Below are 142,212 nucleotides of genomic sequence, written 5' to 3' on the forward strand. Positions count from 1 at the left end.
GTTATTTAGTAAGTAAAGACTCCCAGGCAGTCTGCCTCAAGGTGACAAGAAATCCCCCAGCAATTCTAGACATGTCTTACTCTTTATCCACAGGGAAAACATCTTCTCTCTTCCAAAAATCTGCCTTCCTCCACCCCAAAAAAGAACTGGACTTGAGCGGTTTTTAAAAAAATTTTTTAATGTTCATTCCGTTTTGAGAGAGAGAGACAGAGAGAAAGCGGGGGAGGACCAGAGAGACAGGGAGACACAGAACCTGAAGCAGGTTCCAGGCTCTCAACACAGAGCCCTACGTGGGGCTCGAACTCACAAACTGTGAGATCGTGACCTGAGCCGAAGTCAGCCACTTAACCAACTGCAACACCCAGGAACTCCTGGACTTGAGAGTTATTAGCCTTGATTTCCCTGGAGCTGATCGAGTGCCCATTCCCAACAGGGTTACTGTGGGCAGAGGGCTACAGTGCAGCCTTGTGAGCAGGAAAGCTCTGGAAAGCAGTCTGTGGCTAGTGTTATGGGAAGAGGAAGAAGACCTTGTGTAATGTGAGGTTGTCTTTTTGTAGGTACACCCCTGACCACATACACACACACAACACTGGGACCTCTTGGAGCACAGGGACCGTGGCTGGTACATCTCTCTGTTCCTAGGGTTGTCCTGCAAGCTGAGAACTGATTTGTTTTGGATGAACAAATGAATGGATCTTTGTTTCCTTCACTACATTTAGCAGGAAGATGCCTGAAGCCACCACCCCAGATTTATCTCACCCAGCAACTGATATATAACTTCATTCATTCTCCTACATGTGATAGAGTACTTGATAAATCACTTTCACATCTGATTCCCACAATAACTCAGAGTTGGTGTTATCAATTCCATGTATTTATCTTTTTTAATGTTTATTTTATTTTTGAGAGAGAGAGAGAGAGAGAGAGATTGAGTGGAGGAGGGGCAGAGAGAGAGGGAGACACAGAATCCGAAGCAGGCTCCAGGCTCTGAGCTGTCAGCACAGAACCCAACGCGGAGCTCAAACTCGTGGACCGTGAGATCATGACCTGAGCCGAAGTTAGCACTTAGCCAACTGACCCACTCAGGCGCCCCACTACCATTTTTGGATGAGGAAATTGAGGCCCACATTGCTCAAGTGAGTTTCTCAAAGGCACAGGGGCTTAGACTGGGGAAGTACCAAAAAGGGAAGATTAGAGCAGGCATGAAGGGACAGCCAGCAAGAGACTCCTGGGTTAGTAGGAACTGCCAAGGAAGGAACCCTTGAACAAAACTTGGCTATGTTTCTTTTTTTTTTTTAATTTGTTTCATTTCTATTTATTTTATATATATAGAGAGAGCACGCAAGCAGGGGAAAGGGGCAGAGGGAGAGAGAGAGCGAGCGAGAGAAAGAGAGAGAGAGAGGGAATCTCAAGCAGGCTCAGAGCAGAGCCCGTCATGGGGCTCAATCCCACAACCTTGGGATCATGACCTGAGCTGAAAGTGAGAGTCAGATGCTCAACCGGCTGAGCCAGCCAGGCGCCCCTGAAACTTGCCACGTTAAAACAGCAAACCCCATGGAGGGGCGCCTGAGTGGCTCAGTCGGTTAAGCATCCGACTTCGGCTCAGGTCATGATCTCGCGGTCCGTGAGTTCGAGCCCTGCGTCAGGCTCTGTGCTGACAGCTCAGAGCCTGGAGCCTGTTTCAGATTCTGTGTCTCCCTCTCTCTCTGACCCTCCCCCATTCATGCCGTCTCTCCCTGTCTCAAAAATAAATAAATGTTTTTAAAAAAATTATAAATAAATAAATAAATAAATAAATAAATAAATAAATAAATAGCAAACCCCATGGGGTGCCTGGGTGGGTCAGTCGGTTGAGCATCCGACTTCGGCTCAGGTCATGATCTCTCAGTCTGTGAGTTCGAGCTCCGCATCGGGCTCTGTGCTGACAGCTGGGAGCCTGGAGCCTGCCTCTGATTCTGTGTCTCCCTCTCTCTCTGCCCCTCCCCTGCTCACGCTCTGTCTCTCTCTGTCTCAAAATAAATAAATGTAAAAAAAAAAAAAAAAAAAGGAGTTGGATCCTTAACTGACTGAGACACCCAGGTGCCCCCTTCCCCACCCAAATTCAAAAGGAAGGGAAGTAGACTCCACATCTCGAAGTAGGAGCAAAGAATTTACCACTGCCTTTAATCTACAACAGACCACCTTCTAGACACAAATTATTTCTATTACTTCCATGTGCAAAAGATATTTACTTCCTCCCAAGGACCCTTGAAGTCTCATCCCAAAATATCATTGGCTCATAATGCATCTTATCATATAAATCAGGTCCAGGTACAGATCAGGTACAGATGATTCCTCAAGAACAGCTTCTTGAGTACTATTCCTCTTGATCTGAAGACGTGCAAGCTACAGACGGGTTTTCTGCTTTCCAGATACCCAGCAAGTAGAGTTGACCAGGCTTGAGCTCACCAGATCTCAAGCAGACACTTCTGTTCCAACAAAGGGGGAAAACGGGAGTGACGTGGCTACCCTGGGTCATAGCAATTCTGAAATCCAGTTAGGTATGCATTGCCAGCTCTTAGATTCTGGTCCAATACTGCTTCCTGGGACCGATTCTCTGCAGCTCTTGACTCTACCCTCTGGTGAGTTTCTTCTGAGTCATCCCTTCTATTCCATAAGAAATAGCCCATGTTTACACCTGAATAGCCTCCTCAGTCAGCTTCTTAGAAGGCAGGGGCTCACAGGTTTCTCCTTTTGTGCTCTGCCTTTCCCTGTGTTCTGTAATTGCTTATCTTCAATCCTAGCATTTTGTAAGGCTGCAGGATGGGGCACAGTTTCCATAATTCTTGGCCTTTGAGACTATTTCCAACTTCTATTCCCGTGAATACTCTGCGAAAGGTACTCCTTGAGCACCGACTGTGCCCTAGCACTATTCTAGGGATCAGGGACATAGCTATGAATGAAACAGACAAAAATGCCTGCTCTTATGGAGATGCCATTCTAGTGGAGAGATGGGCAATAAGCAAGTAAGCAATATAAACAAACAAACAAACAAAGCGAGCAGGGAAATAGCAAGTGGTATTTTGTGTACCTCCTACCGAGGAAGGAGAACTTCCATTTTAAATAGGAAAGGCCATTCTCACTGAGGAGATGACATTGAAGTCAAGACCTGAGAAAAGTGGGAGTGGCCGTACAGGTACCTGAGGGAAGAGTCTTTCAGACAGAACGAAATACAACTGCAAAGACCTGAGTTAGATGTGTGCCTTCTCTTTTCTTAAACTAATGTAGTTTGAGCAGACCTATCTGAGGTCAGAGAGGTATTTGGGGATCAGATGGGGTAGGACCTTTTGCTTGTGAAGCTTTTAGTTTTAGTCTGATTTATGGGAAGAGTTTGACCAGGAGAATGACATGGTTTGACATTTTTATAGAATTACTCTGGCTGCTGTGTTAAGAATTGACAAGGAATGAGGTGGGAGCAGGGAACCACGATTTTTTACTGCAATCCAGGGGAGAAGTGATGGAGGTTCAGAACAGGTGGTAATGGCAGAGATAGTAAGTGGTCATGCTCTGAATATCTTTTGAAGGCTGTGAACGAGGGGTACAAGAGAGAGGGGAGTTTAATTCATTTTCCAGGACTGCTGTAAACAAATCACCACCAGCTTGGTGGCTTAAAACAACAGAAATATATTCTCTCAAATACATTTCAAATAGAAAATTCAAAATCAAAGCCTCCACCCCCACCCTACACTCCACCTTTTTTGTCTCTTTCAGCTTCTGGTGGCTGTCAGCATTCGTTGGCTTGTGGCTACTCACTCCAATCTCTGACCCCATCTTCATATGGACTTCTTTTCTCTGTGTGTTTGTACTCCGTGTGTATCTTCTAAGGACACTTGTCATTGGATGTAGGACCCACCTGGATAATCCAGGATGCTTTCATCTCAAGATCTTTAATTACATCTGCAAATACCCTTTTTCCAAATCAGGTCACATCCACAGGTTCCACGGTATAGGCTTACCTTTTGGCCGGTGACTATTCAGTCCGCTACAGGAGACAAGAATGATTCCAATATTTTTTGGACCGAGCAACTGAAAGAATGAAGCTTTCATGAACCAAGACAGGAAAGGACTATGAGGAGAGCATGTTGTCGAAGATGTTGATCTGAGTTCTGAGTTGATCTTAATGTGCTCAGATGGGGCAAGTGCTTGATAGGGTGTCCCACCCTCCTAAGCTCAGAGAGTCTTGAGCTGTTGTCACCAGCTGGGCCCCAAAGCCTGACCTTTACTGCCTACCTGTTTATTGTACTCACTGACCTTTCTCTCACCTTTTTCCTTAAGCTCTTCTTTCCAGCTTATCTCTTAACTCAGGCAAAAGACCTGAGGGACATAACATCCCAGATGGAAACACAAATACCTCTCAAGCAATAACAACTGCCTAGACCACCCAGACCAGTTTGAACTTAACCCCCCACTCTTGTCTGTGCAGATGGACCATGGAGAGATCCGTGGAGTGACTGACAGTTACAATTACCTCATTATAATAGTAAAATCTCTGCCCAAGGAGGAGCATACACCTCATATACATAACATACGATGTATGTATAGGCATGTTTCCTTAAGGTGCCTGCGCCTCCTTTTGCCCCCCTCTACATAGGATGACAAGGCTTCCCTATCTAAATATTCATCCTAACCCTAAGTGAAAGGAACCTATTCACCCTCGCTCAGGAAGTCATGGCTTCGGAAGTTATTCCTCAGCAATCTCCTTATTTGCTGCAAATAAAGTTTACTTCGTGTGACAGCTCCACCTGGCATGGCTGTGACTCACTAAGAAGCGACTTCATGTTAGTTGGATTACACTGTTTTTCCGTTTTCTTGGACCCTTTCTTCTGCCAGAAAAAAAATGTTCTGGTAGTGTCTAATTTACCTCCATGTCTTTATCACTCTGTAACACAATTGGTGTAGTCGTTTGCCGTCTACTCGATTATGCACATTGACATCAGACATCCCTTGATTCACATCCCACGCTACCAATTACTGCGTGGAGCGATGCCGAGTGACCTGTAGTGGGTCTCTGTTGCCTATTTGCAAAATGGTGAACATAATCTTTCCCTAAAGTGGTTAAAATGGAGATGATCCAAAGGTTTATAGTACAGGGTCACGGGAGATACTCAATATATACGGGTGCCCTTCCTCAACCCATTGTAAGTTTGTCAGATAACCACACTCTTGCGTCTTAACACTCAGATTTCTCCCTAAGAAAGCCTGTTCCTACAGCATGCTTTGTGAATCCTGAAGAACTCAGGGCACACAGTAGGACTCTTTAGTTGTGATCAGGGCCTTCTGCAGATGGACACTAATGGAAGAGCCAGTTTATTCACGTCCTCTCTTCCCTGGCATTCATTATTCCAGGGTAACGGAATGGCTGAGACATCCGTTTGCGGGTTCAACATGGCGCCGTCCTGCTCATTGTACGAGCCTCAAAGATGGCGACAACCACTAAGGGGCAGACATGTTCGTGCCACATGATCAAGGTTCAGCCCAGAGGCGGCCGGAACGTGACGGAAGATTGAGGCGGGGCTCCTCCCCCGCACTCTTGGCGTCGGGCGTCTCGTGACAGGTACTTCCGCTCGGGGCGGCGGCGGTGGCGGAAGTGGGAGCGGAGCCGGAGTCTTGGCCATAAAGCCTGAGGCGGCGGCAGCGGCGGCGTTGAAAGCTTGGGGAGTGCCGAGGAGTCCTCTGGAACCGGAACTTGGACTTCTCTGCCTCTGTCCTCCCTTGCATCTCCTCCTCGGTGGGAGCCCTAGCTACGCGCCCGGCCCGGAGCCCCCAGCGGAGCGGCCGCGGTAAGCAGCGGGCCCAGCCCGGCCGGTGGCCTGGTCCCATCCCCCTCCTCAGCTCCTCGGTCGCCTGGGCCTCGCGTCGTCCGTGTCTTGGGTAGGCTCTGGACCCAGCGCAGGCCTCGCGGGGAAACTCCGCGTCGCCCAGGGCCCAAGCGCAGGCCCGGACCGCGCCCGGCCGGGGGGAGGTCAGAGGTCGCCGGGTGTGACCTCTGGCCGGGTTGCGGACCCCGGGCCGGCTGTCCCGGACGCCTTGTTTATTGGTGGCGTCAAGACCCGAGACCCGGGAGGGTCTCCTGATTCGGGGGGGGGGGCGGCCTCTGGACACTGGGGGCCCTGCGCCGCGGCGGGACGCGCTGTTGGGCTGGGGCTCTTGGAGTAGCTAGCCGGAGTGTGTCGGAGCCGACCCCGCCCGCTGACTTGTCCGGGGGACGCTGGCCCGGGACCCGCCGACCGCGCGGGCCTTGTTAACAGGCGCCCAAGGCTGAGCCACGTTCCTATCTGTGTTCAGTTGAACAGCCCGACCCTGCTAATGAGAGAGGTTCCCTGACAGCAACTGAGTCAAGGCAGTGAGTCAGATCACGTGCACTGGGCTCTCCCCAAGCACTTGTATACATGTGAGACGCCTTTGGCTCTGGGAGACAGGGAGCTTTTTGTCCTAAGTATGTTGTAAATCCTGAGAGAAGTTTTCAAACTTACTGGGGGGGGGGGGGGAAGATGGTGTTTGGCTGTCGAGCTGTGTTGGGATTCCACCGCGTCGGGGGATCTTCTACCGCATTAAATTGAACCTTGGTGCATAGTGGTTCTTAAAAGTGGAAAATCGAGAAGAATAATAGCAAGCATTTGAGCGTGTGTTGTATTTTGGGCAGGTGGGCAAGAACTTTGCACAGATCATTATGTTTAATCCTCGGAACGGCCCTCTGAAGTAACCATTATTGTCAAAGAACGGAGAGGTTAACTTGTTTGTCCAAGGTCACCGTAAATAACTTCTGGAGGGAGATTCGACCCCAGGCGGTCAGACTCCGGAGCACTCTGATCAGTCCCTGGGTTGTACTGCCTTCCCATGCTGCTGAAGTTTGTGATCCATCTTTCGCTGTCTGGTGTATTTGCCTCTCTCTGCCTCCTTTGTTTTTAGTGATGCGTTTGAAAGCCTATTCTGGTAGCTGCCTTAGTGCTACCTCATAAACCGTAAGCTGTTCTCTATGCGGTTGTGACTTTTAACACAGCTTGTTTGTAGTGCTTGTAAAGGAGAAGCTCTACGGTTCCAACATAGTGCTTGATTGAGGTCTGAAGAATTTTGTTACTTAAATCTTTGGTCAAACAAGTTAAGTCTGGCAATCCTGCCGTGTGGACAGCCTTTCTTAAAACCTTAGTGTGTGAGTATTTAGCCAGTTGGTTCTTTCCTGTTGAAAATACTGTATCTTCTCTTTGCATTCCAAAAGAACAGGCTCTTGTCTCTTCCTTGTGACTTAAGCAGCTGATTAGCCGCATGACTTCTCATCCACGGATTAATAGAGTCTCCTATTAGTGTGTTTGTCTTCAGACTTGGGAGAGTTTGCTCAGATTTGAGTCTAAGAACTGGAAGGTGAGTTGTGAGTGCTTCTGAAGATACTGTCCAAGCTGAAGCTTAGTCCTCACCACCCTGTTGTATTCTAATTTCTTTCTTTTTTTTTTTTTTTTTAACTTTTATACCTGAACTGATGTATTTAAGCGAGTGGTAAGTGCGTAGTACTTAAGTGGTAAGTCTTAAATAATGTCTGTGTTTAGAAGGGAGTAGTGATGAGCACTTTTTCATTCATTCGGATGTTTTGAGTATCTAGCATGTATTAGGCATTACTGGTTATTGACTCAGAGAGGTAGGTGTGGTTCCTGTCCTAAAGGAATTTAAAAATGGTGTGTGATTGTGGTCAGGCGTTCTGTTGTGGAATGGCTTGGTGGTAGAACCTGAGGCTTTTGGAAAGAGTGGTTTCTCACCTTTTCCCAAGTGAGTTCATAGTAGGCAGTCTGGTGTTCCGGCCAACTCGAAGGCTTTGTTAATTGCAGTGGCATTTGTATGGTTTGCTCTTGAAAGTACAGAAGATAATATTACAGTTTCAAATTGATCATGCTTTTTGAAGAGTAACCTTCAACACTAAGCTTGTTTCTCCTTTTGCTCTAGTGGCATTTTGTTGTTGTTGTTCACTGGAGGGAGTTCAGGTCACTGCCATTTGACACTGCAAACGTTAGCTGTTGCAGTGCTCTTTGAGCAAAGGCACATTTGGCATGCTGGATTTTTTTTCTTTAGCTGATGAAGAAAGTTTAATATAGTGCTTACCAGTTACAGTGTCCGTATTATACTAAACAAAACTCTGTGCCGTCCCTTCTTTTGCAACTGTTCTGTCTTCCCTTTCAAAGGAGATGTGAGTTTTGCCTTTGTGGTAGAACTGCATGAGTAAACAAACAGAAGGGTGGAATGTAGGAGAAGGCATTCTAAAAATAGTTTTGTTAGTATATCTCTCCAGGTGATTCTCAGCAATCACTTGGGGCATTTGCTTGTTTTGTTATGTTTTGGGGGGCCAACCAGGCCTAAGCCCCCAACCCCATCATCAAAAAGCACTGCTTTATAGTACAGTATGGCTTTGCATCCGATTCCTGACCCCACCACCGAGTGAAGCAAAAATGGTTTTGGTTATTTGATTAGCTTTTAATAAACCTCCAAAGAGAATTACACAAATAACATCTCTGCCCTTATATTTGGTATTAGCCTTTCTGTGCAAAGGTGTAGCAAATTCAGACCACACACATGTGGTAGTCTTATACACTGTTCCTTTCTGAGATTTGACATAAATAGTTCTCATTATTATGCCTGTGATAAAATGTCCTAATTCTGTATCTATATAATTCAACAAATATGGCTGAGGATTTGACAAGATATTGGACTAGGAGTTATAAGCAAGGTTTTCCAGGGAAGTAAGGAGGTGGAATCCTCTTGAGTAAGGCTAAACAGTGGTTCCCTTGGCACTGATGTCATCCTCTGAAGGAGACTGAAGCTCTAGAAATTAGCACTCCCCCCCCACCTTGCGGCTACTGGTTTTCTGCTGACTCTTATCTCCCATGTAAGGTTGCCATTGTATTCTCAGTCATCCATTCCTATGTGTTATCAAACATTTATCTGTTAATGCTATCTAATAGCTCCGTAGGTTGTGCCTCTGCAGTTTGCTGCAGAAACATTTTCAATGTGTTGATCTCTTCAGTATTTGCTCTCACATCTTCCCTCTATTTTCTGACTTTTCATAAACACAGAAAAATAGCTTGTATTTATGTTTTAAAACTTTTTCATGGTAATTGTGGTCAGTGTGATTTGTGAATCAAAGGTAAAAGTGATGTGTCGTGGGTGAAATCAGAACAGGCCTTGTAGCAGTGCCTCTGACTAGTTTCAATTTTAGTACTCAGGCTGTGATTTCAAAAACAAATTTAAGAATAGCTACTTGCAGAATATCTCTGTGGGGGAGGAAGAAAGCTTGGGAGTTGGTTCCAGTGGTGACATACAGTGTTGGCCTCGTTCATTTGCCTGAAGATGCAGTACTTAATGCGGGGGACCTCTAGCCTCTCCCGGGCTGTCTGGTGATGTCATCGCTGCCGTGGAGATCAGTCTGACTGATTTTGTTGTCCATTTCCTGGTTGCCTCCGACTGTTTGCTTTAGGGGCAGAGTAAATCTGAAGCATGTTTAGGGAGGTCTGGGGACCTGGGCAGTTTAGGAATCCTGTAACCTCACTTGGCTCTCAAATGAGCTTGCTTGTGTGACTGCTGCCAGACCCAGTGAAGGAGCATCTCTGTTCTCCCTGACTCTTCAAGTAACGACAGCTTATGCTTGCTACTGGCTTTCCTGGAGTCACCCAGCCCAGTTCCGGAATCCTTTAAAAATTGCGTTGGGAGGTAAATAGTTAACATTGTTGGTTTCCAATGTTTGTATGCAATTTTAATTAAAAGTCTATTTCAGATGGATAAACTCTTAGTTCGAGTTAATTTGAGAATACGTGACAGAGCCGAAAAAACCCAGTCGTAACAGCACAGACTTTATGAAAAGTAGTGCCTCTTACATATGGTAGTCAGTCTACCAACAGTGCTCTGTGCACTGTGCACTTAGAGATCTGGGGACCCCAGAGATAACTCTGGGTCATCTGGGCAGCCCACAGGGTAAGAACCCCTCTGAAATCCTGTGACCTGTGCCAGCTGATGGTTGTTAAAGAGTACTAACGTTTTGTAGAAACGTTACTACGTGATACTTGTCTTTAAATAGATGCTTTTTAGTGTTTGTGTGTTGCCTACCTTTTACATAAGATTTCATTTGGTGCTTAGAACATCTCTGTACGCTGAGAGGATAGCCTTTTCTGTTTTTGTGTCTGAGAGAGCTACTGCTGGTGCTCAGGTGGCCCAGCTCCTAGACAATGCTAATCTAGGTCTGCTGAAACACATAGCTCCGTGCTCTTTCTGATACACCACCCTCCCTTCTTGATTACACATGATTGCCTTAAAGCCCTCAGCATTTGACTCCTTTTAAAAATGTATTTGTCTGGAGCTCTTGTGTGGGGCAGTCCAACTCTGGACTTCCTCTCAGGTCAAGATCAAGCCCTGCATCAGGTTTTGTGCTGATAGCGCAGAGCCTGCTTGTGATTCTCTTTGTTTCTCTCTCCCTCTCTCTCTCTCTCTCTCTCTCTCTCTCTCTCTGCCCCTCCCTTGCCTGCTCCTGCATGTGCTCTGTCTCAAAATAAATAATAATAAACATTTAAAAAAAGGTTTTTCTTCCACTACTGTTTATTTTAACTTTTTTTTTTTTTTAAGTAATCTCTACACCCAACATGGGGCTCAAACTCACAACTCCAATCTCAAGAGTTGTATGATCTTCCAACTGAGCCAGCCAGACACCCCCCCAACAACCTTTTGTTTAAAATGACGTTACTCGGGACACCTGGGTGGCTCAGTCAGTTAAGTGACTTCGGCTCAGGTCATGATCTCACAGTTGCTGAGTTCGAGCCTTGCGTCAAGCTCTGTACTGATAGCTTGGAGCCTGGAGCCTGCTTTGGATTCTCTGCCTCTCTCTGTCCTTCTGCCTCTCTCCCTCATTTGCGCACGCGCTCTCAAGAACAAATAAATAAGTAAAGCATTTAAAAAACTTAATAAAATGATGTTTCTCTCTTGCTGGTTATTAAATGAATCCGTTCTTTTAAAGGAAACACACACACACACACACACACACACACACACACACACGGGAAATACAGAAGTAAAAAGGAAAAAACCACCATTCACTATCCAGAGGAAGACCGCAGAGTTAGCTGGTTGTTTTCTTCCTATGAATGCATCCTTTAATACCTTTCTTTTATGAAATAGACTAAAATATGGTGTGAGAATTTAACTATGACTGGGACTGGACACTTGAATCCTTTGACCTATGGGACTTCTCCTAATAAACACTGTGATGGGAAGCTGGGGACCATGAGGCTAGCTGTGGTTTTCAGATGTTTAATGGCAACAGGTGAAGAACCTGATGGATTCAGTTCCAGAATAAAATTATTTGGCATGGTGATGCTGGATAAGTAAAATGTTGCCCTGATTTTTAAGTAATTTGTCATTTTTATATGCTGCTAAACTTTGAAGTTGAAGCAGAACATACTTATAGAAAAGTACACAAGTAAGCGAACTTGGAGACATTTATATAAATAATTTACTTTTTGGGCTTTTTTTTTAATGTTTATTTTTGAGAGAGAACGCAAGCGGGGGACGGACAGAGAGAGAGAGGGAGACACAGAATCTGAAGCAGGCTCCAGGCTCTGAGCGCTTAGCAAAGCATCGGGCGATGCGGGGATCAAACTCACGAACCACAAAATCATGACTTTAGCTGAAGTTGGATGCTTAACCGACTGAGAGACTCAGGTGCCCCAAGTTGGAGGATTTTTGTAAACTTAGAAGCCCCCTTGTGCCTCCTTCAAGTCATTATCATCCCCTCGTCCCTGGGTAATGAGTCTGCTGATTTTTAGCACTGTGGTGTGATTTTTGCCCGAATTGGACTTTATATAAATGGAGTTATACTCTATGTACTCTTCTGTGTCTGGTTTCTTTGATCCATTATTGTTTGTGAGATTTTGTATTGAGTGCAGTTCTCAACTCCATTTTTATTGCTCAGAAGTGTTCCATTGTGTGGTATACCAGATGTATTTATTAATTTATTGACGTGCATTTGGGTTGCTTATAACTTTTGGCTGTTACAAATAATGTTGTATGAATGTTCTTGTGTGGTCAGAATGTTTTTCTGACTAATATGTGTTCGTATTTGTATTAGGTTAATACCGAGGAGTGGAAAGGCTTAATTTTAGGCTTAAAATGTATATGTATTCTTTTGCTAAGGCTGCTGTAATAAATACCACAGACTGAGTGGCTTAACAAAAAAAAATTTTCGCCATAATTCTCGAAGCTAGAAGCTCAAGATGCTGTGTTGTGTTGGCGGGGTTGATTTGTTTGTTTGGAGACTTCTCTTAGCTTGTAGATGGCTGTCCTGTGTCCTCACGTGCCTGTGTCCTAGTCTCTTCTCATAAGGACATCAGTCATATTGATTAGAGCTCACTCTCATGACCTCATTTAATCTTAATCACATCTTTAAAGTTCCTGTCTCTGAAGATAGTCATATTTTGAGGTATTGGGGGTTAGGACTTCCACATACGAATTTGGGGCGGATACAGTTCAGCCCATAACAGTATGTTACACTTTGGTATAGATACTGTCAATTATCCAATTGTTGTACCAGCTTACACTCCCACCAGCAGTGTTTTGCATTTATGATCTGGATCCATTCCTGCCGGTGGAATGGGCCCCAAAGGATCATCTGTGCTTTCATTCAAATTCTTTGCTTTGACACTTGAGTCCTTAAAATACTGGATTCCATCATACACATGCTAGAAATAGGTCTGTTTACATGTTCTGACTGACCATTTACATATTGGTGTTTGACCAACAGCTTTCTGGCTAAGTGATCTTGAGCTTTGTACATCCACTGTAGACCTTAGTTTGGTTGGAATGATATTACATGACTTTGCTTCCCCCCACCCCTACTCTAAACTCCTTGAGGGCAGAGATAAATTATTCTAGGATGGATCTTGAAATATTCAGTAAACTTAAAAAATTTTTTCCAGTTCTAACTTTGCACAGTAAATTACTATTTGTAGCATGTAAGTTATGCTTCTGGGCCAGTGATTAATATGTAGAGCTTTCCTGAATGCTGAACTGTGTTTTGTGTTCATTTGACAGATTTTTATTGTCTGCTGTAAGAAAACACTGCTGACAGCTGTGGGGAGTATAAAATGAAGATCACTGGAGGTTTAGGAATAATTGTAAAACAAGGCAAATGAGAGTCATAAAAATAGCTTAAAGAAAATGCTAGAGGTGTTCAAATGGCTGGGTTAGGTGGGTGCTGGGTAGAGTTGTGGTATGGAAGGGAGACTTGGGAAACCCATTGTAATTGGAGAGACTGGCATAAGCAAATGAATGGAGGTAAGGAAATGCTAAGGCAGATGGAATGACTGCATTATCTCCAATTTGGGAATGAGTACATGTACGGGGGCCAGATGGAGTGGGGGAGGGGAGGCACTCTAGTGCCTTCTTGAAGGGTTTATGTTTAACAAAGTGATACTTCAATAGATAATGCTAGGATAGGGCATAATCCTCTCACTTGAACGGCACAACCCTATTGAGTAAGGCAGGTGGCACCCCAGGTATGGGTAAGGAATGACTTTAATATTATAATTTACCTAAAGAAACACACATTGAGAGATTAGTGGGGCTAGGAGTCAAATACAAATGTGTTTAAACCTTCAACGAGGTGCTTCCTTAGAAGTGCATTTAACACAGATTAAAAGGAGTTGGTTTGGAGGGATGGAATGGAGAAGGAGCAGTTAGTTTGGTTTTCCTCTTTAGCCAGCCAGCCCACTATGGGCTCCTTTTAGCAATTTATGAGCAATCTATTTTACTGGTAAATGTCTGAGATAAGCAAGGGTTGCTATAAAAGCTTTGAGTTATTGAAATGGTTCTGTGTAACTGTCTATTTTACTAGCTAGCTGCTTTCCAGTCTGTTTTACCAAAAAAGAAAAAAAAAAAAAGGCACTACCATCCGGGTCTCTGACTAAAGCCTCTGCTCTTGGTTTGGTACCTGCCTTTAGAGAGCTCGAGAGCAGTGAGCGCAACATAGTGGAGAATCTATTGGGCTGGGTTGCCAAGTCCTCTTAACAAGAATTGCTTTTCAAGAAACTTGCTTTTTTAATTTTAATTTTATTTATTAAAAAAAATTTTAATGTTTATTCATTTTTGAGAGAAAGGGAGACACAGAATCTGAAGCAGGCTCCAGACTCTGAGCTGTCAGCACAGAGCCTGACGTGAGCCATGAGATCATGACCTGAGCTGAAGTCAGACTCTCAACCTACTGAGCCAACTAGGCTCCCCAATTTATTTTTTTAATTTACATCCAAGTTAGTTAGCATATAGTGCCACAATGATTTCGGGAGTAGATTCCTTAATGGCCCTTACCCGTTTAGCCCATCCCCCTTCCCACAACCCCTCCCGTAACCCTCTGTTTGTTCTCCATATTTAAGAGTCTCTTGTGTTTTGTCCCCCTCCCTTTTTTATATTATTTTTTCTTTCTTTCCCTTATGTTCATCTGTTTTGTCTCTTAAAGTCCTCATATGAGTGAAGTCATATATTTGTCTTTCTCTAATTTTGCTTAGCATAATATTCTCTAGTTCCATCCATGTAGTTGCAAATGGTAAGATTTCATTCTTTTTGATTGCCAAGTAATACTCATTTTCTTTATCCATTCATCCGTGGATGGACATTTGGGCTCTTTCCATACTTTGGCTATTGTTGATAGTGCTGCTATAAACATTGGGGTGCATGTGCCCCTTTGGAAGAGCACACCTGTATCCCTTAGATAAATACCTAATAGTGCAATTGCTGGGTTGTAGGGTAGTTCTATTTTTAATTTTTTGAGGAACCTCTATACTGTTTCCTGGAATGGCTGCACCAGTTTGCATTCCCACCAGCAGTGCAAAAGGGATCCTCTTTCTCCGCATCCTTGCCAACATTGTTGTTGCCTGAGTTGTTAATGTTAGCCATTCTGACAGGGGTGAGGTGGTCTCTCATTGTGGGTTTTTGTTTTGTTTTGTTTTGTTTTGTTTTGTTTTTAACGTTTATTTATTTTTGAGACAGAGAGAGACAGAGCATGAATGGGGGAGGGTCAGAGAGAGAGGGAAACACAGAATCCGAAACAGGCTCCAGGCTCTGCGCGGTCAGCACAGAGCCCGACGTGGGGCTCGAACTCACAGACAGCGAGATCATGACCTGAGCCGAAGTCGGCCGCCCAACTGACTGAGCCACCCAGGCGCCCCTCTCATTGTAGGTTTGATTTGTACTTCCCTGATGATGAGTGATGTTGAGCATTTTTTCATGTGTCGGTTGGCCATCTGGATGTCTTCTTTGGAGAAGTGTCTATTCCTGTCTTTTACCCATTTCTTCACTGGATTATTTGTTTTTGGAGTGTTGAGTTGGATAAGTTCTTTTAGATTTTGGATACTGACCCTTTATCTGATATGTCGTTTGCAAATATCTTCCCCCATTCTGTAGGTTGCCTTTTAGTTTTGCTGATTGTTTCCTTCGCTGTGCAGAAGCTTTTTATTTTGATGAGGTCCCAGTAGTTCATGTTTGCTTTTGTTTCCCTTGCCTCTGAGGACCAGTTGAGTAAGAAGTTGCTGAGGCCAAGATCAAAGAGGTTTTTGCCTGCTTTCTCCTTGAGGATTTTGATGGCTTCCTGTCTTATATTGAAGTCTTTCATCCATTTTGAGTTTATTTTTGTGTATTGTGTAAGAAAGTGGTCCAAATTCATTTTTCCGCATGTTGCTGTCCAGTTTTCCCAGCACCACTTGCTGAAGAGACTGTCTTGCTTCCAGTGGATAGATAGTCTTTCCTGCTTTGTCAAAGATTAGTTGGCCATACATTTCTGGGTCCATTTCTGGGTTCTCTATTCTGTTCCATTGATCTGAGTGTCTGTTCTTGTGCCAGTACCATACTGTTCAAGAAACTTGCTTCTTTGTAAAACTTGCCTTAGTTTTTCCCCCTTTTCATGAGTGATACATGGAACAAAGTGTGTATATATAATTATTCTCTTACAGAGCTCAACTGTTACCTTGTTTAAGCTTCACTTCAAAGTTCAATCTAAGCAGCATGTGAGTTATTACCATCTCTTCGCAGACACGGAAATGGCCTGAAAGGATGCGCTCAGTACCATGGAGTCCCCAGGTAGTGGGATTAGAACTGGCACTTCATATTCCAAGTAGCCAAATGTTTCTTTAACCCTAATAGTTGTGAGAAAAATAACATATAGAAGAAGAGCTTATGTAAATTTTATTTAGTTTTGTTCAAGGGTTTGTAAAAAGAAGGATGCTTTGTTCTCTTTTGATATGTAAATTTCCAGGTAGTGAATTTTCCAGCGGAATGAGACTGAATAGGCTAGGTTATTCTGCAGCAATAAATAACCTCAAAATGGTTGAAAGCAACACAGGTTTATTTTCTGCTTGTGCAGCATGTGCATCATGAGTTTTCCAGGGGCTCTGCCTAATTCCTACTCCACCTGAAGGAGCAGCGACAATATGGAATATTGCTGGGCATCTTGGCAAAGTGAAAAAGGACTATTGGAAGGTCTTGCTCCTGAAGTTAAATGTTCCAGCCCAGAGGGACACGTCACTTCTGCTTACAACTCACTGGCCAGAATGAGTCACACCACACCAGAGACCAAGAAGTGGGATTCTGCCGTGGGCTTGGAAAGCACAGAGTTGGAAATATTTAGGAAACAGTACTAGTTGTATCGTGGCTTGCTGTAACAGGTAATAGGTGTTGGGGGAAAGACTGCCTCATAGATTCTTGCCCCAGTCAACTGGTAATTTAAATGCCAAAAGGATAACAAATTGCCTCACTCACAAATCACCTTTCTATCCTAAGAAATCTACTTCTTTTAAATGGTGTATAATAGGGGCGCCTGGGTGGCTCAGTCAGTTAAGCATCGGACTTCTGCTCAGGTCACAGCGGGGAGCCTGCTTGGGATTCTCTCTGCCCCTCCCCTGCGCACGTGTTCTCTCTCTCTTTCTCTCTAAAAAATGATTTTTTAAAAAATTTATTAAAAAAATAAACAATGTGATCATCTCAACTCAAGTGTCTTGAAATGCCCTTTGCATGAAGTAGGTGTGAAAGAAACAGCCAAGTGTGAGCATTCCCTTGCCTGCCTTATTTTCAGTGTTGGAATCCTATAGATACCCTAAATGTCTTTTTACTGATTTCTCACTCCCCTTCTCCCCCAGTCCTTCTCCTAAAGTGCTACCAGATAGTCATAGTCTTAAAAGTACTCCTAAGTCCTATTCTTTCCCTGCCCGCAGAACCCTTTGTTTTTTCAGTGCCCTTGGTTATTTCCCTCCACAAACTGCCTGCAGCTGGTCTTCCTGGTTTTGTGCTTTCTCTGATACAGACCCTTTATTGAGAGTTGTTTTACTTACTTTTCCTTAGGACACTTTGTTCCCTGCTGCTTTCAGCTTGGTTCCTGCCAGGTCCCTTCATTTCTGTTACATCTGTTGGGATCCTGCCTGGCTCAGGTACCACCAGCTTCATTTTTAGCCTGTACTATTCTTAGCTTTCCTTGAATCCCTGTGACTTGTATTTCATGTGTGTGTCTGACACACACATATATGCATCTTACCTACTCTAGGAGAGGGGCTTCAGGGTAGATCCTAGACTAATTTATGTCCATTCCCCCCCCCCCCCAAAGCTAAGCATTTGAAAGAAAGAACTAAAAATATATTCTCCAAGTGGCTTTTTATACACACACACACACACACACACTCTCTCTCTCTCTTGTGTTCTCTGGCTGAAAAAAAAAAAAAAAAATTCATGTTTGAAATCAGTAGGCCAGAGGCTGTAGGGTGCAGAGACTTCCTTAAGCAGGGCCACAGGATGACTCTCAAGTGAGTTCCTAAGCTTCTGTTTCCATTTTTGAAAAATGAGAGTAGCGGATTGGCTGTCCTCAAGATCCTTTCATATTTTGGCTTTCTTTGGCTCTTGGTCATACTGCAGTGGCTTTTGCAATATCCCAACTGGCAAGATGACTTTGAGTACCCTTTCAGCAATTTCAAAGCTGTCACCTACATGGAGCCCTGCTCATTCACTTCTTTATGAGGAGCAAGAATAACCTCACTGTATAGAGGTGGTTAGAATTTTCCTGAAGTGAACTTGTTTCTAAATTACAGAAGCAAGTGAATAGGTTTCTGTCACCCTCCTGGATAATTTGGTGACTATATTTATCTTTGTCCACTTATTTGATCATTTCCTTAATTGTTATTCATACTTAAAATTTGGTATATATTACCATACAGCCTTCAAGAAGTTTGCGTACTTAACATTTGTAGCTTGAGAATTCTATTTATATAGTTGCCTATGTCAGTCATCAGTTTTCTTAATGGTTGCCAGTTCAGTGGGAAAAATTTAAATGATACCTCATTTCCATTTCATTGATGATAGATTAAACTTTTAAAAAATAGTAACCATTTATTTTTCTTCTGTGATTTGACTGTTTTGTATAAAGCCCAAGTGAGACAGGTTTTTGTTTTAACCTAAACTTTTCATCTATAGCAAGAATATTGACACTTTTTCATGTTGCAAACATTCCAGCCGTGTTTCTCATGGCTTGGTTTGGTTGATTGTGTGTTTTTGTAGTAAAGAAACTTTCCTGTAGTCAACTGTTGATTTGTGTGGGGGGGGTGGGGGAGTTTACATTATTATATGTTGGCCCAACCTATCCTGAGGGCAGTAAAACAATGTTTTCCCCTAGTATTTAGCGCATTGGAATTCATTTTTTTTTTTTTTCTTAAGGTTTTATTTATTTCTGAGACAGAGAGACAGAGCATGAGCAGGGGAGGGGCAGAGAGAGAGGGAGACACAGAACCCAAGCAGGCTTCAGGCTCTGAGCTGTCAGCACAGAGCCCGACGGCGGGCTCGAACTCACAAACCGCGAGATCATGACCTGAGCCAAAGTCGGACGCTTAACCAACTGAGCCACCCAGGCGCCCCTGGAATTCTTATATATGATGCAATATGATGTCAGAATCTTCCTAAATGTGTCGTTGTCTCAGTATTTCATTATATTGTCATCCTTTTCTCACTGACTAGAAATCTTTTTATCACATACTAATTACCCACCTACATGTGTCTTTTTTTAACTTTTCCATTCTTTGTCTCTGGGACAGTACTGCTGTCTTATTTGCTTCTGCTTCATAATACATTTTGATAAGTTTGCAGTTTTCCATCTTGCATAGAACTCTGTTGAAGTTAGGCTCAAAACACGTTTGCTTCTGATTAAATTGGTACTCTTTCTACCCTTGGTCCCTTAGTCAATTTGTAGGACAGTTTCATCCATCAAGTTTAGAAGAAGCTTTTACTAAGGTGCCCTGACAGAGGGAAGCAGTGAAATTCTCTCCCCTATGTATCTGGGACAAATACTGTATAATGGCTCATGTAGCCAGTAGGTTTCATTGAGCAGCCACCACGTCCAAACCCTTGTGCAAGGCAATAGCTGTACGAATAGTAGAAAACCTGCTGGTTTCTGACCCCCAGTGAGCCTTGGATTTGGTAGGGCAGTGGTACACATCTTTTAGTCTTTTTTTTTTTTTTTTTTTAATTTTTTTTTAGCGTGTTTATTTTTGACAGAGAGAGAGCGAGACAGAGCATGAACGGGGGAGGGTCAGAGAGAGAGGGAGACACAGAATCTGAAGCAGGCTTCAGGCTCTGAGCCGTCAGCACAGAGCCCGACGCGGGGCTCGAACCCACGGACTGTGAGATCATGACCTGAGCCAAAGTCGGTCGCTCAACCAACTGAGCCACCCAGGTGCCCCACATCTTTTAATCTTAGTATCCAGATGCCGAATGTAAAGGATTGAAAAAGGACACTGGAAAGCAAGTATTAGGTTTTAAGTTATGTTCATGAAGCTTTTATGTATTTCATTTTTTTTTTTTAACGTTTATTTATTTTTGAGAGACTGAGACAGAGTGCTAGTAGGGGGAGGTGGGGGAGAGAGAGGGAGACAGAATTCGAAGCAGACACCAGGCTCTTGAGCCGTCAGCACAGGGCTGGGCTCGAACTCAAAAACTGAGATCACGACCTGAGCCCAAGTCAGAAGCTTAACTGACCGAGCCCCCTCATGTTTTGTCTTCTGTGGTCATTTCTTGCAGTATTCGAACATACACAGTTACTTATAATCTGTATTCTAGATGGATTTTTTACTAACTTTTCTTGTCTAACTTGGACAAAATAGATTTGTTTGTCACTCCTGGTAGAGGGTTGTAATAGCAGATTCCATAGGAATGTCTCAAACTTGACAAGAGTTAAAAATGTTTTTTTCCTTTTATTAATTAATTCTAATATATAAGGAGGGAGTTAATTAATTTTCACAGATGAAGATCACACCATTGGGCCAGTCTTTATTTTCAGGGTTGTTAAAGGAATGTTAGTCTGAATTGGTAAAAAATGATTGCCTTTCTACAGGAAAAAAGTACACTGGGTCTGCCAGTTCTTCCTTTTTTCCCTTTGCTTATTATCTTCTAAAGTTATAGCTAATCATTTTGCATGCCGTCAACATGAAATTCTGTGTACGTATGACTGGCCACCACTCTGGCAAATGGCAGCCTTCTATGGCTTGCGGTTCTCTGAGCCCATAAAGTCGTCTGGAGTTATAGAGCACCCACGATCTACTTGGGGGAGAGAAAGGAGTGCTGTCTCTGTGAAGGTTGGAACCTTGTGGCCAGATTTCTGTTAGCCCACTGGAGCCATGAGGCAGTAGCAAGATTCCACTTGTGAGTTTGAGAAGGGGGTGGGAGGTTAGAGGGGAGTGAGGAGGAAGGAGCTCATGTTGGCCAGCCTTGGAATGTACCCCCTCCCTAGACACGTGGTGTACACACACATTTAACGAATAACTTCACCTGTGGTTGTTCACAGGCCAAAATCAAACAGTGCATGTCAGAATCTGAGAAGGGAGTTGGTTTTTCTCCTTCTTACTGCTCTGGTAGGGAACAAGTTCTACCCCTGGTGATACAGGGGAAGTGGACGTGTAGTTATTCAGGCATGCAAGTATCCAAATGGTGCTTCGTGCCGAGTGCTACGCTAGGGAAATGCCAAAGGAGTAAGATAGTTCCTGTGTTGGAGGAATTTTTCTTTTTGACTGCATGACACATGAGGAGCCACCCACAAAAGGGGGTGATGTAGTATGAAAAAGATTTGATAGGCTTTTGGACAGGTGTTGAGTTTTTGGATGTGAGGAGGAGGTAATGATACACTTCATAAATCTAATTGTACAGAAGGAAACCTTGAAAACAAATATTTTCATACCTCAATCCCTCCTACCTTAGAGACAATAGTGAACCCTATAAAGTTGATTGGTTTTGACCAAACATGACACTTTCATAGGATTCAGCCTAATAAACACAAATGGAAACATTATCTTGTTCTGTACCATACTTAAAGAAAACCTGGGGCACCTGGGTGGCTCAGTTGGTTAAGTGTCCAACTCTTGATTTAGGCCGGGGTCGTGATCTCATGGTTGTGGGATTGAGCCCCATGTCAGGCTCCACGCTCAGCATGGAGCCTGCTTAAGATTCTCTCCCTCTGCTGCTCCCCTGCTTGGGCACATGTGCTTGCTTGTGCTCTCTCTCACAGAAAAAATCTAACTACATTTTAGAATGTTCACTCATAATACATGTAAGTCTGTCCCTGTGTATTTATGTGTTTTGAATATGCATTTTGAAGCAGGGGCAGATTTCTTTCCCCCACTTGTATTTTCTTGGCTGAGAGAGATGCATCAAGGAAAGGGGAGAAGTGGACTTATGACCTTCCAAATATGTTCATGTGGCCAAACCTGGAAGTAGGTGTCTAGATTTTTGGCAGTGATTGATTTGAGGTGATAGATTTGAGAGGACGGTAGGCCTTAAAAATGAGGAAAGACTGGGGCAATACAGTAAGAAATCCAGGTGGTATGCACTGCTGCTCAGGTAGTTCCAGGTGCGGCAGGCTTTGTGTTTTTCAGGTATGTTACCGTTCAAGAGCGTAGGCAGGAAGCACTATGATGTTCTGTAAAGCCAACAGATTTTTGGTACCTCTCTTTTTCACATTAACCACATCTCGTCATGATAATCTATCCATATTTACGTATTTGAAAGGAAAAGACAAGAAAATATGAGGGACATTACTCTGGTTGAAAGGATTTACAAGTTGTATAGAATGGGTATGATGTGTATAAGCCTGGTCTAAGATGGTGACTGTGGCTCTAAAAGCAAGAATGCCTATTTGACAGGCTTTACGCAGATAGGGGTCGGCTTGGGCAAGCATAGCCGAGTTGGTGAAAGAGGAAACAGAGCTAACTGCTCCTGAAAAGACAGGATTAACCAAAGATGCCTAGGCAGTGCTGGCATGGTATGGTGCCCTGACTTGTATCCATTTCTGGTGATACTGAAAGGAAGTTCTCAACTTCCCCTTTTGCTCCTAACCAGTGATTATGTCCTATTCATGGGGAACTCATTTATAGTTACAGCCTCTAACTGGTTAACTGTTGATGTAGTTTGGCTGTTTTTAGAGGAAGAATTTGTTTGATGGGAATTGCTGACTGTTAGGACATTAATTCTCCAACCATTGTAACTCTCAGCTTATCCTACTGATAGAAATTTCTTACTTCAAAAAAAGCATGTTTTTTTTTTTTAGCATTTATTTTTTATTTTTGAGACAGAGAGAGACAGAGCATGAATGGGGGAGGGTCAGAGAGAGGGAGACACAGAATCTGAAACAGGCTCCAGGCTCTGGGCTGTCAGCACAGAGCCCAACGCGGGGCTTGAACTCACGGACCGCGAGATCATGACCTGAGCCGAAGTCGGCCACTTAACCAACTGAGCCACCCAGGCGCCCCAAAAAAAGGCATGTTTTAAAGAGAGAAGGTTTTTGGAGTGAGAGCTAAGTACTTTACCTGTATGGAGCATTCTTTGTATCCTTTCTTATGTATGCATCCAGAAAGATGCTTCTATTAAGGCAAAGGAATATTCGAGTTCCTAATGTGTGCTGAGCACAGAGAAGTGTTAACTCTTCTTCAGAGCACTGGACGGTTGAATAATGACTCTTTTTTTGTTGTTGTTGTTAATTTTTTTACGATTTTATTTTTAAGTATCTCTACACCCAGTGTGGAGCTTGCACTCACAACCCTGAAATCAAGAGCTGGATGCTCTACCAACTGTGGCAGCCAGGTGCCCCCACACTCAACAGTTTGTTTTTTATTTTTTAATATTTACATCCAAATTAGTTAGCATATAGTGCAACAATGATTTCAGGAGTAGATTCCTTAGTGCCCCTTACCCATTTAGCCCCTCTACCCTCCCATAACCCCCCCCCCCAGTAACCCTCTGTTTGTTCTCCATATTTAAGAGTCTCTTCTGTTTTTTTCCCCTCCCTGTTTTTATATTATTTTTGTTTCCCTTCCCTTATGTTCATCTGTTTTACCTGTTAAAGTCCTCATATGAGTGAAGTCGTATGTTTTTTGTCTTTCTCTGACTAATTTCACTTAGCATAATACCCTTCAGTTCCATCCACGTAGTAGCAAATGGCAAGATATCATTCTTTTTGATTGCCGAGTGATACTCCATTGTATATATATATACACCACATCTTCTTTATCCATTCATCTGTTGATGGATATTTGGGCTCCTTCCATACTTTGGCTATTGTTGATAGTGCTGCTATAAACATGGGGGTGCATGTGTTCCTTCGAAACAGCACACCTGTATCCCGTGGATAAATGCCTAGTCGTGCAATTGCTGGGTCGTAGGGTAGTTCTATTTTTAGTTTTTTGAGGAACCTCCATACTGTTTTCCAGAGTGGCTGCACCAGCTTGCATTCCCAAATAATGACTCCTGAAGTGAATTCTGTGCCATGTTCCCAGTCAACTACCTCTTAATACGACATTTCACTTCTAATGTTTTGAACAGTACTTAAACCCAGGAGCCACTAGTTTGATATTTTGAGTCTGTGCTATTAGATTATGTTCGTCTTCTGCCGCATGTCAAATCTGTTCCTGTGATGGTCTTCTGTGGTCACAAAAGATTTAAGGAAGAACTAACATTTAGGGAAGGAATGACTCATTCTGATCCCTTACCAAAACTAGAAAACAAATCATACTTCTGTTCAAAAAATAGGCATGTACCTGGCATTTTCTGCTGAGAGAATTAGCAGTGATTCAAGGACTTGATTGAGTTTGGTCAAGGACTAAAAATTGGACTCGTTCACTGATATTTAAATTAAAACTATAGGAACACCTGGGTGGCTCAGTCAGTTAAGCATCTGGCTCTTGGTTTTGGCTCAGGTCATGATCTCACAGGTCGTGAGTTTGAGCCCCGCATTGGGCTCTGTGCTGACAGTGCAGATAGAGCCTGCTTGAGATCCTCTCTCTCCCCCCTGCCCTGCCCCTCCCCTGCTTGCTCACTCTCTCTCAAAATAAACTTAAAAAAAATTGAGGCTATAGACCACAGTGATATCACACAAAATGACAGAGTGGGAAGCTTTGGAGGTCAGTTCCTCTACCAGTCAAAGCCATTGACCTAGAGAGAGTGGTTAGAATCAACTGTTTTGAAACTCTGGAACCTGATTGGATGGAGATGTGCTTCACGCAGGGATAGGCTACTGATCTTTCATAAGTGAGTGGTGTGCTTACAAATGGACGGTTCCAGCTTTCAGCAAGCAACAATGAGCAATCCCTGATGAACAAGAGAGTGAGATTTCCAGGATACCACATTATAGTACTCAGAATGTTCATTTCTCAACAACAACAAAAATCTGAAACATAAAGAAACAGAAAAGTGCGTCCCATTCACAGGAAACAAAGGAATTGGACAGAAACTATCTCGGAGGAAGCTCAGACATTGGAATTGTAAGTCAAAGACGTTAAATTAACTGTGTTAAATATACTCAAAGAGGTAACGGAAACCATGGACAAAGAACTAAAGGAAATAGAGAATACAATGTCTGAACAAAATGAGAACATCAAGAAAAAATATATAAAAAGAAAAAAATTGTGGAGCAGAAAGGTACAGTAACTGAAATGAAATTTATTAGAAGGGTTTAGGAGCAGATTTGAGCAGACAGAAGAAAAGATCAGCAAGCCGAAGATAAAACCATCAAAATTATTCAGTCTGAGGAACAGGAAAAAGAATTACAAAAAGTAACACAGCCTGAGTGACCTGTGGGACACCATCAGGCATGCCAAATATACTTCCCAGGAGCCCCAGAGGGGGAATATATACGAGGGGTAAAACATTTTTGAAAATATAATGGTCCAAACCTTCCAAAATCTAATGAATCTACGCATCTAAGAAGGTTAATGAACTCCAAGTAGGGTAAACTCAAAGGAGATTTACACTAAGGCACATTTATGGTAGAGTAGTAACTTGAACTTTCAAAGCAACAAGGACTTGAAAGCAAGAGAATCAACTTGTCATATATAAGAGATTCTAAATAAGATTTTAGCAGCTGATTTTTTTTTTATTTCAAGATTTTTTTTTTTTAATGTTCCCTATTTATTTTGAGAGAGGCAGGGGAGGGGCAGAGAGAGAGGGAGGGAAAGAATCCCAAGCAGGCTCTGTGCTATCAGTGTTGAGCCCAACAAAGGGTTGCATCTCATGAAGTGTGAGATCGTGACTGGAGCTGAGATCAAGAGTTGGATGTCTAAGCCACTGAGCCACCCAGGAGCTCCCAACAGCTGATTTTTTATGAAAAATCATGGATGCCAGAAGACAGTAAAAATGGCATATTTTGAAGTCCTGAAAGAAGAAAAAAAATAATCTTATCAACTAAGAATTCTGTGTCTGGCAGAGCTATCCTTTAAGAATGAAGGAGAAATTAAGATATTTCCAAATGATGAACAAAAGTTGAGGGTATTCCTTACTGAGACGCCTGCCCCACAGGAGATGCTAGAGGGAGTTCTTCAGGATGAAGTGAAAAGACACTGGATGCTAACTCAAAGCCATAAGGAGAAATAACACTGGTAAGGATAACTATGCGGGCAAATTTAAAAGCCAGTATTCTTGCTCTTTTTGTTCTCTTTTTTCTTACATTTATAACATGAAAGTTATAAATTTGTCATAACAGCCACACAGTGTATATAGATGTAATCTTTGGTAATATAGAGAAAGGACAGAGATTAGAACAGAGTGTATACTATTGAAACGAATTGATATTGTTTAAACTAGGTTATTATAAGTTTAAGATGTTAATTGTAATCCCTGACGTAACTACTAAGAAAATAATAAATATACACAAGAGGAAAGAAGAGGGAATTGAAATGGTATGTAAAAATTACATTAAAAATTCAACTAAATACAAAAATATCAGTAAAGGAAGAAATGAACAACAACCAGAAATAGACATTTAGAAAACAAATAGTATATGACAGAGGTAAAGACTTCCTTATCAATACTTACCAACTCCTCTTGCCCAAGCGTCTTGCACGCACAGCATGTACTTCTTACATTGCTCCTGCCCACGGCTCTTTGTGTCCAGTCTCTGGTTGATCTGTACTGTGTTGCCAGGCTCCCTGGAGCTCAGCATCTTCTTTCTCTACGTTTAAAATGCAGGGAGCACAGCTCGACCTCCCCACGGTCTTTGATTTGATTTCTGCCTTGGCCATCCACCATGAGAAATTCAATTGGCTTCATTCTGTTTTGTTTGCTGTTCTGATTCTTGCTGGGCAGCCTGAACAGAAGTGTCTTAGAATAAACTTGAAGGACCTGCCCCCCCGCCCCCGCCTCCCTTCCCCAGAGGCAGAGGCTTGGGTCATACTATCAGGCTGTCTGGTTTGGAGCAGATTTTCTTTCAATGACACACCTTGAGGACAGTTGGTTCCCTCTGGCGCCATGCTACTGGTGGTGGAGGAGGAGGCCCACCAATGCTAGGGGGCTGAGCTGGGGATGGTGGTCCTCAACTCCAGCCTGCGTAGGGGATGAGAAGGCCCTGTGGCCTTTTATCCTGACTCCTGGTCCTCCTCGGGCCACTGATTCTCTGCCTTGGAGAACCAGGTGGGGATAGCAGGCTTGCTGTAGGTATTCTTCACTTCATCGTTAGACACCTGCTGAACCTTCTGGGTTGGGGAAAGAATGCAGCTGTTGGAGTCAGCAGAAGGGGAGGGCCTTACTGTGATGGGGTGGCCCTCCACCTTGGATTTCTTGAGCTTGGATCACTTTGGTGGCCATCACACTGTCATACATCCAGCCTGTTGATGGGTCCTGGATCTGGTCCCACCCATAGCTCATGTTCATCATCACCTTGGTCACACCGGCGGTTCTTGTTGTCATGAGGCAGCTCTGTGTAAGATCTGAGTTTCTCCTCCTGGCCCATATTTATCCATGGGCCATTTTATCTTTTTTTTTTTTCTTTTTAAGTTTATTTATTTTTGAGAGGGAGAGGTAGAGAGAGAGAGAGAAAGAGAGAGGGTGGGCAGGGGCAGGGGAGAGGAGGGACAGAGAGAGCTAGAGAGAAAGTCCTAAGCAGGCCCCATGCTGTCAGCGAGGAGTCTTGCTCAATCCCATGAACCATGAGATCATGACCTGAGTTAAAATCAAGAGTCAGACGCCACCTAGGCGCCCCCCCTCATAATATCTTCTAACGTTCTACTGTCACTGGGGTTGAGGGCCATCAGTTTTCTCAAGAGGTTTTCACATTAAACAGATAAGAATATTGCAATATGGTATTGCCCCCTCAGGATCTGCTTCCATAGCTGCCAGAAGTCCTCTCCCACAAAAGGCTGGGACACTGGTGACCATGGTGCCAGAATGACTCCTATGCTCCACACATCCACCATGGTGGATCGTTGTACTTTTTGGCACAGGAAGAGTTCTGGGGTAGCATAAGGGGGGCTGTTAGAGTAGGTATTCCACTTATGGCCAATGGTGAACTGATTGCTAAAGCCAAAGTCTGAAATTTTTATATTTAGCTGCATGCCACAAAGCAGGTTCTCTGGCTTCAGGTCCCTATGGATTGTACCATTCTGATGGCGGTACTGCACAGTGGATACTAGCTGCTGGAATTTGCCTCTGGCCCCTTTCTGTCATGTGGCCATGGTCCAATAAATAACCGAATATGTCTCCTCCACTAATGTACTCTAAAAAAGGAATAGTGCTTCCTCAGTGTCACTCACCTCAAATAACTTTACAGTATTGGTATGATTCAAGGCCTCCATGCTGCGTGCTTCACAGCAAAGTCCCTGCAGGCTGGAGGAGCTCTGCTCACTCTTCTTAATGACCTTCACCGCCTCTGTCCCGGTCAAGATGTGCTGGGCCAACCTCACTTTGGCAAAGTTACCCTGGCCAGTGGTCTTGAGGAGCTCATAATTGTCGATATGGGTAGTATGTTAGCAGAGATGGCCGTGAGGCCCTGCTGCATGATGATATCCTAACCCAGTTGTACTAACAACACTAATGATACAAAACAGTAGTTATGCTTACTATGCTAATAAAAGAAAAAGGAGAAAAATGAGAAAAGACAAAAAGAATGAAAAAAAATTTAAGAAAATAGAACAAAGAAAAATAAGAAAAAGGAAAATAGAAAAAAATGGGAAAAACAAAAGAATGGAGACAATAAATAAATAAGATGGAAAATTTTTCAAAAGGAGAAGACAAGCTGTCAGGTCACCAGAAATCAGCTTTCTGGGCTATAAGGACCAAAAAACCTAGGTGCAGCCAGGGGCTGATTGGGGTGTTTGTGATTCCATCACCAATGGTGCAGAGCGAGACATGGACTGATAGTGGCTAGAGATAATCTACGGTGGTTTTCTCACTTTTTTGTCTCAAGACTTTTTGTTCTTTTTTTTTTAAAAGGGACTCCAAAGAACTTTTTGCTTTAGGTGGGTTATTAGAGACTAATATTTATTTTATTGAAAATTAGGGGCACCTGGGTGGCTCAGTCGGTTGAGTGTCCGACTTCGGCTCAGGTCATGATCTCACGGTCTGTGAGTTCGAGCCCCGCTTCAGGCTCTGTGCTGACAGCTCAGAGCCTGGAGCTGCTTTGGATTCTGTGTCTCCCTCTCTCTCTCTGCCCCTCCCCCGCTCATGCTCTGTCTGTCTCAAAAATAAATAAACATTTAAAAAAAAAAAAGAAAATTAAAATCTGGGGTGCTTCAGTGGGTTTTTCCTTTCTAGTTTGGAAATCTGTAATAATTTTTGGCTTTGAACACCTCAGTGTTTATACCTGAAATCTTTGTTTCCTTTTGCTTAAGCTCTGATTGGTGTTAAAATGAGGCTACAACTATGTTTGCATTACAATACTATAGGAAAGGGTTTTGTGGCATAAGACGCAATAAGGTACGTTATTAACATCTGTAGCGTTGAGAGGAAGATAGCTTTCTTTCATCTTATTTTCACCAATGTGATTATGAGTAGATTTCTAATGAGAAACCTTGGAGGCCAGAAGGCATAGGTTGATGTGTTCAAAGTGTTGAAGAGAAGAAGCTGTCAACCAAGCATCCTGTATCTGGTAAAACTGACCTTCAAAAATGAGGAAGAGATTAAGAGATTCCCAGATAAAGCAAAGTAGACAGACCATTACCCCTATACCTGGCCTACATGAAGGGAGTCCTTCACCTTTGAAAAGAAAGGACACTAGACAGTAACTCAAAACCTTATAAATGAATAAGGATTTCTGGTAAAAGTAAATACCTGGAAAATTATAAAAGCTAGCACTATTGTAGCTTGGGTTTATAGCTCCGCCTTTTGTTTTCTTTGTAATTTAAGAGACTATATATGTATATATTTAAAAAAAATTTTTAGTGTTTATTTTTGAGAGGGGCAGAGAGAGGGAGACACAGAATCTGACAGGCTGTGTCTGAGCTGTCAACACAGAGCTGACATGGGGCTTGAACTCAAGAGCTGTGAGATCATGCTCCGAGCCAAAGTTTGATGCTCAACTGACCGAGTCACCCAGGTGCCCCTGTGTGTGTGTGTGTGTGTGTGTGTGTGTATGTATATATATATTTTAATATTTATTTATTTTGAGAGAGAGTGAGTGCGCGGGCAGGGGGAGGGGCAGAGAGATGCGGGGATGGGGGTGGGGAGAGAAGACCAAGCAGGCTCTGCACTGTCACCGTAGAGCCCAATGTGGAACTTGATCTCATGAACCATGAGATTATGACCTGATGTGAAATCAAGAATTGGACGCTTAACCAACTAAACTGCACAGGTACTCCAAGAGACTAATATAGTTTTTAAAATTAATATGTTTTTGGATGCATAGTACATAAAGATGTGACATCTGTAACTGAAAGGGGGTTGGGTCAGAGCTGTAAAGGAGCTGAGGTTTTGTGTTACTAAAGCTGGTATAAGTGCACATAAAAGTGTTATAACTTTAGGATGTTAAATGTAATCTAGGGGTAATGACAAAGAAAATAGCTATAGAATACACACAAAAGGAAATGAAAAGGTAATTAAATATTTCACTACGAAAAATCAACTAAACATAGAAGACAGTCATGCAGAATGACAAAAAAGCTCTAAGATGCATAGAACACAAACACCAAAGTCACAGAAATAAATCCTTCCTTGTCAGTAATTTATTTTTTTAAATATTTTTTAAAATATTTATTTTTGAGAGAGAGAGACACAGAGTGTGAGCAGGGCAGGGGCAGAGAGAGAGGGAGACACAGAATCTGAAGCAGGTTCCAGGCTCTGAGCTGTCAGCATAGAGTCCAATGCGGGGCTCGAACTCACCATGAGATCATGACCTGAGCTGAAGTCAGTCGCTCAACTGACTGAGCCACCCAGCCGCCCCAGTAATTACTTTAAATGAAAATCCATTAAACCCTCCGTGTAAAGCAGATGGGCAGATTGAATAGAAAAAAACGTGATCCAACTATTTGCTGTGTACAAGAGACTCAATTTAGATCCAGAGACACAAAAAATTTGAATGTGGAAGAATGGAAAAAGATAATCCATGCAAATTTATGTAACTGAAAGAGAGCTGAAATGGCTGTACTGGTATGAGTCAAGATAGATTTTATTTTATTTTATTTTATTTTATTTTATTTTATTTTATTTTATTTTAATTTTTCTTTAACGTTTATTTATTTTTGAGACAGAGAGAGACAGAGCATGAGTGGGGGAGGGTCAGAGAGAGGGAGACACAGAAGTGGAAACAGGCTCCAGGCTCTGAGCTGTCAGCCCAGAGCCCGACGCGGGGCTCGAACTCACGGACTGCAAGATCATGACCTGAGCCGAAGTCGGCCGCTTAACCGACTGAGCCACCCAGGCGCCCCAAGATAGATTTTAAATGAAAAAAGTTATAAGAGACAAAGAAAGACATATGTTAATAAAATGTTCAGTACAGGAAGAAGATAAAATAATGATAAACATTTACATGCCTGATGACAGGCCATCAAATTATATGAATCCAAAACTGACAGGACTGAAGGGAGAAATAGACAATTTTACAATGATATTGGAGAGTGGGTAGAACCAGAGAGAAAGTAAGTGAGGAAATAGACAACTTGAATAACAATAACCCAACCAGATCTAAGAGACGGGACCCCACCCAACAACAGCACAAGTTCTTCTCAAGTGCCTATGGGACCTTCTCCAAGACACACCTGCTGTTAGACCACAGTTTAAGTCTCAGTAGATTTTGCAAGGTAGATATCATATAAAATGTCTTTTCTGACCACAATATTGAGATAAAGTTAGAAATCAGTCACAGGATATGGCACCTGGGTAGTTCAGTCAGTTAAGCATCTGACTTTTGATCTCAATTCGGGTCTTGATCTCAGAGTTGTGAGTTCATGCCCCACATTGGGTTCCATGCTGGGTGCAAAGCCTACTTTAAAAAAAAAAAAAGGAAATCAGTCACAGGAGGAAAACTGGAAAATTCACAGATTTATGGGTATTAAACAACACACTCTTAACTAATGGGCCAAAGATGAAATCACAAGGGAAATTTTTAAATACTCAGGTTAATTAAATGAAAAGTCAGTACACCAGAACTTTGGGACACAGCAAAGCAGACTAAGGGGGAAATATATGGCTGTGAAAAAGAAGAAACCTCTCCAGTCAACAACCTAACTTTATTTCCTAAGGAACTGGAAAAAAAAAGAACCAACCAAAGCCAAAGCCAGTAGAAGGAAAGGAAATTGTAAAGATTAGAGCAGACAAACTTTTAGCTAGATTGACTAAGGGGGGAAAAAGTTCATGTCACTTAAAGTCAGAAATGAACTTTGTGGGGATGTTACTACCAATTCTACAGAAAAAAATGGATTATAAGAGAGTTGTATAAACACCTATACACCAACAGATTCAATATCTGGATGAAATTAATAATTTCTAGGAATGTAAACTACCAAAACTGACTCCATAAAAAATTACACTTGTTGTCAAGTAACGAAATGAAATCAGTTGTCCAGAACCTCCCAACAAAGAGAAGCCCTGGACCTGATGTCTTCTCTGGTGAATGCATTTAAAGAACTAATACTGATCCTCAGATTCTTCCCAGAAATCAGAGGGGGAACACTTACTAACTCCTTCAATGAGGGCAGCATTGCTCTGATACTGAAGCCAGGCAAACACTACAGAAAAAGGAAAACTACAGTGATTGAAAAACTCCTGAACGGATACCAGCAAATAAAATTTCCCAGCATATTAAAAGGATTATTTGTCATGAACAAGTAGGATTTGTTCCTGGGATGCTAGGATGATTTCACATTGAAAAAGTGATCAGTGTATACCGTATACGGTACTTGTACACCACATTAACGGAGTAAAAGGAACAGCAACAACAAAAACAAAACATCATCTCATTTGATGTTAAAAAAAAAAAAAAAAAGCTTTGACAAAATTCAGCTTTTCATGACTCAGAACACTAGGAATAAAAGGCAATTACTTCCAACATAATAAAAGCCATATATGAAAAGCACTCAGTGACCATGATAATGGTGAAAGGCTGATACCATTTCCTCTTAGATCAGGAACAAGGCAAGGATGCCCACTGCTGCCACTTCTATTCATAATAGTCCTGGAAGTTCTAGCCTGACCAAACTGGCAAGAAGAAGGAAAAAAAGGCATAGGAATGGGAAAGGAAAGAGTAAAATTATCTCTGTTGTGGATGATATGCTCTTATACATGTAGAATATCTGAAGATTTCATACTAAAAATAAATAAAAACCTGTTAGAGCTAATAAACTAATCTAGCAAAGTTACAGGATAGCAAATGCACACACAAAGAAACCAGCTGCATTTCTATATACTAACAACAAACTGTCCAAAAAGGAAACCAAGAAAATAGTTCCACGGAAAATAGCATCAAAAAGAATAAAATTAGCTTGCTAGGAAAGACAAGTACCATATGATTTCACTCACATGTGGCATCTAAGAAATAATTGAGCAAAGGAGAGACAAACTAAGAAGCGGACTCTTAACTATAGAGAAGAAACTGATGGCTACCAGAGGGGAGGAGAGTGGGGGATGGGTGAAATGGGTGATGGGGATTAAGGAATGCACTTGTAGTGATGAACATTGGGTGATGTGTGGAAGTGTTGAGTCACTATATTGTACACCTGAAACTAGTATAAAACTGTATGTTTACTGGAATTTAAAAAATGTTTAAAAATTAACTTGGTACGTGAAAGGCCTGAAAACTATAAAACTGCTGAAAAATTGAAAGAAGATATAAATAGAAAGATAGCTCATGTTTTTGGATTAGAAAAGTCTATTAGGATGACAGTATTACTCAAAACCATCTACAGATTCAGTGCAGTCTTTATTAAAATCTCAGTGACTTTTTGCAGAAATAGAAAAATGCATTCTAAAATTTATATAGAGAATCATGGGACCCTGAATAGTCAAAACAATCTTGAAAGCTTAAAACGAAGTAGGAGGTGTTCCACTTTGTGATTTCAAAGCTTACTACAAAGTCACAGTAATCAAAACATTGTGATATTGGCATCTGGATACATGTGTAGAATATAGAGCCCAGAAACTGACCTTCACATACATGGTCAGTTGAACTTCCACAAGGGTGCTAAATCCGCCTAGTGGTAAAAGGACAGTGTCTTCACCAAACGGTAATGGTACTGGAAAACACATACCTGCCAAAGTGACCCTTAGCTATGACTATGAACAAAAATTAAAACTAATCAAAGACTGGGGTGCCTGGCTGGTTCAGTCAGTTAGGTGTCCGACTTCAGCTCAGGGCATGATCTCGTGGTTCGTGAGTTCGAGCCCCGTGTTGGGTTCTGTGCTGACAGCTCAGAGCCTGGAGCCTGCTTCGGATTCTGTGTCTCCCCCTCTCTCTGCCCCTCTCCTACTCATGCACGTGCGCTGTGCTCTCTCAAAAAATGAATAAACATTAAAAAATGTTTTAAGCTAATCAAAGACTTAAATCTAAAGATTAAAACTATAAAATTCTTAGAAGAAAACATAAGGGAAAGTTTTGTGCATGGATTTGATAGTGATTTTGTAAATGTGACACCAAAAAGCACAGGCAACAACAGGAAAAACAAGTAAATTGGATTTGATCAAAAAATCTGTGCTTCAAAAGACACTATCAAGAGAGTAAAAAGACAACCCTCAGAATGAGAGAAAATACCTGTAAATCATACATCTGATGAGACATTAATATTCAGAATATTTGAAGAACTCCTACATCTTGCTGGCTCAGTCTGTAAGAGCTGCGACTCTTGATCTCACAGTCATGAATTCAAGCCCCATGTTGGGCATGGAGCTTACTTAAACACGCACACACACACACACACACACACACACAACTCCCTACAACTCAGCAACAAACAACACAATTCAAAAGGGGCACAGGACCTGCATAAACATTTCTTCAAAGATACGCAAAATGCACATCACCAGTCATTAGGAAAATATAAATTAAGCCAACAGTGAGATACCACTTCACAGTGACTGTGATGGCTATTCATTTTAAAAAAAAATTTTTTTTTAATGTTTATTTATTTTTGAGACAGAGAGAGACAGAGCGTGAATGAGGGAGGGTCAGAGAGAGAGGGAGACACAGAATCTGAAGCAGGCTCCAGGCTCTGAGCTGTCAGCACAGAGCCCGATGCGGGGCTCAAACCCACGAACTGTGAGATCATGACCTGAGCCGAAGTTGGACGCCCAACCGACTGAGCCACCCAGGCGCCCCTATTCATTATTTTTTTTACGTTAATTTATTTATTTTGAGAGAGAGTGTGAGTTGGGGAGGGGCAGAGAGAGTTGGGGAGACAGAGAATCCAAGGCAGGCTCCATGCTGTCGGCACTGAGCCTGATGCGGGGCTCAATCCCACACACTGTGAGATCATGATCTGAGCCAAAACCAGCCGAGCCACCCAGGCACCTCAGTGATGGCTATTTTTTTTTTTTTTAATTTTTTTTTTCAACATTTTTAATTTATTTTTGGGACAGAGAGAGACAGAGCATGAACGGGGGAGGGGCAGAGAGAGAGGGAGACACAGAATCAGAAACAGGCTCCAGGCTCCGAGCCATCAGCCCAGAGCCTGACGTGGGGCTCGAACTCACGGACCGCGAGATCGTGACCTGGCTGAAGTCGGGCGCTTAACCGACTGCGCCACCCAGGCGCCCCAGTGATGGCTATTATTTAAAACACAACAGCAACATGAAGAATACATGAGGTGAGGATGTGGAGAAATTGGACGTCTTGCTGTTGCTGCTGAGAAAGTGAAATAGTGCTGGCCCTGTGGAAAGCTAGAGTCAGAACCCAGACTCACTGTATGTCCTGGCAAAGCCACTCTCAGGTGGATGTGAAAACAGGATCTCAGACAGATATTCACACAGTCGTTCGCTGGAGAATTGCTCACAACAGTCCAAAAGTAGGAATAACCCACATCATCAGCAGATAAAAGGATATAAACCAAATTTGGTATTTACACGCAGTGGTGTGTTATTCACCGCCTGAAGGAATGAAGCGTGCATGCTGCAACGCGGATGAACCTTGAAAACGTGCAAGTGAGGTCAACCAAACACGAAAGGATGAATATCGTATGATCCCACTCACGTGAGCTCTTTAGAAAAGGAAGATTCATGGACAGAAAGTGGACATTGCTAAGGGCTAGGGAAGCGGCACCTGGGGAGTTCTTGCTTAATCTGTATGGAGTATCTGTTTGCTGTGATGAAAAGTTCTGGAAATAGATGGTGGTGATGTTGCACCACAGTGCGATGTTCTTACAAATGAGGAAATTAAGATCAGTAGCTTCTCTTCATACACACTCTTCCTCTCAAATAAAGCCAAACTGCATCTTAGCTGACAGATCTCTGCCCTTGAAATATGATTTCATAGTTACATTGAGGCTAGTAAACAGCAATGGGGAAATGGAGAAGCTCTGTTCTAAAGCAACTATCCCAACCAAGGAAGAATAAAGTTACATAAACTGATTTACCACCTCGTGGTGTGCTCAGCCATGCAGTGTGGTGTGGTAGAAAAGCACATAATTATGGAATGTGAAATGTTCGTCCCTTTTCCTTTTTTATCAGGGTAGCTGTGTCCTTCACCTTGAGTTAGTATTCAGCAGTGATCTCTCTAAATGTTGTCCGAAGCAAGCTGTCTGTTGGCGATCCTGTTTGGCGGGTGGATCTTCGTTTTGCCGAAATTGTGTGAGCCCGGTGTTAGTCCTGTTAAACCTACTCTTCGGTAATGTAACCCTTGAAATAGAAGCAGTGTTGTGAAACTTGTGACATTGCTGTTCGTTAGCGTTTCCTTCTCAGCCCAAAGAGCTGGGCCTGTGCCTGAGCATCACAGTTCCTCATTTCACCTGACTCTGTTAGCTTTCTGTGCCTACCCCTTGGCCTGGTGGCTTATTTTGTGTCAGCCTGACTAGGGCCCGGATGCCCGCTTATTTGGGTAAAGCGTTACTCTGGCTCTATCTGTGAGGATCTTTCTGGATGAGATGAACATTTGAATCTGTAGACTGAGCAAAGCACCTTGCCCTCATCCAATCGGTAGAGTCCTGCCTAGAACAAAAGGCTGAGCAAGAGAGAATTCACTCTCTCTGAAGGTTTTCTCCTGGTTGTCAGACCCTCACACTGCAGATCTTGGGACTCCTTGGCCTCCTTAATCATGTGAGCTACTTCCTTGTAATAAATGGCATATGTAGAAATTTTATGTATGTGTTTATATACTCACGTATATATTTATATGATCGTATACATTGTTGTATATGTAAATCTCATGTATATGAAGTGTATTATTTTTGAAGTTTATTTTTAACAACATATATATATTTTTAAAGTTTATTTTGGGAGAGAGCAAGCAGGGGAGAGGAAGAGAGAGAGGGAGACAGAATCTCAAACGCCATCAGTGCAGAACCTGATGCAGGGCTTGAACTCATGAACTGTGACACCATGACCTGAGCCCAAATCAAGAGTCAGACGCTTAACTGACTGAGCTACCCAGGTGCCCCTTAACATTATATTTAAAATCTCACTTGAAGGTAATTGGCAAAATTTGGACTTTTTATGGTGCCAGCAGAGCCAATAAGTTCTTTTTCTCCATCTGGTGGTTCTGGTGGTTCTGTGTTTCTGGAGAACCCTGACTAATGAACTTGGCATTAATAGAGTCACTCTTTCCTAGAGATAGGTCCCTTATATGATCCTTTACATAGTTCTGTTTCTCAGATAGTTCTTAGAATTCAGGGAACTAGTGTCTGGTTTTTGAACAGCCAGCTGTATTCTGGCAGAAAGTTTAGTCACTTAACCAACAGGCTTTTTTGATAGTTAAGCCTTTGGGTAAAAGTGAAGAAGTTCATCCAGCAACCATAACAGAAGTGAGATGTAGAAATGAAAGGATGGGTAGCTTTGGGGTGAGTGAGAGCTATAGGAAAACAGTCTCTAGGTTAATGGATTCAAAAAACATATGGGAATAGTGTTAACTGAAATCTTTTAAAATCTCATCCTGTTTGTAGGAGAGACAAGGCAAGAATCATATTCTCTACTGTCAGTCCCATATTGACTTCAGAGAAGTTGTATGCATGTAAAGTGTTTTATTGTTTACAAGGCTGCTTTACCTATTCACACGTGGAATCCTCCCTACAACCCTACAACCAGTTAGAGGTGGGCAGGAAGTCTCTCTCTTACATGTGAGGAAGGAAATTGGATTGTAGATGTGAAAATTTGTTTATAAAGCTAGTAAGGTTAAAATGGTAAATTTCATGTTCTGCATATTTTGCCACAGTAAATCATAATAAAATAAAGTAAGAATGCTTTCTATAACTTTATGCTAGTAAATTTGAAGACCTGTTGGGGTGAGGATAGTCTTGGCAATATTGAACTAAAAATGATGGGTCAGTTTGTTCTAGGCTGCAGGTAGCTTTTGTTGTGTGGAGGTTAAAGATGAAAAAGGCTAAGGGAATAAGGGAAGGGAAAACAATGGAAACTTTAAGGATTTCTGCCCACCGTCCCTCAGGAATCAGAAGGAATGTTTACCAGGGTACCTAGGTAGCTCAGTTGGTTAAGCACCTCACTCTTGATTTTGGCCCAGGTCATGATGTGAGATCGAGCATCTCACCACTTGGTCGGGCTCTGTGCTGGGCATGGAGCCTGCTTGAGCTTCTTTCTCCCTCTCTCTCTGCCCCTCGTCTGCTTTTGCTTGTATTCTCATTCCCTATAGGGGAGAAAAAAAAAAAAAAGAATGTTTACTAGAATTTGTGCCCTTTCAAGCTCTTCTGTCTCAACACAGTAAACTAAGCAGACCATGTTATTTGTTATTCTTTATTACAAACCCCTCCCACACTTCTTAACTTTCTGAAGTCTTATCACAGACACAACCCTCTAAAACAAACAAACAAAATGGGAGGGAATTGTATGACTAGATGCAAAGGATTACTTAAATCTGAACTGTCTAAGTGCTCAACTGTCTAAGCACACCTGCAGTACTTTGGAAGGTTTTATTTGAGGCACTTCTGCATGTTGAAGTTCCTTGGCAGGTCTAACAGCCCACGATGAAGTTGGGGGAATCCCGGGGGTTAAGTATCAGAATGTGATCTGGTCAGAGGTCATGCTCTAACAGTACTGCTTCAGGAAGCCACTCTTCCTCTAATGTGGAGTAGCCATCTCTTTTTCACATGTTCTATTCTGGGGGCACCTGGGTGGCTCAGTCGCTTAAGCGTCGGACTCTTGGTTTCAGCTCAGGTCGTGATCTCACGGTTTGTGGGTTCGAGCCCTGCATTGGCCTCTGCTCTGACAGCGAGAAGCCTGCTTGGGATTCTCTCTCTCCCTCTCTCTCTGCCCCTCCCCTGCTCACTCACATGCTCTCTAAATAAATAAATAAACATCTAATAAGTGTTCTGTTATGAAAAAATGCAAGTAAATAGAATCATAAAATATACGAACACACACACTCCTACCTAATTTCAGCAGTTGATCCTTGAGCAGTGCAGGGGTTAAGGGTACCAAGTCCCCATGTAGTCAAATTCAAGTATAACTTCTGACTCCCCAGAAACTTAACTATTAATAGACTACTGTTGACCAGAAGCCACACCCATAAACACTTGTATGTTACATGTATTATATACAGTATTCTTACAATAAAGTAAGCTAGAGAAAAAACGTTAAGAAAATAGTAAGAGAAAATATAGTTACAGTACTGTCCTGTAAAAAGTACACATATAAGTGGACCCACACAGTTGAGACCTGTGTTATTGCAGGGTCAAGTCTGTTTGCTCTATCTGTTCTGTTGGTTGACCTAATACAAAATAAAGTAGATATTATCATGACATTTCACCCCTAAATGCTCAAGTCTTTTCATCTAGACTGTGATCCCTTCCCCTCCCTGCTTTTATGTCATTAACTTTGAAAAGATCAAGCCAGTTGTCTTAACAGAATGTTCCACATTCTGGGTTTGGCAGGTTGCATCCTTTGATAGTCAATGTGTTCCTCTAGCCCTGGTATTTCTTGTGTCCTGGAAATTACAACTAAAAGCTTGGGTAAATTTAGGTTATGTGTTTTTGACAAGAACATTTCATAATGTCTGATTATCCCACTGTTGGTGGGAATAAGTTTAATCTCTGTATTAGGGTAGTCACAGTTCTGTACTGCTCTTCCTTCCCAGCCTCTGTGATTAGGAAGTGATCTGTGAAATGCTGTTTCAGTGCCTTGTGGATCTTTAATTCCCCACCCACCTTTCATCTATGGTATTAGCATCATCGACGATCTTGACCTGAATCTTTCCTTTTCATTCAGGGTTGCAGAATAATTTTTTTTTTTTCTATTTCAATCATTCCTTCTGGCATTCATCTGTTCGAAATTTTTTCCTACTTGTCAGCTGGTACAATTCCTATTAAAAAGGCAGGGTACATTGCTTTCCTCTAATTACATATCTTCAGAATGAGGAATTATATGAAATAATGGTTTCTTGAAATAATTTTGTTCATCGGAATTTACACTTTATGATGCTCTTGATAGCTGATTATAAAATCATGAAGCCAGAAAGGAATCACATGGTACATTTAGTCCAGTCTTGCTGCCGTGATGAATGACCTACCTCCTGTTGCCCGTGACAGTGTTTACCGGTGTTTAACAGTGGTTACCAGTGTTTTTTGGTGTAGCCTGCTTTTTATTCAGCAACTGGTAGTTACTGTTCGTCATTTCGAAACTTAATTGTTTTCTTTACTTAAAAAAGATTTTTTGGGGACGCCTGGGTGGCTCAGTTGATTAAGCTTCCAACTTCAGCTCAGGTCATGATCTCACGGTTTGTGGGTTCGAGCCCCGCATGGGGCTCTGTGCTGACAGCTCAGAGCCTGGAGCCTGCTTCAGATTCTGTCTCCTTCTCCCTCTCTGCCCCTCCCCCACTTGTGCTCTGTCTCTCAAAAAAATAAATAAAGATTTAAAAAAATTTAAAAAGAAGGATTTTTTTAAAGTTTATTTTTGAGAGAGAGAGAGAGAGAGAGAGAGACACATGGAGCACGAACAGGGGAGGGGCAGAGAGAGCCAGAGACACAGAATCTGAAGCAGGACCCAGGCTCCAAGCGTGTCTATCGGTAGAGCACATCAATGTTAGTGGTAATTTTCTGCATGTGTGAGTAGAGAGGCCAACTGAAGACAGAAATTTGTTCAGTTTTGGAGGCGTTATTTGTGTTACCCAAGGATGGTGAGAAGGAGCAAGAAAGCCTTTCCAGTTAAAAGCAGTGTCAACTGGCAGAGTCAGAAGTAGAAACGTCTCAGGCACTGGAAAGGGATTGAATTTGGCAAAATGAGAACATTGTGGCTAAGAGCTGTTTCTTTCAAGGCATGGGAATAGCGTATGCAGTCAAGGCTGTCTCTGTCCTGCTCATCACTCACATGGACTGGCTGGGAGGAATTACCACAAGGATACTGGGGAGAATCTTAGGGAAGTCTTTTTCAGCCCAGCTTAGCACGAGTGGGAAGGTTGTCATCTCTGTGGAACATCTTGTGGTTGCTCATCTCTCCTCCCTTGTTGACTTTTTTAGTTTTTCTAAGGGCCCAAATTATTTTTCTTACTGGGAGTTTGTGCTCTTTACATCAGTTGGTACCATTTGGGTGGTTTCCTCTTTTTTGGCTATCGTGAATAACGATGCTATGAATATTTGTGTGCAAGTTTTTGTGTGGACATGTTTCATTTCATTTCTCTTAGGTTCATATCTAGGACTGGAATTGCTGGGTCATAAGGTGACTGTTTAACTTTTTTTTTTTTAAGTTTCTTTTTTTATTTTTGAGAGAGCATGCGCAGAGGGGCAGTGAGAGAGGGGTACAGAGGATCTGAAGTGGGCTCTGTGCCAACAGAGAGCCCGATGAGGTGCTCGAACCCTCACACCATGAGATCATGACCTGAGCCAAAGTCAGATGCTTAACCGACTGAGACCCCCCCGCCGGCGCCCCTATGTTTAACTTTCTGGGGGACTGCCAGCCTTTTGCAGAGCAGCTGCACAGTTTTACCTTCCCACCAGCCTGGACTGTGTGGGACTTCCGGTTTCCCCACATGCTCATCAGCACTTGTTACTGTCTGTCCTTTTGGTTATAGTCATCCTAGTGGATATGAAATGTGTTCTTCTGTTCTCTCTACTGACACCTGGGTCTGACTTGCGTGTTCTGCATCCTTTGTGCCTAGTATGTGGCACTGCTTAACCAAGCTGCATGCTGGCATTGAGATTCCATTGAGAATGTGAGTGGTTCAGCACCTACCGTGTGGATCGACAGCTTCCGTCAGTTGTTTACCTCTAGGCTAATCAGGAGTTGCTGGGTTTGGCTCATAGTACAAGAGGGATACTCCTTGTAGGATACGGGGCTGGGAGAGTGTGGAGAGGCAGGTTACAGTGGAAGGGGAATTTGGATGTGGTAGGCAAATAGACCAAAAGGGAGCGGGGGCCTATCCTGGGAAGGCTGTAAGAGTTAGCCCAAGGAGCTCTGCCTTTGGTAGCTAACATTGTGTATGTACATTATGTATAACATTATGTAGCAAAGCAGACTAAATAGAGCAGGGGGACTCTGGGGCTAAGGAAATAAAGTGCAGGAAGTAGCGAGGATTCAAAGTGAGGTTGTTCCAATGGAAAGGAGAGGTTTGGGGAGGATTAGTTATGGGTGGGACTAGATCAGATGTAATGCTTAGAGTAAAGGAACATAGGAAATAGTGTTGAGTCTGAGCACAGGAGAGAATGTTCCTCTTGAGAAGGACAGATTTGGGTGGGTGGATTTCTGTATGTAATGTGACTTTAGATGCTGACAGAACACGTGACAAGTGTGTGTGCAGCAGATAATTAAGAAAAGCCTAAACTGGAATCCGGATTTGATGTCCTCGATGAGGTGGGAACTGAAGCATCGCAAGGTCACCGCTTCTTCCATGTCATCCCCTCAAATATCTGCAGATAGCCTCTGATTACTTTCTCTTTCTTTTCTCAAGTTTATGAACGAGGGAGAGGGAGAGAGAGAATCCCAAGCAGGCTCCACCCTGTCAGTGCACAGACTTATGAACCTTGAGATCATGACCAGAACCAAAGTCAAGAGTTGGATGCTTAACCAATTGAGCCACCCAGATGCCCCTATTACCGTCTCTTCTTTTAGAACACCTTAATTGAGGTATAATTGCCGTATAGAAAATGCCATACCTGTTTACGCTATACACGTTGAGTTTGACACAACACACTTTGACATCTGTGAAACTATCACCACAATCAAGACAATGAATGAATGCATTACCCCGAAAAGTCTCCTATGGCTCCTTTGTAAATCCTCCCTCCTGCCTACTTCCCCTTCCTTTACCCATCCCCAGACAACCACTGGCTTGCTTTCTAGTTTGCATTTTCTGGTATTTCATTTCAATGGAATTGTGTGTATGCTTTACGTAGATGTGCATTCTGTGGAGGTACTTTTGGGGGAGAGGTGTCTGCCTTTTCACTCAACGTCATTATTCTGAGATTCATGAATCCATGTTGCATGTATCAGATGTGATGCGGCATTATCCTGCTGTAGTAATCTTATGAAAAATTCAGACAGAAAGTTTGCTATTGAAGAACCAGTATTTTTATTGTGTAGTCAAGAATGAAAGGTGGAAGGTTATCGATAATGAAACAAGGAATGGCCATATATTGAGATTTGAGATGTTTGAGGGCTCGTATTAATCCTGGTGAAATGCTCCAGAATTGTTTAGACCAGCACTGTACTATAAAACTTCCTGTGATAATGGAAATGCTCTATATCCGCACTGTCCAGTATGGTAGGTGCTAGCCACAGCTGGCTATTAAGCACTTAGAGTGTGGCTAGTGTGGCTGAGGAACTTATTTGACTTCACTTAATTTCATTTAAGTAGCCACCTGTGGTTAGTAACTACTGTGTGGGGCACGTAGTAACTACTGCATAGGACATGTGCACTGTCCAAGCAGTCATTGTTTGCCAAGCCCTCGTGGGCCATGCACACTGTTGGGAGTTGGGGATCCAGGGATGGAGGAGAGACTGCCTTCAAGGAGAGCTTTCCTCTTCCTCCGCCCCCAGTTAGGTGACAAACAGACACTCAGGTAAGTCACGATTCCGTATGATAAAAAGGGACATGGGATCCAGATGCCCTGGGGCTTGCGGAGTGGTGTCCAGGAAGACAGGCCGTCAAGACCGCCTCGACATTGCCCCTTCTCAGATGAGCAGGCTCCTGGGTACATGATGGGGGTGGGACCCTGGGGAAGGAGCGCCAAGTGCACTTGAGACACAAGGCCTGTTGGGGTGGAAACGATGCCTGTTCTAGAGAAATAGTGTAAGGTTTGGTCGTCTAGAGTGCCCATGGCGAGAGAGGCTTTAGCTTTTGTGTGCCAGCTCCAGCCATGGTGGATTTGTCCCCTTGGGCCCTGTGCGCATCCCAGCTGTCTTGGCCCCAGACGGTTCTTTTTGATCCCTCTGATGTCTGGCCGCTCCTCAGACCTGACCCCTCACAGTCTTGATCTTCTCATTTCAGCCTTTTAACATCTCCCACTGAGCTTCCTGGGAACTTCTCTGAGGCTAGTAAGGAATGGAAAACAAGTAAAACATCCTGACCAATTAGTTTTGACACATTGAACACTCCTTAGGCATTGTGGGTACAGCTGTTCAGTCTTGCTTTTGAAATGTTCCAGTATTCCTGCTGATACAGTTCTCTCCCTTGCCATACAGCACTCTTAAAGTACTGTCTGTATATGCCCTGTGTAATGATGATGTCTTCTTGCCTACCAGACAGCAAACCTCTAGAAGGCAAGGCCAGCCATCTATTATTCTTTGTACTGCCCTTGTGTGCCCGGTGAATGCTGACATTCCCATTTTAGCACAGGCATCTAGACTGAAGTCCTAAAATCCTAACACAAACAAGTATTCCCTCAGCAGTGAAATTTGAGATACAACTGAATACAGTGTATCTTAAAAAAATATATATGTGTGTGTGTGTGTGTGTGTATATATATATATATATATATATATATAGGGGCACCTGTCTGGCTCAGTTGGGAGAGCAGCACCTGACTCTTGATCTTGGGGTGGTGAATGCGAGCCCCACGTTGGGGGTAGAGTTTACTTTTAAAAAAAAAAAAAGATTTGACTGCAGGGTTACTCCAGGCCCTCTCATAGGAGGAAAGGGGAACATGATAAACTCAACTGAGCTCATATTTTTCCTAGACTTGGAAATCCCTGTAAGCTGTAACATGAAAGTAGTTGAAATATGAATTTCAAAATACACGTTCCTCATCAGATCCTTGACTCTGTTAAAAGCAGTGGCTCTTGAACTTTCCAGGGTACAAACTACTTCAGCAGGGCAAGAAATTCCACAGCCTCTGCCCACTGCCCAGACATTTATGTCCCAGGCGTAGGCTCCCTCTTGGGGCAGATTCCACTCTAGGTTGGTCATCGCTTAGTCCTACCCATAATATCTCTTCGTTTATTGGGTGGATATAATGGAAACTGGCAGAAGGAAGACTTGAGTCTGTCTTGGGCCTTGGGAAGGCTAAAGGAGGCTTCTTGCTGAAGGCAGCATTTGACCCAAAAGGGAAAAACTACCTACAAACTCTGGTGCCCTGGGCACAGAGAACCTAGATTTAAGGTTTGACAGTTATTGTGGAATACAGTTGTGTTGAAAGAAGGGCATTAAGAGATTGGCCAGTTGAATGGCAGGGAAGGTGCTCTAGGCCAGGCAAGTGACTTTATTCAATAAAAACAAGACAAAGGTTAGTTAAACCTAAGAGTGGCTTGCTTGCCTAAATGCCTGTTGTGCATCCAGAGATAGTGATTCTTCTGACCTGGTTGCTAAATTCTGCTCTCCAGCCTAATCCTGTTGTCTCAGTTTCTGGAACACCAGTACTATCCTGAGCTCCCCCAAAGTGACTTCATGATTCCACAGAAAGGGCTTTTGTCAAAGCCCTCCACTCATCCCCTTCCCTCCTCCTTGACAGACTGGCACCCTGCCAGTCCTGCCCCTTGCCCAGAATGGGCCTTTTCCTCTCTCATGCCTTACATCCCCTCCTGGAAGTGTATGACTGTGACCTACTTTTTTCTCTCCTTCGCTTTCCTGTACCTGCACCCGGTTCTTGTACCATCTGATCGTGGGGTTTCCAAACAACTCCAGTTTCCATCTTTCTTGTTTGCTTATTTGGAGGGACATTTTTGCTACTGTTTGAAATTGTGGCTTCAATTTTAATTCAGTAGCTCTCACAACCTCATTTGGTGATGTTATTTCTCTTGCCTTTCCTCTGGGCCTAGAATTTTGAAACCATTTTTATGTTTAACTCAGGCAATCTGTTATGTCCCTCTCCTTTTTCCTCTTTCTTTTAGTAGAGGATTTCTCTGATTGGCTAACCCTTGGATTATTAGAGTAGCCACACTTCAACTCTCCTCCCCAAAGGACACTGAACACCCTTAAACTGTCCTGTAAGGAACACTCAGTTATCTTACTCTTCATGTTTACCCAGTTAAGATGCTTAGTCTAGAGACCAGCACACAGTGAGTTTTCAGGAGAAGCACTTGGTAATGTTTGATCTTAGGCCTCTGTGTAGCTAGTCTTCCTTCACTTCCTTCACCATATTTCCTATGCCCATCTAACAAACCTACCTTCTGCAAACCAGCATAACTTCCTTTCTTCCACCTTCTGGCTTGGAGTGCTGGTGAGAATTGTTTTTATTTACCTTTATGACATTGCATGGCTGTCTCCCGCTACTGTAGAACCCTTATGCAGTGTCTTTCAGCAATTGGAATTGGCTAGGTGATATTATCTGTTGAAAAATTCTATTCTTTGGGGGCCTGGCTGCCTCAGTCGGTAGAGCTTGCAGCTCTTGATCTTGGGATCATAGTTTGAGCCCCATGTTGGGGATAGAGATTGTTTTTTAAAAATCTGCTCTGTTTCCAACTTTTCACTTTTTTTTTTTTTTTTTAAAGCTTATTTATGTATTTTTGAGAGAGAGCACACAAGAGGGGTAGGGGCAGAGAGAGAGAATCCCAGACAGGCTCTGCACAGTTAGGGCAGAGCCCAATGCGGAGCTCAAACCCACAAACTGTGAGATTATGACCTCCACTGGAGTCAAACTCTTAACTGACTGAGCCACCCAGGCACCCGTTCACTTTCGCTCTTAAGCTGCTCTGTTGTAGGAATCCAAACTCTTATTATCCCTCTCCCTTTCTTTCTCAAACTGATCTTAAAAGAAGTTACTTTGGGGGCACCTGGCTGGCTTGGTTGGTAGAACATGTGACGCTTGATCTCAGGGTCATGTTGGATGTGGAGCCTCCTCAAAAAAAAAAAGTTACTGGGCGCCTGGGTGGCTCAGTCAGTTGAGCTTCTGACTTCAGCTCAGGTCATGATCCCGTGCTTGGTGGGTTCCGGCCCCACATCTGGCTCTGTGCTGACAGCTCAGAGCCCAGAGCCTGCTTTGGATTCTGTGTCTTCCTCTCTCTGCCCCTCCCCCACTCATGCTCTGTCTCTCAAAAATAAACATTAAAACAAATTTTTTTTAAGTTACTTCTTATCAAAGTCATAACAATTTTTTTATATAGTCTTCCTTTTTTTGAGTGAGAGAGAGAGAGAGAGAGAGACAGCGTGTGAGTGGGGGAGGGGCAGAGAGAGAGGGAGACACGGAATCCCAAGCAGGCTCCAGGCTCTGAACGATATAGGCTTCCTTTTTAGAAGGTACGTGCCGTGTTTCCAACCTAAGATTTCTATGGTGACAAAACTAACAGTCGGCTTGCCCTCAGACCAAAAGCTGATCATCACAGATGATGATTTATCAAGCCTGAATCTGGGACACATTTGCCATAAAAACTTGCCACAGTATTTTTATTAATGAAAATAAGTTTACACATTCTTGATTTTTTCCTCCAGATATTCCTAATTTGTTAAAAGTATGAATTGTATTTACAATTTTTTATGGAAAATCTCAAATATGTACAAAAATAGCATGAACAGTACTATGCGCCCAATTTCTCAACATGTTACTAGCTCGTGCTGGTCTTGTTTTGGCTATACACTCCATCTCACCCTCTGGGTTATTTGGAAGCATGAAATGCCTTTTTGATCTTGGTGGGCAACCCAGTGTAGTGGCTGAGATGAACAAGGTCTTTGTAATTGGTCGTGGGCTCCAGTCTCACATCTGAATATTTTTACAAATCCAGTGAACACCTATGAGCTTCTGTTTCCTCATGTGTTAAATGAGAATAAGACCTTATAGGCTTGCTGTATTAACTGCATGACCTTAGTGAAGTCTATAATGTAGTGCCTGGTTACAGAGTGCATTCAGGAAGGGGTCTTTTATTCTGTGCTCTTCCAACTGTTTAGGCCCTAATCTGATTCTTGACTTTGGAAAGTTAAAAAGAGCATACCTACAGTAGACATTACTGTTCAGGTTGATAACCAGCACAATAATAGTATATGACTGCAAATGCCTTCCTGGTGTCTCCCCTGTAACCTTCTCCAAAATTTTACCAGCAAATGTTGCTTGCTTATTTCATTCTGACCCTTCTATTTGTTGGTTTTGAGGACAGGGTATGCTGCTGGGTCTTTAATGGTCAGGTACAGAGCACGGAGTCTTGGAAGAAAATGGGATGGAGCTGTTCCATGCTGGTTAAAGTTTAGAATGGTACTTTTGAATCCGCTCAGAAGCCTACAACTTCTGGAATCTGCGTCCCCATGATGCTTCCCTTTCAGTACTATATTTAAACCATGTATGCAATAAATCACATTATGGTAGGTAAAACAGGCAGAGACCATCAAAGACAGCTGAGAGATACCTGGTTGAAATGTTTGACCTCTGCTAATCTAAAGAAATGCAGGTGGAACCAGTTGACCCTCTTTTCTAGGTATATGATTAACAATGATTCGTGCTAATGGTAGCTGGGGTATGGTGAAATGGAAATACTAGTTCACTGCTGGTGTGGGTGTTAATAAAGCTGTTCTGGAAAATAATTCGTCAGTATGTTTCAAGGGCCTTGAAATTTTTCATACTATTTTGCTTAGTGATAACACATTTGTGTGTCTGCTCAGGTTATGCTGACAGATCATACACATAGGTTCATCTCATAATTAAAAATAACTGCATGCTTAATAACAAGGGAATGAGCGGGATTATCCGTATGCTGAAATAAATCATGCAACCTTAATGTTAATAACATGGGAGGATATTTAATATACAAAAAAACCAGGATGCAAAGTTACATACAGCATAATCTCAACCATCTGAAGGAACACTAGAAAGACCTATACTCTGATGCTAATAGTGATTGTTTCTAGATGAAATTGTGGGTGCCTTTTTGTCTTTGCTTCATTCTTTTGTGTACCTTTCTGAATTTTCTGCAATTCAGTACTTTATTTGGGGGACAGGGAGAGACAGGGTAGCAGAAAAGTCAACTGTATGATTAGGACCTACGTGTTACAGGTAGGCAACTTGGCAGCACCAAGCAAATAAAACTATCAGCTGATTTCTCTGTCCCATCCTTGTTGCACCTTTAGCATTTAGTGCTGTCATTGTATCAGACACACATGCAAATCACAACGGCAGTTATGACCTCAAGTCAGTGATTTCCAAACCCTGTGTGTGTGCCTCAGTTGCCAGAGGGAACTTTTCACAATGCCTAACCGAGGACTGATTCCCCACCCTGGCGAAACAGATCCTCTTTGCTGTGAGAGCTGGTATCACAGAGTGGCATGATGGTTGATTGTTGGGGCCTGCACTGACATGCCTGATAATTCTAGCTCTGTCACTCAATTGCTGTGTGTCCTTGGACATGATACAACACCTCGTTCACTTTCATTCCCTGCATTTTACACTGTTGTCTTAATGGCTTTGCAGATGCTTTGCTTTCAACTTTTTTTTTTAATCTTTCGATATTTTTGAGAGAGAGAGAAGAGAGAATGAGGAGGGGAGGGGCAGAGAGAGAGGGAGAAGAGAATCCGAAGCAGGCTCCAGGCTCTGAGCTGACAGCACAGAACCCGACGTGGGGCTCGAACTCATGGACAGGACAGTGAGATCATGCCCTGACCCGAAGTTGGAGGCTTAATCGACTGAGCCACCCAAGTGCCCTGCTTTCAACTTCTTAATACTGTACTTCCTTAGAGCCTCACCTCCACTTGACTGCAGTCATTGTGAGTTTGTGATCACCACGCAAAATTGCACTGGCCAGACTTTGCAGTGGCCTGCTGATCCCCAACTTCTGCCCCTTTCCTTTTGGTCCAGTTTTTTTCATATCAGTTCTTTGTTTTCTCTGCCCTCCACCTGACCATTCTCGGTCAGGCCTTTTCTGACAGACCCTGACAGGCCCTCGCTGACCCTGCCCAGCCCAGACACCCCCACCCCCCAACTGGCTTTTTTTTTTTTTTTTTTGAGAAAGCGAAAGGGAGCAAGTGAGCAAGGGGCAGAGAGAGAGAGAATCCCAGGAGGGGCGCAGAGAGAGAAGTGGGGCCCACCTGAAGTGGGGCTTGAGCTCACCCAAAGCAGGGCACAAGGTCACTCTGTATGGGACTTGAACCCATGAACTGTGAGATCGTAGCCTGAGCCGAAGTCAGATGCTTGATGCCAGAGCCACCCAGGCGCCCAGCCCAGCCCCTTGAACAGTATTTTCCTGACCTTTTCTACTTACTTGGGCTTTCTTTGTTGTTGGGCAGTTGGCTTCTCCACTTCAGAGATGAAGAAAGTGATAACTTCAGGCTAATAGAGGAAAATTCTAGCTATTGATTTATTATACAAGAAAAATTATCCTTGAGGGAAAGAATTGATTCAGCATATGGAATACTGTTAGTGTTTGCTCAGAAAAAAAAGTGCCTGTTGGGGTGCCTGGGTGGCTCAGTCAGTTGAGCATCGACTCTTGATCCTGGCTCAGGTCATGATCTCACAGTCTGTGAGTATGAGCCCCACGTCAGCACAGAGCTGCTTGGAATTCTCTCTCTCTCTCTCTCTCTCTCTCTCTCTCTCTCTCTCTCTCTCTCTCCCTCTCCCCCCCTCTCCCCCTCTCTCTCTCTCTCTCTGCCCCGTCCTCCACTTGCATGTGTGCATTCTCTAAATAAATAAATAAATAAATAAATAAATAAATAAATGTATGTTTAGGAGTGCCTGGGTGGTTCAGCCAGTTAAGAGTCTGACTTTGGCTCACGTCATGATCTCACAGCTCATGGGTTCAAGCCCTGCGTGGGGCTCTGTGCTGACAGCTCAGAGCCTGGAGCCTGCTTCAGTTTCTACGTCTCCCTCTCTTTCTCTGAACCTCCCCCACTTGCACTCTGTCTCTTTCCCTCTCAAAAATAATAAACATTAAAATAAATTTAAAATATTTTTTTAAATTTTTCCCCCCTCCACAGGTCACAATAATATAGTATAAAGAAAACAAAGCTATTTGTAATTCTGTCACCCAGGAAAAACCTGCTAATATTGTGTGTATTCCTTTCAACTTCATTTTTACATTTAAATTTTTACTCCTTTGGGAATCTGTTTTGGAACATGAAGTATAGGGATCTTAATTCTCATCAGAATTTTTCTGGCTGCCTTCACTTAGTGAATTTTTTTCATCCTTTTGCTACTGAATTTTATAATGCTATATTTGTCTGAGTTGTTCATTTCTGGGCTCTTTTTCTGTTTAGTCCTATTCCAGACCCATATTTTTAATACTGTATAACATACTTTCCAAGACTGTTAAGGCAAGTCCTCTATCAATATTCTTTTGGGGAGAGGAATGGGAGGGACTCCTGTGCACTTATTTTTATGAATAAAGTTAGGTTATCAAGTTCCAAAACAACCCTTAGTATTGTTTCAGCAGGGGAGAATTTTTGTCTCTGTATTAAGGATTTCTGTTGGGAATATCTCTTCATTTATTCAGATTCCCTTTGTTTCAATAAGATTGTCATTTTAAGTTTTTTTTTTTTTTTTTTTAATTTTGAGAGAGCAAGAGAGAGAAAATCCCAAGCAAGCTCTGTACTGTCAGTGCAGAGCTGGATGCAGGGCTTGAACCCTCAAACCCTGAGATCCTGACCTGAGCCAAAACTGAGAGTCAGACACTTAACTGACTGAGCCACCCAGGTGCCCTGAGATTGTCATTTTCTTATTTAAGTCCTGTGCTGCTGTTGGGGCACCTCGGTGGCTCAGTCAGTTAAGTGTCCAGCTTTTTATTTCAGTTCAGGTCATGATCTCACAGTTCATGAGTTTGAGCCCTGCATCGGGCTCTGTGCTGACAGTGCAGAGCCTGCTTGGGATTCTCTCTCTCCTCCTTCTCTCTCTGACCCTATCCCGTTTGCTTTCTCTCTCAAAGTAAGTAAACTTTAAAAATTTAATTAAAAAATAATAAAAAAATACTAAGTCCTACTGCTGTTAACCATTGCAACAGTTGCAGTGTATAAATGTGGAAAATCCTTCAGGAAAGTGAGTTAGTGAAAGTCATGAAGATGTTTATACTTTTGACTCAGTAACCCCATTCCTAAACATTATCTATAAATTAAATTTAAGAAAACCTTTTTTTCCTGTGTGAGAATTTGACCTTTGGTTAATTTTGTTTCCTGGGAACCTGATAAAGGCAGATTGTTGCTTCTGTTGCTGGGCGCTGTGGCTTATGGTTAAATGTCTCCTGGTTGGTAATTGCATCCGGACAGGGAGAGGCTGTGCGTCATACTGATGGGCCCCCATGCTTGGGCTTCACAGAGCACAGTGGCTCTTGTGCTGGATGTGTCCCTCACATGGAGCTAAAGAAGCTATTCAAAGAGATGATTGGCTCCCCTCAGCAGTGAAGGTTTTAAGTCAGGTTGAACCCACACTGTCTCCCTGTACCTGAGAGCTGCTATGTGGATTGTTGCACGAACAGCTAGCAAGCTGTGTTCCTGTCCCAGTCCTCAGTAGACAAGTGCCAAGTATGGCCTGTGATAGTCTTGTGAGTCTAAGAAGATTGCTGTGTCCCAAAGAAATGATCCCACAAACTGAAGTTCAAAGATGTTCTTTATAGCATTACTTTCCCCAGATTTTTGGTATAATATGTAAAAGGCAGGAATGGCTGTTTAAACACTTAATTCACTCAAAGGAATATTAGATGTGAAGACTATAACAGAAGCAAGTACTAGCAACAAGGATAAAGAATAATATAGGAGGAACAAAATACAGATTGTGTGCTGGGGATGTGCACCTGCTCTAGTGGGCACTTAGGAGACTTCAGTACTGTGTGTTCAGGTGTCTTCTGGGATCACCGTGACTGAAGAAAACCCTCAGGGCTCTGCTGCTCAAGAGAGTCAGCCTAACAAGGTAGCTACACAGGTCGGCTTGCCTGCAGCCTGTGTGAGCAGAAACACAAAGGAAACAAACATGAAATCTGTCATGTGGGAACAGCAAGGTGAAGCGCATTTCTTGGTGTTTTTTTAAATAAATTTAAAATCATCATTTGTTAAATTAGTATTTATAATATTTACTTTTAAGCCCTCTTTATTATTTTTTTAATGTTTATTCATTTTGGAGAGAGTGCAAGAGTGCCAGAGAGCTTGAGCCGGGGTGGGGAGGTAGGCAGATAGAGAAGGGTACTGAGGATCCAATGCAGGGCTCGAACTCACGAACCGTGAGACCATGACCCAAGCCTAAAGTCGGACATTTAACCGACTAAGCCACCCAGTTGCCCTTTGTTTATAATATTTAAAAGCCATTAAGTAATTCTTGGTACATCAGTGAAATTCACTAAACCGAGTTATGGAAATCCCTTTTCACATTCTCATAATCCTTCCTAAATATTCTTCAAGGCTTTCTTTGTAAAGTTTCTCCTCTTTTTTCATCCCTTTCCTTAATTTGCCCTTCAAATTTGAAACTTGTCCAACTGTCATAATCTGATCTCTACCCCAAAATGTAGACCAGACCTGGGTTGATTTTTTTTTTTAACTTGTTTTATTTTTTATGGTTTTAAATTTACATCCAAATTAGTTAGCATATAGTGCAACAGTGATTTCAGGAGTAGATTCCTTAGTGCCCCTTACCCATTTAGCCCATCCCCCCCCCCATAACCCCTCCCATAGCCCTCAGTTTGTTCTCCATATTTATGAGTCTCTTCTGCTTTGTCCCCCGGGTTGATATTCTTAAACCTTGGTCAAGGCAGTCTCTGGGGAGGAAGGAGGGGGTGATGGGGCTCCACAGGTAACAGGTGATTTGGGGGTATACCTCTCACGGGGGGGGGGGGGGCACGGGAAACTAGGTATGATGGAAGACTAAAGGAAACAGGTTTTGCACAAACTCAGCTCGTCTTGTACTGCCCCTTAATTGGCACTAATGGGAGTTTTATAGACAGATACTGGTGGGCAGGGATGGTGTCTTAAGTAGACCTGCCAGGGGAGTGAGGCTTTGGGCAGTGAGAGACAGCATGACCCTTGGGTGTGTCATGGGGCCTGGTTTACATGCCTGGTAAAACTGTCTTCTGGTCTTGCTCCCACTGCTGCACTCTTTGATAAGCCATGGAAAACGCCACCCTCAGGGGCATAGGATTCATTATCTAACCCTGCCCTATGGGGCAGTAGTCAGTTGTAAAATTTCCTTTTAGTTTGTGGTCTTTGTTGCAGTGCCACCTGTTGAAAGAGCAGTTGACAGCCAAGCACCTGGAAATGGGGGAGCGTGGCTTCATTACCTTGTCTAGGCTCTGTGATTTCCTGGTTCTCTCAGTGCCTTCTGGAGTCTGTTCTGTTACTCATCTCTGTATTTGACACTCATTAAAACGGTAGCAGCCAACATTTGTTAACTACTTACTATATTCTAGTGACCGTCCTGAGCATTTTAGTCACTCAGGCCTCATAGTATCCTTAGGACATGATGGCTCTGATCCCTGTATCCCCATTCCAACAGAATAGTTCAATAATTTGCCTGAGGTCACATAGCTAATAAGTAGCAAAGCCAGAGTAAAAATCTAAGTAGTCTGGGAACAGTTTTTGCATGCTTAAGTCACACTGTAGCCAGTACTGTCGGCTTCAGCCTTCTAGAAGCTCGGTGGTTAAAAATGAAACTAAAAAGTAGCTTTTCTAGGACCCAGTCCTGACTGCCTGTTCTCCCAAACTGTAGAAGAATAACAGGCTTTATTGAACACACTTATTTACTTTTTTATATGTAAACACTTATTTCCCCCAGTTCCACTGGAGGCAGGAGGTAGAGTTGACCCTGGCCTTGTTACTTGTAGTCTGCTGCCCTAGCTGTTTCACTGTCTGGTGAGGATGGGCCAGAGCTTGGTAGTGGTTCTCCGAAGATGTAGATGTCAGTCTTGAGGCACTCACATTCAGTCTTGAATTCCTGATTCTGGAGGAGAACACAGGCCTCCTGCTGGGGATTCCAGCCGCTCCTGAGGAGTGTTCCTCCAGCAGTCTTAGATTAGTCGCTGCCATTGGGGTCCAGAATTTAGGACTCCTACTCTCCTGGAAGTCACTGAGTCAGGTTTGGGACACCGAGGGATAATTAAGATAGGAACCCTGTCTTGATAAGTAAACAGGGGCAAGTTCTGGAATAGAGATGAACACAGATTAGGCATCTGACATATTATATGGTCAGTGGTAGGGAAGGCTGCCTAAAAGATGTTCTAGAAAACAGTGATCCCAGGAGCTACAGGTCAGGTATTATTCTCACACTAACCCAATATTTGATAATAATTCTCTACTTGGCACTGGAGATGCAGCAGGGAATACATCTGTCTTGGCAGAGATTATTGGAAAAGGGAGAAGACAGACAGATGTAATAGATGCGAATGTGAAGTAATGGTAGGTTCTCTGAAGAAAACTAAGGCCATGTAAAGGGATAGAGAGCAGATAGGGAGAGGGGGTGCTACTTTCGATAAAGTGATCACCTCTCTGATGAGGTGCTGTTTGAACAGTGACTTGAATGAAACAGGACCGAGCTGTTGAGTAAGTTGGGAGCATTGATCCAGACTGATCCAGGAGGGAGAATCCATTCTTTTAGGCCATTTCGAGGGGCAGGATGGCCAACAGGAAGGCTCGGGACACAGTTCTCCTGCGGGTCTTGAGAGGTTTGTGCCAGGGGAGGTGGTTTGCCTTGGTAATTCTGTCACACTCACAGTGTGTTTTCCTTTCTCCTTTTAGTTTGAAGGATGACCTCTAGGAAGAAAGTGTTGCTGAAGGTTATCATCCTGGGAGATTCTGGGTAAGTGGCTCTCACCATTTGAACTGACACATTGGTTTGGATGAAGCCTCCTTTGAAACCTGTGCCCTCCGCGCTGACACCTGCCACTTCCTTCTCTGGTAGTGGTGGCATGAGGGCCCCAGGTCTCCAGCTGTTTTGGGCACAGCAGAAATGTGAACGATCTCTTGTTATATAACCCTTCGTTCCATGATCTCAGGCATGATTTGGGGGGAGGGGGGGCTATTTAAACTCAAGAGCAGTTTCATGGAGTCCCTTTTTTCCAAGCTGGTTAGACGAAGGAGTGCTGTTTAAGTAGATTTGTTGCCACTGATGCCATGCCTAGCAGCTGTGGGGCCTAGCAGTAGCTCAGAAAAGGAGACTTTTCTGAGGTGACCTGTGAAACCTTAGACCAACTGAAAGCTGGGTCTTTTTAAAAATAATAATAATAAACACAGGTGTGCCTCCATATCCCAAAGTCCCCTGCCCTTTAAAAAGGCAGTGATTTTTCTACTCTGGCTGGCTTTTTCAATTGCCTGAGGAGCCTTTTAAAAGTTGGTGTTTTTCCAGACCAGTGGGTAGGGCCGAGTTGGCAGTACCTTAAATACACACATCTGTCTGTCTGTCTGTCTGTCTCCCTCCCATACTCTTAGTGACTCTAGTGTGCTGTCAGGATTGAGAGATACGGTTTTAGGCCCAAACTTGCCCAGAAAGAATCACCAGGCCTTTACTCGAATCCGGATCTCCTGGCCTCTCCCCTGAAAATTCAGATGCAGGTGGCCTGGATTGGAGAACACTCACTTCCTTAAGCCGTAACTGTACTTCCAGGTGCTCTGCATATACAGATAAGAATGTTCCTTAGTGAGAAAGGAAGGTGATCTAGTTGGCTTTGAAGAAGGCTTTTGCATCATCCTCAGCCTGCCCTAACTAATCTCATCACCAGGAAATCCATTGTCTCTTTGCTGAGTTCTCATACTGGGGCGGGGGGGGGCGGGGAACATCTCTGGAAGAGCTTACTTTGAGGTAGATTCTGATTTGGTGGAATACTGGTGCTTTCTCCTTCAGATTTTAGACTTTGAAGCAGCAGGTGGCTGACTGGTATATATGTCTGCTCTCAGCCAATGACTTCCTCCTGCCATTACTTTCTTGGACTGAATAGCAGCCTCTAAATGGAGAGACACCGAAGACATAAGGGATATTTTTGGAATATTGGGACGATCTTATTACTGTAGCTTCTTTTAGAAGGAGAGTATTTGCTGACATCTTTCTGGAAGGAAAAAATAATATTAGGCTCTACCATCTGAGGTGCTTGTACCAAAACTTACAAGCAGCTTTTCAACATCTGGACTACATTTGTACCCTCTATTTTTATCCCAGGAGAAAATACAACCTCAAATGAATAATGCTGGGCAGTTTGCTGGCACTGCCCTCTGTTGTGATTACAGTTCTTTGTTTTCTTTCAAGATAGACAAGTCTCTTCAGAGCTGCAAATACCGGAATCAGTTTTCAGTCCCTTCCTAATTGACCTATACTTGTGGTTTTTCTCCAATTTCAGAGTTGGTAAGACATCACTCATGAACCAGTATGTGAACAAGAAATTCAGTAATCAGTACAAAGCTACAATAGGAGCAGACTTTCTGACAAAGGAGGTGATGGTGGATGACAGACTAGTTACAATGCAGGTAAGCACATGTCACAACTTTGCCAATCAAATCTTGTTAGTTCATTCATTCTGAACCCTTTTTTTCATGCCTAGGCATTTCCCCTCCCTGTTCTTCAGTTCCTACTACTATATTCATGGATAATTTTCCACAGGTGGTATTGCCGAGAAAATACAGGACATCAAGTATGACCATATATTGCATGAGACATACTAGAAATTTTTCATTGTCTTTCCAGAAAAGTTCAAATTTCATTGGACTTCCTGTTTTGGGGTTTTGTTTTTGTTTTTGCTGAATTTGAAAACACACAGTCCTCTGTCTTATTGTGTCTCCAAAATGTCTAACTCATGCCTTTTTTAATATCCTTGCATAGTTTTTTAGGCCAGAACATCTTTGGGTCTCTCCTAGGTTCTTACAGTAGCTATTAATGTAGTTCCCTGTTTTTCTGGCTTCTTTTCATCTGTCCTGCCTGTAGCCGCCAAAGTTGAGTTTCTTTTAAGCCAGCCTGGCTTTTGCATGTATCACCTTAATCTTTCAAGGGCTTCTCTTGCAACAGTTAGGATAAAATACGGGTTCTTTCATATGGCCTTTGGAAAGCCTTTGCGTTCTGGCTACAAACTGTTCTTTGCTTTTTTGTCTTTTGCCAGCTCTTCCAAACCATGTGCTGCTCTTACAACCCTGTCCTTGCACATGTCTGCTTCCAGCCCAGCCCCTTTGTCCCATCTCTGCACATCCCCAGGTCTCCAACCTTTAGCCCAGGTGTTGTCTTTTCAAATTCCTACCTCCACAGCAGTTATTTCTTCCTATATTAAATGATGCCCTTGGCAGACTCAGGCCTCTTGAGACAAATATAGTTCTTATCCCACTGTAGTCCTAGCAAACGCCAAGTTTGCTGAAATGTTTGAATGATCCAGGCGTTACAGATGGTTTTTATGCACATTGACCTCAAGCTGTGATGTGCTCCCAGAGGATAAAGACTCTTGACGCTTCCTTGACTCACACCTCCAGGATGCAGTTAATATGGATTTCCCCTCCCCACCTCCCTCACACATACACATAGAGATGTTTAAAATACAACTAAAGTTTTTTTTAAGTTCTAAGTTTTATTTGACAGAGCGCATGCGCTCACATGTGCATGTGAGCAGGGGAGGGGCAGAGAGGGTGAGGGAGAGAATCCCAAGCAGATTGCCAAGCTGACAGTCGGAAGCCCAGTGTGGGGCTCAAACTCAAGAACCATGAGATCATGGTCTGAGCTAAAATCAAAAGTCGGATATTTAACCAACTGAGCCACCCAGGCTCAGACTAAAGTTTTAAAGGCCAAGCTTGAGAGAAAAGGAAATTTCCAGATTACAGGAAAGAAGATGGAACTGAGAACTAGTGATAAGCCCAGGGACTTCTGTCATGATGCTTTAAAAGCAACTTTATAATCAGGACTAGAGTTTTATCACTCACCATGGGCAAGAGAAGTGACTACAAAAGGTGGAAGAGCTGGAACTAGGAATCCCCTTGGAGAGAGAGAGGGAGGGAGAGAGACTCCCACTCACATGGGACCTTGGAAAGATGTGAAAACAGGAACAAATGCCTTAATCCAGTGAAGTGGCAGAGCTCTGCATGAAGTAAAAGCTTGGGGCTTTTGCCTCTTTGCCTTCTTGTTGGAGACGCTCAGTCCCACTATGCTCATGTGTGGGTTCTGAGCTTATACTCTACATGGTACAGAAATGTTAAAGAATTTGACATAAACCTATAAACCCCTGCCACTCTTGACACAAGCAGAGTCAAGACCATTTTATAGGAAGACTCGCAACCTCAGAACGGAAGGTGAGCTCATAGCCGCATGAGGAAATAACGTACCACAAAAGATGTTCCCAATGACTAGAGATTTTTAGAAAGGGAATAGAAACCATAGAGAAAAAGGACACTGTAAAAAATGAGGATATGGAAAACGTAGAACTTCAAGAAGTGAAAAGATGGTCATTGAAATAAGCCAAACGAACAGTTAAACTGCAGGTTAAAGACACCTGAAGAAAACAGGTAAGAAGTGAGCAAATTACCTGGGAAACTCAAAACTGCAGAACACCAACAAGCAAAATCTGTCTCTGAAGAGAAGAGACTGATTACTTAACAACAGTTAGAGGAGTTCTCAGAGACCATAGAAGGCAGAAGGGAACAGAATAGCTTCAGGGTACTAGAGTAAAGTAGCACCTGAGGATTCCACATGTGTACCAGTCAGACTAAAAGCTGCATCCTGTACCTAGGAGAAACAGAGCTATAGGACCAAGCTGTGGTTTTGACAGCGATGTGGGCTGATTCAGAAGTCAGACCCCAGGTCCTCCTGGGTTTGGGGCCATTATAATAGAGCCCACATACCCTACTAAGCTAAGCTTGCACCCTATACTGCTGCACTACTGGAGTGAACACCATCTGAAGAACCACTGGTCACTGGAGTCTGGAAACAGTGGGAAAGAGAACGTGTTCCTTTTTTTTTTTAATATTTTTGAGAGAGTGCGAGCAGGGGTGGGGGGGGTGGGCAGAGAGAGGGGAGACACAGAATCCGAAGCAGGTTCCAGGCTCTGAGCTGTCAGCACAGAGCCCAGTGCGGGGCTCAAACTCATGAACGATGAGATCATGACTTCAGCTGAAGTCAGACACTTAATCGACTGAGCCACCGAGGTGCCCCAGAGAACGTGTTCCTGAAAGGTTGAAAGGCAAAGCTGGCCCTCATGCTGTTGCAGGCAGCTTGAAAGACTAGAAGTAAATGAGAGTCATCATCTCTGGACAAAGGCATCATCAAGGTAGATCTTGAAGAATCCTCACATATTTTTCACGGGCTTTTAGCAACATGCAATAAGATGATCCGAATAAGAAAACAAGACAAGAACCAATGGAAAGTTCCCTGATCTTTCAGAGTGGTTTTTATATTTCAGAGAAATAAGACAATCTTAGATATCTGGAGAGAAGAAACTAAACAAGTGTGTAAGTTAATAGAATTTATAAAAAGAAAATACAATAACCAAAAGGTGGAAATCCGAGAATGTTTTTAGCAACAGATCAGTATGCTAGAAGAGAGCTGAAATGAAGAATGGTAGGAGAGGTACAAACAGGATTCAATAGATAGGTCAGACTTCCTTTTAATCAATCTCAAAACAAAGATCAAAGATAATATTTGCTGAGAATTTGCTAGAACTGATGTGGCACCAATCCACAGATTGAGGAAGCCCAAACTCCCAAGATGGATAAATAAAAAAGAAATCTCGATGAATCATAATGAAATTACAAAAAAAAAAAAAAAAAAGACAGGGGCGCCTGGGTAGCTCTAGATTTTGGCTCAGATCATGATCTCACCGTTGTGAGATCGAGCCCCACGTTGGGCTTCATGCTGAGCATGGAGCCTGCTAGGATTCTCTCCCTCCCTCTCCTGCCCCCCTCCCCTGCGTGCACTTGGTCGTTCTCTCTCTCCAAAAAAAAAAAAAAAAGACAAACTTGAAAGCATCCAGAGAAAAAAGATGATCTTGAAAAGGAGCAGAAATGAGGCTGTTGACTCCAAACAGTAACTGTGGAGATCACCAGGCAGTGGAATATATTCTGAAAGAAACCTTGACCACAGTATTCTGTCTCTACTAAAAATACTAAGAATGAAAGCATATATCCTTGAGTTCCACGGTGAAAATTCTAAAAGATGTACTTCAGACAGAAGGAAAGTGATTTCATTTGGAAAGGTTAGGAAGATAAATTGAGGTCAACTTTAATTGTATACGTGTATTTATTGTTAGAATTATGACCATAATAGTAAGAGTATGTAACTTCTAAACTATCATAGAAAACCAGGATTGGACCTCTGTAATTTAATGTGTGGAGGAAGATTAGTGAATGCTGTGGGTTTTTTAAATTCCTTACATGGTTCAGGAAGAAGCTAGAAATCAGTCAGTAGTAAACATTAGATGGAATCAAGTATGCATGAAAAATTTAAAGGTAACTTACTCTGAATCCATAGCAATTTATTTTTTTTATTTTTATTTTTTTTTCAACGTTTTTTATTTATTTTTGGGACAGAGAGAGACAGAGCATGAACGGGGGAGGGGCAGAGAGAGAGGGAGACGCAGAATCGGAAACAGGCTCCAGGCTCCGAGCCATCAGCCCAGAGCCTGACGCGGGGCTCGAACTCACGGACCGCGAGATCGTGACCTGGCTGAAGTCGGACGCTTAACCGACTGCGCCACCCAGGCGCCCCAGGAATCCATAGCAATTTAAACCGTGATATTGTCAGAGACAGATCAAGGGAACAGAGAGCACACAAACAAGCCACCCCCAGCTGGACACTGAGTAGAGAGGTGGCTTCCAGAAGACTAGCAAAGTGGAGTTACACAGTAAATGGGACGGGCCAGTGGTTTTCCCTTTAAATGAGGAGGAGTAACCAAGAGGGAGGGTTCAAGACCTGAATGAAAAAAATACAAAATGAAAACTTTAAAAGTAAAAAAAAATTTTTTTTAACCTTTGGTGTTTAAAATAGAGAAAGCGAAAATCCTAAAGGATTGACAGTAAACTACATTAAAGTAAACATTTGAGTGCTCGCTTCGGCAGCACATATACTAAAATTGGAACGATACAGAGAAGATTAGCATGGCCCCTGCGCAAGGATGACACGCAAATTCGTGAAGCGTTCCATATTTTTAAAAAGAAAGAAAGGAAAAAAAAAAGTAAACATTTGAATAATAAGACTCCCTAATGACAAAAACAAACCACAGACCAGAAGAAGATGTTAATAATGCATCATAGTATCCAGTCAACAGACAACCCACTGGATAACTGGACAAAAGACATCAGCAGGCAATTATGAGAAGAAGCCTTTAATTCCAATGGCTTAACTGCAGGGAACTGCAAATTTAAAAAGGTGACAGGGCAGGCTGGACCACTGTAGGTGCAGGGAACACCTCCTCTTCCTTACACCCTCCGCTTCTCCGATGCTATCAAATGATGCCTTCGGGAAAAACTTTCCAGTAGTTGTGTGGCTTAAAGAAACTCCCGTGGTCCTGTGACTCCAGATACTTCTGGGCCTGGTTGAATAAAGTGGATGTCAACCCTGAAGGGACAGCATCCATGTGGCTACTGTGCGGTGGGGCCGTGGTGCGCTGCCGTGGCCAGGAGAGTTGGCAGAAGGACTATAACGACCTCTCAGCAGGCTCCCTAGACAGACAGGATTCAGGCAGTTGATGCACCGGCTCTTAAATCCTGAGCATCGGGTTTGGTCCCACGGAGCACTAACAGCATGCTAGAAACATAAGGTCATGCACGTGTCATGATATTGAGGATCACTGTTGAGACTTTGTAAACTTAAAAATTTACAACAAAGTGTGTTGGAAATGGAAACAATTCTGTGTGGGGCTATCACAGACAAAGGCATCATTTCTCTGCATCACTTAAGTAAAACCCTCAAGTGTTTGCTGTTAAGTGATCTTCCTGGAGTAAGAGAAAAAGAAAACCTTGTCCAAGCCTTTAAGATAGTACTGCCTTCTCTGGAACTAAAATTAGATTTGAAGTAAAATTATAATATTCAGTGAGTGTTTTATTTCATATGGAAGCAGCCCAAGTGTCCATCCACAGATGAATGAATAGACAAGACGCGTATACATACAATGGAATGTTACTCGCAATAAAAAAGGAATGAGATCTTGCCATTTGCAACACCATGGATGGGCCTATGCTAAGTGAAATAAATCAAAGACAAATACCATATTTCACTTGTCTGTGGAATCTGAAAAAAACAAATGAATAAACAAAAACAGACTCATAAATACACAGAACAAACTGGTGGCCACCAGAGGGGAGGGAGGGTGGGAAGTTGGAGAAACAGGTCAAGATGAAGGAACAAACTTCTGGTTATAAAATAAGTAAATCATGGAGATGGGAAGAAAAGTGTCTTATTTCAATATAAAGTATTATCTGAAATTGTTAATGGTATAAATTAAAACATTAAAAAAATAATTTAAAAAAAATGGGGCGCCTGGGTGGCTCAGTCGGTTAAGCGTCCGACTTCAGCTCAGGTCATGATCTCACAGTCTGTGGGTTCAAGCCTCGCGTAGGGCTCTGTGCTGACAGCTCAGGGCCTGGAGCCTGCTTCGGATTCTGTGTCTCCCTCTCTCTCTTCCCCTCCCCTGTTCATGCTTGGTCTCTCTTTGTCTCAAAAATAAATAAAAACATTAAAAAATAATAATAATTGAAATTGTTAATGGTAAACAGTAACAGATATTCTATTTACCGTCCATAGGACTAAAAGAATGTCATACTGTAACTTTTTTTTTTTTAACTTATTCATTTTTGAGTGAGAGAGAACACGAGAGGGGGACAGGGAGAGAGAATCCTCAGCAGGCTCCATGCTGTCAGCTCAGAGTCCTACACAGTGCTTTGGGACTTGCTCGCAAACTGTGAGATCATGACCTGGGCTGAAACCAAGAGTTGGATGCTTAACCGACAGAGCCACCCAGGAGCCCCTTTACCATAACATTTTAAACAAGGAGTCCATCATGTAGAAAATAAATATTCAGACATGACTTATTATTAAAGTCACTGAGTTTCAAGTGAGAGTTTATATACATTTTAAGAAAAATGCAAACTAGATAGCCTTTTAATTCTAATATATTCCTCATTTTATACAGATCTCTCTTGATGTAGATAGAGTTCTTTAAAGTGATTCAGATGTACTACCCAGATATTCTTTATTGTATTTTAACAGTAATTTGTTACATTGTAATTTAAAGTTAAAGCATGGGGTGACCCAGACTCCAGTCAGTTGAGTGTCTGACTTCAGCTCAGGTCATGATCTCACAGTTGGTGAGTTTGAGCCCTGCATCAGGCTCGCTGGTGTCAGTATAGAGCCTACTTCAGATCCTCTGTTTTCCTCTGTCCCTTGCCCACATTGTGTGTCTGTCTGTCTCTCAAAAATAAACATTTTTAAAAATTTTAAGTTAATAAAGTGTGTTACTATAAATATGTACACATGAAGGGACACCTGGGTGGCTCGTTCAGTTAAGCGTCCGACCCTTGGTTTCAGCTCAGGTCATGATCTCTCGGTTTGTGGGTTTGCAGAGCCTGCTGGAGATTCTGTCACTCTCCCTCTCTGTTCTTCCCTGCTTGCATGCATGTACATGTGGCTTTCTCTCCAAATAAATTTTTTTTTGAATGTGCAGACATGGAAAAAAAGGCTGACAAAATCAAGTTTGGGCAGGAATATAGGGAAGCAGAATATTCTCAAGCTGTTGGTGGGATATTAGCTCTTCTTAATAGAGACTACCATTTTGCTTTCCATTGTTGAACATGCACAATTCTCTGTCTAGGCAGGTAGCCTAGAGAAATTTACCTCTGGGCACAAGAAGAGAAGCCTAGGGAAAATGCTCATTCCAGCTTTTTTGAAAAACTGCAAACAGCTCAGATGACCAGGGAATAAAGGATGTATATTAAGAAAGTGGAATGCTATATAACCATTAACTTTTGGAAAAGGGAAAAAAAAAAGCAAATTGCAAAAAAAGATGTATAGGATAATACCATTTGTCTAAAAAGTTCTTCAGGAACCATTTACTTCTGGGGAGGGAGGAAAGGGAATGCTGTGAGGAAGGGTTAACTCTGTTTCCTTTTAAAAAGGGGGATGGGGTAGGGGGCTGGGTGGCTCAGTTTAAACATCTGACTCTTGATTTCAGCTCAGGTCATGATTTCGAGGTTCATGAGTTTGAGCCCCATGTTGGGCTCTGCACTGATGGTGGTGCAAAGCCTGCTTTGGATTCTCTCTCTCTCTCTCTCTCTCTCTCTCTCTCTCTCTCCCCCTCTCTCCCTCTCTCTGCCCCTCCTCTGCTCGCTCTCTCTCTCTCTCTCTCAAAATCAATAAATAAACTTTGAAAAAATAAATAATTTTTTAAATGACTAAAATTTAAATAAAACTAGACAAAAAAACAGTAAAAAAACTGACATGAAGGTGTCACTGTTAATATTTGTCACATTCGAGTAGCAGGTAGTTATATGGGTGTGTTTTGAATGTAGAAAACAAAATATTTCAGTTAAAATACTAAAAAGTTTTAAAGACCACAGTTATAGGACTATACTTTTCTAGGTTTGAAGATAAATTAATTTTTGAAAGTTGCTAAGAATAACTGCCCAGCTTTTCAGCTTTTCTTTTTAACAACCCCTTACTTTGCCTTCTCTGTGTATTTGAGTTCCAAATACCCATTTGGTTCCACCCAAAAGTGGTAGAGTTCTTATGTAATTCTCCTGTTGGGATTCTGTCCTAAACAAGCACCTGAAATACAGAAGAGGCTCTGTATGTTAGCATTCATTACTGAGTTACAAGTACAGAAAATTGGCAGCCGGGGTGTTTTTTTTTGTTTTGCTTTTTTTAACAAGAATGAAGTTGTTCGCTGAGTTTGTTGGGCATCCATAAAGGTGTGAGTCGCTGTCAGAGAAAGTGCTGCAGTGTTTCACAGGGCAGAGAGGAGTGACGTGTGGGGGAGGATTTCAGCTACATAAAACCCCACAGCACGGACACCTAGAGTAATGTTCTCGTGGGGCAGTGTGTGCCAAGTGTTTGGAGGGCTCTTTTGGCTTTACTTACCCAGATGTTTACCTAAGAACAATGTTACTTACTTCTCTAACGGAATTTTTTTTTTTTTTTTTTTTGGTACAAGCCTAGATTTAAATTCTGGTTTTAAATCTTGTTTTCTTATTTTCTCTTTATAGGAATAGTTGTCTGTTTCTACTTTCCTTATTGTGTGACCAAGCTCTCGAGTCCCCCTTCGTCCCAGTCTCTCTCTTACGAGAAAGGGTTCATTTTTTCACTCAGAGACGCACATTCAGTGTAGGATGTTGGGAAACCCGAAAAGCACAAAATCAGACCTCACCAACAGCCCCTCTGCTGGGGATCCAGTGACCCTAGAGATCACATCATGTCTACATGTGTGTACTTAGCTTGTTGTCTTGGGGGTGGGGCAGCATTTAGTCCTCCAACTCTGATGAGAGGCAGTTAGACTAATAGGCTTTGGGTTTGTTTCTGCTGCCCTTCAGCCTCGCACCTAAGTCATCCTAACCAGGCACCCTACCCTCGTCTTGTATGGTGCTCTTCTTACCTGAACTGGGAGCTCAATCTTTGTATGGCCTAGGGACACTTGACGTGTTGCCCAGGTGTTCCAGATCACCTGGAGTGAGGCAGGACTGGCTGCCTGAGAAGGGCTTCACAGAGTAGCTCAACCATCTTTCTGCAGAATCTGGTTCTGGAGATAAAACCATAGTAGTCCAATCCACACCCCATTTGGGTTCAAACCCTGGGCCTTTGGGGTGGTTGGCCGGTGATGTGGACGTAAAGTTGGTATGTATCTGGGTTGTAAGGATGGTCCAAGTTCTTGTGTTCTGAAGCTGAGAGGGTTCCCTGCCGACAGTGAATCCAGTAGTGGGAGGGAGACCCGTGTCAGCTGGAGGTAATAGGATGCTGCTTCTGACCCAGCCACTTTCTTAAACCTGGTGACTGGCTGGGGGATGTGGGACCATTTCTCATAACACCTGTCATCTCTCCAGGCTGATCAGGGTGGCCTTGTTAGGAATCTAGGGCAGTGAGGGAATCCATCTTCGCTCTCAAACCTAGCAAGGCAATGAACGGCGTGAAGTTCTTTGAGCTGGTCAGTAGTACATGGTGTTCGGACTGAAAGCCGGCTTTCACCTATATTCTAGAGTATGTTCTTGTTGTCTGTCTTTCCCTTCATCTCTCTGTCAGGGGTTTTTGTTTGCTTTTTTTGTTTTTAATTGAGTTATAGTATAAATAAAACATGCTGATTTTTTTTAAGGTAAGCTTGATAGACAGTAAAATGTGTAAATTTAAATATACAATTCAGTGAGTAATCACCTCCCTGTAATTCTGTCACCCCCAAAAAGTCCCCCGAGTACATAAACCTTAAGTTTACATCATGAATTTCACATAAATATCTGTTCGTGTGACTACCACCTGGATCAAGGTAAAGACATTATCTAACAGAGTTCGGACTCAGTGTCACCCCTCACAGACACATGCACTCACACATGCTGTCTGTCAGGGCTCTTCTGGATACTCTGGTTCTGAAGTCACTTGTCTCTGAGTGTCTCCGTGATCCAGCTCGTTTCTTCTGGTGTCCCCCACTCCTACAGCCGTGTTCCCCAAGGAATAATGTTTTCTCTCTCGCAGATCTGGGACACAGCAGGACAGGAACGGTTCCAGTCCCTTGGTGTGGCCTTCTACAGAGGCGCAGACTGCTGCGTTCTGGTATTTGACGTCACTGCCCCCAACACATTCAAAACCCTTGATAGCTGGAGAGATGAGTTTCTCATCCAGGCCAGTCCCCGGGATCCTGAAAACTTCCCCTTCGTGGTGTTGGGAAACAAGATTGACCTCGAAAACAGACAAGTAAGTGCCAAAGGTAGTGACAGTCGAAAATGTGGAGGCTTACGAATCTACCCTCATTTAGGTCGTGGCTGCTGGGCCGCCTTTTAAAAGTAGCAGCTAAGTTTCAGATGGCTACTGTTTTTAGTTTTGATTAGTAAAAAGCCACGTGCCTTAAGGACCAATACACAGTATCTCTGTGTGTGTGTGTGTGTGTGTGTGTGTGTGTGTGTGTGTGTGTGTGTGTGTCCCAGTCCCATACTGGGGGAGAGGGGAGAGATCACTAGTTACCCATCCAGCCCTTGGAATAAAGCCTTGCTTCCTAACCGAGTAATGGCATACCAGTTTTGCTTTCTCTGTGGCAACACAGGGACAGTGAAAGTCTGCAGTGGTTTTCCCTTTGAGATTATGCCAGCAAAGTAGCAAGTCCATCACTTTTGGTCCCCATGAAATAATTGGACTTGAGGCTGGGTTGCAGTCTGCATTTTGGTCTTTTGGATTTAAAAGCAGACTTGCATTTAAAGCCTGGCTCATGCACTTTTAATTTGGGAATACTTCTTGGAGTCTGAACGTTGACTCCTATAACAAGAATACTCTGGGATCAGGTGACGCTGCACCTGAAAGCCTGGCACCCAGGAAGAGCTTGGAAAATGGTGGCTTTCTATGGGCCCGTTGTTATTTTCCCCTCCTGTGAGAGGCACTGGCTTCCACGGTGCCTTGTGGTTTGGAGGGTTCTTTGCTACGCTCAGAATGGCTCTAGAAAGGTATATGTGGGAATGTGAACTACCTTTTGGCCAGCTGCCTTTGAGGACCAGGGCTCAGGAGACCTGGTTTAAATCCCCACGCTGCCCCTGACCGGCTGTGACTTTGGACCATTGCCTTTGCCTTCTGAGCCTCAGTTCTTCTTCTGCACTTGAAAGGAAGGGATTAGATTTTGTAATTCTGCTCTCCTGCACCTCGGAGGCCTGCCTGGATCTCCATGTGTGCAAAAGATTGCGCTTTGGGCTTTGAGTAAAATTGCTCTGGTTCACTTTCAAATAGCATTTCTCTTGGGAACATAGACTCTTAATTATAACTAGGTTTATTTCTGGCCATTGATCTCATTTTCTCCCTTTTCTAAGTGACAGTCCCCTCATGCCTGAAAATAGGCTAAGGCTCAGGGAAGGAATTGGGGTAGGAGAGGGTAGGGGTGCTGGTGAGGGCAGCAGGATTCTGTGACACAAGGTTGTGACACAGGTGGTTTAATATGAGCAGTAATGGGTAAGGGACAGTGAACCTTAGAGACCAAGCTGCCAGGCATTTCCTGGGCTGGGACCTCTGAGGTCCTAGGAGAAATGATTCAATACTTCTTGGGCTGGCTGCTTACTCCTTTTAAGTGTAGCTAAGGGTCAGAAACTATGGATTATAGAATGGGCTTTGGGTTTGAGGTCTAGCTGTGTTATGCAGAGCCAGCAGGGTGACCTTGGACAGGTCTGCAGCTGTGTCCCTGCACACCCTCACCCCCCAGGTCTGCTCCCTCACCTGTGCTACCTATAGACTAGGGACCATGATCCTTCTAGAGAAGGTTGAGGCCGTGCTAGATTAGGAGCACACATACACCCTGCTTCCTCTTCCAGGTGGCCACAAAGCGGGCACAGGCCTGGTGCTACAGCAAAAACAACATTCCCTACTTCGAGACCAGTGCCAAGGAGGCCATCAACGTGGAGCAGGCGTTCCAGACGATTGCACGGAATGCACTTAAACAGGTGGGTCTCCAGCAGCTATCTGGCTCCCTCTGCTGACTGACCATCAACCCAGCCCCTGCCTGGCTTCCTTGTCCGTAATCTTCTTTCCTAGCTCTTTTGTCCGTGTAGCCAGAAAACCCCATGTGTTTATCTGGGAAGGTAATGAGGCATTTTGCTAAAGCTCCCAGAAATTCCACCTCTATAGGACAGGGGCAGTGAAGACAGGCTGAGGGCCACCCTTACGGGTATGTGCTTATTCTCCCGCATGCTGTTAGGAGATCAGACCGCTAGGAGGCCCCTGGCCACATTGCTCCTTCCATTGGAGGAGAGCATCAATTGGAATTCAAATCCCAGGTTTGCTACGCATCATTAAATTTAGTGGTGGTGTGGTGTGGTGTGGTATGGTGTGTGTGTGTGTGTGTGTGTGTGTGTGTGTGTGTGTGTGTGTGTGTGTTTCATCTCTGAACTTCCATCCCCTCATAAAAAGAGAATACTTGCTTGCAGGATGGTTAAGATTGAATGAGATGGGGTCATTCCTGTCATCCTCATAAATGGTTATATTTGATCACCAGAAGGAAAGCTTACCCAGAAACTCGAGGAAATGTATTCCTTGAATGAGAATTTCTTTCTTAATGTTGTTTACTCAGCTGTTTCCAGAAAACAAACAGTTACTTCTTGTTGTTGGCATGTGGAAGTTGAAGACTCTTTTGATTGAGTGGCTCCGTTAGGGCCAGTGAGTTAAGGGACATCATGAGGCATCGTCCGTCATCTGTGATAGTCAGACTTAGGGGGGGAGTGAGTGTCAGAGGTGAGGCGCCTGCCAGAGGGTGCAGAGAACATTTGAGGAAGCACGTGGTGGCTGTGAGGGGCAAGGCAGGTTCTGCCAGCTCCTGGAAACCAGGTTTCTAGAATGCAGCAGTTCTCAGCAGGATGGGGCATCTGGACCTGTGGGCAGGGAGGTAACTGGAATGGGTTGTTCCCATTCTGGAACAACTGGAGGCTGCACTGAGGGTTCCGTGATGAAAGGGGACGGTCTTGCCTGACGAAGAATTGATTGACCCAGAATGCCAGGATAGCCCCTGTTGAGAAACGTGGATAACAGGGTGCAGGCCTGAGGCCTAGGCCTCCCTCTCTTCCACTTCCTCTAACCCACCTTCGCACCTAGATCAGTAATAGCCTGCTATGTTTTCCCTAATGTTCCTGATACTTGCATGCGAATCTAAACAGGTATGGGGAGTTGCCTTCAACCAGTTCCCTGTTGACTGGCATCACTGTCAGTTTTTCTCTCTGAATATTGCTGTCTCTGTAGCCTTATTATAATGCTTTTTTGTTCCTACATGCTAGCCTCTCAGGAGTAAGATTGTTAGATTGAAAGGTATGTGTGCTTTTAAAAGATGGTGCCAGGGACACCTGGGTGGCTCAGTCGGTTAAGCGTCTGATTCCTGGTTTCGGGTCAGGTCATGATCTCACGGTTTGTGAGTTCGAGCCCCGCATCGGGCTCTAAGCTGATAGCAGGAGGCCTGCTTGGGATTCTCTCTGCCCCTTCCCTGCTTGCACGTGCGTGCTCTCTCTCTCTCTCTCTCTCTCTCTCTCTCAAACTCTAAAAAATAATTAATAGTAAAAGATGCTGCCAGAACGTTTTCCTCAAAGGCAGCAGTGCTTCAGCCCTTTCTCTTACCTGCTGACCAGCGAGCATTCGGCACCATCTGTAGGTCTGCTGCTATGCCGCCGGTCTGGGGGTTCCCTGTCCTGTAGGCCACCGCTGTGCAGCACTGGGGCCTGGGCACCTGTCGCTGATCGTGAGCACTCTGTGAACAGGAATTAACTTTACCTGCATCGCATGTGACTTTTCCAATTATGCTTTATCCCTGGGCCATAGGAAAAGAGTAATTTTTTAAGACAGGTATGTCATTTTAAATTTCTAGGTTTTCTATATCTAGCTTATGTGTTGTGTGATTCAACTGGAATTCATCTAGGCTTGTAGGCGGAAATAGAGTCCCACCTTTCTCTTTAAGAGGGATAGCCAATTATTTCCAACATTAGTTGCGAATTGTTAAAAAACCACTTTCCCCAGTGGATTGAAGCATTACCTTTATGTAGGTGAATGTTCATGTATACTGGGATCTATTTCGGGTCTCTCCAGTCTATTTGGCAATTGTGCATTGGACCGTCTTGATTTGACTGCCTTTATAGTGTATCTGACCTCTGATAAGGCAAGTCTCCCCCCACTCCCCCACCCCCCCCCAGTCTTGTTTGTATTTTTTCCTTGGCCATGTTGGTGCATTTTCCATTTAGGCTGAGAATTTTATTATAGTTCCACCTTTTTTCTCCCCCCTGCTCCCAGCACCCAAGTAGAAAACTTTATTGAGATTCTGACTGGGATTGCACATTACAGCTATCTTATTAGTATGCTCTGGATGCCATAACAAAATACTATAGACTAGGTGGCAAAACAGCAGGCTTTTATCTTCTCTTGGTTCTGGAAGCCAGAGGTTTGTAATCACCGTGCCAGCAAATTCACTTTCTGCTAAGGACTCTCTCCCCCACTTGCTGACTGCTGTGTTCTCGGGTGCATGGCTTTTCCTACGTGATCACAGACAGCAAGACCTAGAGCAAGCAAGAGCCCCCTCTCTCTGGTGTCCCTTCCTTCAAGGACACACTAATCCTGTCCGATCAGGACCCCAGCCTTATGGCCTCATTTAACCTTCATTTCTTATTCCTAATACTAGCACACTGGGGATTAGGATTTCAATGTAGGAATTTGGGGGAGACACAAAGATGCAGTCCATAACAGCTATTATTTTAGGTCTTGTGTGATATCCTTCGATAAAACCGTATCATTTTTCAGATCCTTTGCCTTTCATATTAAATACACTCCTGGTGGGAATGTAAAATAGTGCAGCCAGTATGGAAAACAGTCTGGCAGTTCTTCAAAAAAGTTACACATAAAGAGTTATCTTTTTTTTTTTAAGTCTGTCTATTTTTAAGAGAGAGCGTGGGCAAGCAGGGGAGGGGCAAAGAAAGAATCCCAGGTAGGCTCTGCACTGTCAGCATGGAGCCCAGTACGGGGCTCAAACTCAACGAACCATGAGATCATGACCTGAGCTGAAATCAAGAATCAGACACTTAACCGACTGAGCCACCCAGGCACCCCAAGAGTTACCATTTGACTCCACTCCTACGTATATACTCAGGAAGAGTGAAAACATGTCCATCCAAAATAGCCATAGTAGCCAAAAAGCAGAAACAAACAAATGTCCATCAAGTGAAGTGTCCAAAATAGACAGATCTATTAAGACAAAGTAGATGGGGGCACATGGGTGGCTTAGTCAGTTTAGCATCCGACTTCAGCTCAGGTCATGATCTCACGGTTTGTGGGTTTGAGCCCCACATCGGGGTCACTGCTATCAGCGCAGATCCTGCTTCAGATCCTCTATCCCCGCATCTCTGCCCCTCTCCCGCTCATGCTTTCTCTCAAAAATAAATATATTTTAAAAAAAAAATGTAGGGGCACCTTGGTGGCTCAGTCGGTTGGGCATCCGACTTCCGCTCAGGTCATGATCTCGTGGTTCACGAGTTCGAGTCCCGCGTCGGATTCTGTGCTGACAGCTCAGAGCCTAGAGTCTGCTTTGTGGATTCTGTCTCCTCTCTCTCTGCCCCTGCCCAGCTCATACTCTGTCTGTCTGTCTGTCTGTCTCTCTCTCTCTCTCAAAAATAAATAAAACATTAAAAAAATAAAATAAAATAAATGCAGATGAGTGGTTGCCAAGGCTTAGGGGTATCTGATGGGGATGGGGAATGACTGCTAATGAGTGCAGGGTTTCCTTATGGGGTGAAGAAAATGTTCTGGAATTAGTGGTGATGGTTGCCCAACTTTGTGAATACACTAAAAAACCACTGAATTGTACACTCTGTATCCCTCGGTAGACCTTTTACTTTTTTTAATGTGAATTCTTGGGGGTTTTTACTTTTATAGCTATTGTGAATAGTATAATTTTCCCTAGAAAACTTTGTTTTAAATTTTTTTCCGTGTTGATTTTTGAGAGAGAGTGTGAGTGGGGGAGGGACAGAGAGAGAGGAAGACAGAATCCAAAGTCAGCACCACACTATCAGCTCAGAGCCCGACAGGGGGCTCAAAACCACGAACTGTGAGATCATGACCTGAGCAGAAGTCAGACGCTCGACTGACTGAGCCACCCAGGCCCTCATTCCCTAGACAACTTTTAGCGACTAGAAACATTGCTTGCTTCATCTCCATATCCTAGAACAGTTGCTGGCACATAGGTGCTCAGTGTTTAAGTGACAGATTGTTTTCCTACACCAGGAAGTAGAAAACTGCTCCTCACTGGATACTTGTTAATTCAGCAGAAAGTCACACTAAACTGACCACAGTCCATCTGCTGTGACCTCGCAACCACAGTTGGTGATAAAATTCATCCATAGCTGGTTTCTGAGCACGCAGCACTTAGAGACAAAAACCCTTTTAACTTTGGAAGAAAAAGAAAATAGACCATAAGTCCAGAAAAATGAATGTCAAATAGGGGCCTAGGGGAATGTTTTGGGACTGAGAGGGCAGCCAGCACTTCAGCCCCAGCCCCTTCCTGCCTTGTGGAAGGGCTAAGAGCTGCCAGGATCCAGCCCATGCTGAAGTCTGACTTCTGAAGTGTTGGCAATGATATGATACGGACCACTCAAAGCATCTGTGAGCTGGCTGTGGTCCCCAAGCCACCAGATTTCGATTATGATGGAGAGCATGAGTCAGCTCTGTCCTGAGTGCTCAGTGTCGATTGCTGCCCTTCCTGCTGAATTTCTCTCTTCACCTTGTCCCAGAGTTATTGCAAAACCTGTCTTCCCCCCGTTTGGGCCTAGAGGGTTGAATGCCTTCCACCAGAGCCCTCCGTTCACTGCCAGGTCTGGCCCCTGGCCCCTGCCCACTGTGCCCAGTGGAAGAGGGCCAGAGCTGAGCTCAGAAACTCCCCATACCCTGAGTAACAGGCCTTTCTCTCTCTCCCTGCCCAGGAAACAGAGGTGGAGCTGTACAACGAATTCCCTGAACCCATCAAACTGGACAAGAACGACCGGGCCAAGGCCTCGGCGGAAAGCTGCAGTTGCTGAAGGGGCAGTGAGAGCAGAGCACAGAGTCCTTCAAACAAAGAACACACTTAGGCCTTCCAACACAAGCCCCCTCTCCTCTTCCAAACAAAACATAAAGTCATCTCTCAAATCCAGCTGCCAAAAGAAACCCCAACAAACATACTCACCCTTACACACACACACACACACACACACACACACACACACCCCTATACCTACACCTGACACAAGCAGACAGACTCCAGCCCAGGCCTGTGATGACTCCATCGGGGTCTGCCCACCCACCGCATCAGCCCTCGTATGGCAGCCAGGACAGGCAAGCTGTAGAAATCGTTCTGGTGTGGAGTCGGCATCGGAAGCTTATTCTTTTTGTCCACTGGGGAGAGAGAACTGTTTACAGTTAATCTGTGTCTAATTAGTTATCTGATTTTTTTAACGGTCTTGTGGTCTTTTTACCCCCCCACCCCACCCCACCCCTCCCTCCTGTGAAGGCTACCACTTGGGAAGGCTGGTGCCCCATGCTTCATTACAGGCTCACACCCAGTCTGATAAGGCTGAGTTTTGTATGTATCTGTTAATGCTTGTTACTTTTAACTAATCAGATCTTTTTACAGTATCCATTTATTATGTAATGCTTCTTAGAAAAGAATCTTATAGTACATGTTAATATATGCAACCAATTAAAAATGTATAAATTAGTGTAAGAAATTCTTGGATTATGTGTTTAAGTCCTGTAATGCAGGCGTGTAAGATGGAGGGTTGAACCCTGTCTGGATTGCAGAGTGTTAGCAACTCAGAATTCAGAAATCCAGCTAGAGGCAGTATTCTGTACAGTAGACACAAGAATTATGTACGCCTTTTATCAAAGACTTAAGAGCCAAAAAGCTTTTCATCTCTCCAGGGGGAAAACTGTCTAGTTCCCTTCTGTGTCTAAATTTTCCAAAAGGTTGATTTGCATAATACAGTGGTGCGTGCAATGGATAAATGGTTGTTTCAGAAATTAAAATTCTCATTTTTCCTCCCCTCCCCACTTCCACACTTCGATCCCCTATAGATCAGCATCCTACTGATAAGAGGGAAAGGAAAATCCTAACAGATCTGTCCTAGTGATTTTACCTTTGTTCTAGAAGGCGCTCCTTTCAGGGTTGTGGTATCCTTAGGCTAGCAAACCTTTTTCTCCTTTTCCCCACCGACTCCCAGTCTTGCCCATTATTAATTACCCTGTTTCTTTGGTATGGAACCCTGGCAGTTCTGCCCCCTCCCTAGGATCTGCCCCTGCATTGTAGCTTGCTTAACGGAGCACTTCCCCCTTTTCCAAAGGTCTACATTCTAGGGTGTGGGCCAAGTTCTTCTGTAAAGAGATGAACGTGATGCCAATAAAATGTAACAAGAACAAAGATCATCTGCCTTTGCCCTGTCTTTTTTCCTTCTTCTAGACCCTTGGCTCGGTAGAGACCATGTTAGCTAATCATAGCCAGTGCTTTATCAAGCTAAAGAGCCCTCCATAACTGGGCTCATGTGGTTCTCTGAGGCAGAAAGGCCTTGTCACATCCAGCTGTGCAGTACCTACCCCTAGTTTTGGGGTTTGTTTTTTTTTTAAATCACAGTGATGGGGCCTGGGGACTCTGAATGGAGAAGACGTTGTCCCTTTAGAGGAGCAGCTACCGAGTGTTGGTTGCCTGTGGACCATGCACAGCCTGTGGGTATGACTATAACTTAGCCTTTGTGTTCTTTTTGTTCTGTGTTGTGGTTGGCATAGTTGCTGATACTTAGATACCACATAGTTCTGGATTTCTGATCTTTCGCAGGAGAGGAAGATGTGGCAGCAGGGGCCCCGTGTTCAACATTGGAGGTCACCAGCTGGAACTGAATAGATGCCACGTCAGAGGGTTGGCGTAGGTTTTGCTTCTAGAAGTGCCCCCGTTGACTAAGCTCTTGGATTCTCCTTTGCTACACGTTTCTACATTCCCACGTCTCAGGCTCCTCATTTGGTTCCTTCCCTCGCGCCTGCTGTTGGCTCCTTTTGTGTGTTACAGATAGCATTCTCAGAAGCGCACAGCTACAACTCCACCTTGGCTGGTGCCGCGTGGCCTAGATCTTCTCTGGTTATGGACCCTGGGTGATGCGCTCCTCTACAGACCAGGCTCCTGTTCAGCGATCTTGTTCTCTGGTCCTAACCTTAAATGTGACGTGGAGATTCACCTTGACCTCTCATCGCAACCATTATTCTAAGACGGATAACCATCCTGGCCGTTTACAGAAAGAAGGAATGGCTGACACTGAACCCTGCACTAGTACAGTATCTTTTTTCATATTCCCACTTAGATTCACCATTAGCATGTGCTTTTGAGCCAAACAAGTCGATTTGCTTCAACAAGCGGTAAGGATTTATTTTTGAGGAGGATGTGCGGGATGGAGTTTGTTTTCATTGATACTTAGGATTCTCTTCAGTAACACTCCTCAGGTTCATTTGAATGTGCTCTGCCTCCCGGTAAGAATGTGAATGGAGGGGCGCCTGGGTGGCGCAGTCGGTTGGGCGTCCGACTTCAGCCAGGTCACGATCTCGCGGTCCGTGAGTTCGAGCCCCGCGTCAGGCTCTGGGCTGATGGCTCAGAGCCTGGAGACTGTTTCCGATTCTGTGTCTCCCTCTCTCTCTGCCCCTCCCCCGTTCATGCTCTGTCTCTCTCTGTCCCAAAAATAAATTAAAAAAAAAAAAAACGTTGAAAAAAAAAAAAAAGAACGTGAATGGAGACGGATGCTGTTGCTGTGCTCACGCTCATCTCCGTTTGCTCTGATAGGGAGATGTTACTTTTGAGAAGAATGGGAATGTGTTTGTTGCGCTAACACAGATTTGTTTAAGTAGTATGCTTTAGTTGGACCCAAAGTCACTGTGTGTCACAGTGTGAGTGTGGATTGCTGGGTTTACTGGTGGTTTGCTCCAACAAGCTATAAGGAGTCCCAGGCCGATTTTGTTACATTGACAGGAATTCTTATCCCAACTCCTCTTCAGATTGAACCTAATTCCTCCCACTTCTCATTAAAAATATGCCTTTGAGATGAATGTGTGTTGCATTGCTTATGTTCATGTTAGTTGATCCTAACTAGGTAATGAGGTTTTGCCTTTAGGAAGAATGCCTGAGACCGAGCTCATTTGAACTAATAATGATGCTTCTCAATAGCACTAATTAGATTCATGCTAATTCACTCTACCTCCCAGTAAGAATGTGCCAAAGAGATGAACGCATGGAGCGTACTTCTTGTGTCCATCTTGGTTTAGACTAACTTGCAGTTAGGAGTAACATAAATCAAATGAATCAGACTGAGTGTGCTTACACTAATTAGACTCCTCTTAATTGGCTCAGACTCTCAGACCTGGCTCTTGACGTGAATTTATATTGCTGAGTTTTCCTTCATATGTTTCACTAATTCTGACCCAGACCCTGATGCTCAGCCAGACATACTCTAAAGACCCATGATTTGGGGGCGCCTGGGTGGCTCAGTTGGTTAAGTGTACGACTTCAGCTCAGGTCATGATCTCAAGGTTCATGGGTTTGAGCCCCACATCGGGCTCTGTGCTGACAGCTCAGAGACTCAAGCTTGCTTCGGATTCTGTGTCTCTCCTCTCCCTGCCCCCCCCCCCCCCCGCCTCTCCCTTGCTTGTACTCACTCACTCTCTCTCTCTCTCTCTCTCTCTCTCTCTCTTAAAAATAAACTCAAAAAAAATAAACAGGGGCACCTGGGTGGCTCAGTCAGTTTAGCATCCAACTTTGGCTCAGGTCATGATCTCGTGGTTTGTGAGTTCGAGCCCCATGTCGGGCTCTGTGTTGACAGCTCAGAGCCTGGAGCCTGCTTTGGATTCTGTGTCTCTGTCTCTCTGTCTCTCTCTGCCCCTCCCCCACTGTATTCAGTCTCTATAAAAAATAAATAAAATGTAAAAAAATAAAAATTAAAGACCCATGATTTTGCCCCCATCTGATCTTGAACATGAACTTGATGCTGAACCTCTTAACCTTCACTATGACCTTGATGATCTTCCTGGCTTTGAAATGACCTTGAAACTCATTCTTACCATGTTTCACCCTTTGAACCTGACCTGATACTGCCCTGATTCTGACCATGTCTCATCCTGATTATAAGTTGACTCCGTTCTTTACCTCAAACTGGACCTTTTTTGTGAACCCAACCTTGACCTGCCCTGCCTATAAAGTGATCTTGGACTTGGTTTTATGCTAGAACCTTCCCTCGATCCTAACCCTGATCCAGTCTCTCACCCTTTGGATATCATGTTTCTCTTGAATTACCTTCATTTTGAGCTTGACCCTAAACATCACATTTAATATTCATTACAACTTTGGGATGAACTTAAACTTCAAAATTGACCTTCAGCCTGATGCTGCCATGCTAATTAACCAAGATCAATGCTGAACTTACCCTTGAATTTAATCATGAAATGACCATGAAGTTAACCCTTGTCCCAGCCCTGATCATCCTCCATCTCACAGAGCCCCTGGTTTTAACCAAGAACCACTTGATCTGGACCTTGTCCTTCTTACACTAATGATCCTGACTATGATCCCCTTGACATGACCTTGGGTTAACTTTATTTTTTTTTTTTTTTATTATTTATTTTTGGGACAGAGAGAGACAGAGCATGAACGGGGGAGGGGCAGAGAGAGAGGGAGACACAGAATCAGAAACAGGCTCCAGGCTCCGAGCCATCAGCCCAGAGCCTGACGCGGGGCTCGAACTCACGGACCGCGAGATCGTGACCTGGCTGAAGTCGGACGCTTAACCGACTGCGCCACCCAGGCGCCCCTGGTTAACTTTAAAATTAACCTGGAATCTCACCCTGATCCACTAATGTTCTGACTATAGCTCACTCTTTGAACTTGACCTTGATCTTCAACCTGTACACTGATAATCATCCTGACTTTAACTCTTCCTGAAATTGGAATTACTACGAATTTGACCTTGAATTTGAAAGTGGTCCTGAACCAGGCCCTAATTCTAACCCTTGTTTTCATCCTAACCATCATCCTTACCATATTTTGCTCTCAGTTTTAACTTGTCCTTGAAACTGACCTAACTTATGACACAGAACCAAATGCTGACACTGATGCCTTCAACCTAAATCTGAAACATCCTGATTATTGTCCTGGCCATCTCATGTCCTAAGTTTATATTTGACCTTGATTCTGTCACTGATGATATCCCTGATTTTGAGCTGCCATGAACTTAAAATGTCTTTGACCCTGGCCCTTATCCTTCACTTTATTCAGACCTTTCAGCAGACTCTTAACTCTGATGCAGACCACCACCCTGACCATATCTTACCCCAAATTTGTACTTGATCTTGAAATGACCCTAATTCTTAGTATTCTTTTTTTTTTTTTTTTAAGTTAGTTTGTTTGTTTGTTTGTTTGTTTTTGGTAATCTCTACACCCATCATGGGGTTCAAGCTCATTAGTCCAAGATCAAGAGTCTGGACACTTCTGACTGAGCAAGTCAGGTGCCCATTTGAGACTCTTGTCCTGACACCAAAACGTTCTGTATTGTGAGACACCCTGGCCTTGAGGTGAATGTGAGTTTGAATTTTTCCTTGAATCTGACTCTGGTTCTGACCCTGATCATCATGATTATATCTTACTTTCATTTTGAACCTGACCTTGACCCTGCTCTAGATTCTCACTTTGATACTGACAGTCATTCTAACCTTCCTCAACTTGACCTTGAAATAACATTACCTTCATACTGATCCTGCCACTGTATTAACTGACCCTTGTAACCTTGAACCTTACATCGTAACCATCCTTTGGACACAGGCCATGATCCATACCCTGTCTTGAAATAATTGATAATTCTCCTTAACACTGACCCTGATCTTTGTCCTCTTACCTTCATCATGACAAATCACGATCTGACCTGCCACACCATGAACTTTATCCTGAAGCCAACTCTGAACCTGACTATGATGTGCCCTCCTAGAGTCCTTTTCCCATTTCCCAAACTATTTTCACCTCACAGATCCCATTGTGTTCTTTGGCTCTTCTCTTGGATATATCCTGTATTAGTTTGCTAGGACTACTGTTACAAATATGCAGAGTCTGGGTGACTTAAACAAAAGAATTTTATTTTCTTGCAAGTTTGGAGGATAGAAGTTTGAGATTGAAGTGTCAGCAGAATTGGTTCTTTCTGGGGGCCCTCTCCTTGGCCTGGCCTGTAGGTGGGTGTCTTCTCCCTGTTTCTTCACATCGTCTTCCCTGTGTGTGTGTCTGTGTCCTAATGTCTCCTTACAAGAACACCAGTCATACTGATACTGGGTTAGGGCCCATGCATACGACCTCATTTCAACTTAATTACCTCTTGAAAGAATGTGTCCTCACATTCTGAGGTACTGGAGGTACCATTGCAACATGTGAATTTGGGAGGGGACACAATTCAGCCCTTAACATGCTATCTACATGTGTTAGCTCCCTCGTCTCTCGTTACCTTTTAACATTTAACTTTCATTTTTTTAAGCTTATTTTGAGAAAGAGAGGGAGAGAAAGAAAGAGAGAATCCCAAGCAGGCTCTGTGCTGTCAGCACCAGCCTGACGTGGGTCTCAATCCCACAAACAATGAGATCATGACACCTGAGCTGAAGTTAAGAGACAGATGCGTAACTGATTGAGTCACTCAGGTGCCCCAACTTTTCTTTTATTTTTTTTTTATGTTTATTTTTGAGGGCAAGAACGAGAGTGCGGGAGCTGGAGAGAGATGGGGAGGTGGTGGGGAGGACAGAGGATCCAAAGAGGGCTCTGTACTGACAGCAGAAAGCCCAGTTCGGGGCTCAAGCTCAAACCATGAGATCATGACCTGAGCTGAAGTCACCTTTCATTGCTTAAAACTGGCTTCATGCCAGGTTTCCTCTTTCCTGACTTAAAATTTTTCCCTTTCTTTAAAACCTTGAAAAGTGAGGGGCTCATGGGTGGCTCAGTCGGTTGAATGTCCAACTTTGGTTCAGGGCATGAACTTGCTGTTTGTGAGTTCAAGCCCCGCGTTGGGCTGTCACCACAGAGCCCACTTCATATCCTTGGTCTCCTCTCTGTCTGCCCCTCCTTTGTTTGTGCTCTCCCTCTCAAAAATAAACAAACGTTAAAAAAAAGAAGAAGAGGGCGCCTGGGTGGCGCAGTCGGTTAAGCGTCCGACTTCAGCCAGGTCACGATCTCGCAGTCCGTGAGTTCGAGCCCCGCGTCAGGCTCTGGGCTGACGGCTCGGAGCCTGGAGCCTGTTTCCGATTCTGTGTCTCCCTCTCTCTCTCTGCCCCTCCCCCGTTCATGCTCTGTCTCTCTCTGTCCCAAAAATAAATTAAAAACGTTGAAAAAAAAAAATTAAAAAAAAAAAAAAAAAGTTGGACGCTTTAACCAAGTGAGCCACTCAGGTGCCCCCTGCCTGTTAACTTTTGATTCTACTTTCCCTACATGCATCCAACCAATATATATATATATTTTTAATGTTTATTTATTTTTGACAGAGAGAGAGAGAGAGAGACCGAGCATGAGCAGGGGAGGGGCAGAGAAGGAGACACAGAATCCAAGGCAGGCTCCAGGCTCTGAGCTGTCAGCACAGAGGCCGATGTGGGGCTCGAACCCACGAACTGTGAGATCATGACCTGAGCTGAAGTTGGATGCTAAACTGACTGAGCCACCCGGGTTCCCCATCCAACCAATATTTTTAAACTGGAAGATAGCACACAATATCCAGTTTTCTAGCTGCTCTTGAAGTAGAGGAAAGGGGTGCCTGCCTGGCTCAGTTGATAGAGCATCCAACCTTGACTTTGGGGGTGTGAATAAAAGCCCCATGTTGAATTGTAGAAATTACTTTAAAAGAATTTGGGGCAGGGAAAGTGGGTGATGGGAATTAAGGAGGACACTTGTTGGGATGAGCACTGGGTGTTGTATGTAAGCCAATTTGACAATAAATTCTATTTTAAAAAGAAGAATTTGGGGCACCTGGGTGGCTCAGTCAGTTAAGCGTCCCAACTTCGGCTCAAGTCATGATCTCACAATTCTCGAGTTCAAGCCCTGCATCGGGCTCTCTGCTATCAACACGGAGCCCACTTCGGATCTTCTTGTCCCCGTCTCTCTCTGCTCCTCACCTGATTACACTCCAAAATAAACTTTTTCTTAAGTTTAAAAAAAATAAAAATTTAAAAATTTGTGAGGGCACCTATAAAGCCTACACACTAAAAAAAAAATAATAATTTTATATATATATATATATATATATATATATATATATATATTTTTTTTTTTTTTTTTTTTTTTTTTTTTTTTTTTAATTGGAAGAGGGGCACCTGGCTGGTGCAGTTGGTTAAGCGCCTGACTCCTGATTTCGGCTCAGGTCTTGATTCATGAGATCAAGCCTCAATTCTTGAGATCAGGCGTCGAGTTGGGCTCTGCACTGACAGTGTGAGGCCTGCTTGAGATTCATTCTGTCTCTTTCTCACCCTCCCTCCTTCCCCTGCTTGCATTCTCTCTCAAAATGTATAAACATTTTTTTTTAATGGGCAGAAAATGGAATACTGTGATCTCATTCCTGAATACCTCAGAATGATCATTAATTGAGGACCCACCTCAGTTAAAACTTGCATGCACTGCTCATATGTTGTAAAAAAAATGCCTTTTGAAAGTGCCGGCTGAGAAGTCTGAGTGGAATACACGTGCTTCAGGAGACCTGGTTATGGGTGTGAGGCGCTGGCGGGACTTCTTTGCCAAGTGGGCTTAGCCCATCCCGCTCTACCGGCTTTCCATGGCCTTCGTTTCCTGAACCAGCCAGAAAATCCTGGCCGTCTGGAAGATAACCTGAGCACCAGCATGGTGCACCTTGTTCCTCTCTCCTTCCAGGAGAGGAGCCCTGTGCCTTCACAGTACCTTTCCTGGCCCCCCTTCCTCTGGCAGAAATCCCACCTCCGCACTGCAAGGCTGAAGATGCCCTCTTCTGCTGGGGCGCATGTAATTTTCCTGGAATTACAGGAAGGGAGCCAGTGCTGGAACTTTGTCAGCCACTTAGGCCTTAGTCTGGTTCATGGGTGGATTATTACTGCCTAGTCTAGACCAGGGAGGAGAAAGGGTAAAGGCTGTGATAAATTTCTAGCCTGAGGGGAGGAAAAAGCCACCTTGGAGGGCCTCCTGAACTAAAGTGGTGGATTCGGTAGTAGGATTTGCATCTGTGTATGTTCCTTCTGCTTTGAGAAACTTGCCTGGCTGTCAGTTCAGAAAAATACTCTGGCTCTGGCTCTAGTCGTTTTTCCACCCCTAGCAAGCACTGTTTGGGGGTTGTTTAGGAGTTGTGGAAGGACAGGGAAACTTGCTGTCTTTTCATTCCTTGCCATGGGATCGGATCCTCCAACTCTGACATCACTTCAGGTTATCCTGAAGAGCACCAAATTAAAAGGAGTATACACCAGGGCCAAGTGGTATTTATTCTTAGAATGCAAGGGTGATTCAGCATGAAGATCTATCAATATAATCCACATTTATAGAAGGAAGGAAAAAATCCAACATGATCCTCAATTGATGCAGAAGAAACACTGAAAAGTATCCAACAAGAATTGAATATGGGGAAAATAGTTACACATCATATTCTGATAAGGGGTATTAACCCCCTTGGATATATATCCAAGATACAGAAAGGGTTATATAACTCAATAGCAAAAAAAAAAAAAAAATCCAATTAAAAAATGGGCAGAGGAGCTGAATAGACATTTTCCCAAAGATAGATAGCTAACAGGTATATGAAAGGGTGCTCGACATCACTTATCATCAGGGAAATGTAAGTCAAAACCGCAATGAGATCCCACCTGTGACAATGGCTAAAATGAAAAACAAGTGTGGCGAGCATGTGGAGGAAAAGGAACCCTCGTGCGCTGCTGGTGGGAATGCAAACTGGTGCAGCCGCTCTGGAAAACAGTATGGGGGTTCCTCAAAAAACTAAATCCAAAGGAAATGAAAATACTAGCTCGAAAGATACCTGCACCCAGTGCTCACTGCAGCATTATTTATAGTAGCCAAGACATGGAAGCACAGAAGTGTCCATCAATCAGTGAATGGAAAAGGATGTGTGTGGGGGTGTGTATACGTGTGTGTGTGTGTGTGTGTGTATTCAGAGCCACAAAAAGGGAAATTTTGCCATTTGTAACAACATGGATAGACCTCGAAGGTATCATGCTGAGTGAAGTAAGTCTGAGAAAGATGGAGTACCCTATGATCTCACATGTGGAATCTAAAAAAGCAAAAAACCAAACTCATACAGAAAGCAGAGTGGTGGTTGCCAGAGGCAGGGAGTGGGAGGTGGCTGAAATCAGTGAAAGTGGTCAGAAGTACATACCTCCGTTACAAAGTACAGAAGCCCATGATGTAGTTAATGTACAGTATGGTGACTAGAATTAATACTGTGTTCCGTGTTTGAAAGTTGCTAAGAGACTAACTCTTAAAAGTTTTCATGAGAAGAAAAAAAAATTGTAATTGTGTTGATGGATGTTAACTACATTTGCTGTGATCATTTTGCCATATACACAAATAATCAAACCATTACGTTGTACGCCTAAAATTGATACCATGTTGTATCTCGAAAAAATTCAACATCTTTTCATTATTAAAACGCTGAAAACAATAGAAGGAAGTTTTTTTTTTTTAATTTTTTTTTTTTCAACGTTTTTTATTTATTTTTTGGGACAGAGAGAGACAGAGCATGAATGGGGGAGGGTCAGAGAGAGAGGGAGACACAGAATCGGAAACAGGCTCCAGGCTCCGAGCCATCAGCCCAGAGCCCGACGCGGGGCTCGAACTCACGGACCGCGAGATCGTGACCTGGCTGAAGTCGGACGCTTAACCGACTGCGCCACCCAGGCGCCCCTAGAAGGAAGTTTTTTGACGTAACAAAGGCCATACTATGGCAAAAGCCATTTACCTAAAATCAGGAACAAGACAAAGATGCCCACTTTCTATTCAACATAGTGCTGGAAATTCTATGCAGAACAATTAGGCAAGAAAAAGAAAAGGCTTCCTAATTGGAAAGGAAGAAATAAAATATCCCTGTTCACAGGTGACACAGTCATATACATAGAAAACCCTAAAGGATACACACACACACACATATACACAACATTAGAGGTAATAAACTAAGTAACACTGCAAAATGCAAAATCAATACACAAAAATCAGTTGCATTTCTATACACTGAAAACAATTCAAAGTAAATTAAGAAAATAATTTCACTGGGGCCCCCCCTGGGTGGCTCTGTCAGTTGAGCATCTGACTTCGGCTCAGGTCATGATCTCTCTGTCCACGAGTTCAAGCCCCACTTCAGGCTCTGTGCTGACAGCTCAGAGCCTGGAGCCTGCCTTGGATTCTGTGTCCCCTCTCTCTGCCCCTCCCCCACTCATGCTCTGTCTTGCTCTCTGTCAAAAATAAACATTAAGAAAAATAAAATAATTTCATTTACAACAGTACCAGAAAGAATATTTTTAAGTTATAAAATACCACTTTGTAAAATTTTTATTTTTTAATTTACATCCAAGTTAGCATATAGAGCAATAATGGTTTGGGGAGTAGATTCCAGTGATTCATCCCCTATGTATAACATCCAGTGCTCATCCCAACAAGTGTCCTCCTTAATGCCCCTTACCCATTTAAGCCCATCCCCCCACCCATAACCCCTCCAGTAACCCTCAGTTTGTTCTCTATATTTAAGAGTCATGTTTTGTCCCCCTCCTTGTTTTTATATTACTTTTGCTTCCTTTCCCTTATGTTCAAATGTTTTGTATCTTATATTCCACATATGAGTGAAATCGTAGGATATTTGTCTTTCTCTAATTTCATTTAGGATATTATTATCCTCCAGTTCCGTCCACATAGTTGCAAATGGCAAGATTTCATTCTTTTGATTGCCGAGTAATACTCCATTGTATATATATACCACATCTTCTTCATCCATTCATCCATCGATGGACATTTGGACTCTTTCCATACTTTGGCTATTGTTGATAGAGCTGCTATAAACATTAGGGTGCCCGTGCCCCTTCGAAACAGCACACCTCTATCCCTTGGATAAATACCTAGTAGTGCCATTGCTGGGTTGTAGAGTAGTTCTATTTTTAGTTTTTTCAGAAACCTCCATACTGTTTTCCAGAGTGGCTGCACCAGTTTGCATTCCCACCAGCAGTGCAGAAGGGATCCTCTCCACATCCTCGCCAACATCTGTTGTTGCCTGAGTTGTTAATGTTAGCCATTCTGACTGGTATGAGGTGTTCTCTCATTGTGGTTTTGATTTGTATTCCCCTGATGATGAGTGACGTTGAGCATTTTATCATGTTTCGGTTGGCCATCTGGATGTCTTCTTTGGAGAAGCGTCTATTCCTGTCTTTTGCCTATTTCTTCACTGGATTGTTTTTTGGGTGTTGAGTTTGATAAGTTCTTTCAGATTTTCGATACTAACCCTTTATCTGATGTGTTGTTTGAAAATATCTTCTTGCATTCCGTTGGTTGCCTTTTAGTTTTGCTGATTGTTTCCTTCGCTGTGCAGAAGCTTTTTATCTTGATGAGGTCCCAATACTTCACTTTTGCTTTTGTTTCCTTTTCCTCCAGAGATGTGTTGAGTAAGAAGTTGCTGCAGCTGAGGTCAAAGAGATTTTTGCCTGCTTTCTTCTCGAGGATTTTGATGGCTTCCTGTCTTACGTTTAGGTCTTTCATCCATTTTGAGTTTATTTTTGTGTGTGGTGTAAGAAAGTGGTTTAGGTTCATTTTTCTGCATGTCGCTGTCCAGTTTTCCCAGCACCACTTGCTGAAGAGACTGTCTTGATTCCATTGGATAGTCTTTCCTGCTTTGTCAAAGATTAGGTGGCCATACACTTGTGGGTCCATTTCTGGGTTCTCAATTCTGTTCCATTGGTCTGAGTGTCTGTTCTTGTGCCAGTCCCATACTGTCTTGATAATTACAGCTTTGTAATACAGCCTGAATTCCGGGATTGTGATGCCTCCAGCTTTGGTCTTCTTTTTCAGGGTTGCTTTGGCTATTTGGGGTCTTGCCTGGTTCCGTACAAATTTTAGGATTGTTTGTTTTAGCTCTGTGAAGAATGCTGGTATTATTTTGATAGGAATTTGCACTGAATACGTAGATTGCTTTGGGTAGTATCTACATTTAACGATATTTGTTCTTCTAATCCATGAGCATGGAATATTTTTCCATTTCTTGGTGTCGTCCTCAATTTCTTTCATAAGCTTTATTTTTCTTTTCTTTTTATTTTATTTTTGAGAGAGAGAGAGAGTGTGAGCGGGGAAGGGACAGAGAGAGGGGAGATGGAGAATCCGAAGCAGGCTCCAGGCTCTGAGCTGTCAGCACAGAGCCCGATACGGGGCTTGAACCCACTAACCACGAGATCCAGGCACCCCTGGATATTAAGGCAACAGTACTACTCAAGATTATACAAATTTAATGCAATCTTTGTCAAAGTCTCATGATGTTTTTGCAGCAATAGAAAAACCTGTCCTTAAATTCATATGGAAAATCATGGGACCTTGAAAATTAAAACAATCTTGAAAAAGAACAAAGTTGAAATTCTCACGCTTAACTTCCTGATTCAAAACTGAATGCAAAACTACTGTAGGCGCCTGGGTGGCTTGGTTGGTTAAGGAACCAACTTCAGATAAGATCATGATCTCACAGTTCGAACCCCTCATGGGCTCTGTGTTGTCAGCTCAGAGCCTGGAGTCTGCACTTGATTCTGTGTCTTCCTTTCTGCCCTTCCCTGCTCTCACTGTCTCTCTCTCTCTCTCTCTCTCAAAAATAAACATTAAAACTTTTTTTTAGTTTAAGAGTATATAAAGAACTCCTACAACTCAGTAACAAAAAAATCAAAGGACTTGAAAAGACATTTTTCCCAAGAAGATATACAGATGGCCAATAAGCACAAGAAAAAGATGCTCAGTGTCATTAGTCACTTGGGAATGCAAATCCAAACCACTTCACATTCATTAGTGTGGCTATTATACAAAGTGGAAAACAAGTGTTGAGAATAATGTGCAGACATTGGGGCCCTTGTGCATTGCTAGAGGGAATGTAAAATGGTGCAGCCGCTGTGGGAAATAGTTTAGTCATTCCTCAAAAAGTTAAATGTGGAGTTACCATATGACCCAGCAATACCACTCCTAGGTACAGACCCCAAATAATGAAAGCTGGGACTCAGAGAGATACTCCGACATTGTGTTCACAGAAGCATTATTCACAATAGCCAAAGGGTTTGGGGCGCCTGGGTGGCTCAGTTGGTTAAGCGTCCAACTTCACTTAGGTCATGATCTCACAGTATGTGAGTTCGAGCCCTGCATCGGGCTCTGTGCTGACAGCTCGGAGCCTGGAGCCCGCTTCAGATTGTGTCTCTCTGCCCCGCACCCACTCTGTCTCTCTCTGTCTCTCAAACATAAATAAACATTAAAAAAAAAAAAAAAATAGCCAAAGGGTGGTAACAACCCAAGTGCCCATCAGATCAATAGGTAAACAAGATGCAGTATATGTTCACACACACACGGAATATTCAGCCATAAATTCTGAGTCATGCTATCACATGGATCCACCTTGAAGGTGCTATGCAAAGTAAAATAAGTCTGACATAGAAGGTTAAGTAACGTATGATTCCACTTAGATGAAGTGCCTAGAATACGAAAAATCCAAGACCCTGCATGTAGGATAGAAGTGGGGGCGGGGCAAGGGAGAGTTAATATTCCGTTGATACACTTTCTATTTGGGCTGATGGAAATAGTAACTATGGTTGCACAACATTGTGAATACACTCAATGCCACTGAACTCTATGCTAAAAAAGGTTAAAATGATCAATTTTATGTTATGTACATTTTATTTTTAAAAGGAAACTATTGATGTAAAAAAGTCCAAGGCGGGGGCGCCTGGGTGGCGCAGTCGGTTAAGCGGCCGACTTCAGCCAGGTCACGATCTCGCGGTCCGTGAGTTCGAGCCCCGCGTCGGGCTCTGTGCTGACAGCTCGGAGCCTGGAGCCTGTTTCCAATTCTGTGTCTCCCTCTCTCTCTGCCCCTCCCCTGTTCATGCTCTGTCTCTCTCTGTCCCAAAAATAAATAAAAAACGTTGAAAAAAAAAAAAATTAAAAAAAAAAAAAAAAAAAAAAAGTCCAAGGCAATTAGTACCTAAAGTCTGACCCTGAAAATAGGGCTTAGCCTCACAGAAACCCCAGCTCCCTTGTATAGAGTGTGAGCTCCATGCAGTGTTGGGGAGGAGTTAAGGAGGGATGATTTCTTTGGCCATAATGCTTTGAGAGCCTGTGGACCACCTGCCACCTTTGCTGGTGGAAGGGGGTATAAGCAGGAGTGAAAAGAGAATGCCTTTGGGGCACCCTTCCCCCTGCTCTCCCTGACCGGTGAAATGGTCCGGGGGAAGTGTGGTGTCCGCCGCCCCCCCAGATTTCCCTGTTATCCCAGCTTCAGATTGCTCTCTACTGTTGGGAGTGCTGCCATTCCAGAAACTGGGGTGCCCAGAAGTTTGTCCCTTTCACCATTAGGAGCCCCTGGAGCTCATCTCCTCAGGCTGGGCCACAGAGTTTGAGCTGCCAAGGCAGTATTTCACATGTCCCAAGACGGTCATTCTCCCCCTTGGTGATGCCCAAGACGGTCATTCTCCTCCCTACACTTGTGTGGAGGGCTAGAACTTTAAGATATTTCATGGGGCGCCTGGGTGGCTCAGTTGTTAAGCATCTCATTTTTTTTTCTCTTTTTAATGTTTATTTTTGAGAGAGCGTGAGCTGGGGAGGAGCAGAGAGAGATGGAAACAGAATCTGAAGCAGGCTTCAGGCTCTGAGCTGTCAGCACAGAACCCAGTGCAGGGCTCGAACTCACGAACCGCAAGATCACTGCCTGAGCGGAAGTTGGATGCCAACCGACTGAGCCTCCCGGGTGCCCCTAAGCATCTGACTTGATACCAGCTCAGGTGATGATCTCACAGTTCTCTCTCCCTCTCTGCCCCTTCCCTACTCCGTGAGCTTTCTCTCTCTCTCTCTCTCTCTGTCTCTCTCAAAATAAGTAAACAAACATTTTCAAAATAAAATATATCCTCATGTCGGGGCCCTACCGTCAGTGCTTTCAATTCAATTGGTATGAAAGAAAGCACTGTATTTTTTAAAGCTTACCAGGTGATTTGAGTGTGTAGCCAGGATTGAGAACCACACTTCTGGGGGGTGATAAGTCAGCAGAAGCTTTTGGCTCAAGGCCCCATACAAAACTAGGAAAGGAGCTGGGAGTCGTTGTATTCTAGCATATACCCAAGGGTCCATATACCCAAGGGTCTAAACTCTCTAGGCTTTGGGGTCAATTCCCTTCCCAAGCCTGCCGATCATCATGATCCATCATAAGAATCGCCTTGCTAAAGGAGATTCCCACGCCCCTCCCTGAACCTATTGACTGACTCTTCAGGGAAGGAGTCTGGGAGTCTGCATGTCAATAAGCATCTGGGAGACAAGGCTCGCGGTGCCCAGAGAAGGCGCGCAGGGCAGGCACGCGCCGCCGCAGGACGGCCTTTGAGAGGCGGGCGCGGTGCAGCGTGAGGGTCTCCGTGGAGACGAGGGGCGGGGCTGGCCCGCGACGGCTGGGACGTTGGGGGCGGGGCGCGCGCCCAACGCCTAACGGCTGAGCCGAACCCAGTGGCCCGGGGCCGTCTCGCCGCTGCCATTCCCGCCCGCTCCCGCTCCGGGGACGGGCCTGGCCCGGCGGCTCGCACCTCTGGGGGCGGTGGGGCGGGTGGGGCGAGGGAGGGAAGGGCGCCTGCAGGCGGCGGCGAGACAGAAGCGCAGGGTCCCGCGCCGCCTCTTCGGCAAAGGCCGTCGAGGGCCGCGCCCCCCCTACCCGAGTGCTCGGGCCCCCGTGAAACGGAGGGGCGGAGGGGGCACTATTGCACCCCCGCTCTGGAGAGGCACCGACTGAGGCAATAGCTAGGCACCCACCACTGCTAACCCCCCTAGAGTAGAGAAGGGCACGTCCGCTCGGGGGCCAGCACCAACACCTTGCCGGTGTGTCGCCGGAACCCTTTATCTTATGTCCCCCAAAGGTCTCCCCGTTGACCCTGACCTCGGCCGTCGCTTACCCGAACTACGCCACATCCTCCCGGTTCGTTTTCAACCCTGGCGTTGAAACCCTCCCGTTCCCTGGACACAAAGTTGCCCCAGGTGGGCCCGTTCTGCCTCCGGCTGGGGTGAACGGCCACCTCGCGGCAATCCTGACCTGAGATGGGGGGCTCCGGGAAAGATGCTGTCTTGGCCTTCACCCCCCCCCTCCCGCCCCCCCAGGCTCTGCAGACACCTGGTGTAATACTTGGGACAGAAAAGACCAGGCCAAATCTCTGTACCCCGGAGGGGCCCTTTTTTTTTTCCTTCATTTATTCAAACAAATATTTATTGAGCATCTATTGTGTGCCACGTACAGAGGATTCCGTGATACACAAGACAGATAAGCTGACTTTAGGGTGGGGCAGAGAAATGAGGATTAGAAACGCACAAACTCCCCAATAGTGAGACGTGCTATGACGAAAAACATGGGAAAGTGTGGAGGAAGGGGGGGCGTGGGTAACCCTACTTCAGATGGGGTGTTTAAGGAGGGTTTCCCGGAGAAGGTGACATTAACTTGTCACAAAAAGGGGCAATTGCCGTGAAAGTCTTCAAATTGAAGAGTGGAAACAGCACAAAGGCACTGCGGTGGCCTGCGGCTTGGATGTCCAAGGCACGGACAGAAAAGCCAGCAATGAAGGGGAGCCAGGGTAAAAACAGGAGACTAGCAGGGGACAGGACCACATCTGGCCTTCCAGGCTGTGGGGAGACGTTTGGATTTTACTCCGAGTGTGATGGGAAGCTGTCCACGTGTTTCGGCAGGGGTGGGCAAGATCCCACAGGGGCTTTGGGGAAAACTTGGCCTCTGTGAAGATCTGGCAACAGGGAGACCCACTTTGAGGCTTTCTCAATGTCTTGAGGCAGGGGGTGCAAGGCAGGCAGGTCCAGAATACAGTTTAGCGTCAGAGAGAGCTCAGTCCCTCTTGGTATTCTTCTCGAGGTCAAACACCCACTTCAGCTGTTTCCAGTGAGGCATGGTTCTGGGGCCTGGGGCCCAGATGAACAGCCTTTATGGTTGTCTTTCACACCCAGACAAGGGTGGCTCACAGCCTGATGCTCGCCCTCATCCTGTGGCCCTGCTCTCCCCTCCCCACGCCCAGCCAACTGGACAGATGGGGCAAGGGCACTGGACTGGTAATTAGACTTGGAGTAGAATCCGCATGCCCCAAGTGAGTCCTGCCTCTTCTCTGGACCTCAGCTTCGTCATGTAAAATGGGGCGGGGGGGGGGGGGGGACAGGGCAGATGGGACAAGATGTGGGCTAAGAATCCTCCCATTCAATCCCTTGATGGTCTCAAAAGCATTATTCAAAGCCCACCTCTTTCAAGAAAGATTACCTGAGCGGGGGGGAGAAAAGGAAGGGAGCATATTTTTTGAGAGCTACTGATGTCAGGCTCCAGATTACACATTGGTTTGGTTGGGTATTTTTCCCCCATCTTTATATTTCTGAACCTGACTTAGGGCCAAGAGTTAGATTCGTTTCTAGATTCTCATCATTCGATGCTACACAAGACAGCCAAGGTCTTGGAGGCAGGCGGACAGATAGGAAGCAAGTAAATAAAAGCTCACGCAGCTGGAGAAACCTTAAGAGAAAAGGAATCAGGATGACAGGATGGAGGGAGCCAGTGCAGATGGGGGCGGCATTCGAGGGTGGGGGGGGGGCAGGCTAGCAGGACGCCTGGCGCCACAGCCGGCATGTCTGCAGGGGTGTGCCCGCCAGGAGAAGGAGCCCACAGGGAGGGAGGGAGCGCCGGCGGATAAAGTCGAAGAGGTCAGCGGGGCCTGGCGGAGTCGGGGTGGGGGGTGGGGCTCTGGAGGGTCCCAGCAGGACAGCCACAAGCTCTGGTTTGCCTTTTAAAAGCTGCTCTGGCTGCCTCGTAAGTAGAGGAAGAACTGGATTGAATTTGGCCGAGGAGGGGGACCATGGCAGGGCCAGGTGTATGTATGGTGGCCATCCAAGCGGGACGCCTTTGCTGCCAGCTACCCGGTGCAGCCGTAATGTCCCCACCCTTCAGGCCCCCCTCAGATAATGGCAATTAGGGAGCAGTCTGGTGTGAGGCTGCGCCTCATCACGGGAAGAAAGGGGCAGTTAACACGTACTTGACTAGTAGAAAAGTTCAAGGTCCCCAAATGGGACAAGCAACGATGAAATAAAATTCTGTGCCTTGCAAAGGTCGCAGTAGGCTTTCCACTAGGGTCTTCAAAGGTGTCACAACTCTGTGGGGTCCCTGCCTGCTCCTCAGTGCACAGATACTTCGAGTTGTGACCCATGTAAGGTCAGTGCTGGGACAGGAAGCCAGACCCGGTTTGAATCCCATCTCATTCATTCAACAAATATTTACTGAGGGCCTACTATGTGCCAGGCCCTATGCAGCAGTGAGTTAGACAGGGCTCCTGCTCTAGTGGAACAGGCAGGAGACAGGATAATCTCAGAAAGTGATAAGTGCTATAAAACAAAGTACATCAAGTGTCTGGGGGTAGGGGAGCGGGGGCTACTTGCAATGGGGTAAACAGCAAATGCCTTGCCATCTTTTTCTGGCCGGATGTCATTGGGGCATTGCCCAACCTTTCTGAAGCCTCAGTTTCCTCATCTGGACAGTGGAGGGACATGCACCCGCCACCCCCTGGAAACGATATTCCGGGAAAGCATGGTGCCCAGGCTCCCAGCTGCTGAGCATGGGGCTGCAGGCTGCTCTCCCCCCCGCCCCCGCACCTGTTTAGGGCTTTCAGTTCTTCCCCAGGAAGAAAGTGTCCACTGAGGTTGGTTGTGACAAAGGGAGATAAAGCCAAGATTCCCTTGCCTGCACCTCAGCCAACAGGGATTGCGCTGTAGGGGTGGCCAAAGCAGGCCACTGGGGCTGGTGGCCCAAGGAGACACGGGCAGGTGGTTTCTGCCTGGCGGCTTTTGTCCTCGTCTTCTGGATCCCTCTCCAGAATGGTTTCTCGATCCTGTCCTAGCTCCTTGGGCCTCAAACCGAAGTTCTGGGGAAGACATGTCCCCTCAGCTCCCTCCCCCCCAACTCCACACTCCCCTCTAAGGAAACCAAGCCCTGCAGGGGCAGAGGCGAGGCCGCGGGTCCCGGAGCCCGAGCCAGGCCAGAGCTCCCTCTCAGAGCCTGTAAACTGACCCTTGGGTGGGGGAAAGAAGCAGGGGGGGAGGGGGGGGTGTACCGGGTATGTACCCAGAAGACCCCTGCCCCCCAAGGAAAGGGAATCCCCAGAAGGCTTTGGGCTGGGAACTACCCTCTCCTCACGGGGCCTTTCCTCCCTAACGTTAACCACCCAGCTCCTCTCAGCTGCTCTCCTTGGTCCCCACCCAAGGGTGAGCCTGGGAGGGGACAGTTACTCAAGGGCGGAGCCTGGAGAAGCCATTTTCTAGTTTCCACTGCTCACTCCCTCCTTCAAATCCTCACCCCTGGTCCAGGCTCTCTGAGCAGCCCACATGCAGGCCCTGTGACGCACACACGGGCAGGAGGGCTGGACAGAGACCCCAGTTCCAAGCCTCAGGATCCCCGGGGCTGGGGATGCTGCTTGGGGGCAGGGGGAGGTGCAGTCAAGTGTAGGGTGAGCCCAGAGCAGCCAGGCGGACGGCTGAGGCCACTAACAGGAATGAAGAATGGGATATGAACTTAGAAAAGCAGGCAGGAGGCAGACCACAGCCAGTCTCCGCCACAGCCCAGAAGAGAGGGCAGTGGGGGTGGCGGGGTGGGGGGACAGAGGCCCTGAAGTGTGATGGCAGCACCTGAGGTGGGAGCCCAAGGGAGGGCACGTGCACACCAGCTGGGGGTTACAAAACCTGAAAAGGAAGAAAAACGAATCCTGAGGGCCCAGCGCTCTCCCTGTGGGGTGGCACTCGTGCGTGGAAAAAGGCCCCAGGTGGGGACACAGCACAGCACGGCAGTAGGAAATGGTGGGGGGGGACATGCTCTTGAGGGCAACCTGGTCTCAGGTCACCAAGAGTTAGCAAATCTCTTGGACAGAGGAACCCCATTTACAGGACGAATCCTCTAGATCTTTCCAGGATAGCAAGGAAGGCTAGTCCCGGCTTGCGCCGCACGTCCACCCACAGGGCTGGTGGAAAACACCCAGGCCCTGTTCCGAAGGCCAAGTTACACCTGGATGTGTCAGTGGAAACGTCCTGTTCAACAGAGTGGAGAGCACAACTGCGTGTGCGACAGGGAGCGGTGACACGAGGGCCCCCGTTCAGCCGCGGGCGCCTGCCAAGAGCGGGGCCGAGGCCAGGCGGTGGGGGCGAGGGGCGGGGACTTGGTTTTCCCTCCGCATCCTTCCTTCTACACCGTTGGGTTTTATACCACGAACAACTTTATTGAGAAAAAACTAACGAGCTTTTAAAGAACTGGGGGGAGGGGCAAGGCGGCCTGGGGAAGGGCAGTGAGATTGCTGGCAGCGCCCGGGCAGGCTGGGCCCCCACCCCCCTTTCCTCCTGTGCCCGCTGCTGGGTCCCGCAGCCTTCCGGCTTTTGGAGGACGGAAGGAGGGGGACGGCTGGCTCCTGGAGACAGGTTCAAATCTCCCATCACCCTCAATTCTTTCACCCTCGCGGCCTTATCTCTAGTGGTTGGGGATTCTTACTCGATACCCATGGTCCGCAGGTGCCTGGGGTGAAGGCTCCCCTAAAGGCCAAATGCAGACGTGTGCACGCGGTCCTGCCATCCCTTCTCCCTTAATGCCATTCCGAATGAAAACGGCACGAAGCTGTGTGAAGTTCCACGAAGGTCTGGTTTCTTCCACGAGAACTACTTACCTCCATTCTTAAAACAATGCGTACTGTATTAGAACCCTTCGCGGGGCTCACGCTTTGCCGGTGCCCTAAGCATGGGCCACCTGCACTTCAGAGCCTGCCCCCTGGCCTATCCCATTCCACCCGGCTCTTCCTTTACGCCCCGCTCGGGCCTGGGGGGCCAGCAGGCTCCCTGCAAGCGGGGCCTCCGGGAACTCCAAGCTCTCTCGTCCCCACGTTTCGCACCCTTTCAGCCTCAGCAGCGACTTGGCCCCTCCTTTGATCTCTGGCCACTCTGCCCGGGTTCGTCTGACCCACGGACCCCTCGGAGCCCACTGCCCGGCCACAAGGGGCTAGGGGCCAGGGCCCCGAACAACGTCCCCATTCAGGGTTTCACAATATACATTTGCATCTTAAAGGCAACCTTCCCCACCGTCTCGCCTGGTGAATTTCCCTTTGTCTCCACTTAAATGCTGAAAAGTACTTAATGCCTATTTACATTTAAAATCCCAAACTGGGCCCAGCCACCCTCCCTCCCAGCCCAGGCCTAGGCTGGAGCCAACCTCTCAGTTTAAAACCCTTTTTGGGGAGACCGATTCTTTGGCCTTCAACTGCTAACTCTCTGCAGCTGGCTCAAGCCAATGAGGCCTTTCGGGTGAAGGGCCCTCAGGGGGCACGGTCTCTGAACCCCATCTCTGAGGCCGGTGACTCCCACGCAGGTCTTCTGAAACCCTCCCAGGGGAAGGTGCCTCCATTCGAGCTCTAGTGTGTGTACCCCTTTTACAGATGACACTGAGGCTGACAGAAGCACAGGAGGGAACCTGCCCAGAGCCCGGGGTTTTGCATCCTAGACCCAGACTTGCCATCAGGCCCAGCAGACTCCTCTGCTGACACCAAGATCTCTGTTTTATGTCCCATCCTCCAGGCAGGCTGTGTTCTTCCCAGTCCTCCCTTCTCTTGAGGACATCTCGGTTTGGCTGTCCAGACTCAGACTGCCAAAGCTGGAGGAGGGTCGTTCAAACTGCACACATCCCTTTTTCACAAACTGGGGAACAAGGCAGAGCAGTGGGGGGTGGGGGGCGGTGGGTGGCACAAGAGGTCTGGGGGAGTGGCCAGGGTCGAGGTCAAACCAGGAGCTCATGGCTCCGGGTCCATCTCCCTGTTGCTGCAGTACAGACAGCAATGAACAGGGGTACCCAGCAGGCAGGGTGTGGCCAGGGCTGGGATCTGGCAGGGAGCAAGGCAGGCCCCACTCTGTTCTTACAGTTTTACACAAGCAAAGAGACAGAATAGGGTCAGATGATGATGGTAAGCACATGATCAGAGGATGATGTGATACAGGTACTTCAGCCCGGCTGGCGTGGAGGCTGCCCTGAAGAGGTAGGTATTCATGGATTGCAATAGAAATAAAGGCAGTCAGCGGCACAGCAAGTGCAAAGGCCCTGAGGTGGGAGTCCCCTGGGTCTGTGTGAGGAACACAAAGGCCAGCGTAGGGGCGCCTGGGTGGCTCAGTGGGTTAAGCATCCGACTTCAGCTCAGTTCATGATCTCCCAGTTCGTGAGTTCGAGCCCCGCGTCAGGCTTTGTGCTGACAGCTCAGAGACTGGAGCCTGCTTCAGATTCTGTGTCTCCCTCTCTCTCTCTCTGCCCCTCCCTGGCTCACACTGTCTCTCTCAAAAAAATAAACATTAAAAAAAAAAAAAAAAAAAAAGGCCAGTGTGGCTGAGTGCAGACTCCTCTTAAGTCTGATGAAAAGCCACTGGAGGCCTTCCCAACAGAGGTGGGAGGCAGGGGATCAGACTTCACATCAGCTGCTCTGCCTGCTGCTGAATGGAGAGGACTGGAGAGTGTGGGGGTGGGCTTGGGGAGGAACCTGTTTGGGGGTAGCTGTGACAGGAAACTATGGGGTGAATGAGAGGGTAGGGGGAAAAAAAAAAAACAGGGCGAGTCTATGCTTTGGGGCTAAGACTGCCTGGGAACCTTGGGAAGAGGAGCAGGTTTGCAAGAGAAAAAAACCGAGTTCTGTTTTAGCCAGGACGCAGAAGAGATGTGTCTGGACATCCCAGTGGAGGCCGCGACAGGCGGCTGGATGCCAGAGTCTTTTGGTCAGGAGAGAGACAGAAATGAGGGCTGACAGAAACAGGGGTCAGCAGGGTATGGATGGTGTTTGGAGCTCCAGGATTGGATGAGCTCAACTAGGGAGAGGGAGAGAGAGAGAGAGAGAGAGAGAGAGAGAGAGGCCCTGGCCACTTCCATATGTTTCTTTTTCCAAATTTTGTCATGTTTCATTGGTTTGCTTGAGGCCTTCCCCACCTACGTTTCCATAGAGGGGTGATGGGGGTGGGGAGCTGTTTGGGAGGTATGGGGTTTGAGAAGCATCCCTGAAGGCTGGAAGCACCCCAGGCCTAGAATCCTGGCTAACTGGACATCCAGGTAGCCCCAGGCCTCAGTTTCCTCATCTGTACAACGAGGCCAGTAGGATGAAACCACTTGCGTCTCTGGCAGTTCCCAAAGCCCTAGAATTATTAGTCTCCCAGAGCCCTGGTCTACAGGTCCACAGGCAGTGCTCCCCTCCCCCCCACAAGCACCTGCTCCACCAGCAGGCCAAGGAGCCCACTAGGGCCGGTGTGGACTCTGAGCCGCGTCTTCTGCACCCTCCCCACCGCCTGGGCCACACTGCCCTGCCTGTACGTATTCACTCCCTCCGCTGGTTCCTTCTCCCCTCCAACCCTGGCCAGGCCTCCCCCAGGGCTGGAGAACCTTCCCTCTGCCCCACACTGGCCACACTCCCTAAACTGATCAGGTGTTGGGGGTCTAGCCCATCTAGCAGAAAAACTGTTAACTCAGGCCCTGTTCTTTCTGCCCCCACCCAGGGTGAATCCTCAGATTTTTTGAAGGGAAAGCTGAAGTCTGGACACATTTTTACCTGAAATCACCTGATTTTTTTAATCCTGGTGTTTTAAAACCCACGGGGCAAACCGGGCAGATTCCAGCCAGGGGGTCTCGAGGGCCGGAAGCTCGCCGGTCCATTCTGATAGACTGATCCACTTTCTGAAGGGGCTGCACGGTGACCGACCAGCCCTTGTTTCTTGAAACTCTCTCTTCCTTAGCTTCCGTGACACCTGCCACGCCTGGTTTCCTCCTCCCTCTCTGACCGTTCTTCCTCTGTCTCCAGTGGAGCACCCCTCCCTTTTCTACCATTTCCACGTCCTCCTTTTCCCTGCGCGATGACCCCAGGGAAGACACCCCTGACCCAGCCTGCTCCAGATTCACATTTCCAGCGACCTTCTCTCCCGGAATGGCTGGGCAAATTTCAGTCTGAGGATGTCCCTGCGGCCCATGCCGGGGTTCCCCCAGGGGCGTCACCCTCTGCTCTTGCTCTGACCTTTAGAGCCCCAAGCTCTAGCCTCTCTAGGCCAGGCACCTGGCTACCCCCCTCCACCTGATATCCTTGGGCCGGCTCTCTTTCCGGTGTCCCTGTTCCTGCCCCATCTCCATGTACCCTGGGCCACCGGGTAGGGCCGCCATGTCCACCTCCCCCAGCGTGCCCTCTGCTCATTCTTGGATGGCTCCTGTTCCTGGACAGACAGACACTCCTCAGGGGGCTGCAGCAGCTCCGTCCTCCTGCTTCTCAGTCACTGCACTGCATCCTCCAAGCAGCCCAGCCTGCACACACTTTGCATTTCCGGAACCTGTGGTTTTTGTGCTCAAGTCACATGCAGTTTCTGCAAGACCTGTGCAAGACCACCCCAGCAAGACCTTTCTGCTCCCCAGGGCCGCCCCCAGGGCTCAGCTCTGTGGCACTTTCAGAAACCCCTCTCAGTCAGGAAATTCCTGGCGGTCTTTTTCTCACTTTGGCTGAGGTCTCAGGCCCCAAGGTTTTCCTGGCCCTTGACAGACAGTCCACTCAGGGGGGTCCTCATTCCTGGAAGAGGGGCTTGGCCTTCTTTGCTGGGACCTGTGATTATCTCCCCTCCCCTATGGGCCGTACTCACCACCCTGGGAGTGAAGCCCTTCCTGGCTCCCAGCGACTGACACCCCCCGCCCCCCTCAAAACCACTCCCCGTCTCACCTTTTCCTAGCTTCAATTTCTTCCTCTCCTGGACCTTATTCACTAGCTTGTCAGAGGGCAAATGGGGTCTGTGCTTGGGGGTGCGCGCCGACAAGAGGGGACTCTTGGGGTAGAAGGCCCAGAACACCCCCACTCTGCTTTTCCGGACTTGAAGGCCTCCAGCTATCTCCACCCTGAAACCCCAATTTTCTACGTCCCGTCCCACCCACCCCTCCATGCTCAGGCCTAAAATCACTTACCCCAAAGGGATCAGCTCTCCTCTCTGGGTGTCTCTCCATGGTCTCAGCTTCCCCAAGCAGAGGCTTCTTTGGCTTCAAGAAAGACCGTCCGGCTCCTCCTCCGCACCCGCGACACTGGACCCCGCCCAGCTCAGGGCCGCCAGACTTGCACGATCCTCTGCGGGGGACTTCGCCTGGTACCAGGAGAAAGGAGCCGGGCGAGAGGTCTCCAGGACCCGCTCTCAATCGCACTCTCCCGACGAGAATGGGAGGGGTGTGGCCGGAGCAACTCCCCTCCCCCATCCTGTCCAAGAACTCCTTCGGGGGTCGCACCCCGACATTTCGCTCAACCTGCTCCACCGTGGAGCCGACATTTGGCTTTGGGGGGGGGGGGGGGGAGGGACCGTGGCGGCTACTCGCGCACCACAAAATGGGACACTTGGAGCATCAACGCCAGTGGGGGTGGGGGGCTAAGAAATGTCCTCAGAGAGACACTTGCGGTCGTCCCCCACGTCCTCCCGGGCGGTGCCCGGGCCCCTTAGGCCTAACAAGACCCGGGCGCACAGCTGGAGGGCGCCTCCAGCCGCCGTCCCCTCGGACTCGGGTGGAGACCCCCCTCGAAGATGTCCTAGCACACTTCACATTGCCCCAGCCGACCACGTGAGGGCGTGCCCTGTGTTAGTTCGGACAAATTAAAGCTCGTCCTGCGGGCAGGCCTGGGGCCCCCTGGACGCGCTCGGGGCTTAGGTGGCCGCGGCGCACTCTTGGCTGCCGGCCGCAAAGCTCCGCGCCGCGCGACCTCCCCCGGGGCCCGAGCTATTCGTCTCCAAACCGGGTGCCCCCCTCCACTCGCGCTCCCGCAGCCTAGGGTGCACCCCTCCGTTCCCCTTTGTCGAGCCCTTCCCGGGCGCAGGCCGCTTCTCCGCTGCGCCGCAGGCTCGGGCCCTGTCCGGGGCGCTCGGCGGTGGGCTCGGTGGCGCCCGGGAGGCGCTGCCCGGGAAGCCAGAGGCCGAGGAAGGGGCTCCAAGAAGCACAAGTTGGCGCTGGCTCCAGACCAGGCTGTTGTTGTTCTCAACGTGGTCCGCCACGGAGCTATAAAGGCGGAGCGGAGCGCCCTCCTCACCAGAGCGCAGCGCGCACGCCCAGCGAGCTCCGGCGGCAACGGTGGTAGCGGCAGCAGCGGCGCTTCCCTCGGCCGATTTCCTCGCTCTTGCAGGGTCCCGGCTCCGGCGCCCTCCGCCCCGGCCCCTCCGCTCCGGCTCCGGCTCCGGCCCCGGCCCCGGCCCAGGACCCCCGATCCGGCCGGCCCGGCCCCCACCCCAGCCCTGCCGCCCGGCCCCAGGCCCGGCCGCGGCCGCTCCCGCCTGGAGCCGCCGCGCGCCCCCAGTCCCCCGGCGCCCCCTCGGCCTCTCGCCTTCCTCTTCCCGGCGCGGCCCCCGGGCTTCCGCGCCCCGCCCGCCACCAACCCGCTCGCCACCATGTCTGTGGAGCTCGAGGAGGCCCTGCCGCTGACGACCGCCGAGGGGGCGGCCAAGAAGGCGGCCAAGGCTGGCGGCTCGGCAGCGCTGTCCCCGTCCAAGAAGAAGAAGAACAACAAGAAGAAGAACCAGCCGGGCAAGTACAGCCAGCTGGTGGTGGAGACCATCCGCAGGCTGGGCGAGCGCAACGGCTCGTCGCTGGCCAAGATCTACACGGAGGCCAAGAAGGTGGCGTGGTTCGACCAGCAGAACGGGCGCACCTACCTCAAGTACTCCATCAAGGCGCTGGTGCAGAACGACACGCTCCTGCAGGTGAAGGGCACCGGCGCCAACGGCTCCTTCAAGCTCAACCGCAAGAAGCTGGAGGGCGGCGGCGAGCGGCGCGGAGCCACAGCGGCCGCCACCGCCCCGGCGCCCGCCGCGCACAAGGCCAAGAAGGCGGCCCCGGGCGCGGCCGGCCCCCGGCGCGCGGACAAGAAGCCGGCCAAGGGCCAGAAGCCCGAGAAGCGCTCGCACAAGAAGGGCGCCGCCTCCAAGAAGGACAAAGGCAGCAAGGCTAAGAAGGCGGCGGCTGCCGGGGGCAAGAAGGTGAAGAAGGCGGCCAAGCCCAGCGTCCCCAAGGTGCCCAAGGGCCGCAAGTGAGCTCGCCGGCCTGCCGGGTCTTTCCGGCGTTCGGTTTTTCTACCCCAAGTGTATGTAGGTTTTTGTACGGTTGCCCGGCCAGGCCACCGCCGCCCCTGCTCTGAGCCGCACGGAGGGCCCGGGGCTCCCTCCATCCCCTTTCCTGCCCCCCCTCCCCCGCCGCCGTAGCGGTTTTTTGTTGTTGTTTTTGCTTTAGATTTTTGAAACGGCCAGGCAACGCCCCTATTGGCTCTCGCCCTTGGCAACGGCTGTCTCCATGGTAACCGGCCCCTAGGCGCCAATGGCCGAGGCCGCGCCTGCCTGCCAGGGCGGGGGCCGCGGGTTGGCCGGGCCCTGGTGCGCTGGGACGCCGCCGCCGCGCCGCCCTTCCCCACTCCCCACCCTCTGCCTTTGGGTGCGCGACAAACAATCGCTCGGGGCGCGGGGCCGCGCGGCCTTCCTTTCCTCCCGTTGGCCTTTTTGGGGCACAATAAATTGTTTAAACCTTTGAACCGCTCTCGTTTTCTTCCGAGTGGAGTAGGGATGGGTGCGGTCGGCGAGCAGCTTGGGTTGGATGGTGGGTCCCAAGGGTCTTGGGTACCCCGGATGTTAGCTAGGTAGACCTGGAGTTCTCCGTGAGGGGTGGAAACTGCGGGGAGGGGGCGCCTGGCTGATGCCGGAAGGAGCCTCAAGGGACCGATCTCTAGTGTGCGGAGGTGGAAACATGCTGGAGATAGGCTGCTCCGGTCCCCGACAGGGGGTGGGGAGAGGGGGAGGGGACAGCCATGGCTTTTTGGGCTTACTGGTCAGTGCCCCTCAGCACGTACGAGGTCCCACCAGGCTGAGCCTTGGCAGAGGTTAGTTATTCCGAATTCACTGAGACTTTGTGTTGATGTGAGAGGGATATTGGAAATGTGGAGGCCTCGGGCTCTGGCACACTGAGCACAACCCGAGGTGTGGCCTGAGCAAGGCACGGATCCTCAGCTTGTTTGTTCATCTGGAGTGCACACGTGGGACCCCGGAGGATTCCTGGACAAGTTGGAAAGTGTGAACCTGAGCCCTGGGACACTCTGGTGTCCAGCATATGGAATAGTTGTACTTAAGGCCGTTTGAGCCTTTGACAGATGTTCCTATGAGAACAACCCTGCAAAAGGAGGGCTCTGGAAGCTAGGGAATGTTCTAGAACAGTGCGTGTGTACATGTACCAAACTGGGTAAGCCTGGGCTGGGGGTAGGTGAAAGATGGAGATGATCTCTGTGTTAGTGTTAGAGACTAGGAGAGGGGAGGGAGCATCACTGGAGAAGCGCCCCTGGCCTGCAGGTATCCCGGAGCAGGGCCTGGCAGCCACTACCCTCCCCCTGCACACAGAGTGGGGGTCACAGAGCAAACACTTCAGCCATCTGTCACCCTGCAGATCCTTCCACACAGGGCGAGTGGCCACTCCACTTGCTCTTTCAGTGTCTTAAAGTCAGTGGGGGCTCCTCCCTGCTGCCTCCTGCCTCAGGGACAAGTCCCAGACACGTCCCTTGGCACATCATTGCTCTCTAGGCAGAAGGTTTGAGGACAAGGTGCCCCTTCACCTACTAGCCTGGCTGTGACTGTTCTGATTCTGGGGAACTGGGGGTGTCCAGGAGGCAGGAAGGAGGCCTGGGTTGGAGACTGTGGGACTATGGTGGGCCAGGGCTGACCATTCACTCACCCTGCCAGCCCATGCCCTGGCCACTTGCCTTTCAGTAATGGCTTCATCCATTTTGCATCTTTGACTGGGGGGTGGCACGGCCAGTGCCTTGCTACAGGATCATTGAGCCAGCCCAGCTCCTGTCCCATACTGCCTACAGGGCCACCTGAGAGGCTGCCAGCAGCTAGAGGCCAGGACAGGCCCCAGCCTACCCAGGATTCGGGGGGGGGGGGGGGGGGGGGGGATGGTTCTCCTGACCAGCTGAATGTGATCTCTGATTCCACACCCATTCCGTAAACCAGAAACCCAAGCCCAGATCCCACCTGGCCTCACCCCAGTTGTCCAAGTATCAGTCTGAGGCCAGGGGCCTGGGACTTAGCTTTTCGATCAGCTCCCAGGTAACAGGTTCTGAGACGGTTCAGAAGGGCTGCTACAGGGGCCACGGGCAGGGGGACACTGTACCTTCTCATGCAACAATTCACACTGAGCTCCATCCCTTCTGAGTCCTTCCTAACCAAAGCCCCCCCACCCCCAACCGTCTATCCTTTGCAGACATCACGGGAGCTCCAGGGCCCCAAAATGCCCTTTAGGTCCATTTTATTTGACCCCTCCTTTCCGTGTTTCCCACCCAAACCCACCCTCTTGTTCATACCATCTGGCTCCCCCAGTGGCCTCCTGCTTTGATGCTGCCGCCCCACCTCTGTCCTGTCTCCTGTCTCCATTCCATGAACACTTGGGCCCCTGGCTGTCCTCTCCATCCTAAGGCCTGCCTTATAGCCCATGGACCAGCCCTCCACGGGGCAGGCCTCCCACTCTATTAAAGGACATTGTAATATTTTTCTGGTGACCCAAACCCCCCTACTTTCAGGCCACATGGCTCTGGATTTCTCCATGAGGGTCATGTGGCTGAGGACCTGGCCAATGAAGAGCGTTCCATTGTTCACTTTGCCACAGCCAATGGGTCAGAAATAGGTTCTTGAAGGCAGTGAGGTGAATGAGTGTCAATCCTGGCACTCTTCCCGGAGCTACTGAAAAAGAGGTGCTCCCTCCCCCAGGTAGGGACAGGAGGCCAGAGTTACCAGTAGCCATTTTTGTCAGTACACAGGGAGGGAGAGCCCATGTGACAAAGGAACCCCAACTGAGAAAGTTGGAACCACAAGATGGAGATAGATAATCTGAGGACATTAACGGAGCCTCTGGATCCAGTCATGCCTGAAGCTAGTTAGATCTGACTGCCACGTGAACTGATACATTGCTTTCTACGTAAGCTCATTTGAATTGTTTTTTTGTCACTTGCAATCTGGTCTCTCACTCCTTTGACCCACTTTACCCTCCCATGCTCACATCCTGGACACCTTGTCATCCCTTTAAATTGTTCTTCTGAAAGGACTTTCCCAGTGTCCCACCGTCTACCCACAGGCCCTCCCCCTCCTCTCTTCTCGGGGTGCTCACTCAGCACCCCGGGGTGCTGCCCTTGGGGTGGGGCCCACATCTCTGACCTGCACCCCAAGTTGAAGAATGGATGGCCGTAAGCAGCCCCATGTGAACACTCTGTATGTGGCCAGCACTAAGGCAAGCTGCACAGGTCTCCTCTCAGCCCTGTGACAGCCCCAGCGAGGGGAGTGTTTAAAAGCTTGTCGTGTGGGTTTGGAGCTGAGACTGGGAAGGCTGTATTTCCTGCCCTGACACCACACTCAGCTCCTGCACGGGACTGAGGAGCCCAGGACCCAGCATTTACCTACTGTGTCTTTTAGACCTCACTTCAAAGACTCCCAATTCCAGGTGAACCTTGGAGGCTCATGACACTGGGAGGCTCTGGAGGAGGGCTTCCTGGGCAAGTGACCCTGGTGCAGTGAGGAAGCAAGGGACCAGGTGTATTTGCTTATCTGCAAAATACGGGCTTAGCAATGGCCCCAGCCTGGTCTCCTCTCTGCACCCTTTGATAGGGATGGGGGTTGGGTGGGACCAGGTCCCTGGAGGCTGAGGCCAGCTTTCTGGATCTTGTCCACCATGTCTTTTGTTCTGGGCAAGACTGTTCTCCCCATTCCTCAGTTTCCTCGTCTCTAAATGGAACCAAGAAAGACTTCTTTTACTCACCTGTTAACCAGGGGGTCCAAACACACTGCCTATGGCCGGGGTCTCCAGGATTTCCCTGCCTTCTTCCTCTCATGGGGCTGGGACCTGCCTCCCTTTGATCTCCTCAGGCGGAGGGGGTGGTACTCAGGTCTGCCTTCTGGGTCCCTATATGCAACTTCTCCCTGGGCCCAGGACAGCCTTGAAGACACTGGAAAGGCCCCTTTGCAGGCACTGCAGGCCTTAGTGACCACAGGATGGGGTCTCCACTGACTGAACAACCTAGCTGAATCTGTCCCTCTGCCAGGGCAAGGCTTAGTACTGAGCACAGAACCTGATGGGGGTGAGGGGCTTGAGCACTCAGCACAAGGTCGGGGATGGGGGGGGTGCTGCCATCCCTCTGTCCCAGGCATCAGACTTTGGGTGATACAGCCAGAGGGCCCATTAGTTGTACTAGCAGCTCCATTAGTCCTGAGGCAACAAAGAGGCCCTGGGGTCTTTCGTATGGCCTAGTCCATGGTCACTCATTGAGCACACACTGGCTGAGGAGGCAGGGATCTGCTTCCTGTTTTTGAGGAGGATGCACAGGACACACAAACCGGCAGCAATGGGGGATCGACAGTCCAGGCGGGAGCAGCAATGACACAGGCTCCCAGTGTGACAAAAGCTCCTGAGTCTGGGGAACGGTGAAAGCAGCAGGTACACTGACAGGCATGAGGCAGGAGTCAGCAGGGCTTCAGGGTCCCCGTTCAGTCAGAGTTCAGTGGGGAAGCAGAACCGGAGGGCTAGTGGCACTGACACACCCATACACCGGATCGGTTACAGGGAACTGGCTTGCACACTTGCGGGGCCGATGAAACAGTTTCCAGAAGGCTGGATCACCGTGACAGAGGCTGGAGCCGGAGGTGCCCAGGCAGGAGGGGAAGCTCACGAGCAGGCTGAATCCGCACAAGCTGGAACGCCAGGACAGACCAACTTGTGTTGGTTCCCGGTGCCTCTGACCTTGGCGATGACGGTACCCTGTGGAAGCTGAGATGCTTTGTCAGAGTTAACCATGCACACCCCTGAGTCAGCAAGACCGAAGGAGAATCCAGGGAAAGTCGTCATTGGTGCTGCCTCACACCAAGGAGGTAAATCAGCAGATCGGCAACCACAACGATGGCTTCCTTCCAAATCTGGCCAGAATCCACCTTGCGGCCCACCCTACAGGAAACACACAGAGAAGGGAATTGTGGGAAATGTAGTTCGGCCTAGCCCAGTTGGACACAATACAAAGCCATCACAGTTCCCCATTACAAACTGGGCATGCATGGAAGGCGGGTGAGGAGGGACGAGACCAGGGGTCTCTATCACAGATGTGCATGGGCACCAGGCCAGGCAGGGCGGTCTGGCCAAGTGGAGGACACAGACCCCACCTGAAGACAGGCAGTGACGACCAGTTCTGCTGACTGCTTCCCGTTTTCTCAGACCGTGTTAGAAGCACCTCCTGACAAGGTGTCTGAAGATGCAGCTTGGGCCATCCAGGGGGCTTGGGAGGGTGCCTCAACCTGCCAGTGGTCCCACATGGGGCTAAGTCATCAGAAGCACCTGCTGAGAATTTTTTATGTAGAAACTATGCACTTTTTGGGTGTGAAACCTCCCGCTTGTGAAATGTGGGTTTAACCAAAAGAAATACTCCAAACGCCCAACCATCAAGACGACTACTTAAAAAAAAAAAAAAAAAAAAAGCGTGGGCGAGAATGTGCAGAAATTGGAGCCCTTGGACACGGGTCAGTGGGATTGTGAGATGGGTGTAGCTGCTGAGGACAACAGTATGGAGGTCCCTCAAAAAAATTACATGTCCCATCGTCATATCATCCAGCAATTTTACTTCTGGGTATAGGCCTGAAAGAACTGAAAGTATCAGCTCAAAGAGATGTGTACAGCCACGTTCACAGCATTTTGTCCACCACAGCCAAGAGGCGGAATTCACACAAGCGCCCACCACCTGGCAAATGGATAAGTAGAATGTGGCGTATCCATCCAACAGAGTGTTACCCCACCTTCGCAAGGGAGGAGATTCTGACACAGGCTACGACGTGGATGAAGCGTGAGGACATTATGCGAAATACAGTAACCCAGTCACAAGAAAGAGAAGTTCTGTATGAGTCCACTTACATGAAATATGGCCAAAACCACAGAGACAGGAAATTGAGTGGTGGTTGCCAGGGACCGGACGGTGGACAGAAAAGGGAGTTGTTTACCGGTCACAAAAGTTTAGTTTTGCAAGATGCAAACGTTGCGGAGATCGGTTGCGCAACAACATGAATACACGTAGTGCTACCGAAATGGTTAAGATGGCAAATTTTATGTTACGTGTATGTTACCACAATTGAGAACAAATAGATGCGAGATGGGCCAAACAAAATCACGTGTGAGCTCAGGGGGCCCACGATTCCCTGCCTTTTGAGATCACCCAACTTGATCTTCTGTGAGGGCCCCTTCTGGCTGCTTCACAAGACAAGAAGTAATGAATGGTGGTGCCCTGATGGAAACTAAGCCAAAGGAAGCTATAAAGTGGTGAAAGCCAGAGACCCGGCCTGCCCCCACCGCAAGTCTGCACCAGGGGTTACGCCCTCTCCATACAGGATTGGCATTAGGATTCCGGAGCCTCGTGCAATGCACGGTGCAGACACATGCTCCCAGAGGCCCTTTTTCTTCCCCACCTCCTCTTACCTCTCCCAGCGCCTGTCTTCTGGCTGCCTCCATTAGGGGCCAGGAGTGTGGCTTTGGGGCCCTGCCCCAGCCTGACTGCCCTTGAAAACTTTTCGTGTTGTTCAGCTTAATCGTCCAACCCCTTTCACTGATGCCCCAAGCTCCCGCAAATAGTCCTTCCTCTAGCTTCTGCACCCCACCAGGTGTTGCCTGGGAAGTCTGCAGCATGCCTCTCCTCCCTGGAGTCCTGGATGCAAAGGGAGATCCTCATCTTTCTCTACATGAGGGGCTCCAGCCCAGGGGTAGGTTCTGGTCTCCCAACAACCAGCATCTGTTGCTCTGGGCTCCTAGGAGTTCAACTGTGAGTACCCACTCTCCTGATTCACAGATGGGCAAATGAAGTCTCTGAGGAGCCAAAGGACTTTGTCAATTTTTTAAAAACATTTTTTAACGTTTATTTATTTTCAAGAGACAGAGAGACAGAGCGTGAGTGGGGAAGGGGCAGAGGGATGGAGACACAGAATCTGAAGCAGGCTCCAGGCTCCGAGCTGTCAGCACAGAGCCTGACGTGGGGCTTGAACTCACAAACTGCAAGATCATGACCTGAGCCGAAGTCGGACGCTCAACCGACGGAGCCACCCGGCGCCACTGTCAAATTTTTTTAAACATTTTTTTTCATGTTTACTTATATTGAGAGAGAGAGAGAGAGAGAGAGCGCACGAGCGCGCGCGCACAAGTGGGGGAGGGCCAGAGAGAGAGGAGAAAGAATCCCAGGCAGGCTCCATGCCGTCAGCACAGTGCCCAATGTGGGGCTTGAACCCACAAAACCGTGAGACCATGACCTGAGCTGAGACCAAGATTCAGACACTTAACTAAGCTACACAGATGCCCCTGGACTTTGTCAATTTTTCACTGGGGACCCCCCTATACAGCCTAAGGCAAAGTTCCTTTCCCCAAGGAATGACCTCCCACCCTTCCCACCACTTGCTTCTCACTCTGGCTGCGAAGGGGGAGGGAGGGTATACAGGCCGAGTGAGGATCTAGGAGTCTGAGGCCACCCATTACTGTCTCTGGTTCCCACCACCAATCCATCCTCCGGGTGTTTGCAGCAGCAAACAGGAGCTTGTCCAGACTCTCTAAGTTTGAACACCTCTCCCAGGTCAGGAGCCCCTTGGATATGTCCTCAACTTAACCTATGCCTAGCTATGTGTTCTTGACCAAGCCCTTCCCTTGCCCCAGTCTGTTCTACCTCTACATGAAGCACGTTGGGCTTTAGGAACACAGGCTTTGTACTAGGAGATGGATCTAGATGGATTGCAGATGGGGGCAGATACCTGTCTATTAGGACCTGGAGTACTAGGGACCCTCTGCCTCTTCTAAGGCTACAAGAGGAGGGAAGAATCCCCTAAGGCCCGGACCCAGGCCCAGTCACTGCACAGGTAAAGCAGAGGTAAGGGGAGCTGCCATCTGGGGGGCCCAGCCAAGGGGCCAGACAGATTTTAGGGCTGTCCCACCTGCCCCAGGAAACAGCTGGGGCCCTGGCCTGACTTGGCCACATCAACTGGCAGGTGAAGGCTGCCCTCTTTGTCTCTCAGACTTATTCTTTAAAAGCAAAGGACAAGAAGAGGTGTTCCACTGCTCTAAGTAAGCAAGGTAAGTATTGGCAAAAGGTGGGATTCATATGTCCCTGAAATAAGTGAAAATCTGTGGAGAGCAATTTGGCAATACCTATGAAGGCTGTTGACCCAGCCAAGAAAAAAAAAATTTGCAGAACGAAATGCCCAAGAAGATAACCATTTTTGTAAACCTGAAAATCACAAAATATGTTCTCAGGTACATGAATGTGCTTTTAACATCACATTTATTTGCAAATAAACCTGAGTGAAAAGGATACATGCCCCTGAGGACATTCTGTCATCTGACTTCAGCTCTGGTCATGATCTCTGGTGGGTTCAAACCCTGCATTGGGCTCTGTGCTGACAGCTTAGAACCTGGAGCCTGCTTTGGATTCTGTGATTCCATGTCTCTCTCTCTCGCCCTACCCCGCTCCTTCTCTCTCCCTCAAAACTAAAAATTAAAGGGGCGCCTGGGTGGCGCAGTCGGTTAAGCGTCCGACTTCAGCCAGGTCACGATCTCGCGGTCCGTGAGTTCGAGCCCCGCGTCAGGCTCTGGGCCGACGGCTCGGAGCCTGGAGCCTGTTTCCGATTCTGTGTCTCCCTCTCTCTCTCTGCCCCTCCCCCGTTCATGCTCTGTCTCTCTCTGTCCCAAAAATAAATAAAAAATGTTGAAAAAAAATTAAAAAAAAAAAAAAAAAAAAAAAACTAAAAATTAAAAAAGAAAAAAGAAAAAAAGAAAAGTCCCCACTACAGTGATTTCCAACACTGACAAATAGTGGAGATGGTAATAAAAAACAAAGGGAATTTCATTTTTGTTGCTTATTAAATTTGAAGCAAATATGACAAAATAGTCGTAACAGTCAATCTCTGGTTAGTTACATGTATTTTTAAATTTCTTGGTAATACTAACAACCAAAAGCCCACGCAAATCAGCCCAAACAAAAGGAGGTCACAGTGAAAACGCCCCCGCCTGCAGGGTGCAGGAAGCCGGAGCGCTAACCACCCAGGGCCAACTCCGCCCCCTCAGCCGGAAGGGAGGCCGCTCCAAAGAGGAATTTGGAGAGCGGGGGAAGGCAGGCCTCCGCTGTGGTTTGGGTTCCGAGTCGACCGACTAGCCCGTGCCCCGCCCCCGCGCAGCTCCCCGCCCCCCCTCCCAACTCGAAGGCGTGCCGCGCGCTCTCATTAGCAGGAACAGCGCCGGAGCTCCCCTCTGATTGGTGAGAATTGCGATCCTTGATTTGCATAGGGCTTGGAGCCAGCGCCGCCGCCTATCGCGGGCTGCGTCTGCGCGGTGGTCCAATCGCACTGGGCGGCCTGCCACCCGCGGAGCGCGATGGGTCCGCCCCGCCCTTCCTCCTCCTCTCGTCGGCCCACTTCCGTGCAAAGCCCAGCGCAGCGTTTTGTGCTCCTGGTCTCCCTGATGCCCCATAGAGGAAGTAGCGGAGCGGCCCTGGCGCTCCTGGAGATTCTTCTGTGCCCCATCCTGTGGGAGGGCCTCTCCTGTCTCACCAGCGCCCCGCGCTTGTTCTCCATGGTCCGTGTACCCTCTTCTTCCCCGGAGGTTTGCTGGAGACCCCACTGACAGTGGCCCTCTGGATACTTTTCCAGTCCCTTGGATATAGGCGCCAGGCGCACACCCACATCAATTGCCAGGTGTGGTTATCTGTCTAATGCCTGCCGCTTCTTGCCCAGGGTGGGGCATGTAGTAAGTGCTCACATTCACCTAACAAGTACTTAAACACCGACCATTAACACTGGGAGAAAATAACGGTGAAAAAGCGGCCCCTGCTTTCAGAGAACTAATGATCTGGGTGGGGAGAGGTTAATAGGTAACCATTCTAAATAATTATAAAGAAGGTTCAGTGCCAAGGAGGAGTCTGCAGAGTAAATCACAGGGGCTCTGACCAGGCTGGGGCGGATGGTCAGCCCTGCTCCGGTCCCCAAGTCCATGTCACCCTCGTACCCTGCTCTGCTCTGAGGCTGGGAATGTGGATAGGGCTTGGTGGGCTGTGACGGGGGGCTTCTCCTCAACCAGATCTTATGCTCCCTGTGGTCAGGACAGAGTTTTGGCCTCTACAGCATTCTCCCCCTAGTCCCCTGTGTTCGGCAAGCACCCAGGTTGGTTTTAAGCTAAAGGATTCACAGGGGTGCCTGGGTGGCTCAGTTGGTTTAAGCGTCCCAACTCTGGCCTAGGTCATGATCTCAGAACTGGTGGGTTTGAGCCCCGCATCAGGCTCTGCTGACAGCTCAGAGCCTGGAGCCTGCTAAGGATTCTGTATCTCCCTCTCTCTCTGCCCCTCCCCTGCTCATGCTCGGTCTCAAAAATAAATAAAAAACCATTAAAAATTTTTAAGCTAAAGGATTCACAAAACTTACAAGTATTAAGAATAAAGAGACTCAATAAAGAACATTCCCTAACCCCCACTGAACCTTCTTACTATTTCCAAGAAAGCAGTTTTATCCACAGAAAGCCCCAGTGCTCCATATTTGTGACAAAGTCCATTCCCTAGGACTGATCCTAGGAGAAAACAGTAAGATCCAGAACTTCCCCTAACAGCAGCATTTTCTAGAATGTAGACAGTTTATCAAATATAATTTATTCAGAAAAAAAGACAACATCTTGAGAAGTTAATTCCAAAAGCTGGCAGAAAACAGCCTTTTGTAAGCAGTACCAGGTCAGGGCTGAGAATTGCCAGCAGGGTCCACCAGTCAAACCAGCAGAGGGCCACAGCCATAAAGCCCCTTATGCACTGATGGTGGTGGCCCCTCCTCTTTCTAGGCTGCCCATTTGCCCCCCTGTGGGTTCATGGTGCAGGCAGGATAGCTACTCATTCATAAACCCACAACTGTCAACTACTACTGTGCTACCGCATCCCAAAGCAAATCCACAAACATACAACGCAAGCACCTGTCACCAGCAACAATATTTAATGCAGCAAATCGTGGCAGTAGTCTCTGAAAGTCGTTACTGGTTGTGCGGCCGCTTGGCCATGGGCTCCTCCTGCTTCAGCCATCGCTCCAAGAGTCCTGTGGCACCTCTCTTGGTGGGGAGTGGGCTCTTCTGCAGGAACTGGTTGGACCACTGGGGCACATCTGACTCTGTCTTTTGGGGTGTTTTGGGGTCTTCCTTTTTGGGTGACTTTGTGGCCAGCCATTGCATCATCTTCTGGCTACTACGACTTGCCTTGGGCTCCTAGGACAAAGAACGCTCAAACCACCCAGCTCTAGCTTTTAGGAAAACACCAACTCCAAGGGAAGAAACAGGGGTAGAGGCATTAGGTACTGACCCAGGCTTAGAAAATGTTATTAAGAGCCAGATGGGGATGACTGGTCAGGAGTGAGGGGAAGGAAGGAGCAACGGAGTATGCTCCAAGGGGTACAAACAGGCAGGGACCAGCTCTCAGAGCAAGCTTCACATATAAGGTGCGTGGGACTGGTCAGAAAAGAGAGTTGATGAGCATTTCAAACAGGTGCAGGAAAGAAGCTTTCTTAGGGAAGAGGATGTAGTTCAGTGAGAGCAGGCTGAGTGTGGGGAAATGACACTGGAGAGGTATGGCTTTGAAGAGTCACCATGATTAAGGATTCAGCTAAGGCTGAACAGGCTGACTTGTTTCCCCGCTGGGCAGCCTCTCCTTGACCAGCCTGCTCCCTCCTGCTCTTTCACACCTGCACCCCAACGCTGAACTAAAGGTTCTGAATTTGCATAATGCCACCTCTCCAGAATGGGAGTTCTTCAGGAGTAAAGACCATGACAGAAATGGGGCAGAGTCTAGTACAAAATGAATGCGTATCATTACATTTTTAGAGACATCTAAGAAATAAAAGATCAGGGTTGCAGGAGTTTGCAAAGAACTGCGACAAAAGAAAAAGATGACACAGAGTATGGAAAACGTAGAAACCTGAATAAAAATGGGGGGTGGGGGAGCTGTTTTGTAATCATTGTCCTTAACACTTCTCAGGCATTCTAAAATGTCTATTCTTGGAACACTCAGCCATGTCCTACTTTTTTTTTTTTTTTTTTTTTAATTTATTTTTGAGACAGAGAGAGACAGAGCATGAACGGGGGAGGGTCAGAGAGAGAGGGAGACACAGAATCTGAAATGGGCTCCAGGCTCTGAGCTGTCAGCACAGAGCCCGATGCGGGGCTCGAACTCACGGACTGCGAGATCATGACCTGAGCCGAAGTGGGACGCCCAACCGACTAAGCCACCCAGGCACCCAGCCATGTCCTACTTAAGTCCCTCTGTGCCACCTGGAAACAGTTGCTACTCCTAAATATTCATCCCCAAATATTGGCAAAAGCCAGTTTTTTGCTCTGGAACTTCTGTTCCCACTGGAGGCCTTTGGTCTGCTCACCTTCCCTTGAAAATACAACTGGATCCTTGCCAATTCTAAAAAGTTAAAGTTCAGGGAAGGAATGTTCTCAAATCCTCCTAAAGGAGTACAAGGATTGGAACTCCTCCAACTTGTAGTTGGGAAAGCAGATACAGAAAAGAGAAAAAAAAACTACACAGCTGGGAGGCAAAGATACAATTATGGACAAGGATTCCTTTGTCTTTCTTATAATCACCCTCTAGATTAGGAATCTTCAAACTTGGCTTATCAGACTTACTTAAGAAGCTTCTTAAAGACACAGAAGCCCAAGCCCAGCCCTGAATACTGACTCAATAGGTCTAGATAGGATCCAGCATTTACATTTTGAAAGACCTCTCCTGAGGAGTCTGAGTCACAGCCAGCTTGGAGAATCACTGCTCTGTTCAACCTTGCCATACCCAAGGAAATGTGTTGGGTGGTTTAAATTAGAGCTAATTGTCGTGTGCCTGGGTGGCACAGTCGGTTAAGCATCTGACTTCGGCTTAGGTTTGTGAGTTCGAGCCCTGCTTTGGGTGAGCCCCACTTTTCTCTCTCTCTCTCTCTCAAAACAATAAATAAATAAAAATAAATAAATAAATAAGTTAAAAAAACATAAAGCTAATTGGGAAAGGCTGTATCCTAAAAGAAAAAGATATCTTGACAGAAGACAGAAAGCTCAGAAAGGACTGTCAGAATCACAGGCCCCTACCTTTTTGACCAGTAGGCTGATAGGAGTCACACATTCAGGAGTGTTGTTTCCGGAGTCGTTCACCACGGAAGAGACTGCATGGAAGGTGATATTCTCTGTGGGGTGGATTAACTTCAGAGCTTCCTGAGTTGAGACCTCACCAAAGTCAAGCCATTTAGAGACTTCCTCCTCTCCATCTAATATGGCAGGCATCCTAGCCAGTGAGGTAGAGACATTAGTTAGCAGGTAGAGTAGAGTGAGGGTAGGGACAGAAGGGAGACTTGAGTCAGTGCAAATCATCCTAAGGAGAAGCTCGTCCTTCCTCTGCACCTCACGTGCTGATTGTTGCCATGTGCTCCTTGACCACAACTTGACAGGGCACGAAATTCACCACGAGGAGAACGAGCTTACACAGTTTTATGGCAAAGACAGTGAACGGTGCTGTGACTGGATCCAGAGCACTCCAGTGTACATGCTAACCAACTGGTAAACTTCCCACGATGCCTCAGCCAAGAATTAAAGGGAAATTAAAGGGAAAACTTACAATATTAATCTCTAAATTTACAGTAAGAAAGAGTTATTCCCATAATTGTGAACTATGCCTATGCCTCAGAAGGCAAAATAGCTGCCTTAAGATGCCTCCTGGGACCCAGATGTTAGGAATAATTTTCTCAGCAGTGATACAGAAGTTAATTGCAGGAGGAGGCTATACGTTGGATCAAATTGTTCAATTCTGATTAAATACATATCTATTATAAATGCATGTCTTGAAGGAACAACACTTCAAAGGCAGAAAGACATGCCCCAGGATTTAAGACCGCAAAAGATCATAAATTTTAAATAATCTTCCTTTCATTTCATAATAGCTCATAAGCTACAACTTTTCCAACACTCATTTCCAGAAGCAAATTTTTCTAAGGTAAAGTGCCATATTTAATGTAATATCTACATAGACAACAATAGTACTGTTTTTAATATACAGATCCCTATTATTTCTTCATGTGTTCCTGACCAATTTTTAGGTGTTGCCCCTTAAAACCCCACTTTTCTCATAAGTTCTTGGGGATACACTGTACAGTTTTGCATAGTGTGACTTTTAGGAACACATGTCATATTATAGCGAAACTGACTCTAACTGTATTTTGCAAAACAACTGCTACTCTCTAAATTTGTGCATACAGGGGCGCCTGGGTGGCTCAGTCAGTTGGGCGTCCAACTTCGGCTAAGGTCACGATCTCACTGTCTGTGGGTTCGAGCCCCGTGTCGGGCTCTGTGCTGACAGCTCAGAGCCTGGAGCCTGCTTCAGATTCTGTGTCTCCCTCTCTCTCTGACCCTCCCCTGTTCATGCTCTGTCTCTCTCTGTCTCAAAAATAAATAAATGTTAAAAAAAAAAAAAATTTGTGCATACAGAAACACTGAATCCAAAAGCTACCTGTCTAAAAGCAGGAAACAAATCTTCCTCTGAATCCTTTCGGACCCAGGGATAAGATCTGTGACTTGCCTAGGGTGAATGTCATTCAAGCTTTTGCAGGAATCTACTGTGATGATGGTATAGGAATACAGGAGGTCTCCTCCTTCTGGGGGCTCCCAGCAGTCAAAGATCCCCGCCATTGTCAGCAGCCTCCAGTTGTCCCAGACTTTCCTCCAGTGCTCAGAACTCTCTGCAACATCAGTGCTACCTGACTGGAAGCAAAATATGTGGACAGATTAGATATTCAGCAGCCCCCTCCTACACACAGTTGGGTACTACTATAGACTTAACATGACAATGTTTAGAGGTACTTCAGCCCATGTGTTATTAACTGTTCTTGATCCACTGTTGCCAAAAGAAAGAGGTTTGGTAGTAAGTACCCACTGAAGCTATGGATTTATGGCTCCTTAATGCTTTCAGAATACAAACCAACACCATCAGTAGGCATTCAGGTTTTCCAGGATCTAGCCTGTCATTCCCCTCCACCCTAACAATAAGAAAAAAAGCTAGGAGAGGCACCTGGGTGGCTCAGTCAGTGATCTCACGGTTTTGTGAGTTTGAGCCTCATGTTTGGGCTCTGTGCTGACAGATCAGAGCCTGGAGCCTGCTTTGGATTCTGTGTTTTCCTCTCTCTCTGCCCCTCCCCCACTCACACTCTGTCTCTCTTTCTTTCAAAAATAAATAAACATGAAAGAAAAAAAAAAAAAAAGCTAGGAGTACCTGGGTGGCTCAGTCAGTTAAGCATCCAACTTTGGCTGAGATCCTGATCTCAGGGCTTGTGAGTTCGAGCCCCACATCAGGCCCTATGCTGACAGCTCAGAGCCTGGAGCCTGCTTCGGATTCTGTGTCTCCCTCTCTCTCTGCCCCTCCTGTTTGTGCGCTTGCTTTCTCTCTCTCTCTCTCTCTCAAAAATTAACATTAGAAGAAAAAAATATATATAAAAAAAGAAAAAAGCTAGATAATCTACAAAAATCATAACTTCAAAAAAATTCATCAGAAAACTGAGGTCACTGGGCAACAAACTGGCCTGAACTTTACGGAAAGACAGGGGCCTCCAAGGGAAGACAAGACATAAGTACTGGCTTACTGATGGCAATAGGAGGAAGACAAGGCCTTCATTCAGACAAAATTATTACCAAATTGTTTAAAAGCACTGTGTGGGCTAGCCTGTGAGTCTAGAACCCGTGGGAGCTGCAGACATCAGGGGACTTTGCATCAGCTTGCAGACTCTTCTCCATGAACCTTCCTAGCTGCTCACAAGAAAGATGGAGGCAGAGCAGACTAGAGAAAGCCTTCCTTGCTGGTATGCGCCTAGAGGAGGGGAGCTCTCCTGCATCAGGAAAGGCGTGAAGTCTCACCCAATCATTTCTCCTCTGAGGAGCAAAAGCCTTAAGGGGCCAGAGTATGGGTTATAAACCCTATTGACCATAAGATACAGGTAAAGACCCATTGAGTCTGGGGAAGGGTGAAAGAAAAATCCCTCTACTCTCCTGGGGAAAGAGCAGGATCCCTGAGAAAGCCTGAGCCTGACAGTTCTCAGATTTGAGGCTGTATGAAGACAATAAAGAATGCTCTCCCACCCTTTAGATCAGCAAGCACCACATGGACAGCAACAGCAGCCTAATTCTGGGGAAGCAGCAAGAGCACAGACAGAGCCTATCCACAGCACAGGCTCAAAGGGAAGTACTACAGCAGAAGGAAGCAGGGCTACTGAGAAAAACTCTCTGGAAAATCACCCTTACCATGAACACAAAACGGCACAGAGAAATTTAAAACCTGTAATGAACAAAGGTAATTGTACCAACAAAACCAGTTCAGCTCCTGATAAGATCAACTCAACCTCACACATTACCCTATTAGAAGGATAAGTGTATCCATTTCCAAGCAAAAATTTATCTCAGCCTGTATGTCTGGCAATCAATCAAAAATTACAAGATCGGGGGTGCCTGGGTGGCTCAGTCAGTTGAGCATCTGACTTCGGCTCAGGTCATGATCTCACCTTTGTGAGTTCGAGCCCCACGTCAGGCTCTGTGCTGACAGTGCACAGCCTGGAGCCTGCTTCAGAATCTGTCTCCCTCTCTCTCTGCCCTTCCCCTGCTCACACTCTGTCTCTCTGCCTCTCAAAAGTAAATAAACATTAAAAAAAATTTTTTTTAGGGGCGCCTGGGTGGCGCAGTCGGTTAAGCATCCGACTTCGGCTCAGGTCACGATCTCGCGGTCCGTGAGTTCGAGCCCCGCGTCAGGCTCTGGGCTGATGGCTCAGAGCCTGGAGCCTGTTTCCGATTCTGTGTCTCCCTCTCTCTCTGGCCCTCCCCCGTTCATGCTCTGTCTCTCTCTGTCCCAAAAATAAATAAATGTTGAAAAAAAAAATTTTTTTTTTTTTTAATTAAAAAAAAAAAAATTTTTTTTTAAATTACAAGATGGGGTGCCTGGGTGGCTCAGTCAGTTGAGTATCCAACTCTTGATTTGGAATCAGATCACGATCCCTGGGGTTGTGAGATCAAGCCCTACACTGGGGTCCATGCTAAGTGTAGAACCTGCTTAAGATTTTCTCTCTCTCCCTCTGCCCCTCTCCCCTGCTTGAATTCTCTCTCAAATTAAAAAAAAAAAAAAAAAAAAAAAAAGCCAGAAAACAAAATGAACTGTCAAGGGATATAGAAATCAACAGAACCAGACTCAAGACACCACTTTCCCCAAATGCTCAACTATCAGAGGGAATTTAAAATAAGTTTAATTAGAGGCCCCTGGGTGGGCCCAGACAGTAGGCATCTGACTTCAGCTCAGGTCATGATTTCATGGTTTTTGAGTTTGAGCCCTGTGTCAGGCTCTGTACTGACCGCTCAGAGCCTGGAGCCTGCTTGCTTCAGATTTTGTGTCTCCCTCATCTGCCTCTTCCCCGTTCACGCTTTGTCTGTCTGTCTGTCTGTGTTTCTCTCTCAAAAATAAACATTAAAACATGTTTAGTTAATATGTTAAAGGTTCTTGGGGCACCTGGGTGGCTTAGGCATCTGACTCTTTTTTTTTTTTTTTTTAATTTTTTTTAACGTTTATTTATTTATTTTTTTAAATTTTTTTTTCAACTTTTTTTTTTTTATTTATTTTTGGGACAGAGAGAGACAGAGCATGAATGGGGGAGGGGCAGAGAGAGAGGGAGACACAGAATCGGAAACAGGCTCCAGGCTCCGAGCCATCAGCCCAGAGCCTGACGTGGGGCTCGAACTCACGGACCGCGAGATCGTGACCTGGCTGAAGTCGGACGCTTAACCGACTGCGCCACCCAGGCGCCCCTAACGTTTATTTATTTTTGAGACAGGGAGAGACAGCATGAACGGGGGAGGGTCAGAGAGAGAGGGAGACACAGAATCTGAAACAGGCTCCAGGCTCTGAGCTGTCAGCACAGAGCCTGACGCGGGGCTCGAACTCACGGACTGCAAGATCATGACCTGAGCCGAAGTCGGCCGCCTAACTGACTGAGCCACCCAGGCGCCCCAGGCATCTGACTCTTAATCTCAGCTCAGGTCATGATCTTGGCATCATGAGTTCACATTCCGTGTTGGGTGTGAAGTCTACTTAAAAAAAATGTTAAAGGCTCTTGTAGAAAAGGTGAACAGCATACATTCAACAGTTAAGAAATGTTGGCAAGGGGCGCCTGGGTGGCGCAGTCGGTTAAGCGTCCGACTTCAGCCAGGTCACGATCTCGCGGTCCGTGAGTTCCAGCCCCGCGTCGGGCTCTGGGCTGATGGCTCAGAGCCTGGAGCCTGCTTCCGATTCTGTGTCTCCCTCTCTCTCTGCCCCTCCCCCGTTCATGCTCTGTCTCTCTCTGTCCCAAAAATAAATAAAAAAAAAAAACAAAAAAAAAAACAAAAAAAACGTTGAAAAAAAAAATTAAAAAAAAAAAAAAAGAAATGTTGGCAAAATAAGAAAATATCAGTGAACTTAAAAACTTGACAGTAAAGGGGCGCCTGGGTGGCGCAGTTGGTTAAGCGTCCGACTTCAGCCAGGTCACGATCTCGCGGTCCGTGAGTTCGAGCCCCGCGTCAGGCTCTGGGCTGATGGCTCGGAGCCTGGAGCCTGTTTCCGATTCTGTGTCTCCCTCTCTCTCTGCCCCTCCCCCGTTCATGCTCTGTCTCTCTCTGTCCCAAAAATAAATAAAAAACATTAAAAATAAAAAAAAATAAAAAAAAAACATATAAAAAAAAAAAAACAACTTGACAGTAAAAACTACCCAAACTAAAACAGAGATAAAATAAAATACACAGAACACTGAAGAACTATGGGACAATATCAAATGGTCTAACGTGCAATTAGAATCACAGAATGTGAAGAGAAATGAGTAAGAAGAAATATCTGAATATACAATGGCTGAAAATTTACCAAAAATTATGAGACATCAAACCACAGATAGGAGGAAGCTCAGTGAACATGCCAAACATACAAATGCACAAAACTACACACATCATATTAAAACTGCTAAAAACCAATGGGAAATGTTGAAGGCATTAGGGAAAGAGGGGTGATAGAAACACATTACAAATGGAAGAAAAAAGACAAAAATTAGAGTAGACTTCTCAAAAACACCCTAGAAGAGCCAGAGCCTATGGAGTACTTTTTTTAAGTGCTGGAAAAAAACCAAAAGACTGCCAACCCAGAATTCTATACACAGTGAAAACACCGTTCAAAAATGGAAATAGTGGGGGTACCTGGGTAGCTCAGTCGGTTAAGCATTTGACTCTTGATTTTGGCTCAGGTCATGATCTTACGGTTGGTGGGTTCAAGTTCCGGGTCGGGCTCTGTGCTCATAGCTTAGAGCCTGGAGCCTGCTTCAGATTCTGTGTGTGTGTGTCTTTCTCTGCGCATCCCCCACTTGTGCTCTGTCTCTCTCTCTTTCTCTCAAAAAAAATGTAAAAAAAAATGTGTATTACAGAATAGCTACCAAAAGCATTTTTATTCTATTTTTGTTTTTAACTAAACGAAGCTTCTTTTTATATTTTATCTTATTTATTTTTAAATTTTATTATTTTATTTTTGAGAGCACATGTGTGTAAGCAAGCAGGGGAGGGGCAGGGAGAGAGGGGAAGAAAGAATCTTTTTTTTAATGTTTATTTATTTTGAGAGTGAGAGAGAGCTTAAGTGGGGGAGGAGCAGAGGGAGGGGGAGAGAGAGAGAATCCCAGGCAGACTCTGCATTGTCAGTGAGGAACCCAATGTGGGGCTCGAACCCATGAACCATGAGGTCACGACCTGAGCTGAAGTTGGATGTTTAACCGACTGGACACCCACCCAGGTGACCCACAAAAACTTTACTTATTTATTTAAAATTTTTTTGAGAGAGAGCAGGGGACGGGGTAGAGGGAGAAAGAGAGAGTATCAAGTAGGGTCTGCATTGTTAGCACAGAGCTTGTCACAGGGCTTGATTCCACGACCCTGGGATCATGACCTGAGCTGAATTTTAAGAGTTGTATGCTTGACCAACTGAGCCACCCGGATGCCCTCAAAAAACAATTTAAAAAAATTTTTTTAAATGTTTATTTAAATTTGAGAGAGAAAGCGAGCGTGTGCACAAGCAGGGGAAGGGCAGAGAGAGAGGGAGACAGAATCCAAAGCAGGCTTCAGGGCTCAAACCGACAAACTGTGAGATCACGACCTGAGCCGAAGTCGGATACCTAACCGACTTAACATTTTTAAAAGAAGTAAAAGTAAGCAGCCAACAGTGGAGACGAAATGGAATCATAAAAAGTACTGAATCCAGCAGCCGGGAAAAACATGAGAAAAGGAAAAACGAGCTAATGAAAACAACTAGCAAACTAGCAGAATGCTGAATTTTTAACCCCACCAGATTGCTAATTACATCAAGTGCAAATCTTCTAAACGTTACAAAGTTCCCTCCTTTGGGAAGCCTTCTGAGATGCCCCAGGCTCAGTTACGTGCTGTCTTCTGTGCCGCCATAACTCACAAGCATGCCTTCAGTGAGCATTCACCCCTGACCTGCAACTGTTGACTTGTGTGTGTCTTGGTAATCGAGTATCGAGGGCAGAAATCCTGTCTCACTGAACTTCCAGGAGACTAGTAGCAGGGCCATATACAATCGTATGTGGTTAATGAAAGTCCAGTGAACAGATACATTTTTATAGGTAAGAAAAACTGTATAGGACTGAAGGAAGTCCCATCCTAATCCACACAAATGCCTCGTAGTCTCTCAAGAAGAGTGTCCGAGGAAATTGCAATTTTAAGATAGGAAATTCCTAAAGATGGAAAAGCTAAGCACTAGGAATCTTTTGGAGTGGATTCCTCTAGAGAGCCCCAGAATTCTGACTTACTAGTAATTCAATTTAATTTAATTAATTAATTTATTTATTTTTAAAGGTTTTATTTTTAAGGAATCTCTATACCCAATGTGGGGCTTGAACTCGCAACCCTGAGATTGAGTCACATGCTCCACTGACTGAGCCAGCCAGGCGCCCCCCATAATTTGCAATTTTAACAAAGCAAACTGCAGTGAGAACGCAAAGGCTTTAGCAGTATTAGAGCAGTAAATCTGATTAAAATGAGAACATGATGTTGGCACATCTGATTTGTTTTCAATCTCCTCATAATGTTATGTGAACAGGCTAAATTTACCATTTGTCTTAAAATGAAAGTTCTAGGGGCGCCTGGGTGGCTCAGTCAGTTGGGCGTCCGACTTCGGCTCAGGTCATGATCTCACGGTTCGTGAGTTTGAGCCCCGCGTCGGGTTCTGTGCTGACGGCTCAGAGCCTGGAGCCTGTTTCAGATTCTGTGTCTCCCTTTCTCTCTGCCCCTCCCCTGCTCATGCTCTGTCTCTCTCTGTCTCAAAAATAAATAAACATTTAAAAAATAAATAAATAAATAAATAAATAAATAAATAAATAAATAAAAAAAATGAAATGAAATGAAAGTTCTAGGGGCGCCTGGGTGGCTCAGTTGGTTAAACGTCCGACTTCGGTCAGGTCATGATCTCACAGTTTGTGAGTTCGAGCCCCACATTGGGCTCTGTGCCGTCGGTTCGGAGCCTGGAGCCTGCTTCGGATTCTGTGTCTCCTTCTCTCTCCACCCTTCCCCTGCTCATGCTCCGTCTCTCTCTGCCTCTCAAAAAATGAATAAACATTAAAAAAAAAAAAAATTAAAAAAAAAAAAAAAAATGAAAGTTCTACGAGGAAAATGTGAAGTATAGAGTTACCATGTGACCTGGCCAATTCACCCCTAGGTATAAACTTGAGAAATTAAAACATACCCATGTAACAACTTGTACACGAATGTCCATAGCAGCCTTATTCATAACCATCAAAAGTAGAAACAACCCAAGTGTCCATCAATTGGTGAATGAATAAACAAAATGTGGCCTTTCCATACAATGGACTATTACTCAGCCATAAACAAGCAATTAAATAGTGACACATTCTGGGGCGCCTGGGTGGCGCAGTCGGTTAAGCGTCCGACTTCAGCCAGGTCACGATCTCGCGGTCCGTGAGTTCGAGCCCCGCGTCAGGCTCTGGCCTGATGGCTCGGAGCCTGGAGCCTGTTTCCGATTCTGTGTCTCCCTCTCTCTCTGCCCCTCCCCCGTTCATGCTCTGTCTCTCTCTGTCCCAAAAATAAATAAAAAACGTTGAAAAAAAAAAAAAAAAAAAAAAAAATAGTGACACATTCTATCACATGGATCAACCTTGAAAACCTTATACTGAGTAAAACAAGCCAGATACAAAAGACCACATATTATACGACTCCAAATATATTAAATGTCCAATTAGGCAAATCTATAGCGACTGAAAGATTCGTGGTTGCCAGGACTGGGAAGAATAGGGAATGGACAGTGACAGGTAACAGATATGGGATTTCTTTTGGGGGCAATGAAAATGTAATATTAGCAGTGATGGTTGCACAACTTTGACTATACTACAAAAACCGCTGACTTGCATCCTTTAAAAAGGTGAATTTTATGGTGAATTATAGCTCAATAAAGCAGTTATGTCAAAAAAAATAACCCACAACTCTATGAGGAAAGATACAAAATGTCCTTTTTTGCATCGGTTTCTCTGTCCCTTTCCAAACTGTGAATGCTGTTGACAATACCTCTTCTGTTTTGGCTTGGGGAAAATAGATGAAGTACGGCTGCTTTTGGCTTGTTCCCTGACGTCTCTGCCACTCGTAGAATCCATCTGCTAAGACGACACAGCGTCTTCCCTTTCCAAGAGGGACCTGAGGAAAAACGTGAGCAAGATACAGTCTTGGTGACAGAATGTTTCATGTACTTGAGCGAAAAATCTCACATCCACCAATGTGTGACCTTAATTATTTAATGTCTGTGTGCCTCACTTTCCTTATGCATAACTTCCTTATGCAGATGTTGAAAAGATTAAGTAATGTACTCCAGCCCCAGCTGTCATTTGATTATAAGTGCATGAAAACCTCCAAGTGAAAACTGTCTAGTTGTCATTCTCTCTCTCTCTCTCTCTCTCTCTCTCTCTCTCTCTTAACCTAGTCAACCTACAAAATATGAGAAGTAATAGTTTTGTTTTAAACCACTATGTGTTGGCATGATTTATCATGCAGTAATATGCATAACCACCCTCAACATTATTCGCGACTGGGAACACACTTTCCAGGAGATCCTTATTTTATTTCTCAGGTGTATAAGATACTAACAACTCTGTCGGAAAACAGAACAGAATATGTGCCTTTTCTCTAGACCAGCTACCTACCTTGAAGGACCGTTTCTCCATTATGGTATCACTACGACAGTTGGTAGTGTTGAACTGAAGTTTGGAAGGATCATCCTCTTTGAACCAAGATGGGACCAAGCCCCATCGCATGGGAGCAATGATACGCTCAGATGGGTCTGCACCCTGCCACGGGAAAAGGTTAAGATCCAGTGAGTAGAGCATAATGAAATTTACAAAACCAAATTTGGCACATGCATTATGTTACTATTAATATCAAAATACAAAAAGTACAGAGAAGAACACTAAAAGGGAAAGATCTATTTGAAAAACAATTTTAATGATTTATCTATCATGATGTGAGTAACTTGAACTCTTCAGCAATTCACGTTCTTTAGCATTTATTAGAATGTAAGACATACTGCTTGGGTAGGGTGGGGGATACAAAGAAGTTTAGTCCCTGTAGACTTTGAATTAGTGCCTGCTATGAGAGAGAGAGAGTGCTAGGCCTAGCAGTTTATGTGGTTCCAGCTCTTAAAAAGTACATACTACAGAGGAGCTGGGGTGGCTTGGTTGGTTGAGTGTCCAACTCTTGATTTTGGCTCAGATCATGATCCCAGGAGTGTGGGATCGAGCCCCACGTTGGGTTTGGCACTGAGCATGGAGCCACTTAAAGCCCCCCCCCCTTCTCTCTCTCCTTCTCTACACCACTCACACTCTCTCTCTAAAATAAAAATACGTAAGTCAGCACATGTTACAGACAACGATAATACAATGAGGGACATGCTAGGATGAGGGATGCTCAGGGTGCTGTGGGGGCACATAGAAGAGTGCTTAACTTCAAAGGACTTGCACGATGACATATGAGGCCACAAAGACATAAAAACATTAATAATATAATATACAACAAAACATTAATAATATAAGATACAATAGGCTAAGGGCCATAGAAGTGGTACATACAAGGGGCGCCTGGGTGGCTCAGTCGGTTGAGCGTCCGACTTTGGCTCAGGTCATGATCTCGCAGCTCGTGGGTTCGAGCCCCGTGTCAGGCTCTGTGCTGACACCTCAGAGCCTGAGGCCTGCTTCCGATTCTGTCTCCCTCTCTCTCTGCCCCTAACCCACTCTCATTCTGTCTCTGTGTCTCTCAAAAATAAACAAACATTTTTTAAAAATTAAAAAAGAAGTGGTACATACAAGGAGTCACAAAGGAGTTCAGCAGAGAGTGATCCGTGAGAGATGGAATGGAAAAGTATCGGCTCCTTAGAAGAGGCAGAAAGGACAGGGGTGAGGTAGTTCTTAAACTGGATCCCACAAGAGGTACAAAATGCAGACAAAGAAGAGAATGGGAGGGAAGACCAGATATGAAATTAAACGAACATGGGTGCCTGGCTGGCTCAGTTGGAGGAGTGTGCAACTCTTGATCTTGGGGTCATGAATTCCAGCCCTACACTGGTTGTAGAGATTACTAAAAAAAGTAACTAAACTTAAAAAAAAATTAAATGAACAAAGAGGCAATGTCAAGAATGTGTAGGAAGTGGTTTTGTGCAGAAAAGTTATAGCAAGTCCAAGGATGCTATTTTCAGGAAGGCCTGCTTACAAGGTTGGCCCTTAGCATCTGGGACCTTGGAGTTTGAGTGTTCCCCTTTTCCTAACAGATACAGGATGGTTCACTGTACCTAGTCTGTACAAAAATGAGGTTTATGCTGAACATCTGCTTTCCTTTTGAGACTCTGGAATTTAGGTACTTGCTAGGCAGAGTACCTAATAAAAACCCTGGGCTTTTAGTTTCTAATGGATTGCCCCAGGCAGAAACACCACACATTACTGTATTTTTCATTACTGGAGAAGGATATTTCCTGCTATATCTCCTCACAGGAAGGAGAGAACCTAAGGAAGCCTATGCATGGATTTTTTTCCAGACTCCTACTTATGTCTCTTTCCCTTGCTAATGCTATTGCATATCTTTTCACTGTAATAAACCTGAGCCTTATACGCTAAGTCCTTCTAACCGAATCTCCAAATGTGGGGGTACTCTTAGGGGCCTCTGACACATAGTCGTTACACTTTATTGGGGTAATTGGCCCCTTGAGAGTTTGATGAAATCTACAGATTAAAATGCACGCGCGCGCGCGCGCACACACACACACACACACACACACACACACACTATTCTATGTGGTGTGGTACCATACAGGTTGGAAGAGACCATGAGCAGAGGGTGAATTCTATCACTCAGCCATAAACAAGCAATGAAGTAGTGACACATTCTATCAAATGGATCAACCTTGAAAACATTACACTGAGTAAAATAAGCCAGATATCTCTGACAACTCAGAGCCTGGAGCCTGCTTCAGATCTTGTGTCTCCCTCTCTCTCTGCTCCTCCTGCTCATGCTCTCTCTCTCTCTTTCTCAAAAATAAATAAACATTTAAATAAGTAAGTAAATAAAATACTAGCCAGCACTCTAGCACTATGCTTGGGAGCAATTTTTTTTTAATTTATTTATTTTGAGAGAGAGAGAAAAAGTCCAAGTGGGTGGAGAGAGAGGGAGAGAAAGAGAGAATCCCAAGCAGGCTCTGCACTGTCAGCTCAGAGCTCCATGGGGGACTCAAACTCAGAAACCATGAGATCATGAGATCATAACCTGAGCCAAAGTCAGACACTTAAACATCTGAGCCACCCAAGTGCCCAGCTTGGGGACAATTTCAAACAGTGAAATCACCAACAAAATGCAGAGAAATGCAAGAAATAGCACTAAATCAACTCCAAGAAGAGTACTTGTTTACAATGTAAGAGCTGAAACAAGAAGGTAAAGTTTTGCCTTACTCAACCTCAGCTGGGAATGTGTACTTTGGGTAATTCAAAATTTCTTCCTGTCTATATGTCTGTGAAAGACTTCAAAAGCGACATGAGTATTATTTTGGGGAATATACACAATTTTAGCAAGCAGACACATTTGCAAACATGAAATCTACAAATAATGAGTTTCAACTGTGCGTGTGTGTATACATATGCACACGTGTGTATATTTTCCTGCTTAAAGACAGAGGCAGTCTGGGTATCTTGTATGCCAAGAGGCAGGAAAAACAAAAGCAACTGATGAGCGTGCAACGTAACTAAGGAAAAGACTACCCTAGAAGAAATGGTAGTATAACTGAACTAACAGTTGACTTCGCTCCTTGGTGAGTTCCACATACAGACTATACCAGGTGGAGTCACACAAAGGAAACTATTTGCAGCAAATAAGACGGGAGGAGGGAGTAAGATGGGGGAAGTGGAGATGGGGGTGGTGGTGACTGGGTTTATTTTAGGGTTAGGATGAACATTCAGAAAGGGGAGCTTTGTCACTGCATGTGAAAGTGGACATAAGGCTGCACAGGTGTACTTAGAGAACATGCCTATACATGCAACCTATATTACATTAATGAAGCCTATGCTCCTTATAAGGAAGCAGAGGTAACTGTAGGACAAGGGGAAAGGGGTTAAGGGCAGGCTCAGGGACAGCAGTGTGTGAACTGCATGGGGCTTGGGCTCATTATTTCAGGTAAGGAATGCTGGACCTTGTTTACTTTTGAAACAGCACTGGGAGTTTTAGCACTGGTATGGTTAGGCTACTTCCTGGACTGGTAGAGAGTGTTAGTTATTGCATTCCCTTTTTTTCCTTAAAATCCTTAACTACAGGAGGTTTTTGTATTTCTTTGTAATTCTGACACCTCCTTTTGAAATTCTGCAAGAAGTGTGCTTAGGCAAGTGGAGCCAGTAGGGCGTAGATCACAGAAAATAGGTAGGGGCCTAAAATGACTTCTCTTGTGTCACCAAAGCTATGTCTCATCTTTCTTTTTCTGGGGGCCCCTCATTCCTTCTGTTTACAGTAGGGTAGACAATGAAAATCCAAGTGTTAATCTCATCTGAGATAGGAAGAGAAAGAAAGTATGAAAACAGAGCTTTTGTAAGTCCTCTTTTCCAGAATCAAACGTGCTTTCCAAGCCCCCTACCCAAAGCACAAATGAGAGAACATTATACAATGGTCAACTAAATGGATTCTCATCAGGAATCTGCAAGACAACAATACTCTGAGATTCGCAACATGTGGCAAGTGTGACAATCCTTTCCCACCACCAAGATCTAGGGGGTAGAAATCTGGCGGGTAGAGGCCAGCAAGGCTGCTAAACATTCTGCAGTGCACAGGACGGCTTCCCACCACAAAGAATCTGGTGGTTAGAGGCCAGTAATGCTACCGGCATCTGGTAGGTAGAGGCCAGCAATGCTGATAAACATGCTGCAATGCACAGGACAGCTTTTCACAGCAAAGACTTTTCCCACCCAAAATGTTGATACTGCTTAGGTTGAGAAATCCTACTTTTACAAATCCCACCGATCACCTTTAATGCTAGTGTGTTCACTGGACGATTGAAAACTGAACCTAAACATGAGGCTGCCCCCTACTGGGAACAAGAAATAAAAGGTGGCTGAGAAGCCAAAATACTGAAAATATTGCTCAATATTAGTCATCTTTTCCCTCTACCCTTTTGGACTTGTGACCAGAACAGCTAAATGAAAGAGGAAGTAATCTGCAAATCAGTGGTTTCAAATGCAAATATTGCAATCTGTACACGTGTTGGCCGTTGATGATAAGGTTTAATGAACAGCTGAAATGATTCTAATTTTGTTTTACAATTTACAGGTTTGAGACAAATGGAACCTCAAATTTTATCAAAATTAGGAAACCCCAGCAATCTTAACAAAATTTATTAGAGATGTGGAATCAAAACACTACATCAGCAAATTCATACCACTGACGGAAAGAGAGGGCTACTTTTGCTAGAGGCTCCACCTTCCCCATTCCTAGTTCCGGGAAGCATCCACTGGAGTGGGGAAAGTGGTCTGGACCTCAGTCCCAGCTCTGTCCCTCATTTGCTGGGTAACCTAGGACAAGTCACAATATGTCTACACTTCTTTACATCTGCTAAAACAAATATTTTCTTCCAGCTGACATTCATTCTATAATTTTAAAGAGATGATATAAAGAGAACCAAGGCTAAAAAAGAATAAGGACCACACATTTAATCCGTCTCTCTTTTCACTTCAAATTTGGTCTTCCTCTGAGACATGTTTAATTCTTTCCTTTCCAAGTTAAGATCCCCCATATTTATTTTGATTTCCCTCTCATAAAAAAAAAAATTTTTTTTTTAGTTTCAACAGGGAGGTATGCACCCAGTAAAAATGGCTCAAGAATAAGCCATTTACTATTTCATTCAACAAAAAAGATCAATGTTATTTAGTATGCTTATTTCTTCTAAATATTATATTTTTGAGAGAGAGAGAAAGAGTGCAACAGAGTGCGAGCAGGGGTGGAGCAGAAAGAGAAGGAGACACAGAATCTGAAGCAGATTCCAGGCTCTAAGCTGTCAGCACAGAGCCCGATGCAGGGCTCGAACTCAAGAACCGCGAGATCATGACCTGAACCAAAGTCGGATGGATGCCTTAACCGACTGAGCCACCCGGGTGCCCATTTATTTCAAGTAATATAGAAACGAATCTTGACTACAATATTATCACAAGAGTTCTGAAGAGTAAGTAGCAAGGGTATAATTGACTTTATAAATTGATTTAAGCATTATGGATCCAATAGAATAAATACCCATGATGGAAAACAATCATAATTTTTCATAACCTCTCAAGGGCATTTAAAATGCTTAAGACATGGAGAAACCAACCATTCATTTCTAGAATTAAGCATTTTATTTACTACATGCTAGCACTGGCACACAGTTGCACGCACACACGTGAACACACACATTCAGGAGATAAAGCAAAGAACCAAAACATGATTATGCATTATTGGTCACTCCAACACTACATGGGTAAATACTGTAGAAACAATGAGGTGGAATTAAACTTCAGATAACCAAACCAAATGCATCTGTTCCTAGTTTCAATAAAAGACAAAACATAAGCCGACTGAAAACACAAGCAGAAAAAAATAGAAACTTCAACATTCAAGAAGCACCACAAGTGTTTCACATTAGCTAGCCTTAATCCTGCCCTAGGCCTAGAGATTCTGGTTCAACTGGGCTGGTAAGGGGCATGGAAATCTTTTTTTTTTCCCAAAGGTACTCAAATGACCTTGATGATCAGTGAGGTTTGAAAGATGTGATCTTAAAAAACCTTCGAGGGGCGCCTGGGTGGCTCAGTCATTAAGCGCGGGGCTCTGGCTCAGGTCACGATTTCAAGGTTAGTGAGTTCCAGCCCCATATTGCGCTCTGCGCTGACGTTCGGAGCCTGCTTGGGATTCTGTCTCTCTCCTCTCTCTCAAAATAAATAAAAACGTTAAAAAAAAAAAAAAAGTACTCAAATGGGGGGGCGTGTTCAAATAAATTTGGCATGTATTATGACTAGCCTTCAAGTGAGCCTGAAGAATAAATACGGAATCCTCTTCTAAGGTAGGAAGAAAGCGATAAAACTTCTTGCAGTGAGGTCCAGAGTGGTTCTCAACTGGGGATCAGACTATTTGAGCAACGGCTGGTTTTCAAGTTCAATGTCAGGGGCTGAGCAGACGCCAAACCCTACAGAAGCGGATGGGCCGGAAGCTGGTGTGGCGCAGAGACCCGCGGTTACCTTCTCAAAGTGCAGACGTGACAAGAGCACGGGGCTGTTCGACTGAGGGCTCGTGTTGTAAGAGGGGCAGTACTTGTCGGGGTCCTTCCACTCGGGGAGCCGCTCCCGGCCCTGCCGGTCCCGATAGGCACACGCTCTCGCGAGCACATCTCTGGGCAGGTGACAGGAGGTTCGGCCGCACATCCTCCGGCGGGGCCCCGCACACCCTGAAGATGAGAGCACACCGGGGGCGCGTCGCACTCGCGTATTCACGGCCCTCTCTCCACGCCTCGCGGGCACCCGTGCGCGGGGAGGCGGCCCGCTCCGAGGTGCTATTCTTGCAGCTCAGCGGTACGGCCAAGAAACACAAGAGGCGGGGGGGACGGGTACGGTCACAGCTGGAGCCACTTCCTCTGCGTGATCCTCCCCGGCCCCGCTCTTCTCCCCTCAGGGCACCGACTGGGGCCTCCCGCCCGCTAAAGCTCCAGGACGGCAGCCGGCGCCGCCAGGGGGCGGGCCCTCCCGGAGGAGAGGTCCGGGGCCCCCGCGTCCCCGCCCGCCCCACCTCGCGGCTCCGCGCCCGGGCCGCGGGCCGCCTTGGCCGGCCGCCCCGCCTCTCCTCCATTCGGCCCCGCAGTCCCGCCTCGCCTCACCTCGTCTCACTTCGCCTCACGTCCACCTCCGCCCGCCTAGCCTCACCTCACGTTCACCTCCTCTAGGCCGCCGGCGACGCTCTTCCCTCGCGGGCGCTCCGGCTCGGCGGGCCAGCGCTCACGGCGCCAGGCCCCACCCCCAGCCAGGTCAGCCCCGCCCCCAGCGACGGCGCCTAGCCCCGCCCCCACGCGCCTGGAGGTTCCCGTGGCGTCCAGCTATCTGAAAGTAGCCGGGCGGGGGGAAGACTACGACTGGCTTTGGGGACTCCCCGGTTCTCGAAGCTCAGCTCTCCTCCGTAAAGGCCCACTGCCTCCCTGCCTTTGGGGACTCCCCGCTTCTTGAAGCTCAGCTCTCCTCCGTGAAGGCCCACTCCCTGCCGTAGGAATGGGGTGGAGGCCAGGGAGCGTGAGGTGTCCTGGTCTGTATAGTGGGAGCCGGAATTAGAGCACTGGGTCGTTGTAGGGATGATAACGGAACATTTGATTTACTTCGCAGTGAGGCTGACGGCCTCAGAGTTTGGGACAAACGTTGAGAAACCATCAGGAAAACTTACGTGAATCATGAAGTCACTCTTAAACTTCAGTGGGCACCAGAATGTGACTTTCCAGGCCTTTGGCTACCTCCCCAACCCAAATCTGAATTCCTGAGTCAGGCCTAGATTTTAGAAAACAGGCTTTGCAGGCCTGTTTCAGCCATGAAATTAGCAAAGCCGCCTGGCTTGAGTTTAAAAGGGCAGGCCTCTGACCCTGCTGCCTTGGGTCGTGAACCAAGGATTTCTGCATCTTCAGGCAATAGAGTGCTAAGGCCTGTCTTTTCTCCTCTGTGCATTCACTGAACTGGGAGCAGGCAAACCCCAGTGCACACTCCACCTCAAACCTCATGCTAGGTAATACCCAAGTGATCCACCCAAACCCTCTGCAGCCTCCATTCACCACCTAGAGCAGGAGGGTGGTGGTGAGGATGCCAAGGGCAGGTTCATGACCTCAGTGCCTGCTGTCATACCCTCAGCTCTTGTTCCTGGGGCTTGGATGGGGATGAGTGAGAGCAATCCGGCCTCAAGGTAAGTGCAGCAGCCAAAAGGCTGTGGAAGTGAAGGGGATAGAGGTGTTCTCAGTGGGGAGGCTCAGAAGGGGGAAAGGGGAACCCTTAAGCATGAGTCTACAGAAGTAGTAGTCATTCAATAAATACATGCGGATTTATTTATAGGGATAAGATGGTTTCCTTGGGGATAATTTCAGGAGGAGGTGTGTTTTATTCATCTGGCATGTCCCTATCGTGACAGACAGGGCAGCAGGTTCTAGGACAAGCTAAAATCATCCCCTATTTTAAAAAAGAAAAAAAAGTTACCCCCTAGTCGTCCTGGGGCAGGGGTTAAATTAAAAAAAAAAATTTTTTTTTCAGTGATTCCTAATTGTTTTTGAATACAGAGACTTAGGATGGAGTTTCCACTGCGTTCACGATGAAGGTGTGACTTCTGCGTAGTGTTGGCGGGGGATGGGGGGTGGGCAGAAGAGGGTAGGAGTAGGGCCCATGCAGGCTGGCCTCTTAGCCCACAGACGCCAAGATCATGTCTACTGGCAGCTCCTCCGAACTTCTGGCTGTCACCTGCATTGTTACTGTGTCCAAAAGCAGAAGTCGGGAGCGCACCAGGATGTCATGATTTCCCCGGAACACACCTAGAGGGAAGAGAGGAGTACAAGTGTGTAAGGCAGAAGTGAGCTGCAGAGGCTAGGCTGAGGGTGGCAGCTGCAGCAACTGATCAAGGCAGCTGTGGTACAGTGAAATGGAAGGGGTCTGGGAACTGGGGAGCTGGGCTGAAATCCCTCTGAGCCACAGTATTGCCAATTACAAAGTAGAGGAGATACTAACCATTGTTTAAGCTTCTGCCAGGTACAAATGAATTAACGGACATACAAGGCTTCTACCTGGCACGGGAGAGGCTCTAATGCATGTTGGCTAAATCTAAGAGCACTGACGGAGGGACAGCCCCTCTATGACAAAACCGCACAGCAGGTGTCTGCCAGACCCAGGGGACTGAGTTGCTTCAGTGTGGCCAGAAATGATTTGCTTGGGGTCCATCAGCTGTGAGCAGGGCACTGAAGCGGAGCTGCCTCCCAACCCTGATTATAAATACTCAGAAAGAAAACAAAAATCTCTGACTTCCTTTTGTTCACAGTTCTCGGTGTGACGACTGTATTGCCCCCACTCCTTTAATTAATTAATTAATTAATTAAAATGTTTATCATTTTCGAGAGTGAGCAAGCAAGAGAGTGCATATACATGCACCCTCTAGGGCAGAGGAGGGGCAGAAAGAGAGAGGGAGACGGAGGATCCAAAGTGGCTCCGCACTGACAGCAGGGGAGCCCCATGTGGGGGCTCAAGTTCACAAACCTTGAGATCATGACCTGACCTGAAGTCGGATGTTTAACTAAGTCAAGCAGGCACTCCCTTCCCCACCCCTTTAAACAAAGACTTTAGAGACATCCAGATCTAGAGATATTTACATACAAAATGCTGTATCTGGAATTTTCTTTAAAATAACCCAGGGCGGGGAGTAGAATGAGTGGCGGTATAGATGCTGTTAGTTGTTGAAGCTGGAAGATGAGCACATGAGGGTTCATTATACCATTCAGTTTTTGTGTGTATCTGAAAATTTCCATGTTGACTTAAAATTCCATTCCTATTAGAGAAGACCAACCAACCCAGTAGAAAAGTAGAGAAAGGATATGGAAATAATTCACAGAAAAATACAAATGGCACACACATTTCAGATGCTTAACTTCATCCAATATGTAAGAAATGTGAAATAAAAACGACACTAAGATACCATTTTTCACCCAGACTGTGAAAAATCATTTGCTAATGATTTGATAATATGCTGTGTATATTACTGATAATACATACTGTGTTGTCCACAGTGTGGGAGGAAAGGCAAACAGTTCCTATGGAAGGCAACTAGAAATTTTTACCAAAATGAGAAATGCACTTTAACCTGATAATGCCTTGGGAAATTTTTCCTATAGACATCCTTAGGGCACACATACAAAATAAAGTATGTGTGAATGTATGTATGTATGTGGTTATTCACTACAGCATTGTTTATAATAGCAAAAGCCTGGAACACTCTAAATGTTCATCAATACAGACTAATTCTATAAAATATGGCACAACCATAAAATGGAATACGAGGAAGCTACAAAAAAGTGTGAGTATTCACTTTGGGATGATAAAAAAGTCCTGGAGACAGATGGTGTTGATAACCACACAATAATACGGATATACTTAATGCCACTGAACTGCACACCTAAGGTTAAAATGGTAAATTTTACTTTATGTAGATTTTACCACAATTAAAAAAAGAAAAAGAGGAAACTCTATTTTTAATCTAATCTCCACCCCCAATGTGGGGCTCCAACTCATGACCCTGAGATAAAGAGTCGCATGCTCTACCAACCGAGCCAGTTAGGCACCCAAGAAAACTCTATGTATTGACAAGATAGATCTGTCAAGTGAAAAGCAAAGTGCAGAAAAATGTATATACCATTTACACATAAATATCTGAGTTAAAATAGGGAAATGTATACATCCTAGCTTTCATATCCATAAAATGATTGGAAGGATATAGTAGCATTGTTTGTAATAACAGTGCTTCGGTGCCTGTTGCAAGGAACTGGATGAGAGGCAGATGAGAGGGTCAGAGGGCATTTCACTACTGGTCTTTTTTTATTATTTAAAAAAAAATTTTTAAATATCTTTTAATTTTTTTATGTTTATTTTTGAGAGGGAGAGGGAGAGACAGCACGAGCAGGGGAGGGGCAGAGAGACAGGGAGACAGAATCTGAAGCAGGCTTCAGGCTCTGAGCTGTCAGCACAGAGCCCAACACAGGGCTTGAACCCACAAAGTCTGAGATCGTGACCTGAGCTGAAGTCAGACGCTCAACCGACTTGAACCTACCCAGGCGCCCCACTGCTGGTCTTTTTAACTCTGTAAATTTTCAATGCTACGAATTTGAATCCTCATGTTCCCAGTGGGAGCCCTCAGCCCAGGATGCAGTGGCATCCAGGCTGTGAGCTACCCAGGCACTTCCCATCTAGAAATGTTGCTTACCAGCCAGGAGCAATGTGTGGGTATTCTTGTTATCTGGCACTTTGTCTGACCTCTCACAAGGGTGCATTCCCAGGAATTTCACAATATTGCCCACAGCCTCTGTAGGGAGAAATCGCAGCATCATTAAGCCACACCTCATTTCCCTTTTGTGTCACCACTACTACCCCATCCCCAAAGCCTGCTCTTAAGGGCTTTTTTTTTTTTTTAAGTTTATTTTTTTATTTTGAAAGAGAGAGAGAATGCGGAGGGGCAGAGAGAGAGGGGGACAGAGGATCTGAAGCAGGCTCTGAGCTGACAGCAGAGACCCTGATGTGGGACTTGAATTCACGAACCATGAGATTATGACTTGAGCCGAAGTCAGATGCTTAACCAACTGAACCACCCACGGGTGCTCCTCCCCGCCCCCCCCACCCCCCCAACCCCCACCGTCTTTTTTGAGTTAGTTTGTTTGTTTAGTTAGTAATCTCTACACCCAACATGGGGCTCAAACTCACAACCCCAGGATTAAGAGATGCATACTCTTCTGACTGAGCCAGCCAGGTGCCCCTCTAAGGGGCTTTTAATGAAGTAGCATCTGAAGTATATGCTCTAGACATGGCCTTGGATCCCTGGGGAACAAAAGTTGGGAGGAGTGAAAGGGGAGGACACATTTCAACAGTAGCCAAGGATTTTACCTTCAAGTGTCTTGATGGTAGACAAGGTGAATGTCTCCTCCTTCTCAAACTCATCCCCTAACTGATCCCAGGCTGCTTCAAAGTTCAGCATCATGACCTTTTGGATGTGATCAGCGACAGTGACTTCCAGATCTTCCAGCTGGGGAGATGGAGGTGGAAGTTAGGCACATACCTCCAGGGGAGTGAGTTCCTGCTCTGTATACCTCTGGGCCCCTGCTCTGAACTCATTCCCCCCCACTTTTTAATGTTTGTTTATTTTGGGGGTGCCTGGGTGGCTCAATTGGTGAAGCATCTGACTTCGGCTCAGGTCATGATCTCACGGTTCATGAGTTTGAGCCCCGCGTCGGGCTCTGTGTTGACCGCTCAGAGCCTGGAGCCTGCTTTGGATTCTGTGTCTCTCCCTCTCTCTGCTTCTCTCCAACTCGTGCTCTGTCTCTCAAAAATAAATAAACATTAAAAAAAATTTTAAATAAGGGTGGTAGGGGAAAGCTATGTACTAATTCAGAAAGAGCTCTAAAATATAGTACGTGAAAAAATACAACAGCTTTAAAAAATAAAATAAATAATAAATGTTTATTTTTGAGAGAGAGAGAGAGAGAACGTAAGCAGGGAAGCAGGAGAGGGGCAGAGAGAGAGGGGATCTGAAGTGGGCTCTGTGCCAACAGGGCTCGAACCCATTAACTGCAAGATCATGACCCGAGCTGAAGGCGGACGCTCAACCAATTGAGTTCAACCAATGAACTCATGACACCACGATCAAGAGTCACATGCTCCTCAGACTGAGCCAGCCAGGTGCCCCTACATTATGGTTTTAAGTGGAAACTGGAAGGTATGTGATGTACACAATCAATGACCTTTATTACGTAACTCCTGCCTACTCCTCCAAATAACTCCCAAGGACCATGAGTAATGTTTTCCTGTTTGTTCATCCTTGGTTTTTACACTTCCCAAGTTTTCTTTTCTTAAAGCATGAATTCTTTTGAGTTTAAAAACGGTTTCTTTCAAAGAGCCAAAACAGCAAGAAAAACGTTAAGTCTAGCTGTTAGCTCCTGGACAGGGTTGCTCTGCAGCCTCAGGCACAAAACTGAGCCTCCCGACATTAGCTTCTTACCACATATTCATCTTCATAGCCTTCATCGTCGGTCTCCCCAGTGGTGGGGTCACAATCCTTGACAGTGAACTTCATCATGCAGCTGAATGTGCAGGCCACTGCAAGGAAGAAAGGCTGGACGGTCAGGATGACCCCAACCACAGCGGGGGAGGAGTTCCTCCATAGGGCAGGTGGCCTCACCCTGCTCCCCAGGCCTCTATTATATTATCAGTAGCGGCAACCCCACAAACAGCCATCTGACTCCACAAATCTGGACAGAAGATACCTTGGGAAAGGGCGAAAGAGTCAAGTCATGGGTCTGGGAGTCCCCTCACAGGAAAGGAAGAAAGAGGAAAGCAGGGGTGCTGTAGGATGGCTAAGCCCATGCCACAGTCACATGTCCATTGTGCACGGCCTGGAAAAAGAAGCTGGTGGGTTCCTTGGAAGGGGTGGAGCTGGGATGTTTCCGTGCTTGTTCATGGTAAAATGAAAGAGTACAGGGCGCCTGGGTGGCGCAGTCGGTTAAGTGTCCGACTTCAGCCAGGTCACGATCTCGCGGTCCGTGAGTTCGAGCCCCGCGTCAGGCTCTGGGCTGATGGCTCGGAGCCTGGAGCCTGTTTCCGATTCTGTGTCTCCCTCTCTCTCTGCCCCTGCCCCGTTCATGCTTTGTCTCTCTCTGTCCCAAAAATAAATAAAAAACGTTGAAAAAAAAAATTAAAAAAAAAAAAAAAAAAAAAACAAAAAACAGGGCGCCTGGGTGGCGCAGTCGGTTAAGCGTCCGACTTCAGCCAGGTCACGATCTCGCGGTCCGTGAGTTCCAGCCCCGCGTCAGGCTCTGGGCTGATGGCTCGGAGCCTGGAGCCTGTTTCCGATTCTGTGTGTCTCCCTCTCTCTCTGCCCCTCCCCCGTTCATGCTCTGTCTCTCTCTGTCCCAAAAATAAATTTAAAAAAAAAAAACGTTGAAAAAAAAAAAAAAAAAATTTGAAAGAGTACAGGTTGAGGACCAGATAGACCCAGGTTCTGCCTCTTACCAGCCCCGTGAACTTAGGGGAGTCATTTAACTTGAGTCTCAGTTTCCTTAGAATTTCCTAGTCCTAGGAGTAAGAGCAGTACTCATCCCCATAGGTCTTCTATGAAGGTGAAATGGGATGACATAGGACAAGTTCCCAGGACTCAGCCTTTCTTCTTTAACCTTTCTCAACCTTTTTTTTTTTTTTTTTTTTTAATGGCTTAGATGCATTTTTTTGTTTTTCTTTCAGAATCCTACAAAAAGCAAAGTTAAAAACCAAGTCCCTGGCAAGAAAGTGAACACCTCCTCTTTCCCGAGAGCCCCCCACCTCTTCCCCTGTTCCCTAGCTGTGTCAGTACTTGTTTCATGGGCATGGAGGGCTTGCTACTTTCATCCCCCACCAAGTCCCAAAAGGGGAAAGACCTACCACCTAGCAACCCCCTGCCCCTCAGCCCCATCCCACACATGTTGATCCTGGTCACAGAAAGCCAAGGTAAGAATTTAACCTTGATTTTCTCAAGGTTAAAATCAAGGAGTTGCTCTCATAGGAGACAAATGGTTGGTGCACAACTGGCCCACCCCATCTGGATCCCAAGGCCTCCCAGAAGACCAGGGTGGGGTCAGGAGAAGGGCTCACCAGCTGTGGGGTCTTCCTTGGGCAGTGCCACCAGTGTGTAGCAGGTCCCAGGCTGGTTGTAGGGTAGGCTTCGGGCAGGCACATAACAGAGCACTTCATAAGCTTCAGTGGGCTCCATCTGGACTGTGACATTCTCCAGAGTCTGGTCATTGAGTGTGTTTGTGCAGTCAAACTGGACCAGGGAGGAGAGGGATTGCTTAGACACTGCTCTAGGTCAAAGCCCTGCTGCAAAGGAAGAGCCCGGAGGTCCTAACTCACCCCATGGGCCAAACTGACTCCTATCCCAGGTGCCCCCGCACAGGGTCCCTGACCCCACGTTGACACACAGGAGCCAGAGAGGTCCTGGGTCAAGGCTGCAAGACACATATCGGCCGGTGACAAAACCCAGCATCAAGTTGGGCTCCTGACCTATAAGACCCGTCACACTCGGGACCACTCCCTGGGCCCAAGCCTCAGCAGGGCCTCAGCCCTCCCCGCTCACCTGGAACACCATGTGGTCAGTGAAGGTGTGTTTGGTACAGCGGATGACATACTCTGTCTCTGACTCAGTGAGGGCCACAGGCTCAGGCGAGGACTTGAAGAGGAGCCCCAGCCCATGGAACTCTGGCACTGCCGCCAACTGTTCTGAAAGCCACAGGCCACACGTTTACTCAGCCTTTCAATTCTCAGACCAACCTGTGATGGTTTCTAATAAATGCTCATGGCCAATTCTCCAGGGCTTTTACCCTACTGAGATGGATAGATATGTATATACAATGACAGGTTACTCGCTATATCCCAAATATACCGATCATTTTCTCCTCTCGCTAACTTTCCTCAAGCTGTACCACGTCCCATGAATACTCTCTTCCCCTCTGTTTCACAAAAGACCTCAGCCGCAGAACACTGACTGGGAGATCCCCAATGGCCTAGGCCTAATCCATCTGGAGACTCCCACAACTTTAGAAGCTCGGCAAGGATTCTTAGAAAGTAGAGATTAGGAAGACTCTAAGGATGAGATGAATGCTGTTATCGCCCCAGAATCAGGCAAAAGAACGAACTGATCCTACACATTTGTCAGTTAAGAGAAAAGGCCAGTACTAGGAGATGTTTCAGATTCAGACT

General features: G+C 46.0%; 4 protein-coding genes, 1 long non-coding RNA gene, 1 other non-coding gene and 1 pseudogene across 8 annotated transcripts in view; 5 read left to right on the forward strand and 2 right to left on the reverse strand.

Moving 5' to 3' along the window:
* The first annotated feature begins 5,598 nt into the window (after positions 1 to 5,598).
* RAB7A (RAB7A, member RAS oncogene family) lies at positions 5,599 to 76,211 on the forward strand. Its single transcript, XM_058725808.1, has 6 exons — positions 5,599 to 5,819; positions 55,910 to 55,970; positions 57,502 to 57,628; positions 67,797 to 68,015; positions 69,608 to 69,736; positions 74,735 to 76,211. Exons 2-6 carry the CDS (start codon positions 55,918 to 55,920, stop codon positions 74,828 to 74,830), a joined length of 624 nt encoding a protein of 207 aa, XP_058581791.1. The 5' UTR covers positions 5,599 to 5,819; positions 55,910 to 55,917; the 3' UTR covers positions 74,831 to 76,211.
* On the forward strand, positions 61,844 to 67,790 carry LOC131509740 (ATP synthase subunit s, mitochondrial-like; annotated as a pseudogene).
* LOC131511150 (U6 spliceosomal RNA) lies at positions 62,170 to 62,276 on the forward strand. Its single transcript, XR_009261356.1, has one exon. It is a non-coding gene; the product is annotated as a U6 spliceosomal RNA (small nuclear RNA).
* Positions 76,212 to 83,136: 6,925 nt separating the features above from the next.
* Positions 83,137 to 88,650, forward strand: LOC131509741 (uncharacterized). Its single transcript, XR_009260675.1, has 2 exons — positions 83,137 to 85,471; positions 85,716 to 88,650. It is a non-coding gene; the product is annotated as an uncharacterized LOC131509741 (long non-coding RNA).
* Positions 88,651 to 101,660: 13,010 nt separating this feature from the next.
* Positions 101,661 to 103,604, forward strand: LOC131509738 (histone H1.10). The gene has a single exon (XM_058725807.1). The coding sequence runs from the start codon at positions 102,472 to 102,474 to the stop codon at positions 103,111 to 103,113; it is 642 nt and encodes a 213-aa protein (XP_058581790.1). The 5' UTR covers positions 101,661 to 102,471; the 3' UTR covers positions 103,114 to 103,604.
* A 10,460-nt stretch (positions 103,605 to 114,064) lies between these two features.
* Positions 114,065 to 133,743, reverse strand: HMCES (5-hydroxymethylcytosine binding, ES cell specific). Of its 2 annotated transcripts, none has more exons than XM_058725813.1 (7): positions 133,636 to 133,743; positions 132,958 to 133,163; positions 126,379 to 126,522; positions 125,750 to 125,875; positions 117,696 to 117,877; positions 116,216 to 116,408; positions 114,065 to 114,346 (listed from the first exon to the last, which is right to left on the reverse strand). In XM_058725813.1, exons 2-7 carry the CDS (start codon positions 133,138 to 133,140, stop codon positions 114,119 to 114,121), a joined length of 1,056 nt encoding a protein of 351 aa, XP_058581796.1. In that variant the 5' UTR covers positions 133,141 to 133,163; positions 133,636 to 133,743; the 3' UTR covers positions 114,065 to 114,118. The 2 variants fall into 2 exon arrangements, with proteins under 2 accessions (XP_058581796.1, XP_058581795.1); XM_058725812.1 differs by having other exon boundaries at positions 133,590 to 133,726.
* A 1,023-nt stretch (positions 133,744 to 134,766) lies between these two features.
* Positions 134,767 to 142,212, reverse strand: part of COPG1 (COPI coat complex subunit gamma 1) — a 24,698-nt gene continuing 17,252 nt past the window's right edge. For both annotated transcript variants that reach the window (XM_058725810.1, XM_058725811.1), the window contains 6 exons: positions 141,590 to 141,732; positions 141,109 to 141,280; positions 139,484 to 139,581; positions 138,373 to 138,511; positions 137,699 to 137,797; positions 134,767 to 135,266 (listed from right to left, as the gene is read on the reverse strand). In XM_058725810.1, the coding sequence (XP_058581793.1) occupies positions 135,136 to 135,266; positions 137,699 to 137,797; positions 138,373 to 138,511; positions 139,484 to 139,581; positions 141,109 to 141,280; positions 141,590 to 141,732 (782 nt within the window). In that variant the 3' untranslated portion in view covers positions 134,767 to 135,135. The remainder of the gene's footprint in view (positions 135,267 to 137,698; positions 137,798 to 138,372; positions 138,512 to 139,483; positions 139,582 to 141,108; positions 141,281 to 141,589; positions 141,733 to 142,212) is intronic.

This window comes from Neofelis nebulosa, chromosome 4 (genome assembly GCF_028018385.1).
Source record: "Neofelis nebulosa isolate mNeoNeb1 chromosome 4, mNeoNeb1.pri, whole genome shotgun sequence".
NCBI lineage: Eukaryota > Metazoa > Chordata > Mammalia > Carnivora > Felidae > Neofelis > Neofelis nebulosa.

Bases quoted from the DNA above. Each gene is read 5' to 3' on its own strand.
- LOC131509738 (XM_058725807.1), top strand. From the start codon at position 102,472: ATGTCTGTGGAGCTCGAGGAGGCCCTGCCGCTGACGACCGCCGAGGGG.
- RAB7A (XM_058725808.1), top strand. From the start codon at position 55,918: ATGACCTCTAGGAAGAAAGTGTTGCTGAAGGTTATCATCCTGGGAGAT. The intron at 57,629-67,796 runs GTAAGCACATGT...TCTCTCTCGCAG, and splicing joins ACAGACTAGTTACAATGCAG to ATCTGGGACACAGCAGGACA. The intron at 69,737-74,734 runs GTGGGTCTCCAG...CTCCCTGCCCAG, and splicing joins CACGGAATGCACTTAAACAG to GAAACAGAGGTGGAGCTGTA.
- HMCES (XM_058725813.1), bottom strand. From the start codon at position 133,140: ATGTGCGGCCGAACCTCCTGTCACCTGCCCAGAGATGTGCTCGCGAGA. The intron at 126,523-132,957 runs GTAACCGCGGGT...TTCCCGTGGCAG, and splicing joins CACGTCTGCACTTTGAGAAG to GGTGCAGACCCATCTGAGCG. The intron at 114,347-116,215 runs GTAGGGGCCTGT...TCTTTGTCCTAG, and splicing joins TCAGCCTACTGGTCAAAAAG to GAGCCCAAGGCAAGTCGTAG.